This window comes from Abramis brama (genome assembly GCF_963993115.1).
Source record: "Abramis brama genome assembly, chromosome: 3".
Classification (NCBI taxonomy): Eukaryota; Metazoa; Chordata; class Actinopteri; order Cypriniformes; family Leuciscidae; genus Abramis; species Abramis brama.
In genome coordinates this window covers 37,962,951-38,085,044 of record NC_139965.1, presented here as the reverse complement: position 1 = coordinate 38,085,044, position 122,094 = coordinate 37,962,951, and the positions used below count along the sequence as shown (strand labels likewise).

The following is a 122,094-nucleotide window of genomic DNA, read 5'->3' as shown; positions in this document are numbered from 1 at the left end:
TAGGTGGGTTTCATGTGTTGCACTACCTCAGAAAGCAGCGTAAGCGAAACTGGCTTAAAATCCTCAAAAACAGCAGAAAGCACAGGAGCAGCAGGTACAAACACGTTAAAATTAGCACTGCAGTTTTGCCTGACAGATGCTACTTTGTCAGTAAAATAACCGAGAAATTTCTCACATGTACTAATTGAAACCTCTGTCGGATCAGAGGTGCATGGATTCAACACAGAGTTAATGGTATTAAATAAAACTCTAGGTTCATGGCAACTGCTAGTTATGACCGAAGAAAGATAGTGCATCTTCGCCACCTTCACAGCCTTGTGGTATGCGGCTAGGCTGTCCATTAATAAACCCAGAGATGCAAATAATTTGTCCTTCTTCCACCTTCGTTCGGCTTGTCTACAGTGCCTGAGGGTCCTTGTGGTGTCATTTAGCCAGGGATCCACCCTAGGTTTAATAGATTTAGTCCGAAAAGGGGCAATAGAGTCTGCTTGTGGAATGAAACACAGAGAGAATATTATCTGGGGATGAAGGAGAGACCAGACCATTTATTGCATAAAACTGTGAGCCCATAAATGCAGAAGCAAACTCTACACCTAAAGAGGGTGTGATGCAGCGGCGCCTCCCATACAGAAAAAAAAAAAATTGAAATATATTTTAAAGTGTCAAAAATATATGTGGCATATATTCCAAATACATTGAAATATATTTGCATTGTTGTTCAATATATTTATCATTTTGAAATATATTCTGAAATTTAACAAAAATATATGATGTTAAGTGTGAAATATATTTACATTTATAACATGTAATGTAAAATATATGACAAAATATATGGTCATAAAATGTTTAGCTTGCTAAAGAAGGGTCGAAAATGTATTTTGATCATAGTAATTCCTCTACCTTTTCCCCTATACACAACAGTAGGCTACCATATTTCACTACTGTATTATGACACACAGGCACAGCTATAATAAATACTGTACTTACATTTAAATGACTGCAATGTAAAATGACAGATAGTTGCTTTCCTAGGACTATTAGGCCATATTAGGTGGCACGTACCTAACACTAAGTGCAATTATTATGACCGCCGCTAGCGTAGCTAGCGAAAGCGGTCATATAGGGATTGTCAAAGTTTTTTTTTGTTTGTTTTTTTCGTCATCTACTGAATTTTTCGTCAACGATACCAGGGACACCGAAACACCGGGGAACATGAAATTTGGTGGGCATGTAGCCCCACTAGACTTTTACGGAAAAATTTCGTTTGGTCCCCGGGGGCCACTCCCTGTACACTCATCGGCCTGTAGATGGTGGTGTTGAGCGAAGGGTTGCTGGTTTAGGATGATACTGTCACTAAGGTTGCCAGCTGTCCCGAATTAGGCGGGACGTCCCGCATTTTGGGCTTAATTTATTTGTCCCTTGCGTGACCTCCCGTGTCCCGTTTTTTGACAAGCTGATAAACCACTGACTGATACAACAGCAACAGCAGCAGTGCTGACCACGACACTTGAGAATGATCACCGACACCTGTCATCATCCAATCACAGCTTTTTTTAATCACTGTTTTGAGACAAATCATTGTTTGATTTGCGAACATCCTCTGCCGTCTGGTCGCTTCCGCTTCAAGCCGGACTCGTCTCGCGCTAACGGTAATTTCCTTTCACTGTCCACGTTTTGATTTCGGCTAATCAATTTTGGCGAATGCAAACAACGTGATTATTGTTCATGAGTCTAACATCCAGCCACGCAAGAAAACATGTAATCTACCTGAGGGAATAATATGCTCAAAAAACATTTCTGATTATTATTAATGTTTTAAAGCTTTTAGAAAGTACATAGAAAGCTTTTGTAACATTATCTTAACTGTCACTTTTGATTAATGTAATGCATCCTTGCTGAATAAAAGTAGGCAATTACTTTCTTTATTTTTTTTCCCAAAAAATAATCTTACTAACCCCAAACTTTTGAACTGCAAGCCTAGTGTATAATGTTAAAAAAAGCTTTCTATTTTAGATAAATGCTGTTATTTTGAACTATGGTTTGTTTGTAATGTGACTTTTTTCATGTATGACATTAAAATTATTTTTAGAATTAAATACATAAATAGGTTAAGCAATACAAATGTGTTTATGTCTGATAACCTTTTAAACACAAACTTAACTGCAGACACTGAAATGACGTACACTGTGTGATACAGTACAAATATTTTGAGTGTCCCTCATTTTCCTAATAACCACGATTGTCCCGCATTTTCCTTTTCTGAAGTTGGCAACCCTAACTGTCACACACACACATGCAGGAATACAAACAAACGCAAGCATGCACACACACTGACATCCACACGCACAGACACACACCCATACACACACATACAAATCCACATGCACAGACACACACACAAACACACACGCGCACACACATGTACGCACGCATACATACACGCACAGACACACACACACACACACACAGACACACACACATACACACACACACACACACAGACAGACATGCACATACTACTACTTTTTTTAGGTATATACATAAACACGCAATACAGCCAAATTGCTCCACGTCATTTCTTTTTGTGGAAAGCCAGTGCAGGCCTGAGCGGCGGTCATATTTTGTACCGCCATGCGGTACATCTAGTTTTAGTGCTGTGTTTTATTGACATCTTTCCTGAAGTCATTTAAATATTGAAAATATGCACAATATTTATGATGCAAGTATAACAATTTGCAAAAGTTAAAACATACATGAACATATATGTTGTTAGTAAATATATTGACATATAAATATATTAACATATTTAACTAAAATATATTTTCAAAAAAATAAAAAATATATTTACATATATTTAACTAAAATATATTTATTGGACCAATTTGGAATATTTGCATATATTCCAAAAATATATTTCAAAATATATTCTGAAAATATATTTCAAATATATTTCTTTTGTGTATGGGCTAGAGGCTGAGGAGACAGGTTTACTAGCGGGTGGTGGAACACTGAACTCAAATCTAAGGGGGAAGTCATGTCAAGTCATCTTCATTTATATAGCGCTTTTAACAATGTAAATTGTTCCAAAGCGGCTTTACAGAGATACAAGGATAGTTTAAAGTAACAGAGATTGTTTTGGCTTTATAGCAGTTCTTGAATGAAGTTATTTTCCAGCTAAAGTTAATTTGATTGATTCACTTCGGTCACAACGATCATTAGTTATTAAGTTAGGGGCCGCTAACACAACATCGTTTTAACAGGAAACTCTACACAGACTTTAAACGCGAAACCTGTGAGAACGCTGATGGCGTGCACATGCGTATTACGAGTTCAGTCTATTGGTATGCGCGTTTGAATATATGTGCGCAGGTTTGTTATTTCCTACAAACCAAGCCTTAAAAAACTACTTGTCTGGCCTTAACATTTTGATACAGAATTGTATCACTTCGGGGGAAGATACGCAAACCGAATTTTCCCGACAACGCTTTATCTGTAGAGTGGTAAAGGGATCCTCCATAAGGAGAAACTAGTTGGCACTTTAGCACCCCGCTATGACATCGGGTCCAGGCGCAGGTCCTTCATCAGATCTGGATACAGCCTGGATCCGGCAGGCTGCGGGAAAACCTTGGGATAAACAAAAACACTAAAATTAGTGTAGATGCCATTCTTCTTATGATGTAACGAGTACATCAGGATTTATGGGAAGTGTTCCCGGTTCCGGCTGACCTGATCTATGCAGCCTAACATTGAATTATAGAAGTCTATGTTATGTGTATGCTAGGTCAAAGAGATGTGTTTTTAGTCTAGCTTTGAACTGACAGAGTGTGTCTGCTTCCCGGACAATGGTAGGAAGACTGTTCCAAAGTTTTGGTGCTAAATAGGAAAAGGATCTACTGCCAGCAGTCGATTTTGATATTCTAGGTATTATCAACTGGCCGGAATTTTGAGATCGCAATAGACGTGAAGGACTATAATGCGTTAAGAGCTCGCTCAAGTACTGCGGAGCTAAACCATTTAGTGCTTTGTAAGTAATCAGCAAAATTTATACAAATTTATACGATGTTTAATAGGGAGCCAATGCAGTGTTGACAGAACCGGGCTAATATGGTCATACTTCCTGGTTCTGGCAAGATCTCGAGCTGCTGTGTTTTGGACCAGCTGTAGTTTGTTTATTAAGCATGCAGGGCAACCACCCAGTAGAGCATTACAATAATCTAGCTTTAATGCTCTACTGTAACGGGCAAGTGATCTGAAAAAAGTCTCTACTGTAACAGGCAAGTGATCACGGGAAGTGATCTGAGATACCAGATTCTGTTATTTCTCCAAGTGAAACTGAGAGCCCATGTGAGATAATGAGATCCAAAGTGTGGCCAAGATGATGTGTCGGCCCTTCCACACATTGATTTAGGCCAAAAGAGTTTAAAAGAGTTTTAAAATCATGAGCAAGTGGGTTTGAGGGACAACACACATGGATATTGAAGTCCCCACAAACCAGAAGCTTGTGATATTTAGGAACAACATCAGCTAAAAACTCAGAGAACTTGTGCATAAAATCTTTGTTTAGCTTTGGTCAGCAAAGCAAAACTCTTTGCAATATTTTCAAAGTAGCCCAATTCTGTGGGAAAACCATGGATTTGGCAACCCTGCCCATCCTCGTGCCCGTGCATACATTAATAGCAAAGAGATGTTAATGTCAGAAGGAGGGGAAGTTTGTGTTTTTTTATTAAAGATTGAGTGCATATGAATAATAAAAAATGTGCACATAAATCAAATATACACGGCAAAATTCCATAAAAAACAAGAATAGCTATTAAATCAAAATTGACCAGTGACTTTAAAGGGGACATATTATGCAAAATTTACTTTTGCATAATATTTGCACTATGAATTTATTTTCAAACAAAGTGTCATGTTATATCAATGAAACATTCAAAGAAAGTGATTTGTGTCGACGCATACTGAAACATAAAAAAAAAAAAAAGTTATTTGTGTGAACACATATTGTTTATTATTGCCTTTCATTCACATAAGTTAATGGTGTTTCATTGGTGTTTCATTCGCAGATCCTTTATGTTGGATGTGACTGACCAATATTGAGTAGCCTACATACTGGATAAGATTCCTAAAAGTTTCGCACCTACAGCACCAGTCTTATAAACTTCTTGATTTTGTTTAACAACTAAAAAAAATCTGCATGCAAAATAAACCATAGTAAAAGGGGCATCAATAGTATCCTCGCCACAGTGCCCGTTACAAGTGTGCCGCACAAGTCCTGAAAATTGAAGCCAAAACGTTTCGATCGCCCCTAGGTGGCTGGATGCAGTATAGGTAAACCCATAAACCCCACCCTCCATGTAATCTAATGGGACGTGAGACAAACTAAACAATCAAATTACACTTATTTAGTTAGGGTTTTTTTCATGCTGATGTAAGTTTAAGTGTTTTTTTTTATTTTATTAGTTTGTTTTTAGTTAGTTATTTACTGCTATAAAAATGGGGGTGTGACCTCATGACTGAGAGCTGAGATTGACATCTTTTCTAAGCTTTTATGAGGCACCGACTGACTTTTTTCGGGATCTTCTGGAGGAGATTTGAGCTTTAACTTTAATTTATACTGTTCCATAACGGTTTATTTCACACTGACATAATCAGTTGTTCTGCAGTAAACTGTACTAACTGATTCTGCGGGAGAGTGGGCGGGGCCTTGATAACGCAGCTCCACTTCATGCTTACTACTGTCTGCGTAATCAGCGCAAGATGTCAGCGGCATATTGGGACATTGGCGGCTTCGCTTTTGTACAATGAAAGAGAGTGGAGGTGTGTCTTCCATCTTTTTTTACAGTCTAAGGCCTGTTATCATATCACTGTGGTGATAGCATTTTATGCTATGGGCAAACAACGTAGGCTACATATGGCATATGGCAATGACATTGGTCTGGCTTTGCCCCGTAATTGCTGCTATATTGTTATTAGTCACCATATTATTTTTACTTCTGTTTTGCATTGTGTTTTTGTTGTCTTGGCCCTTCCTTGTGACGTCTTCACAATTTGGTTTTGAAGAGGGTTGCAAAACAGAAATGTTTCCTCCAAAAAACAACAGAGGTCCCCAAAATACAGTAATTTTTAATTAGTGGTGAGCTGAGCGGTTTCAGCAGTGAGTGCAATATGGCAGTGGGGAAGTTTCTAGGGCAAGTGAGTGAAGCCAGTTATAGTGGCCAGTCTGGTGAAGGAACAGTTGTTGGCACATGACTGTTGGTGCTGTTCCAGAGCACCAGAGACAAACAGTTGCTGACTGAGAGAGAAACATTCTGCTCTAGAAGTGATATTTGCACCCTCAAGAAGCTGTTAGCGGTGAAACGTGTTTTTAGACGTTAAGAATTTAACCATTTTAAAATTGTAACTATATCTAGTGGAAAATTATCACAGAGGCAAATTTAGAAGACTGGCAAATGGAGGAATGATATCATGGCGATTAGGGAAACCATCAGATGGGAGGTCTGTAGAACACTTCATTGAGTTCGGTTTGATCTTGCCCTAAGAATATTTTATATTATTGCCCTAAGAAAACTTGAAAGGCTTGAAAGGCTCTGCTAGACACAGTGCATTACTGTAAAAACAATTCCACCATTTTCACAAAAAAAAAAAAAAAAACTGGCTGCTGTATTAGCCAGAACAATTCTGTAAAAAAAAACACAGTACAAATGTAAACATTTACAGAACAACCAGTAATAATGATGGACATACTTCTCTCGAGTATTTTTTGATCCCAGTGATGCCTTGAAGATTTGACGTATTGCATTAATTATATTTAAATTAAAGAGTGGTATTGAAATATTTTATATTCTAGCAATGATAAAACTGTGCTAGAGGACGGGCTCTGGTACGGAGACTCAGTTCAGTTTTGAGATATGGTCATTGGGCTACTTTGATTGGCAGTTGGGCAAGTTTTGTTACGTATACCTGGCAACCCTGGGGCTGGGCAATAATCTCTCCTCTCAAACAGCCTGTCACGCATATGAGATCACAGAAACGACAATGGTCCAATCAATTCCCGATGATCAAAATCAAGTCTTGTCCAAAACTTTTTTCTCTTTGACAAAAGACGATCGTAATTTTCAATTTGTGGCAAACCAATATGCCAAACCATTGCAAAAATAGAGAACATGGGGAGATAGGTAACATGGGGAAGAGTTGTAACACCACAAATCAGGGATAAGCTAGGAGTCATATGATCATTTAATTATTTACCCACTCCTTTCCAGATCCTATATGAATGGTTACCAAGGCTGAAAAAAGACACATGCAGATTTTATAAAGAAACAAAACTGATTGAGGATTTTTTTTTATTTTTTTTTTTTTACCAAATGTATATTTTGTTTAGTACTTGCAGATAAAATCATATAACTGACATTAGATTAAATCATAGTTTCTCTAGCAAAATGTGATATATTTTAACCTGCTAAATTCAAACCATTATGCTAATATGTCTAGCTAAACACTGACAGGGATGCGGTGAGTTGTAGACTGACATTTCTTTAAAAAAAACAATAAAAAAAACAAAGTTACAGCCATCCCCTAACATACAACTGTAATTCTGTGGTTCTCTCAGGAACAGGCAGGAGATTCAGTTTAACGGAACAAACTTACACTTTTAATATACATAAGCAGGAACAGGCAGACAGGTAAGCAGGTTAGAGCAACACATATTACGTAGATCGGACAAACACTGCCTGAACAAACTCATGATGGTGACCATGGTAACAAAGGAGTGGCGGGAAAACTGATAAAAGGAAAACATGTGACTAATGAAAACAAGAGTAGGCGAGTAGGCAGTAAGAACATAAACAGATGAGGGAGGAGGTTTTGGAGGCGGGCGAGGAGCTGGAGAAGTGCAGGTGATGGCAGGACGACGATCCCCTGGCAGTGACGGTGGAGATGGTATGCAAGCACAGACACAGAGCTCCCCAGTGCCGACAGACCACAGCGGAGTCGAGAGAGGGAGGAATACAGATGGTGACGAGGCTGACGGCAACTGGGGGACGACCGACAGAATAAAAGAGCCGGTGGATCTGCAGATGGCAAGCTCTGTCCTCTTATCCTCGGGCTCTGGCTCACTCGTCGCGGCGGGTGGAACAGCTCGGTCTGCGGGGGGCTCATGTGACTTCTCCGCGGTCGATGGTGGTGAAACGGGCTCTGGATCAGGGCGCAATGCTCTCCAGACACCTCATGACAGCTTCCCTCCAACTCAGTCCGGTGGTGCCTGGAAGGTTGATTGTGTTGTGGAAGTTCGCAATCCCAATCCAGAACAGGTTCTTTAAAAAAGAAAAAAGAAAAGAAATGATGGCTTTCCTGAGCCAGGATGATAAACTTTGCCCTTTCGTCCATATTTGGCAGTCCAATCATCTGTCATGGTGGGTTGCACAAAGGCAGACGAAGAAGACGATCATTTCAGATACAAAGTTTTAATTACAATCTAGAAGACAGGCAAACAGGTTGATCCACACACACTTCTTTTTTTAAATGGCGGTTGACAACTATTTGTTGCATTACCACCACCGCTGGACTGGAGTGTAGAACAGGAGTTACATTTTCTCTATAAAATTAAATTCTTTTTAAAAGCCCTGTATTCTTTAAAAAAAGAAAACAAAAAAATGAAAAATCTTCCCAGCACTTCTTTGTAAAATATTTCTATATTCAAAGATAATTTCATTGGCCTCTACTTGAGCAATAAGCCTCTGCCTATCTTGATGATATTTCTGACAATGAATCAATACATGCTCTCCTGTTTCTGGGCTACGCCTGAGACAATGCTCACAGTTATGCCATCCTTAAAAATATTCTTGTTTGCCGTAACCCGACCGACCCTGTCAATTTAGTACCGACCCAATTATTATTATTTTTTCCCTTTTAGTCCGACCGACTTGCCGGTTGTAAACTTGCGTTAAGACCGACCGATTTTTTTTTTTTTAACTCTTCAAACAACTAATACAAATGCAATAAAATAATATTAGTTATTAAGTATTGTGAATATAAATTGCCTAGACCTACATACAAACATAAGCTACGTTCTTTCTTTTAAATAAAAACCCGTGGCGCGTCATCTATGATTATGTTTACACCATTGGTTTACGCATGTCACACTATGGCCTGTAGGCTAAAGCCCAATTTATACTTCTGCGTCGAACTTACGCCGTAGCTACGTCGTAGGCTGTGTGTAGCGCGCGTACCCTTCGGCGTACCCTGACGTGCACCTCTCCAAAAATGTAACAACGCGTCAACTCTACGCGGACGCAAGCGCTGTGATTGGTCTGCTAGGACCGCTCCCTCAGGTTTCACATGCTCCCTCTGCGCGCGTGAACGCGGACAACGACGCAGAAGTATAAATGAAAACCAACGCGTTGCCTACAGCGTAGAGGCTCCGGTGTAGGTCCGACGCAGAAGTATAAATCAGCCTTAAGTTCGCTTCGTTTCATTCACTGTCCATGGTTCGCGCTTGGTAATGATGGCTGCGGCTTTATCAAATTACTCTAAAGATTATTTCATTTTTATATGTCGTTGAATATGGTTTATTAAAAAATAAACATGTGAGAGCGTGTTAAAGGCTATATGTCATGTTATAGTCAGATATGACGACGCTACTGCAACATGCATCGCCGCAGATGAGAAGCTGAGCATCTATTCATTAAGCCAACGTGCAAACTATCGCAAATCAAAGTGAAAGTAAGTCGCTGACACTTAACACACAATCATCTTCATTAAATGTAAAGAAACGAAATGATCTTACCAGGGCTGTTTCCGCTTTCTCTTATTGCGGGCTTTGATTCAGAAATTAATTTTAGCTGATGATCAATAAAATAATGCATCTCATAACTGTTGCTTTCGGTGACGTGCACTCCATTAAATCTGCATATTAGCGGGAATTGAAGATCGGATTTATATCCGCAAAAAAAAAAAAAACACATTTATGTAACCAGGTGTAAATGGAATCGTTTCGATAAATCCGATCTGAGATAGCAATCCGATCTGAGAAAAAGCATGAAGTGGCCTGGTGTAAACCCCTAGACATCGTGAAAAACTAAATAGAGATGCATTGTTAATGTAACACATTAACATATTTTTTCATAGGTATTACATTGCATATGTAATGTAATACCTTTCAAATTTCAAATTGTTTGTGGTCTAGCCTATAACCTGCATCAGAATGAGGTTTGCAATGGTGCGCCCGAAGGCATGGGTTGAAGACCCAGTCAGTGACGTCACGATATGCAAATTAGTTTAAATTCATACCTATGTAATCACCATGACAAAAAAAAAATTTTCATTGAATCTTGAAAAAAATAATATAGACCTACTTACCAACCCTTTTTATCTTTTTTTTTGCTGTTACTGCAAACCAAAATATTTTTAAGGATGGCCTTACCATCAACATGCTTTTTCATTAGAAATAAGGTACTATTAAGTCTGGTGTGCCCAATCCTCAGCCTGGACAACACCACTTCCTCATGTCTAGCTCTGACTGAATCTGCAGTCTTATTTACTTTAGACTGTATATTAAAAAGATGTCTCCCAAAGGATTCATTATCCCAACAGAACTGCCATTTTTCATAAGTTCTTGTTTTAATAATGCTCTTAACCTCTGCTTTGCTGTATTTTATGTCAACATCAATGTTGTCTTTACCTGCTGCTTTCTTGGCATATATATCAGCCAGCTCATTCCCCTCCACCCCTATGTGGGCTGGAACCCATAAGAAGGACAATTTTAATCCCGCCTTTTGCAATCTACTCGCTAACTGTAAAACATCAAGAAGAATGTCTTTTCTGGACCCTGAGTGGGAATTCTGGATACTTAGAAGAGAAGAACTAGAGTCAGATGCTATGACTGTTTGTCTATTACCCCTATTGCTTTCTACCCATAACAGGGCAAACCATATAGGTACAAGCTCTGCCGTATATACAGCCAAATCATCATTTAGCCTCATAACTATTGCCAGCCCTAGTTCAGGCACCACATGCGCCACTCCCACCCTTTAATCAGTTCTATTAGAAACATCTATATGATCATGTCCTGTTTGTAGTGTTCTGCTATATATCCACTAAATCTCCATTTGTCCACTTCACTTTCCTGCTTTTATTCAAGCAGCCCTAGATCCACTTTTAATTTCTCAAAAGTCTAAGGGGGAACTGTAGAACATGGAACTGTAGTGCAGATATTAAGATCACTTAACCCCATATTTTCAACTTTTTGTTTGATAGTCCACCCAAAGCTTTTTACTCCCACATTCAATCACTCTTGACAATTTCTTAGGACTGGCTGTGCAGTGTGATCATCATTATGTCCCATAAGATTAGCCCAATACACTAGGGCAAGCTGATCTCTTCTCAAATACAAGGGCATCTCCCCCACCTCCACTTGGATGGCTGCCACTGGAGAGATTTTGACAGCTCCACTACAAATTCTCAGGGCTTGGTTTTGCATTACATCAAGTTTATATAATAATGACTTGGAGGCTAACCCATATGCTATACACCCATAATCAAACACTGATCTCATTAGACCAGTGTAAATTGTTCTCAATGCTAGCCCAGACGCACCCCACTCAACCACCTCATTACATTTAGAATTTTCTTACACTTATCCACCATCTTCTGGATATGGAAGGCCCATGTCAACTTCTTATCAAACCATACACCCAAGTACTTAAAAACCTCTACTCTTTCCAGCTCTCTACCTGACAGATGAATTTTAAATTCAGGTCTTATGCTCCCCCTAGAAAAGAACATAACTTTTGTTTTCTCTACTGAAATCCTAAATCCCCACTGTACTGCCCATTTCTGGACTTCATTTACTGCATTCTGCATTTTCTTTACTATGAAGTCCAAATTCCTCCCTTTCTTCCACATTGCTCCATCATCAGCAAACAAAGCTACTCCATCAGGCCCCTGCACATTTTTAAAGATCTGATCTATCATTATATCAAAAAATATAGGGCTAACAATGCTCCCCTGAGGAGTACCATTCTCAACTATATATTCGGCACTTAATTCCCCACATATTTTAACCCTTAGACTTCTTTCAGATAAAAAAGCTTTTATCCACTGGAACATTCTGCCCCCAATCCCCATTTGTTGCAACCTGATTATCAGGCCATTCGTCCACATCCTGTCGTACGCTTTTTTAATATCAAAGAATACTGCCACCATTGATTCTCTATTTACTTGAGCTCTCCTTATAACATCTTCCAAGTATACTACAGGGTCCATTGTACCACTACCTCTTCTAAAACCACTCTGGTAGCTCTGCAGTAGCCCCTTAGACTCCACCCAGTAATTCAACCTATCATTTACCATTTTCTCCATAGTCTTTCCCACCTGAGAAGTTAAGGCTATTGGCCTGTAGCACACACACTTAACATAACCGAGATCAGACAAACACTGACTGAACTGAAGGAACTCAAATGCAAACACAGATGATGATAATTAAGTGAACACAGGTGACACAGATGAACCGATAATTACGGTGATGAAGACACGTGACAACTGAAGACAGGCAGACAAGTCCAATGAAAATAAACTAAACAGAACACAACTGTGACAACAACTAACAATAGTTTCTTTTTAATAACTTACAAAATGCCTAGACATTGGAAAAGAAAGGTAGACAGAGGTGAAAAAAAAAACTGACGAGGTTTCAAAGGACAGGTTAGTTTGATCAGTTGTGAAGATGTTGAAAGCCAGTGGAGGATTCTGAGACTCTAGAGTAACCAAAACTTGTATGTTGTCTGGAGCCATTTGGCAGCTCAAAGCCAAAGGAAGTGTGGATAAAATGAGCCCTATGCAGTCTCTGGGCCCACCACTCTATGGTTAACAACATTCATTTGTCACCATTGTGACTCTGATTGGGAATATTCACACATTGACAAACTCACACGACAGTGTTTTTTGTTAGACCTACATTTTCTTTACACAGTGGAGTCAAGCGTTCATTAAAGGGATACTTCACCTCTGGAAAGATGAATGTGTATTTAAATTGGGTCATTTATGTAGTAGAAATGTGAAATTATTTTTGAATTTGGAGTCTTCTAGACTGAGAAAAGCCAAAAAATGTATTTTGGGCTCATGTGAATGAAAGACAACAACTCCCAGAATGCACTTACTTCGCTGCCCTACGAGGCCACTCCCAAGCCACGCCTACCGGTTACAGAGGGCAGCTACTAGTTGACTCGAAACTGAAAAGATGCCGTTTTATCGTGAGTCTCCGTGACGAGTCTGCCCGGGATTTTGAGATCGCCCAAAATGTCCGGGATTCGGCTTTTGCGTTCTACACTCGCCATTCATTATGTTTACTGTGCAGGACGAGGCTGAGGGGCGCGGGAGAACAGCGCGAGGCCGGTGGCGTGATTACTGATGAGCGACACCTGTGAGACGCACCGGTCTCGTGGGCTATCTCTCACGGAGGAGTGGGAATTTTCTTAGCAATGCTATAACGCACATCAACCAATCACTTGTTTAGCGTTCATGTAAACACTACATTCAGATTCACCAATCGGAATGAATTCAGTTAGATTGAAACAAAAGGTGTGCATGTAAACAATGAATGGTGACTGTTAGAGAGCAAAAACTGAATCCCGGACATTTTGGTCGATCTCGACGGGAAAAAGAGGATGTATGGTAACCCCTACTACTCAGCTTTCTCCACAGAACAAGAGCCTGTTGGCTTACCTTCCAAAAATAGATGGCTGACACTATTTGTACATTCTGTGAGTGAGATCCCACCCTCTATGGGCGGGTTGAGAACATGCGGAACTAGCTCCTACTACCTGCTTTAGTTTCTAACCTCTAGCCAAAAAATCCTCCGATGACGCAAAATGACGATTTTTACGTCATCGGAGGATTTTTTTCCAGACAAAAAAATCCATAATTCTCTTGTCTCAGGGGGATATGAGGGAGGGAAGCACGGTAATCCGAAAATACTACAGGTTTTCTACTGATACAAAGCTTAATGCTAAATGCTGAAGTATCCCTTTAAGCATAAATACTGTAATGGAAGTTTGTTCTGGAAGACTAATTAACAGACACATGCACACACTACTGAATCTAACATAAAGTGGATTTGAGTCATGGTCACAGAAAGAGAGACATTGTTTTTTTATTGTTCTTTTGAATTGCTTCAATAAACTAGTTTTTAAAGCATATATATTGCATAATGTGTTCTTTGTTTTTGCTACTTTTGTCTAATAGTTACTAATTGTAACTGCCCCCAGCATGTGTTACATCCTACCCTGGTAGTGGGGTAGATTGTAACAAAGGCACACCATGGGCCCTATTTTAATTATGCGCCCCGCACATGGTCTAAAAGGGTTGTCCATATTTTCTTAATGAGTAATGGGTGTGTTTTGGGCGTAACGTGGAAAAAAAACAATCAGATTGTAATTTCCCATTCCCTTTAAAAGCCAGTTGCGCTCGCGCCAAGGTGGATTCGCTATTTACATGGCGGAATTTGCAAGTGGAAAGACACATATATACACATATACACAATATTTATCTTTTACATTGTAATCCTTTTATTTTTAATATTTGGCATGTTTGTGTGCTACTGGGTGTCCCTGGGCTCACAAATGGGCGCAAAATGAATTTGCTATTTAAATAAGTGGCGCAGGATGTGAAAATGATAACTGTGTCGGACTGAAACTAGCAAAAAACACTTGTGTCGCGCTTGGCTCTGCATTGCGCCAGGTGTCTGATAGGGCCCCATCATGTATTTGACATCAACCCATAAGGGCTGTGATATTCTTGCAGATGTTTGAATTGATGCATTTGTAGTAAAGAATGTGGGCACTTTGTATACAAGTTTGAGCACTCTAGCTCGAAAATTGAGTTACAGATGCTGAAGCAAAAAGTGTTACAACCATACCCGGGCTCCCCTACACTGTCACATACAGTTTGGCACCTTTCACAACTTTTTACCATTTGGATCAAGGGGCCCTAAACTCCAAGACAGAAGAACAATAAAAAGGAAATATGGGCCGAGCAGGTGCCTACACAGCTTTGGTGCTTGGCCTCAAATAATTTGACAGCCTACCACTAAGTAAATAAAAAATACAAAAGTGCATTCACATAAACTACTAGACAATATGTCATGCATAATATATGAGCATCTGGGTGTTTTTTTATTATTATTTATTTTTCTCACATTTTGCAGCATTAAAACTCCAAAGTAATATTCTTCCAAGCCACCTCTATTACCTGCATAAATATTTCCTGCTCATTCAGATTTATGTCATATACCGTCCATCATAGAGAAGGGTCAACTAGTACAAAACTTACATGTGACACTAGATCCTGAGGTGCTGGTGCATGAAAAATAGAGCTTTCTGTTGTTCCCATGGTGAGAATTGTGATGGCATGTTGATTGATGCATGCTAGAATACATGCAATAACACTGTGTAATATACTGAATTTGTAATTATAACAGTATTTAAAGAAGGTTTGCAATCTGCCTTAATCAGGAATAGTGTTTATAGTTCTAAGAAATTAGTATTTCCTTTAGAAAATAAAATCATGGTTTGTTTGGCTAACATAATGCATTTAGAGTGAGCAATTGAGAAAAACGTGACAGAAAACAAACAGAGCTGATTGTGAATGAGTATAAATTTGGACCCACTGCACTAGCTGAAAATGTCCCTTTGTGTAAATCATTATTCATGATTCAACAACATGCAAGGGAGCTCATTTTATTTACTATGTCCTTAAAGAGAGAGAGATTAACAACTCAGAAATTACTCTGTCTCCCTCTGCTGTTATGGGTCCCTCCATACAACACTGTTCATCACAACTTTAGATTTACCAATGCTCTGTTAAATTACAATTGCAAATATTTCATTGAATAATAATAAATTATATGTGTGTGTTGTAACAGTGAGAATGTTTTTCGGAGGTCACAAAACAGAAATGTTCAGAAAATAATTATAGTCTACAACATGATGAATTTTGTGCAGTATGCATGCCTTAATAAAAAATAGAAAGTGAAACAGTAGGGCTACATGTTATGACATTTGTCATGTCATCCTTATCACATAACTGGCAAAGATGTGATAGCAAATTCAAACTCAAAGATGTCTAATACCTTGAGAAAGCTGTTGAATCTGAGTGAGAATGAATCTGTGAGTGAATCTGTTAGCATTCACATTAATCTCAATGTTGCAGGACACCTTAGTAATGCCTTCTTTGCTCAAGGCGGCTCATGGACCCATAGTTCTGATGCCAGGTTATTTTGAGCCAATCACCTAGGCCATAAATGCCATGTGACAAATTACTCTGGAAAATGACATCATGACAGCACTGACTAGCTGATGGGACCACAAGAATCTGCACAGTCCCAAAACTTTCACTAGTGACTATTCTGAGAGATGAGAACTAATAAAACATCTACTATACCTTGCAATATATACATTAACATTTAATATTTAGCAGATTATTTTATCCAAAGCGACTTACAAATTAGGAGAACAGAAACAATCAAATCAACAATATGCAAGTCTCTGTTGACAAGTCCCAGTTAATCAAGCACAGTATAATGTACATAGTGTACATAGTATACCGTTTACCCATTGCAAGATTTTTTTATAAATAAAAAAAATGTATAGATAGAATATAAATAGAATAGAATAGTAAGTGTTAGTATTAACACTTAAGTGATGGTCAAGTGATGATGAAAAAGATGTGTCTTTAGCCATTTCTTGAAAATGGCTAAAGGCTCAGCTGCTTCGTTTGAGTTAGACAGGTCATTCCACCAGCAGGGAAAAATCCAGGTAAAGGTGCGTGAAAGTGATTTTGTACATCTTTTAGGGGTGGCCAATACTGCAAAATTTGGTATCGATCCAATACCAAGTAAATACAGGGCCAGTATCGCTGATATACCGATACTGATACTTTTTACTTTTAAAAGCATGCACTTGAACTTACATGTTCTTTCCTGTAGGGTAAAGCAGTGTGTTATGATTTGTAAGGTGAATGCATCAATATGTCAAATCTGAATACATTTTTGTGACCACTAAAAGATTGTGATTTGTGCTCTCGACGTGGCTGTAATTAGTCATGTGTATCATTACTGCAGCTAAGCCATTGGTAATTTTTGCATTTTTTCGGACAGATATATTAACAGCAATTACAAAACATAACACAATCTAATTGAACTTTTAACTATCAATTTAAATCAATTTAATTGCACAAACTAATTATAATAAATGTTACATATACAGTACTGTTCAAAAGTTTGGGGTCAGTAAGATTGTCATGTGGATGAGAGGAAATGAACCCAAATGCAGACAGAATGCAATATACACGGTTTGATACAACTAGACAGAATAAACGGGAAAACAAAACCCACGATGAGGCAAAACAGGACAGGGTGGCAAACTAAGGACTAGACTAAGACTAAGACTTTACAGCTAACTAGACTAACAAACACGATGTAACAATAACTCTCGACAGGACTCTAGACAAAGGTACTCACACGGAGTGTCTCAGAGAGATAAACACGCAAAGTAGGACAAGTTTAGACAATAAACTGACACAAGACAGCAAACACAAGGGGATTAAATAGGGAGAAACTAATGAAGACAGCAAGGTGACACAGATGAAACAATAATGACAAAACGAGGATAACAAGTGGGCGGGGCAAGGTAACGAGACAACACAAGCACATGGCCCAAACACAAGGCCATGTGCTTGCACACAAAACACGGGTCTGTCATGATCCTGACTCAAGACTAGAGAAAATCAAGGACACAAGGGCAGAATCATGACAGAACCTCCCCGCCCCCACCCCCCCACCCCCCCACCCCCCCACCCCCCCACCCCCCCCTAAGGAACGGCTTCCAGACGCTCCCCAAGGGGATATTAAACACGGGACAAGACCGACTGTGACAAGGACATGAACCAACAAAACATGACAAATAACAATAAAGGTATACACGAATAAACAATAACAGGGTTAGGGTGAAACATCAAAAACAATAAACAAGGCAGGGGAGGTGGAGGAAGCAAAGAGTTCTTAGGGGGTAGTCCATGGTGTGTAGGTGGGGTGAAAGTCCTAGGTTTACGGGGTGAGGGTGTAGGCTGTGGGCGAGGGGACCGAACAGGCTTGGGAGGAGTGGTGTGAGTGGTGGACCTGGGGGAAACAGGCCGGGGATGAACAATGACGGGGGGTTCAGGTGGCGGAACAGGAATCCTGACGGGGGAAGCAGTGGGCAAGGAACTGAGGACTGAGGAACGGAGCTAGCAGAATCAGACTCAACGCTCCACATCTCCGCCTCCGGAACAGCGTCGTCTGTAGTTAATTCAGGAACAGCGCTTACTATAGCTGACTCTGGGAAGGCGCTCTCGGTAGCCGGCTTAGGAACAGCGCTCTCTGTGGCCGGCCTCAGATCGGCGCTCTCAGTGGCCGGCCTCAGATCGGCGCGCTCAGTGGCCGGCCTCAGATCGGCGCGCTCAGTGGCCGGCCTCAGATCGGCGCGCTCAGTGGCCGGCCTCAGATCGGCGCGCTCAGTGGCCGGCCTCAGATCGGCGCTCTCAGTGGCCGGCTTCAGATCAACACTGGCTGCAGCTGACTCAGGAACCGCATCTCTTGCAGCTGTGGATTCAGGACTAGAGGACTTGACAGGACTGACAGGGACATCAAGTATCTTGACAAGACGTGACAGATAGTTAGATAAGGTCTTGGCTGCGACGACAGCAGGTAAGTCTTGATGGGCTGATACGGCTTGAAGAACTGCTTCAGCAGCTGAATCGGCCGCAGCCCTCTCTGCAGCACTCACGACAGCAGGCTCGGAAACAGCCCTCACTGCTGCAGACCCAGGAACCGCGCCTTCAGTAGAACCTTCGGTTGCTGCGGGCTCTGGGACAGCGCTTTCTGTGGCCGCTGCGGGCTCTGGGACAGCGCTTTCAGTTGCTGCTGCAGGCTTTGGACCAGGCAGAGACAAAGGACGGAAGGCTCCCCCTCCTCCTCTTCTTTCTCCTAGGTCACGGAGCAGAGGCCGTAGTCGGACTAGCGACCGGTTGAAGAATCTCCGCGGGGTCCGTAGCAGGAGCTGGGAAGACAACCCCAGGAAGGGTAGACTCCGTCGAAGAGGACTCAGATTCCCACAATAAACGTCTTCCTCGCTTTCCGCAGAGGCTGACAGACGCGGTGGGTGTCTCGGGCATAGAAGAGAAGTGAGCTTGGCCCCCCAGCGAAAAAACAGCGGGAATGCGACCCTCCGGGATCCCGGGCAGCATACCGGGAGAAGACAAGGAGGAACCCTGCAACGCCTTCCGTGATAAGCAGAGCACCATATCCCGGAACGAGCGGCGGACCAGCTTCTCCCGCTCAGCCAGCGGAGGGGGATCATTGAGACCCGCGATGAGGTAACGATTTAGGAGAACATCAGGTAAGAAAAACTTCCTTTCTTCTGCGACTTGAGCGTACTCCTTCAATGGCAGTTCTCCCTGAGGAGGAAACGGGAGCTTGCCCCTCTTCGAGTCGGAAACAGCTCTGAGCCACCAATCTTCCAGAAGAGCCAAAGGTTGATCGACAGGGGAAGACAAACTGTCTGCAGGGTTCTGCTGTGGTCAGTTCATTCTGTCATGTGGATGAGAGGAAATGAACCCAAATGCAGACAGAATGCAATATACACAGTTTATTGATACAACTAGACAGAATAAACAGGAAAACAAAACCCACAATGGGGCAAAACAGGACAGGGTGGCAAACTAAAGACTAGACTAAGACTAACAAACACGATGTAACAATAACTCTCGACAGGACTCTAGACAAAGGTACTCACACAGAGTGTCTCAGAGAGATAAACACACAAAGTAGGACAAGTTTAGACAATGAACCGACACAAGACAGCAAACACAAGGGGATTAAATAGGGAGAAACTAATGAAGACAGCAAGGTGACACAGATAAAACAATAATGACAAAACGAGGATAACAAGTGGGCAGGGTAAGGTAACGAGACAACACAAGCACATGGCCCAAACACAAGGCCATGTGCTTGCACACAAAACACGGGTCTGTCATGATCTTGCCTCAAGACTAGAGAAAATCAAGGACACGAGGGCAGAATCATGACAGATTTTTAATGTTTTTGAAGTTTTTTCTGCTCACCAAGGCGGTATTTATTTGATCAAAAATACAGTTTAAACAGTAATATTGTGAAATATTATTACAATTTAAAATAATATATTTTCTATGTGAATATAAAATGTAATTTATTCCTGTGATCAAAACTGAATTTTCAGCATCATTACTCCAGTCTTCATTGTCACACAATTCTTCAGAAATTATTTGAATGTGCTGATTTGCTATAGAAACATTTCTTATTATTATCCAGTTGTGCTGCTTTATACTTTTGTGGAAACCATAATACATTTTATTCAGAATTATTTGATGAGCAAAGTTAAAAGAACAACATATATATGAAAAAGATTTTTCTGTAACAATGTAAAAGACTTTATGCTCCGTATTGTACGATTTTGGGCTGTCACAGACGAAAGATGACCAATCGTGGCGATTTCTGTGATCGTGTGATTTCTCCGATTCAATAGGTGTCATCATCGTCTACATACATGTCGTACCAAAGTTTATTAGATCCATACAGTGTGATTTGTAATGATCTTATAGGATTGCCAAAATTCCACAGTATGTAGCAGGCATTACTGTCACTTTTGATCAATTTAATGCATCTTTGCTGAAAAAAAAGTATTCATTTCCTTAAAAAATTATCTTACTGATGTAAAAAAATTTCAAGGGTTGTGTACACTTTTAATTTGTTTATTGTGAAATAAATGTATCAGGCAAATCTGCAGGAACGGGCCATTCTTGCAATGTGGTCTGTAAAGTTTAACTGATCATCAATAACAACCCCAAGGTTCCTGGCTGTCCTTGAAGGAGTTATAGATGATAAACCTAGCTGAATGGAGAAGTCTTGGGTTGGCCAAGATAACAAGCAGTTCTGTCTTCGCAAGGTTGAGTTGAAGGTGGTGGTCCTTCATCCAGTCCGAAATGTCTCTCAGGCAGGCTGAGATGCGTGCAGCCACCGTCTGATCATCTGGCTGGAATGAGAGGTAGAGTTGTGTATCATCAGCGTAGCAGTGATAGGAAAAGCCATGTTTCTGAATGACAGATGCTAGTGATGTCATGTAGATAGAAAAGAAAAGTGGTCCAAGCACTGAGCCCTGAGGCACCCCAGTAGCTACATGTTGCGACTTAGACACTTCACCCCTCCATGACACCCTGAAGGACCTACCTGAGAGGTAAGATTTGAACCATTGGAGTGCTGTTCCTGAGATGCCCATCGTCATGAGGGTTGACAGGAGGATCTGGTGGATAACCGAGTCAAAAGCAGCAAACAGATCCAGGAAGATGAATACTGATGATTTGGAAGCTGCTCTTGCCAGTCTCAGAGCTTCAATAACTGAGAGCAGGGCAGTCTCAGCTGAGTGGCCACTTTTAAAGTCAGACTGGTTGTTGTCCAGGAGGTTGTTCTGTGTGAAAGGTAGAGACTCGCTCAAGTGTCTTAGCAATGAATGGAAGAAGGGATACCGGTCTGTAGTTTTCTAAAAGTGCTGGATTTAGAGTGGGTTTCTTAAGATGAGGAGTTATCCGAGCCTGCTTAAATGCTGTGGGAAATGTACAAGGGTGAAGAGAAGTGTTGATGATGTGAGTGAGTGCAGGTACAACTGAAGAAGAAATGGCTTGAAGGAGATTAGTGGGGATAGTATCAATCGGACAGGTAGTAGGGTGATTGGAAAGGATGAGTTTGGAGACTTCTGCCTCTGAGAGCAGAGAGAAGGAGGGGAGAGTGTGTGTGTTTGAAGTCCACTGATTTTTTTATAAATATTATATTGTAGTTGCAGAACACATTGCTAATTCTGAATGGCCATCAATGTTGAAAAATGCTGGTGTAGTTAAGCAATATACAAGCTTGAGCTAAGAGGGTCATAATATCTAGACATGTACCGCTATACAGTAATAGGATATACAGTTGTGTTAAAAAAATAGCAGTACAACATCAGCAACCTGATGAACCACTGTTATTAGTAGTAGTGGTATTTCTGCATTGCAAATATTTGACTTGTAGATGTAGTAGTGTACATCAGAAAAACAGCAGACCCAACTGTCATGACATGCACACTGCTTGTTCAGAGTAATTGACTCATTTAAAGAGGCATGTTCACGATAATTGCAGTGTGGAGATTAATTAGATAATTAGATAATTTTCTCATTCTGTGAAAAAACAGGTGTCATTAATTGTCCTTTATTAAGGAAGAAGAGATGCAAATGTTTCACACACACTGGAAGATGTGAATACTGTGGGCAACAAGAGACAATAGAACACGTCATGGTACACTGTAAGAAATATGAGGGAAAAAGGTGGGAAATGATCCAAAACCTTAGAATGAAAAGAATAAATTTTGATTTAATAGAAATTCTTAGAAAAAACTCAAGAGATAAGTGCTATGGAATCGTTTTTTTCATTATCTTAGAATAATCAATATAATTGAGAGGATTTGAGTCTTAATTTTTTGTTTTGTTGATTTTGTTTTGTTTTGTTGATTCAGTACGGTTTTATTTTGTTTGGAATAAAATTAGTAGTCATTCAGATCCACACTCCATACCAGTTGGTGGCGGTAATGCACCATTCCGTTGTGTGCCAACCGGCAAATAAACTCCAGAAAGAAGAAGAAGAAATGTTTCACACATTGTTGTAAAAATATATTTCCTTCTGAACTGCTAAGAAAAATGGGCCGTTCCAAACATTGTTCACAGGAACAACGTAATTTGATTAAAAAGTTGATTGGAGAGGGGAAACGGATGCTCAGCTAAACTGATCTTAAAAAAAAAAAAAAAAAACTGAAACACGCAAAATAAAACATGTAACTACTGTTAAAACGGATTTAATAATAGTCAGAATGGTAAAGATGCAGTCAATCCTCACGTTAGTACTGTTTCAGTCTGAAGACATTTGATCGAAGCTAACAAGAAGAAGATCCCGTAAAGTACTATTGATGAAAGAAACGGCATGTGCAGAATCAGTTCAAATTTGCCAAGGAACACATCGATTGGCCCAATGAGAAATGGCATAACATTCTGTGGACTGATGAGAGTTTCGAGTCTAGTGGTCATCTACAGTATGTCAGGCGACCCCCGGGTACTGAATTCAAGCCACAGTACACTGTGAAGACAGTGAAGCATGGAGGCTCAAAAATTATGGTATGAGGATGTTTTTCATACTAGGTGTTGGACCTATATTCATCGCATACCAGGGATCATGGATCAGTTTGAATACATCAAAATACTTGAAGAGATTATGTTGCACTATGCTGAAGAGGAAATGCCCTTGAAATGGGTCTTTCAACAAGACAACAATCCCAAATACACCCTTTTCCACCAAAAAAGAACTGGTTCGGAACTGGTGCTGGTTCAAAGTTGGTTCAACTTGCGAACCTTCTCAGAACCTGTTTGTTTTTCCACTGACTAGAGAGCCCAGCGAACGACGTCGTTACATCACTGTGTACGTTGCCATACGTCTTAGCTTTCCCAACTTCAAGCATAACAATTACAATGTTGGACTACATCGCAAATTCTGCAAATGTTTCTCCTGGCTTTGCGATCCTATATTGGGGTCAGAAGAAGACATTTAGAACACATTTGTGCTGCTCGTCTGGATTACTATAGACGGAGGTTACGTTCGAGAAGAAGTTTGACAATAACCCCGCCCCCAGCCCCCGATGTAAGCATGACGTGGTAAAAGAACAGTTCTAGTCCAGCAAAGAGTTGGTGCCGCATTGGAACCAATTTTCCTGGCCGAGAACCGGTTCTTTGGCTGTCGAAACACAAAGAACTGGTTTGCGAGTAGGCACCGGTTCCGAACCGGCACCAGCACTGCCTTGGTGGAAAAAAGGGGTATGTGTGAGCAACATCTTGGTTCCAGTTGAAAAGGATTGAGGTTTTGGAGTGGCCTGCTCAATCCCCTGACCTTGAAAACTTGTGGGGTGACATTAAAAATGCAATTTCTGAAGCCAACCCTAAAAATTCACAGGAACTGTGGAATGTAGCTTGTTCATCCTGGGCAGAAATACTTGTTTCTAGGTGCTAGAAGGTTGACTTGATGCAACGCAGATGCGCAGCAGTTATCAAAAAGAAAACAAAAGAAAAGAAAAATGCAACTAAATATTAGTTCAGAAATTTCAAGTGAAGTTTAATCTTGTCGACACTGCTATTTTTTGAACATATTAATATTAATTTTCTTTGCTTCCTGTAAAAGAATAACACAGACTTGAAAAAAAAATAAATAATGCTTTGATTTGGAATTGGATGTGTAATGTTTCCAGTACATTTGGAATACGGAAATAAAAGCTATTAAAACATATTTGCACTTTTATTAACGCACTGCTATTTGAACACAACTGTATCACGATAATGAACATGCACAATATTGTTTTCGATATTTATTACGAATTATACAGATTTTTTTTTTTAATCCATTTTATCCCTTAAATGCATGAATGTTTCGCCAATCATTATTAAATATTTGGGTCTTTAGTGACCCAGATCTATATCTAAAACGAATGGATCTCTACCTGTTGCAATAATATAAAACTTTCCTGATATTAGAGTATCAATTACAGAAGAATAAAAATAAAGCATATTTTGTTACCTTTTGGATCTTGGAAGGGTTCAGTTTGAGCAGATCAAACTATCTCTATCACCGTCCTCATCAGAGCTCATTTCCCAGTACATTCAGCATCTGGCTCATATTCACGATCTCAAACATATTCTCAAAACTATCATTTTCATCATCTTCAAAATCAATATTTTGATCACTGACAGCTTCTTCACCAGATCCACCATCAAGTGACAGTGACACTAATATTTGATTGCATTCAGTACTTGCTCTGCAGTAAATCGCTGAGCCATTTCAAGTTTTGCTGATGATCCTTCCTATTTTTGTTTTGTTTTCTGCCTGCATTAACTATGAGTGAAACGTCACTTCATCATTGTGTATCAGTCGGAGATTGCCACCTTGTGGAATACAGGTGAATTGCACTTATTCAATCATCAAAGAATAAATTATTGTTGTGCAGAAAAAATATACTTACACTGTTAGATACCTCAGGTTGTTAGCGACCCTATACAATTTTTACAAAAAATTAATGGGAAAATAGGCATTCTTTTGTAATTTTATAATTTTTTTCTTGTTATATCGTTTATAGTGAATTTATTGAGGTATACTAAAAAGGTTGATGTCTAACTTTAAAACATTAATGAGGAGGAGGGTAGTGTATGACGTACCGGGTCACTAAAGACCCGAGGTATGCGTTTAAGGGTTAAAAATACTTTTCCCATCTTCACCACCTCTTCATGCTGTGTCAGAGGCATGCACACTCTGATGTAAACAAGCCCAACACGGATGAGAAGCGCATGGCAGAACTCTATGGGCGAAACGAGTGAAGGAGACGCGCTAAATGAAAATGCACATTCTCTCTCTGACAGCAGTTGGCGCTGATGGAACCGCAGACATACAGCCATTACCCTGGTTACCCTGTCAACAAAGCAGCTACTTTCTGTTTCTGAACAGTATTTAAATGTTTTAAACAGCCATTCAGATTTTTTTATTTACAATGGTGTTCATCGCACAACTTCATATTTTCTATTTATTTTCGAACTTTTTTACATTTTAATCTGGACCACAACATTCGATCCTCATCCAGAGTGCCGAATGAGACACAACAAGGTGCCTCACGTGAGGGACCCGCGGCAACATTCGGCAACTTGACGGCACATGGCATGCTAGAGGAGTGGGAGGTTCATGGGGACGGGCCCAACGAAGAATCTCCCACTGTAACCCTCAGATCTCCCAGAATGCTAACCAGACCCACAACTCTACTACAAGAAGGACCTTTGTCCAGACCTCTGGAATCTCCACGTGTGGTCTCTGGACGGGACGCGGTGGACTTAAGTGAACTACCTCCAGCAGTAGCTGACACTATCACTTCAGCTAGAGCCTCCTCTACGAGGCTCGCTTATGCTTTGAAATGGAGTCTGTTTGCTGAGTGGTATTCTTCCTGGCAGGAAGACCCCAGGAAATGCCCGATCGGCTCTGTGCTTTCCTTTCTTCATGAGGTCTTGAAGCGGAGGCTTTCTCCCTCCACCTTGAGGGTGTATGTTGCTGCCATCGCAGCTCATCACGATGCTGTTTTAATGGCTGGTCACTGGGAAAGCACGATCTGGTCATGAGGTTCCTGAGAGGCGCCAGGAGGTTAAATCCTCCCAGGCCGTGCCTCGTCCTCTCCTGGGACCTCTCTGTCTTCCTTTCAGGTCTACAGAGAGCTCCCTTGGAGCCCCTTGAGTCAGTTGAGCTTAAAATGCTGTATTTGAAGACAGTGCTCCTGACCGCGTTAGCTTCCTTCAAGAGGGTGGGGGACCTGCAGGCATTTTTGGTCAGCGAATCGTGCCTAGAGTGTGGGCTGGCCCTGTCTCACGCCATCCTGAGACCCCAGCCTGGATACGTGCCCAAAGTTTCCACCACATTCTTTCGGGACCAGGTGGTGAACTTGCAAGCGCTGCCCCCAGAGGAGGCACACCCAGCCCTCGCGTTGCTGTGTCCCGCTTGCGCATTGCATGTTTACGTGGAAGCTCAGAGCAGCTCTTTGTCTGCTTTGGAGGTCAGCAGAAGGGAAAGGCTATCTCCAAACAGAGGTTGGCCCATTGGATAGGGGATGCCCTACCAGTCCCAAGGCGAGCCATGCCCCCTTGGGGTGAGAGCTCACTCCACTCGGGGTGTTGCTTCCTTCAGTCTGACGTAACGTCTCCGTTCCCTCCTTTAGGTTTAGGTTTTACGTTTTTTTATATTCATTATTGTACTGTACTGAAATAGTACAGTACCATGGACCCCATAACACTAGTTTGCTCCCCTGACTTAAAGGTGCAGTAAGCGATTTCTGGTAAACTCTGTTGATATTTGAAATCACCAAAACAAACACGCCCCTAACCAAAAGGATCACACCGCTATCTTGATGTCTCCACTCCCACATTCATGTACACGCTATGCAACACAGGCAACGAATATGGCGAAATCTGCTGTGCCTGCCATTTAAGGGGAAAGATGTCATCAATATGTGAAAGCAATTTGTGTTACTATGATAATTTAGGTCGAATGTCTAATTGTTATTTGGTTCCTCTACTCATTCAATAGCAAAATTACCCCTTCCATCTCAAAAAACAAACACCGTTTTCATGAACAGCTCCTACATAACATGATAGTCCAAGTAACTAATATATTCCAAATATGACAAGATTAAAGGGTTAGTTCACACAAAAATGAGAATTATCCCATAATTTACTCACCCTCAAGCCATCATAGGTGTATATGACTTTCTTCTTTCAGCCAAACACTATCAGAGTTATATTAAAAAAATATCCTGACTCTTCCAAGCTGGGAAATAATGGGAGTGAATATACTTCACTATAGAATAATACGATTTTGAAGCCCGAACAAGCACATCCATCCATCATAAAAGTAATCCATGAGGCCTTACGGTTAATAAAGGCCTTTTGAAGCGAAGCAATGTATTTTTGTTCGAAAAATATATTATAACTTTATAAACTATAATCACTTGCTTCCGGTAACGGCCGTACGCTAGTCTAGTTCCGGCGGAAGAGTGACCTCTGACCTGACGTATCTCTCTCTATTGCTCTAGTCAGACCTAGTAAACAAATACGCTCACTTTACTGAACAAGACTCGAAACGGCACTGAGGGGATGAGTCATTCGTTCATATGGAAAGAAAGAGACGGGATGGGAATGTGTGAAAATGTTGAAAAGTCATTATTGCAACTCTTAAATTAGTGTTTTTTAAAATGTAATAGTTGACAAAATGACTAAAAGACTGTGTGTTTATTAAGTAAATGTCAATGATTAATTCAGAACACAAAGAAGACCTTTTGGGTATGTTTTCCGAATGTCAATAAAATAAAATAAAGTTTATCAGATGTTTGTAGACAACAGAAGCTTTCTAGATGAAAAGCTATTTAACAGACGTACGGTCTATCTGACTTGGCCACTGATGAAGTACGTTCTTTTGAACGTATTCCTTGCAAAGTAAATAGTATGGAAGAATGCAAGGATCCATCCACACCTGGCTGCAACAGCAAACAGAAATGTAGGAACGTTTAGTGAACAGATTCAAATGAGTCGACTCACTGAGATGAATCAAAATCCCCACCACTGCTGCTTTTGTCAGAGAGGAGGCGGGTAAATCCAGCAGAAATCTGATATATTCGAATTTCACCAACGCCCCACCAATCGTTATTCTCGGTTGGAGTTCGTTGACCCCGCCTCCTTCGAGACCACGCCCCCATCAGAGGATCCTCCTGCTGAGGTTGTTTTCCTATGTTAGCCAATTAGCCACCTAGCATGCAATTTGAGGTCTGGCGCCTTGACTGAATGGTGCTTACGTGTATTTTAATTTACCCTTCAAATCCGAACCTTACACGAATCAACGTTTGAGAGCGCTGTTACCGAGCTTTATAGGTTTTGATTTCTCGGCGGAGCAGAAAGAAGTCATCCGGAGCGTCTGTTGCGGGGTGAGTTGGCTCTTGCGTGCTAGCGGACGCTCGCTAGCTGTCGTCGTCGCAGTGCTTCATTCAGGCTAAAAGTAGCTAACTCTAGTTAATTACGCTTAAACCGCTTTCCTCACCAAATGGCCACTGGATCACCCGGGTGATGCGAAATTCAAAGTTAGCAACATTTTCTTTTGAAGTGAAGCATGTCACAGCAGCGATTATATAAGAGTATTTGTCGAGGCGCTAGCTAGCCGCACTTAGCTTGAATGGCTACATAAGGTTTTAAGCTCTGCTGGGTTGATCAGTTGCTCATCATGAGGGTCTAGCTATCATTCTCTGCCTTTGACCTGTTAGCGATCAGTACTGGCTTATTGACGTCTTCTGGATTGACGTTACCGGATAACGGTGCTGCATTGATCATTGAACAGTTGTGTGTTTACCGGTAGAAATCGTTCAGTATGACTTCCTGATTTGTAGCTAGAAACAGTTCATAACATGGAGTGCTAACCAGGCTGCCTTACCACATTTTCTCGGTGTTTGATGATTTATTAGATGTTTTTTGCTGGGTTCGGTCGACGCGGTAGTCATCAGATCGTGTTTTTATTTTGGTGTGATCAGTTTGTGTTGGACTGAACTCTGCATCGGACAGAGGCGGTTACCGCTCAACGCCTCATAGAGGTTCACGAAGCTTTATCGGCTTGGTAAAACGCGTTTTAATTGCCAGAACTTTAGTAAACATGCACACGCGCTAATTTAAATGTACAATACGTGTGTTCGATCAAGTTGTACTGTGCATTTCAGTGTGTTGCAGAGTGTGTGGGTCATATAGTCAGGCCTGACACACTCGGACGACAAGAAACTGTACGGTTGGGTGAAACGTTGGAGAGTTTAGCCATTCAAATAAAAGTGAAACAACACACGTGCCCCAGCATGTTTGCCTCACAAGTGTAACTGTTTACACACCACTATCCGCCTACACAGGTTTATAGAAAACTGTAACATTGTTTGAAGTCTCATGTGGTAATGGCGAAAGGTCAGACCCATAATGCCGTGCTATCTGTTAGCCGATCTGCGCTAAGCAACGACAAATGATGGACAGTTTATAACTAAGTCGATCAAACATCTAGGGTCATTATTTGGCAGTGGAGTGCATTTGACAGGTGTCATAAAGTTGATCTCCTCTCAGAAGGCTGCTGACACGTTGTGTTTTTCAAGACAATGTGGGATTTAAACACTTTCGGGTTATTATGCATAGTACAATAATTCAGCCAAACCTGTCATAAACTAATCTGTAGACCAGAAATGTAAAAAAAAATGTTTTGACACGCCTTTAGTAATGAGGCATGAATAAGCCAATCTTGTGACTTGTTCATCTAAAATAATGTGTATAGCCATTATTTGTGTACTCATGTTGTCACATTTTAGAATATTAGTAAAGTTATCGAAACTGAAATGGCACACATGGAAGTCTGGAAATTATGTAGTGGCCAAAAATATTGAACAAATTAAAACTACGCTATAGTCTTCATGGTGACACTTTGGGCTTTTCTCAACCAACTTCATAAAGTGTCATCTGGGATGTTTGCTGAACACTTTGGCTCATTTACCTGCACTATCCAGTCCAACTTATCTATTAAAATAATGCATTTTAGTTTTGTAATGCTACATGTATTTGTCTAGAAAACTGATTTCTGTGGCCTGTTGCATAAGGCTAGCTGAACAAACTCTGAGTTTCAGAGTAGGTTTTAGAGTTGACAAAACTATACAAATCCATGTATAGTTGTTTAGATCCGGTTCACTGGGCTCACAACACTCAATATAAACTTTGTCAACTTTGAGTTTGTGATTCACTCACTTTGATTCACTTCTCGCGAGAGAGCCGGCACAATTCACTTCTCTCCTGAAAATTAAGAGATTATGAAATATCATGAATATAAATGCATTTTTTATAGGCAGGAATAAACGCTGCTGCTGCAGTGAAAGTTTGAAAAGGCAGTTAAAAGAAAATGTCTACATCAATGCAAGTGAATCAACTGAATTTAAATAATTATTTATATTGGTTCACAAAGAGCTTAAAGGAAAATACGTAAGCTTAGTCATTTTAAAAGCTTTATACATTTAAGCTTGTATGAATATATTTTTATTAATTTAAATGGAAACATTATACATTACATTCATTTTATTCAATATATACCTTCAGTATATATACATTATATTCATTAATAATAATTATAATTCATATCATTTAAATATATGAAATAATTAGCAGCAAAAGACTGGCAATTTTGTCTCTAAAATTCTTTTGCTATTATCTGCTTTAATTTGGGGGTTCAGGGGGAGTGGCTTTATTGCATGTGTGTGTCACTTTGCTCACAGCTGATTGGTTCAGTTTTGGTTTGGGATCTCTAATCCACACTAAAACCTGCTTCGGAGTATGTTAGGCGTGAAGTGTAACTTAATATGGTGATGAACACTGCTATAAACAAATCCACCTTCTTGAGCCCAAAACAACAAGAGTTTGCTCAAACTAATCTCAAACTTACTTGGCTAGCAACTGAAACTGGCTTTGTGCAACAGGCCTCTGGTTTCTTTAGATCATGTGTTTTTAAAGGAATAGTTTAAACAAACATTCAGTAATTTACCCACTCTCATGTTGTTCCAAACTAGTTCACTTTTGGGTGAACTATCAGGTTAAGATAAAAAATATACATGAATTGTGCCAAATGTTTGACTAGTGTATGTACAACTTTATTAATATTTGCTGTTTTGTTGTTGTAGATTCCGCCGCAGTGAGGAGCATGAGTACATAATGAAGCGGCGCTTGGAGGATCAGGACACAGTGATCGGCTCTCAGCGGCGGCTCCCCGGGGGTGTGGACAGCTTTCAGCACCGCGTCCTCAACTCTGCCTCCCAGTCCTCCCTCTACGAGACTGCACCGGATAACATGCAGCCGTCGTCCAGCATGCAGTACTCTGTCTCACAGACCTATCAGGTACTAAAAAGTGAACAACACACTTTCTATTTGAATATACTTTAAAGTATAATTTATTTCTGTGATGCAAAGCTGAATTTTCAGCATCATTACTCCAGTCTTCAGTGTCACATGATCATTCAGAAATCATTCTAATATGCTGATTTGATACTCAGTTATTATCAATATTGGAAACAGTTGTGCTGCTTAATACTTTTTTGGAGACTGATACATTTTTCAGGATTCTTTGATGAATAAAAAGTTAAAAAGAACTGCATTTATTCAAAATAGAAATATTTTCTAACAATATAAGTCTTTACTATCACTTATCAATTCAACACATCCTTGCTGAATAAAAGTATTAATTTATTTAAAAAAAAATACTGACTTTGTTGAACGGTAGTGTATATTGTTACAAAAGATTTCTATTTTAAATAAATGCTGTTCTTTTTTTAACTTTTTATTCATCAAAGATTTCTGAAAAATGTTTCACAGGTTATAAAAAAAAATATATAGTAATGGCTGACAAAAATTCAGCGTTGCATCACAGAAATCAATTATATTTGAAAGTATATTCAAATAGAAAACCATTATTTTTAAATTGTAATAATATTTCTCAATATTTCTGTATTTTCGATCAATAATTGCAGGTTTGGAGAGCATAAGAGACTTCTTTCAAATAGTAATATTTCCAAACTTGTTACTGTGCATGTATATGAGAGAGAGAGAGAATAATGAATCCATTAATTGTGATTGACTGGAAAATCCATGGAAATTCATTGATCAAAAGGTGCAGAAGATGACAAATTATGACAGATTAAGCACTGTGCGCATTTAGTTTATTTAAAGCCATTTCTGGGCTATATAAAAATATACAAATGAAAATTCATTGCATAGTTTCAAAAGGAAATGACGTTTTACTTCACTTAAACAGCCATGATAATTAACCATTTCTCCTTCTGCTCTAACAGTTGTCAATGGCCCAGAGTTCTGGGGGACATGGTCACACCAGCAGTTCAGCTGTGCACAGTGGGCCTCACCACCATGGGCCTGCTGTCCAGCCTGTGGGCCAGGGGCACTCTCATGCTACCCCAGCCCCTGCCCCAACACTGGGCCAACAGCAGTTTCAAAGGCTTAAGGTAAGAGATCTGTCTAGTAGAGTATGGAAATTATCTGCATTAGTTTAGATGGAGAGTTAAGATTTATGTGATTTCAGGTTGAAGATGCTCTTTCCTATCTCGATCAAGTTAAACTTCAGTTTGGCAATCAGCCGCAGGTCTACAATGACTTCCTGGATATCATGAAGGAGTTCAAGTCTCAAAGGTCAGCGTGAGTTTTGTTTTTGTTTAATTTTTTCTCTTCTCTGGGCTTGTCTATCTGTCCCTTCTAGTTCAGGCTAGCTTCACACTGCGAATGGGTTGATCTAGTTGTGCGGAGTGCCCTGGGGACTTTATCTTCGGTCTCGGTTGCTGAGAGAAACCCTTAACCTGTCTTTGTACTTCCTTGTTGCTTGTGCTCTGACCCCTCTTTCTTTGTCAGTGACAGAGGAATTGTTTGCACCAGTAAGCCAAGCATTGAAGAGAGTTTTTTGATTAGTTTGTATGTTATTGCATTGTATGTTATTTTCTGTATTGTATGTTATTTTCCTCTGAAGTTTGCACATTTTCCTCTAAAATTCACATTTGAATAACTGATGAATTATTTTCATGTTTCCGTTCTGTTCATAGATTTTAGGGGTGCAACAGATCGTAGTTGATCCATGATCCATACGGACCAGACCCCACTGTTCAGAGTGCATGTGGCCCGCGGATTAACTTTAACCATCATACAGTGAAAGTTTATTATTTGCACGTGTTTCTAAGTCTTGTTGCGCTTGAATGGTTTAAAATCACATGACACGGTTTCTGTGCACGAACACTCAAAAGCGCGCACACAGAGAGCCGCATTTCAGATTTTCAGACTGTAAACACAGTCAGTTATGTCTTAAGTGAACTGAAACAAATTGGATGTGTTATTATTTTAGATCTGTGCATCAGGTCTTAAAGTGACAGCAGCCTAATAAACCTCCTGCTGTCTGTGTCATTAATGTTAATAAAAAAAGACAGCTTTAACAAGGATGAAATTTCATTGTTCTTATTTTATTACTGATTGTCCACTTTTCTTTAATAATGTTTGAAATTTATTAATTTGGCTTGTAGTTTTTGCTGTGGCATCGAAGTTCTTGAAGTGTTCTTTAAGTAATAAATGGAAAGCAAAGTTATATTTAGTCCCCTCTTTTCTTTTTTTTTTGATCTGCAGAATGATCTGGTCCAAAATTGTAATATGATGACGTGAGTTTTGTGATCTGTTTGCACCCCTAATAGATTTGCATTTCCAAATAGGAAATACTAGTGCTTTGCAAGGCAGCAGAAGTGTAATATTTTAAGCTAATAGGTGTCAGGCTTTCGATCTGAGTGTATGAATGCTGAGTTAGAGCTGCTTTTCACACTCCACACTGAGAACCAATTCTATTAAAAAGGACAGTTCTATTAAAATGAACCACACCTTTAAGATGGCTATAGATGGTTAAATAATCACAATGAATCAGGGACTTTTTTATTTATGCGTTTTTATTCATTTTATGGGGCTTTTTCACTCTACATGTATGTAATCGTTGCTCTCAGTTTTTGAATGGTCAGCATTCATTTAATATAGCTAAACAGGAGATTTTAACATTTTAATTCCTACATAATACATGCATAATACATAATTATCAATTAATTTAATGATTTTATTATTAAATAACATGACTACAAATTATTTAATGTATTGTTTTTAAATTTTAGAACTTGGTGTTACAAGTTTAGAAAAAAGTAATATCCTTAACACTGTTATGCACTGTTATAATCATGCGTTTTTGGACACTTGGATTGATTCTTGGGACACTGCAAATCAAATACCATAAAGCTACTGTCCTTGTGTTGTCAGCATTGATACACCAGGTGTGATCAGCAGAGTTTCCCAGCTCTTCAAAGGTCATCCAGACTTAATCATGGGCTTCAACACCTTCCTGCCTCCTGGCTACAAGATTGAGGTTCAGACCAATGATCTGGTTAATGTGACCACTCCTGGCCAAATCCACCACATCACCCCGCATGGTATCTCAGTCCAGAACCTCCCCATAACACAGCCAGCACAGCACCAGACCCAACCAGCAGCTCCCACCAGCACTGCTGCCGTGGTCATCCCTAGCCAGCCAACCCCTGCCAAGATCAGCAAGGTAAAACTGAATTATTTTACCTTCTGAACACATTTGGGTTGTATATTTGCAAAGTTGTATAATTTAGTTTTATGTTCCGCAGCCAATGCAGTCTCCTGCACTTACCCCAACGAGCCAGCCTAATCCGTCCATTCCCTCGTACGCCTCCCCGCGCTCGCCCTCGGCCCAGTCCCACACTCCCATCAGTAGCAGCACTGCCGGTTCAATCCCTCTACAGAATAACCAGCCTGTAGAGTTCAACCATGCTATCAGCTACGTGAACAAAATCAAGAACCGATTTCAGGGCCAGCCAGAGGTCTACAAATCCTTCTTGGAAATTTTGCACACATACCAGGTGAGAGCTGAGGCACTGAGGGCAATATCCAGTTCAAAATGCTCTGTACAGCAGCTGTTCAAAATGTAGTACGACCAACCAAGTACACTACTGTTCACAAGTTTGCGCTCAGTAAGATTGTTCTCTTCTTTGCGAAATAAATTAATATTTCAGTTTAGCAAGGATGTATTAATTTGATCAAAAATGACAGTAAAGACATTTATAATGTTAGAAAAGATTTATATTTCAAATATATGCTGTTCTCTTTTCTATTCACCAAAGAACCCTGAAAAAACTATCTCAGTTTCTATACAAATATTAAGCAGCATGACTAACCCTAACATTGGTAATAATAAGACTTTTTATTTTTTTTTGAGCAGCAAATCAACATATTAAAATGATTTCTGAAGGAACATGTGACACTAGCTATGTTTCCATCCAAAGTTGCAAATTTAACTTCTGCGCAAAATTGGAATTTTGTAATTTGCGAACAAAGCTGTGAGTCAAATATGAAAGGGAACAAAATCATCACTTCCTGATAAACTGGCGCTGCAATAGAAGAAGCCACTTTTTTGTAATAATTTTCGTATAGCCTATAAAAAAATTACGTGCGCCTCAGAGCAAGAAACGAGGTCATGTTATCTTAGTTTCGGAGGCGGATGCCTGCTGTTTGGGAACGCAGTCGTGTATAACAGTTCTGGGAGGTAATTGTACCAAACCACTTTGACGACAGACTTTGCTCAAGCATTTCAAAATGACCAAAACAGCATTTCAAATTCTGCGCAGTGAGATCGGTCTACTGGTTGGTCCAGTTATGCCGTCCCATCGCAGTCACATGACTTTTTTTGATGTGCATCGAGGAAATTATTAGTTAAATGTGTTTCCGTTGTAGTTTTTCTTATAGTATATATATATATATTTTTTTTTTTTTATGCACATTTTTTTAATTTATGTGCATCTGGGCATTTTTTTTTGTGATATCCCAAAATGCGTATAAGATAGGTGGATGGAACTTGAGTAATGGCTGCTGAAAGTTCATCATCTAAAAGTTTAAATGTTTTAAAATAGAACATTTAGTTTTAGTTGTAATAATATTTTACAATATAACTTTTTACTGTATTTTTGAGCAAATAAATGATCAAAAATACAGCATAAGACATAATATACAAAAATGAGCCTAAGAGACTTCTTACAAAAACAATAAAAAGGCTTACCGACCCCAAACTTTTTAACAGTAATGTATATTTACAGCCCTTCATGCTGCATGCTTACTGTAAACTTTCTGTTCTGTGTGTTGTTTAGAAGGAGCAGCGTAATGCTAAGGAGGCAGGGGGAAACTACACACCCACTCTCACGGAGCAGCAGGTGTATGCTCAGGTGGCCCAGCTCTTCAAGAACCAGGAGGACCTCCTTTCAGAATTCGGCCAGTTCCTGCCAGATGCAAACAGTTCAGCGGTAGGTATTATGAAAACTAAAAATCATGGAGCTCATTTAACTTATTATTCATAAGCCTTTTTTCTCTTCTCCTCAGTTATTGAGTAAGACTACAGCCGAGAAGGCTGAATCTGTGCGTATTGATCGTGGAGGGACGGTAAAGAGACCCCAGCCTAACCATAAGCAGAGTTTTAATCAGAATGGCTGTCAGATCCGCAGACACGCGGGGCCGCCCACTACACCCCCTGTTAAGGTGACTTTGAGTAAAACTTTACTGTACTTTATGGCTGTTCTTTTATACATATTATCAACCAATATTCATGTTCTTTTTTTTAACTATTAAACAGAAAAAGCAAAAGTTTATGGCAAAAGAATCGATGGCTGAAGCCAGCAAACTTGGAATTGGTGCTGAATCTCTCTTTTTTGAAAAGGTGATTGCTTTTAATATAGTCTTGCACTGATTACAATGGAATACAAAAATAACGGCATTATGATGGTACAGTAAATATTACAAGAATTATAGTGAGTTATGTGGCTTAAATGCTCCGCTCTCTTTTTAGGTGCGGAAAGCACTGCGGAGTTCAGAGGCTTATGACAATTTCTTACGCTGTTTGGTCATCTTCAATCAAGAAGTGATCTCACGGGCTGAACTCGTGCAGTTGGTCTTACCATTTTTGGGGTGAGTGGAAATCATATTCATTTCATCTGTGAGACACTTGCTGACTGATTTTATGTAGCCATTGTTTAATTTGATTATATAATTATAACTTAAAAACCAATAAGATTATTCGTTTCACATTATGACATGTTAAAATTGTAATCAATATTCTGACTTCTTCTGACATTTTTGCTTTTTTTGGTTATCAGGAAATTCCCAGAGCTTTTTACATGGTTCAAGAACTTCCTCGGCTACAGAGAGTGTGCCCATATTGAGAGCTTTCCCAAAGAGCGAGCCACTGAAGGCATTGCAATGGAAATTGATTATGCGTCCTGCAAGAGATTGGGCTCCAGTTATAGAGCCCTTCCCAAGAGCTTCCAGCAGCCTAGATGTACAGGCAGGACTCCACTGTGCAAAGAGGTGAGTACACCATTCGATTGTGGTGTGTTTGTAAACGCATGTTTGCAAATACAATTTCAACTTGTATGTTCAAACATCACACCACAAAAGGGTTTTGTTTCTGAATTCAAGGCTTACTCTGCACTTATAAATCTATTTGGAGGAAAATAGCAGGTAGTTATGTAGGGGTGTGTCAGTATACCAGTATTGATGATAATCTTGATATTTAAATAATAAATAAGTTAGCTTGCCATTGTGTTTTTTTGTTTTAGTTTTTTTTTTTAGTCTGCAGGAAGTGCTGATTAACAGTTAGTTCTTTTTGTATGATTTTGTACAGTTATGGTTAGAAACTCTGCCTCCCTACACTCCTTATTTTAAGTGTGATTCATTGGCCAAATTCATAGATATAATAAAATTATTGCAGAACCCAATAATTGTGCATTAAAAGTGTGATATTGTGAAAGGGCTATGCTAATGTTGAATGCTTCTCAGGTGTTGAATGATACGTGGGTGTCATTTCCATCCTGGTCTGAGGACTCAACCTTTGTCAGCTCCAAAAAGACCCAGTATGAAGAGCATATATATAGATGTGAAGATGAGCGCTTTGAGGTAAGCAATAAAACAAAGCTTCACTGTCATAGAAATCAGTGTAATTGGATATTCAGTTAGGTGTTTAATCAAACCTATCATGTGTCATGCAGCTTGATGTGGTTCTGGAGACAAACCTCGCCACTATCCGTGTCCTGGAGTCTGTTCAAAAGAGGCTCTCGCGCATGTCTGCTGAGGAACAAGCCAAGTTCCGACTGGACAACACCATTGGAGGCTCCTCCGAGGTCATCCACCGTAAAGCTATTCAGAGGATATATGGTGACAAAGCTCCAGACATCATAGATGGGCTCAAGACCAACCCTGCTGTCTCTGTACCTATTGTACTCAAAAGGTCAGCATAAATGTTATTGTCTGACTCCTTCCCAGCAAATTCATGAAAACGATAAAAATGTCATACATTGTTGCATGAAAAAGGAAAGATTTGTTTTTTTTAAATGTTTTATTTTAACATTTACCTTGGTAGTACCATATTTTTCTTTGGAGTATAATGTTTACAGCATATTACATGATTGTGGTAATTATGCAATACCATATAGGGCTCCACAGTTTTTCAAATTAAGATCTAAATCTTGATTATTAAACCTCAGAGTGCTCCATGTTGACTTTATTTGAAACATTTCTTGGCTACCAGTTCTTCCTTCTGTTTCAAACCAAACTAAAGACTAGAGTCTGCCTAGTTTTGCTTTGTGAAAGTGAAGAATTCATGACCGAAATGTAATGCTAGTGTACAACAAAATTGTACTATTAAGTACTGTGATAATATTAATAATAAATTATTTATATTACAGTGATATAATAAATATAAAGTTAGCTTACTTGCTACAAAAATAACAGTGTGAGTACAAAGTAGACTGATCCATACCCATCAAATGGATTTTATGATTGATTGATTGATTGATTTCAAATTCAGGTAGGATGTGAATGCAAAGAACCTTGTTTTTTCCACATTTTGATCAACTAAATTTCTAAATTATATAAAAAAATAAAATTAAAAAAACATACCCTTAAAGAGTAACTTTTATTGTTCCTATTAATGGCAGCAAAACTTGTTTAACACATTATTGAAAATGAGATCTGTTATTTCAATGTGATTATTACGGCTTTTGTTCTTTTCTTTCTTTTTCTTTTCTTGATATCCACGCAGCAGAAATATGAGATGGTAAACGTTTATGTATCGCAACTGGAATTTTTTGTCAAATTGCTCAAAAAAAAGAAAAATTTGCCTTAGTAGTACCTTAGTAATTTACCATGTTATTACTATTCTATAGCGTCATTATGCACTTTTTTCAAACAGGGAGAGCTGTCTTATTCATTTCTTATATTTCCGGTTTTCCTCAAAGAATTTTTTTGTCTTCTCAGGCTGAAAATTAAAGAAGAGGAGTGGAGAGAGGCTCAGCGTGGCTTCAATAAGATCTGGAGAGAACAGAATGAGAAGTATTACCTGAAGTCTTTAGATCACCAAGGTATTAACTTCAAACAGAATGACACAAAGGTGTTTCGCTCCAAGACGCTGCTCAATGAAATCGAGTCTCTCTATGATGAGGTAAGAAACATTCTAAATGTGCATACGCAAAAATGAAAGGCATCTTAAGTGTTGTCGGGTTGCTTAAAAATGGCCTTTTCATCCACTTAGCGACAGGAGCAGGCTTCTGAAGACAATGCCGCCCCTCCCTCAGGCCCTCACATGAACCTCATGTACGAGGACAGCCAGATCCTGGAAGACGCAGCTGCTCTCATCATCCACCATGTCAAGAGGCAGTCCGGCATCCACAAAGACGACAAGTATAAAATCAAACAGATCATCTACCATTTCATCCCCGACATGCTGTTCGCCCGACGTGGTGAGCTTTCCGATGTGGAGGAGGAGGAAGAAGAGGAGACCGCACCAGATGAAGACGGGACTAAAAAGCACAATGGGACGACGTCAGCAAAGTCTAAGCTCCTCTTCAGCCATACAGCAGCTACCCAGCAGAAGCTGAGTAACTGTGACGATGCCTACAACCTCTTCTATGTCAACAATAACTGGTACATCTTCCTTCGGCTGCACCAGATCCTGTGCTCCCGACTGCTACGGATCTACGGGCAGGCGGAAAAACAGATCGAGGAAGACTCCAGAGAGAGGGAGTGGGAAAGGAACGTACTGGGATTGAAAAGAGAGAAGAACGACAGCCCGGCCATCCAGCTGCGTTTGAAAGAACCCAGTAAGTTTCAGATTACAGAGCAGAACACAACTGTTCGTTTTGCGAATTAATTTATTCCCTTTTTCACTCAGTTTTCACACTGGTTATCATCATGTTTCGTGCAAGGTTGAGAACTCGAGTGCGAGACCTCCTGAATTTGTGAAGACAGGAGGATGTTTTATCACCAGTCACTCTCGAGGGTCTTAACACATGTTAGAGCTAATGATATTTCTCTCAGATTTGCCTGCAACCCCTCAGGGCCCTATCACCATGGAAACTACTTGAGCGACTCACAGATTGGCTGTAATTTGTTTGTTGGTAATGCAGTTGCTTGACTTTGATCAAATAAAATTGTCTCGTTTGTTTTGCAGTGGACATCGATGTCGAAGACTACTACTCTGCCTTCTTAGAGATGGTGCGAAACCTTCTGGATGGCAACATGGAGACATCTCAATACGAGGACCAGCTGAGGGAAATGTTTACCATCCATGCCTACATTGCCTTCACCATGGACAAACTCGTCCAGAGTATAGTGAGACAGGTAGGGTTTTTTATTGTATTACTTGTATTGTATCATTGTTATTTTGGCTTTAGCTTTATAAGTCCTTCTTTTTAGGCCCCATTATACTCACAGCATACTCATATTTTCATCGCTGAGGGGTAAAAAGAAGTTACCTTTGCAGCGATATACTGTTAGTGATCATCCCGACGCCACCCACACCACTGGAAGCGGCGTTTAGATGAACATGTAAATATGTGCTTTCCTCTCAATAACAAAATAAACGGACCACAAAAATGACAGCAGTGTTAAAACGGCTGTTAAGAAATCTGATCATAGCGATGTGGATGTTTGCACAAGCTCTGCAATGACCTCGACGGACTGAACAGAAGAAATGAACCAGAGGAGATGTCCACGTCAAAGAAAGCAGAGCCTCAGAGCAGTGGTGGTTCGCGTGTGTTTGCCAGTCGGAGCGAACTTTTCTGGAAAGTTTGCTTTGGCAGGCTGAACTCTAGAAACGCACTCCAAAAGGAACTTGGTTTCACACCAGTTCGTTCTTCAGTTTCACTTGAAGTGTATCACTGAGCATTTTCATCTCAACTTACTATTTTCTCTTTCTTTTTCACTTTCCCACAGCTGCAGCATATAGTAAGCGATGAGATCTGTGTACAGGTGACTGATCTTTACCTTAGCGAGTGTGCCAACAAAGCCACTGGTGGGTCCCTGTCCACCCAAACATCCAGAGGCAGTGCTGAGACATCCTACCAGCGCAAAGCCGAGCAGCTGATGTCTGACGAGAACTGTTTTAAGGTTTGACTATCTCTCTACTTTACCAAGACACACTGTGTACTTCTTTACTGCTAATGGAATTGGAGTGGTATGGATAAAACTACCACAGAAGATTTATCATTAAAGCCCAAAGTATACTCTGGTTTTTACACATTCACTTGGGGTGTAACACAAATATGGTTATCAACATACAGGGCTCGAGACTAACGGCGTCATATCGTCCTGGGGACGATAGAAAATGTGTTTAGGACGAACAGAAATATTCTCCAGGACGCCTACAGGACGAAAGACATTTTTGTATGTGTGTTCATTTATTACTAGCCTATTAGGGTAACTTACTTAGAAAATGCCAAAATTAACCGACCAAGTGCTGACTACAACGGAGCGGGTCTTCTCATGCTGTTACTATAGTTACTATCACTGGCCGGCTACTCACCCGGAGACTTGTTTCGCGGTACATCTATCACATGGCTTAAAGGAACACTCCACCGTTTTTTCATATTAAACTATGTTATTCCCTTAACTAAGACGAGTTGATGCATACCTCTCTCGTCTCAGTGCGTGCACTCAATCGCTCTGGCGCGCGGCGACACTTTGATAGCACTTAGCTTAGCCCAGTTCATTCATTAGGGACCAAACAGAGATGAAGTTAGAAGCGACCAAACACCTCCACGTTTTCCCTATTTAAATACAGTTACACGACCAAGTATGGTGACACAAAATAAAACGTGCCGCTTTTCTAAAAAGGATAAAAAGGATAACTATAATGTATGGCGGAATAGCACTTGGGACTCGGGAGCACTTCGACTCGGCGCAGTAAAAAGTCCCGCCTGAAAAATCCTCTCTCCCTCTCACTTCTGTCATTAGAACCAACATGACTTTTTACTGTGCCGAGTCGAAGTGCTCCCAAGTGCTATTCCACCATACATTATAGTTATCCTTTTTACCCGCTTAGAAGAGCACCACGTTTTATTTTGTGTCACCATACTTGGTCGTGTAACTACTCGTGTAACTGTATTTAAATAGGGAAAACGTGGTGGCGGTGTTTGGTCGCTTCTAACTTCATCTCTGTTTGGTCCCTAATGAATGAACTGGGCTAAGCTATGTGACTAACAACTATACATGGTAATAACAAAGTACAGAAACAACATGTTTATTTTGGGACGGTTGACATTCACTTTAGGACGGTTCAAATTGTTTTTCAGGACGGAGGTGAAAAAAGTTAGTCTGGAGCCCTGAACATAAGCGCTTGGTGTACACATGCATTTTTACTCTGTATGTGCAGCTCGCATACTGTACAACACTGGCTCAGACAGCTGTTTCACAGTCAAAAAAGAAATGGAGGAGATCGAAAAGCAACAATAAACTACTAGCGATGACAACAACAATACACATATACGTTGAGAGTACAAAGACATGTTTATTACTCATAACTTCTGGAGAGAAATAGCACATACACTGACTGGACAAGGATGATGCTTTCCAGTGTGAATCTGTCGTGTGCCTGTGGTTGTGCATAAATGGGATATACTTTGAAAGGCTACACATTGGGTTTTACGTAAACACTAAATGTTCTGAGTCAATTAAAGTGTACTTTGGGCTTTTTGTAGTTTTATGCAGTCACTTTTAAGAAAAGCAATTTATAAGGGTGGAAGTGGTATCAGTAGTATAGGGAAGATATGGATATTATGGTGTGTTTGTAGAAAGTAAGTGTTTTTTTGTTTGTTTTTAGCAGAATTGTATTGACACTGACAAAGTTGAAGTCTCCGTAAAGGATGGTTGTATAGGAAATGCTGATAAGACCTTTCTGTTGGTTTTTCAAGCAAACCAATTGACCATCCATCAAGCTATCGGTCAAAGACGCTTAATCGGCAAAAATCACTGCTTTTTGTTTTAATGACCACATCTCTCAAAGTCACTGTTATCTGCTGCCTCTTTTCACCACCTCTGCTTTAATTTAACCACACCTTCGTTTGTGTATCAGGGCTCCAGACTGTGACCAAATGGTCGCATTTTGCAACCTTTTTTCCTGCTGGTGTAACAGTTTTGTTAGAGCTCGCACTGGTCCCACCACCACGTTGCCCAACTGATAAGAGCGGCCATTTCTGTTGCATAGAATGTGGAACGAAACTGCGCTACTCGTTTGAGCGCAAGCTCAGAACAGGTACTTGCAGGCTGATCTTTGATCACCCAACACCGTTACTACACAGCTGGAAGCTGGAGTGAGAAAATGCTTGAATTCGCCGCTGCTTTAATAGCATATCAGCGAGATCTAGTGAGAAGCATTTAAATTTGGCGCAGAATTCTGTTAATATCAATAATATCAGATCAAACAGGGGGAAACATTGTTCCATGAACAAACGAGTTATAAAAGGCTTTTTAATTCACAAATCGCCAACATTCACCATGGAAAAAAAATAAATAAATAAATAAAACTTTGTGGCAAACAAACACTTTTATAAAAAACATTAAAAAAAAAGATACACCATATCTACTCAATAAAAATGAGGCAGCAGATTACAAGTACTATTATTAATTAAATTTCACAAGGTTTGGTATTGAGTAAATATTAATTAAATGAGACCCTTAATAGTTATCCATTTAATATGAGTAGATTTGAATAGAAAACAGTACAGAATTAATTATAACCTAAACAAAAATATTGAGTTGATTTGAAAAAGATAAACTCCCTAATGTGTAAATAGTACTAATAAAAAATAATTTAATTCTACATATCATAATTGAGTAATCATCATCTACATTAATCTGCACATTGATTTGAATTTAATCAATGCAATGAATTAAATCTAAATATTCCTTTCTTATGAATAAAATGGCCTAGAACGTACAGAACTTAAATACTCAAATAAGAATTTTATTAACAATTCACTTTTGTGCTTTCGACACATTGTAGCACATCATTGTACACTGCAACCACAGTCTCATTTCAAGCCAGAAGTTGGATCTTGCATTTCAAACCAGACATTTGAAAAGGACAGAATGCTGACTTCAAACTATTTTGTAAAAACAAAAATAAATGCCATATTACAGAATGGTGATGTGTCCATAAACCTGTTTCCATGCTTTCTCACCTCACTTAGCCACTAAATTGGGTCAATAATGATCTTAAAGAAAAATCCTCCAGAGGTGCATGTACCAAAACAAAAGCAGAAAAGTGTAATTTGAAACATTTCGTACTTTGAACTAGAAATCTCACTGACATTCGTGGGATAAGAGTACAAATCAGTGCTAACTTACAAACATAGCACTTTCAGATGTGCAATTCCCAAGCTCTGTAGAAGCTAAACATTGTGTAGCAAAACATGTACACTGCAACTACAGTCTCATTTTCAAGCCAGAAGTTTGCTCACGCATTTCAAGCCAGAACTTTGAAAAGGACAAAATGCTGACTTCAACTATTTAAAAAAAAAAGAGCAATAAAGATCTTAAAGAAAAATACTCCATAATGGCATGCGCCAAAACATAAATCATAAAAGTGCAAATTGAACAGAGTAAAATATATTTGTACTTTGAACTTACAACAATTGAAATGTCACGACATTCGTGGGACAAATCAGTGCCAACTTACAAACATAGCACTTTCAAATGTGCAATTCTCAAGCTCTGTAGAAGATGGACATTGTGTAGCACAAAAGTCTGCACTGCAATACAGTCTCATTTCAAGCCTGAAGTTTGCTCTTGAGGGACTGGACTTTGTTTGAAAGCTTTGAATCATCCAGTTCCAAGAAAAGTTTTTGGAACACCTCAAAGGTGTACTTCAGCTGTCTGGGATAATCGAGATTCAGCGCGTAGGTCAAGCCAAGGAGGACAGAGCAAGCCCTTGCAATATCTCCAAGTCCTGTGATGACTTCCACGCCCTCTATGACGATCCCAATGTTCTTTGGGCTGTTGCTTGTAGAAGCTCCAGGCTTTGGGGTCACAGTAATGGCCATTATGACCTGTTCAAGTTCCTCCAAGTTCTCAGTGTCCTGCAGCATGAAATTGTTATTGTCTTAGTATAAAACTGTCAGAAATATATTGCAAGCATATCACATTACTAGAAAATACATTCATTATTGTTTTCATAGCTTATAAATCTATTTTATTAGATTTTATTTAATAAAAGATTACTAAAATGTTTTCAGAAACTTTAGTGTATGGTTTAGCTGTAAAATGAGAGAGTTTGTGCCATGTTAAGCGTCCTCCCCTCCTGCTAAAGTTACATTAGCTAACTAACTTAAGTGCTAGCCGCTATGGATGGACATTACCACACTAAAATTAACAGATTTATGCATGAAAAGAAATAAAATTGCGGCTCTAAAACATAACACTGTTAATAGACTGACTTCACATGGATTTAGCTAAGTTACCTTCACATTTGCAAGTTGCAACAAAACAGTGAAACAACAGAGAGAAGTTACGTTACCTGCCTCGGGAAGACGAGCTCCACACACGGGAAGTAAAGCCAACGGAAGTGCGTCAAGTGCCGTCTGAAATATAAGATGCTCTTCCAGCGATAACCCCAAATATCTCTCTTTATGGAACCTTAAAATTAAACCTAATGTACTTATTTACGCAATTTCATAAAAACATACTCATATGATATTAACACGCAAAGGACCTAGGAACCATGATAGTGGAAATGCTAACCCACATCCTTCAAAATAAAAGTTTGACTTCGATACATGAATTCTTCCAAAATGTATAATGCTGTGTTCATATTATAGTGCAACAAAATCACACTACTACCTTCCAACAGAAGCCAACTTTGTGTTGCTGCTGTGTCTCTTTTTCTGTGATAACTCATTTTATATTGTAATATACCACTACATGCGTTCTTCTTACTAGCCCAGTGATAACAAAAGAAGTTTTCTTACCTTAGTCAACCAGTTAAATTTTGCAAGATGAGAAGAAGATTTTCCAATGTGGAAGAAGACGAACATACACTGTCTATAGCCTACTCTCTTCAGATGTCTTGTGGCTAGGTAGCCTGCTGCATTTAAAAAAAAAAAGAAGCGCACTTTGACAGGAAGTGCTTTTCAATTAAAATTTTCCTGATTACATTAATTTGAATTCACTCAATATTCTCTCCATTTGGGATTAGATAAATATAATGCTTAAGTTTTATTTAACTACAATGGGTAGATTTTATTCCAGACATTTTTATTTGAAATTTAATTAAATATTTGCCTCAAAATCAAAAACACAATTATATTGAATACATTTTAACCAAAAACATTAATTCAAATCTACATGACCAGAGAATCATTTCTTACAGTATAACCAGAAGATGTTGGCAGAGGAGCACTTGTTGGCTTAATAAAAGACAAATCAATTATATCTGCATCTCAATTCAAGCTCAGTGCTTTACTGTCAAATTTCCAATAATCAAACATATAATATTATTAGTAACTGCACTTATTAATGCAAAACAATAGTCATTTTATGATTAAATTAACTTCTACCAAATCAGGTGCTGGCGCCACCATCTGTAGAACTTAGTGGCACCGGTGCTACTGCTCTCAAATGTTATTCTGGAGCCCTGTGTATATAGATATGCATCTAAAGAGCTCATAATGTATTTCTTTCTCAACATTTTAGGTTAAAACTTATGTGAATGTATAAGAAAAACTGCATCTTATAACTGGCTTTGAATCTTTCAATAGTTTGTACAAATGAGTTTGTAAAAGTGCAAAGATTTCATATTGTCTCTCAATTTATGAGAGATCATATAGGCTGCATATATAATTATTATAGTCAGCTACACATGCTTTATATTTATATATATATATATGTATTACAGTTACTGTTCCAGAAGTCTAAGGGGACTGTGCAGCTGGCTGTGGAGCTGTTGGACACAGAGGAAGAGAACTCGGATGGACCTGTGGATACTGAGGTACATTTCTAAGACTTGGCTAACGCTCACAGCGGCGAAAAGTTGCTTCACAGCCAAAGTTGTCCCTGATGCATGTTTTTATAAACCAACAATTAAAGAGTAAAAAAAAATAGCACAGCGAAATGCAAGAACACATCAAGTTCTGAAAGGTTCTTTAGGCTAAGACTATTAGAGGTGTGACAGACCAGTCATGATAACTTGCTACCAATGTAGTTGTTAGTAAACTTGGTACTTGTGCTATTCCTTTACATTCTGTGCTGTGCAATAGGCCTTCAGATGACTCGTCTCCTGAAGGCTGAGATCCATCTTTCAGAGGAACAGATTTCGCCATTTCTGCTGCATCGCTGTTTCCAACAACATCTGGTACATCTGTGCCGCCTGCTGCTGCATGAGGTGTTGAGGGGAAGCAAGTAAAAAAAATGGTGCCATTTCCTTCTTGCTCTTTCCTGTTGCACCTCAGAAGAGAGGTGACAATGGATATGAACCAGATATTGGTTTCTGAACTGTACGAACAACTGGGGCAGAGTTTTCGGACACTGTCTAAATGGCTCTAATACCAGAAAGAAAGGACATGCCATGGCAAGATTTTGCTGTTATTTAAATGAGCCAGTTCTGCTCCATCACTATTTCTGGCACAAATCATGGCCTACACAAAATTTCTGTCCGTCCTTAGTCTCCATATCATATGAAATTGGACACTGTGAGGAATGGACGGATCCCTGCAAGACCTCTTCATGTGTTACAGATTATTGCGGTTGATGAATGAATGTTCCAGAGCTGTACTTCATCCAGCATCTGAAAAAATTAACCCACAAAGGTGACTAAAAAAATGTTTCCTGGCAGATTCTTATTTGTGCTTGGGATTTGAGAGGAGACGTCTTTTTCAGCACAGACCATTTGAGTTATTACTTCGTTACAGCTCTTGTGGATGAAAAATTGTTGGTCACTGACTACAAGCTTTTTGTTGGCAACTCATACACCAGCCTCTCACTCTTCAGGGAGTTCCTTCATAAATTCATTCAGGCTTGTGGCAATGTTCGGGAGACAGGATAAGTTTGTCCCGAACAGCTGAACATGTTGCTAAGGAACACACTCTGTGGCAGTATCCACTGGATCAGAAACAACAAGGTGCTGTTTGATGAATGGAGGGATATGTGGGAACTACTGATCCTTCCATAGAGCCTACAGAGATGGTAGGGATGGTGACAGACAGTGGACCCTAATGAATTGGATGCTGTGAAGTTTTACATGAAATAAGTCAGTGGTGTTGAACTATTCTGGCCCTCAGCAGATTGCCAACATGAATGACCCACACAGTATTCTAGGGGACACTCATTGTGGCCCTTGCAGAAATAGGTTGTCAAAGTACATCTGCTTCTGCATCAGGTCCCACAGTTCCTCCAGGACTTTTCTATGTTCTGAAGCCCATCAGTCTGGAGGTGCAGCCTGAGCCACCGTGTGTGTGTGTGTGTGTGTGTGTGTGTGTGTGTGTGTGTGTGTGTGTGTGTGTGTGTGTGTGTGTGTGTGTGTGTGTGTGTGTGTGTGTGTGTGTGTGTGTGTGTGTGTGTGTGTGTGTGTGTGTGCCTACTTAACTATATTTTGGGGACACATTTGTACCCAGAAGTGACCAAAACTTGAAGTGTTTTTTTTTTTTTTTTTTTATGTAAAAATGCAGAAAGTTTTCTGTGATGGGTAGGGTTAGTGTAAGGGGACTGTTTGTACAGTATAAAAACCATTATGCCTATGGAATGTCCCCATTTAGATAGCTAAGTAAACGCGTGTGTGTGTGTGTGAGAGAGAAAGACAAAGAAGCACTGTATACTGTTTAATTCACTTGTACATAATGTTAAAAAAATATTTATTGTAAAATTATATTGTAAAATAATTTAAATTGGTGGACTTTGTTAATAAAAAAAAGTTTCTGTTATTTATATTGTAACCACTTATTCAAATGTTTAGTTATTAAAGTGTTATAAATATATGTAATGTGTACTTATTTAATGTTTTGGTTACTCTATTTTAAAGTACTTGTTCTTACCTAAGATAGTACTGATATGGTAACTACATGGGTTAGGTTTTAGGGTTAGTACCTATAGTTATTACCCAGTTACTGCAATAATTATAGTAAGTACATAGTATGTACATGGGGAACATGACTGTAAAATAAAGGTTTACCAATATTTTTATTTTTATTTTATTTTATTTTACATAATGTCACTAGTATTTTGATTTGATTTTAATTCAGCTCTTTTTACATTGGATATGTCAGTTTTGGGTTTGTGCTCCAACAAAGAGAGAAAACATTCAGATGTGAAATACATGAAGTGTTTGCATAATACATGAGGTTCGTTCATAGAAATGAGTAATGAAAAACAACACACAGAATTGTCACGCAGAGGGGATATCCTGCCGGTTATTTATGTATTCAGCTATTAACAGTGACTCTTTATCCTGTAAGAGTAACCTTGAATGTCTGTGTGTGTTTCAGCGCTGGCCCGACTACGTGGAGCGATATCTGAACACCAGCTCGGCCTCTCCAGAACTGCGAGAGCACCTGTCCCAGAAGCCTGTGTTTCTACCCAGGTGAGGCTCAGCCAAGTACACCCATCTTTAGAGCCATGAGTCCTTTACACTTGCCCCCTTCCCATCAAGCATCAACTCAAGACAGGAACATCCCAGGAATGCTTACGGTAGTCTTGGGAAAATGTCTGGGAGTTACACTGTACAAGTGCTGCCTGTTTGTAATAGCCTGGCATTTTGTTTTGTTTTTTTTTGTTTTTTTTTCTACCCAAACACACATGAGCTCTCTGCCTGCTTGCATTCGCACTTTACTGAGAATTTATTTAATGAAAACTCATTGTTAGGTTGTTTATCTCTGCTCAGATGTGGCCACAATACAGTCATATTGGTTATTTTATGCTTATTTATGAATTGTAAGTATGGTGTGTTTGTGGGGAATGTGTGCAGAGGTGTCATCTAAAATTGTGTGCACCCTTTTTTTATTTTAGGGCACAATAGCGGTTGAGCCTTTATAACACGTTTAATGAGGTGGAAAATTTCATTTTATTTTAATATGTTTTTCATCTGAGAAAATGGAAGATGTTTTTAAATGCCTGCTCTTAACAGGGTTCGGTTGAGTCATCATTTTCTTTGGGAGAGACTGAAGACTGTGCATTTAGATAAGATGAGCCTGAGCGCTCTGTTCTGATCTGTACTTTTTTCCTTTGAATAGATTTTCATAATCTTTTTAAAATAGCCCACCCTTGGGTTTCAGAAAACGTCTTTGCTTTCTCATATAAAGTGTGCTGTGGTCTGTTTGTGTAATTCTATTCACAGATATATTTCTGTATGTAACTTGATTTCATTCTTGTGTGTAAATGTTTTTATAGTCAAAGATTTGAGTGAGTAGACCTTGTATGCTGAGATCTCAGAGATGATTCTCTCTTGAGTTCGATTGGGGTTGTCAGTTTACAAAGTAGTGCTGTGACTCGAAATTAAACTCACCATGGTCTGACACAAACACGGCTGTATTTCAGAGAGGGGCTTGTCAATAAAAATCTGGTCTGGATTTTATCCTCAAATGTGCGTGTATTTCTTTCCAACAGACGTTTGAGCTCTAGCATGGGAAGGATGATTGATTTGCTTGTTCTTTTTCTTCTTTTTTTTATGCATGTTTAATGTGCAGTGCTGGAGAGATGCTCTTGATGTCTCCATCCAAAAACAGACAATCAAATTATTATTATTATTATTATTATTATTTTGATTGATTGACTCATTTCTTTTCTGTTTATGTGCAGTGTGAGGTTGTGTAGCTTACATTGCACCACTGTTTTTGCTAAGAAAAGTAATGCAACAAACATTTCTAGTGCATGGTCATGCAATGCATAATGCACAATGTCAACCCATATCCTGGCTATTTAACCTAATTCCCTACCTGGTTTCTTTTTTTGTGACGATTGGCTAGTTTCTTTAAGTGAAGTCCTGAATTCAAAATAAGAGTCATGGTTTCTATGCCCATTCACATCTGTAACCTTTGGTAAGTACACTTCTAATTTTAGTCTTTAATTGAAGCAAGGAAATTAACTGTCCGTTTTTTTTTTTTTTTTGATTTTTTTTTTTTTTTTTTTATCCACCCAAAACCTTGATTTGGCACTTGATCAATATGAATTTGCCATGGATATGAGTTTTCAATGGAAATAATCGTATCTGTTGATATTTTATCATATCTATTAAGACCAAGGTGCACTGTAGACAGTTGCATTGGTGCATAATTTCTCTTTTAGATTAGGATCTTCCTCTCCTTAAGCTGTCAGATACTGAGCTTTAACATGTTTGATAGGATTTGTACTAAAGAAAGTTTCTTGAAAATGAAACGATGTGCCCGTTTCTTTTTTTAAGGAATCTAAGGCGAATCCGGAAGTGCCAGAGAGGTCAAGAGGTGCAGATGAGAGAGGTCAAAGAAACGGCCAAGAAATCCTCCGAGGGTGGCGAGGACTCGAAGATGGAGTGCATGTTTAAGCTCAACTCCTACAAGATGGTGTACGTCTTCAAGTCGGAGGACTACATGTACCGACGCACTGCGCAGCTGAGAGCGCATCAGGTATATAGATGATAGAGCAGTGCTTCTCAAGCTTTTTTGACTTGAGGGCCCCCCTATTGAATGAGAAATTTCCTCTGTAATTATCTTATAATATTAAAAGTATTATTTGTATGAACAGAATCTGGGAGTGTTGATATTTTAAAGGATAGTCCACCCAAAAATGACAATTCTTGCATTATTTACTCCACCTCATGTCGTTCCAAACCGGTATGGGAGCATAAAAGCAGATATTTTGAAGAATTATGGTAACCATACAGTTTTGGTTCCCATTGACTTGAATAACAATGAAAGTCAATGGGAACTGAAACTGTTTGGTTACCAACAGTCCTCAAAATATCTTTTCTAATCCACAGAAGAAGGTCTTACAGGTTTGGAACAAGAAGTAAATTGTGACACAATTATAATTTTTGGGTGGACTATCCCAATAAATGTTGTGGTTCCAGAATGTTAAGGATTCTAATTCTGTATGTTCTTATTGAGAGGAAAATATGATTTCAATTCACATCTTGTTTTGTTTTTTTCCTATTTATTAGAAATGTAATTACGATTAAGAATCAATGTGATGAAGGAATTTGTTTTGAGATGTTTTACAGTGATTTGATTTCTGTTTATCTCAATGGTTTTCAGTCTCACCAGCGAGTAAGCACTCGTCTGCATCAGCGCTTTCAGGTGTGGCTGGACAGGTGGCGGAAAGATCACGTGACCAGCGACATGGCAGCCGCCACGCACAAGTGGCTGATGGGAGAGGGCCGGGAGGGGCTACTGCCCTGCAGAACGGTCTGTGAACCCAAGATCGTCCACTTCCAGAACATCAACAAATATAAAGTCACCTATGGCACTACATTGTAAAGCTGAAGTTTTCAAGACGTGGGGGGGCTTTTTCCTCCTTTTTATGTTGTTTTTATGATGACTGAAGTAGCACTGAAATTAAAATCGGACTGCCATTGAGTTCTTTGAAGATTGCTCAGATTCTGTTTTTATTTTTACCTTTTTAAATTTTTAGATTGGAGTCCCCTGTCCCCCCCCACCCCGGGCTTAATACCCAGTTTGTTATTGTCCTTTAATCATGAGGGCAAGAAAACACTTCTTGCAAATGCTGCAGCTCTAGTCAGACATTCGTTCGATTCTCACAACAATAAGAATCACTTTTGTCTTTTTGAGAGGCTTTTTGTGAAAAGGATGGTTTACAAATACAGGTCAAATCCATGCCCGTTTGTATGTTTTTTTATTTTTCATCTCCTCAAGGTGAATAGCAGTTTATTAGCAATCTTTTGTCTTTTGTGGTTCACTTAAACCACATACATGTTCAAAAAATGAGAGAAAATGTCTGACAATGACATAAAATCTTGACTCAGTTTTTTTTTAAAAGCCTCTGTGCTTGGGGCTACGCAGCTAAACCAGGAATGATGATGTGAATTTCCCTAGTCTATTGTTCGCAATATACATGAAATGTAATTAAGGTCTCTTTTCACTGGTTAATTACAGCACCATTAATGAAGGTATTACTGTTAATTAATAGACATCCAAGATACCAGCCACAACGTGTCAATCAGGAACACCAGAACAAGTAGAGTCACAAAAGCTCTTGTAATGTAAATACAATGTGTATATATATATGCCTGACTGTTTATATTCAGACAACCTTCACTGTTACGTAGTTCAGCTTTTAGGCTTCCTTATCCGCGTAGTGGAGGAGGCTAATGCTGGGATGTTTAAGAAAACACTTTGACTATTCTTACCAAAGGGAGTACTTGTTTAAAGTGTTTTGTCTGGTCACTCTGTCTCCTCTCTTTATGCAGTCATGGAAATGTTCGATTCGACAGCTGTTGTTGCAGATGTTGCGTAGGATAATTTTTCATGACGCTATATTTGGCCCTTATCTGAACTTGTATTCAAATTTGTGATATCACTGCCTGTGTTCTGAGTAGAACTTAGAAACGATCCTGTTTGGTCCCATTTTGCCCTCTTATAATGAGAAGTCTGGAAATGTAACTTGGGGCACATTTGTGTGTGCTTTGAGGCTTTGGTTTATGCTGACAAATATGTAAAACATATTTAAAGAAGGCAATGATGGCATGTTTCTATGTTCTCATGTACAGCCCTTTTATATTATTCATTATTGTTTTAAAGATTGAAATAAAACAGAATTGTAGTAGATTACCCTGCCGCGTGTCTTGCTGCCTGGAACCGTAACGATCAATAATGCATGCTTGTTTTCTCACTGAATTAGGTTCATGTGCTCTGAATATGAGGATGCATAATTAATGTGCACTGGAACGCACGGTGTTGTTTTTCCACACTGGCAGCAGAGGGAGCGTTTGGACCGTCTCCCAGGGCACAGTGTAATAATGTTCTACACTGAAATGTGACTTTTGAGTTAACTTAAAACATTACTCGAACTCTCATTATAACACTGAAGCATGCAGTTATTAATTTGCATTGCTAGAGTTCTCATGTTTTTATTAGGAAATGCAATCAAGACTTTATTAATAATCTGTTATGTTTTTTAATACTTTGTGTTAGAATATTTTAAATAAAATTTCATAATTTAGTTTTTTTAAACAAGAATCAAAGATCTTTTATAGATTTTAACACCAAATAGAGTAATAAAAGTTCACAGTGAAATTTAACAAAGCAATTAATAAAAAGGGGTGCTGGTTCGATATTCCTCATTATTCAGTTAAGATTTGACCCTGCATTATAGTTAAGCAGTCTCTGGAGAAACTGGTCATAAAAGGCTCTACAAGTCCATAACTCTCAGAGCATGAAATGAAAATGTGTTTTTAATGACAGATGGAGAGTTGGATTCCAACACTTTCTTCTGACCCTTGATTCTTTTACAAACCATTCTCCACATATTTGTTGTCTGCATTTGCACATGTCTTATATTAATGAGCTTTCATATTTTGGAAACAATTTATTGAGTGTGTATACCTGATATTCCCTACATTATGGGAACCAAATATCCCCCACAAGGATAGTAATAATACCAGTAAATTTAGACCATATGGGGACTTTTTTTTTGGTCCCCATGAGGGAACACGGCTTATAAATCATAAGAAATTAAGTCTTGAATATCGAAAAATGCAGAACATTTCTGTGATGGGTAGGTTTAGGGGTAGGGTTAGTGTAAGGGGACAGTTTGTACAGTATAAAAACCATTAAGTCTATGGAATGTCCCCATAGAGAGAGAGAGAGAGAGAGTGTGTGTGTGTGTGTGTGTGTGTGTGTGTGTGTGCATGCGTGTGTCTCTGTGTCCGATTCTGAAGACTCAAATAATTCCCACTAATCAGAGGAATAAAATTAAAATATACATTTTAAAATATATTACAATAAAACAGTTACATGAAATGCGGCCATGGTGAGCATAAAATTCTTTTCCAGCTAATGACGCTATCAATTATCTTTCAATAGAATTGGTTAAATATATTTTAAAAAATACAATCACATCATTAACAAGTACATGTCTTTATTATTATTTCATGCATGGTCAGTGACTGAAAAAGAAACTAAATTAAGTTCTTGAGATGTGGCTGCAATGAACCATCGTAACTGTGCTAAGAATGTTTTATCAGATATAACCATGAATATAATAACTAACACCAGGATCACTCAATTCCCCAACTGTCCGGCCCTCCCCAAGGGTCCTGTAGCCCAGCTTAAATCGTAGAGCTCGCGTCAGGCCTGACTAACACTGTACATATAGGCTATAATTAATAAGAAACATTATAAAAATGAATCTAATGATTAATGCACACAAATGGTATCCAACTTAGAACAGAAGAAAGTATCAACTAACTAACCACAGTGCAAGTTAATCATGAACAAAGTGTTATTCCTTCAAAGCTGCAAGTGCCGGAATATCCCTCCATCCAGTTCATCTCGGTGCTCATTCCCGTACATAAATCCGTGTGCACACCACATCGTCGGCCCCAAAGGTCTGAGCAGTGGAGACAAACAGAGAGAGAATGCCATGAACTCAGTCATTCTTTCGGTGTTATACACAGTTCATTTCGTTTACCATGATTCATTTGCAGTCATTAAGACACCCTTAAAATGAAGGGTTTTTTTAACCTTTGTATGTAGCTTGTTTGAATTGTGCATCACTGAAATGCTTTGACCGATGTATTGATCGAATTAAGAGGAAGTGCCTCTGACATCTCGATGCTGCCATTTACTGGAGTTTGAAAATCACACCAAAACAGAACTAGAGCAGCTGACAACACTATACACCATCTGCGCTCCAGAGCAGGACCACCTCACACACTCTTTTAAAAAATGGTATTAGCACAGGCCATCTGGTGTGTGTGGCAGTGCCGTGGGAGACATTAGAGAGAGGAGTGTCAGGCCCCTACACAACGCCAGCATTCCTACATGTAACATGATCAATTAGACACATTTGCAAAGTATTTTCTGGGTCACTGCCAGTAACTTTGCTCCATGATGCCAGCTTTTTGGTAATGTGTGGCCATTTTTACACAAAACACACACGCATTAATCATTAGGGTAAGAAAAAACAGATCAAGATGAAGTAAAGTTTAAGTGAGCCATTTATAATGAAGAGAGCTGCAATGCATAAGACAAATGGTTTATAAGAATAACACATTAATTTCAATAAACAAAAGCGCAAGTGCCATTGCGTATGCAACAAGGCATTTTTAAAATAAGCTGCAGTTGGTCAAATACTTCGACATGATTATTCAGCTCGTGACAAAACAGCTGGTCATGAATGGAAAGATCTGCATCACTATCTTGCATTCAAAAGTCTGAAGGAATTGTGATGTGAGCCACTATTTCACTGCTCTGCCTAATAAGACACAGATGTGACTTCAACATGTCTTGTCTTGCATCATGTAATGCCACCAACTGTGTCAAGGTCCATTAGCGCATTAATGTAGACCAAAAATAAGTCTGGATGCAAGTTGTGCTGTGTTAATGGTCCAGCGTATTTCCCTGTTGAAGTCATTTATTTAGCAATAACTTTCCATGAATAAGAGTACATAGGGCTTGAAATGGCCTCTTAAATCACTTTTTCAAAAAATGTGAAATACATTTCAGCATAAAATATAATGCAAGACAAAAGAATAAATGCATACATAAATAAAATACAAAAAAAAAAAAAGTAATATAAAACATAAAACTATGCAAAAATGAGTAAAAGGGCTGCAAATTTAGTTGTAATTGGTAATTTGGAACCAAATTATATATAGCACAATTCTAACCTTTCATTGAAGTAAAATAATTGAAAGTGGGGGGGAAATCACATTTATTCTCCAAAACACGTTGGCCACAATTATTGGCACCCCTAGACTTTTTTGTGAGTAAAATATCTCTGCAGTATATTCCCATTAATATTTACATTTTTAAGCACACCAGGGTGACTAGGAACGTGAAATTGTCTAGCTATGACTTCTTGTTTCACATGAGCATAAATATGAGGAAACACAAAGGCCAAATTCCCTTAATCATCCATCACAATGAGTAAAACCAAAGAATATAGTTCTGATGTGCAGCAAAAGATTTGAGCTTCACAAAATAGAAAGTGGCTGTAAGAAAATAGCTAAAGCATTGAAAATTGGGCAATAATTAAGAAGTCATAATCAACTAAAGATGTTACAAATCTGCCTGGAAGAGGACATGATTCATGGTGAGGAGGAGAGTTTGAGTGGCCAACTCAACATCACCACATGTTATTTGGGAGGTTTCAAGAAAAAAACAAACTCCAGCATATTCAGTTGTCAGACACGACTGGAAAGGGACCTGATTCTATAGTCAGATGAAACTAAAAAAGAGCTTATATAGATAGATAGATAACCAGGTTCAATGTTTGATCTTGCTGGATGCAGTCAGTAGCCTACTTAAAATTATGTAAAACTAAATTAGATTGTTTTCTTATTTTCTGTCATACAGTAGAAAGTGTCCAAATAATGTTATTTATTTAGGTGTCAAGTCACTAAGGTTTTGCGAGTCACTAAGTCATGTTATGATTTTTGTTTAAAAAAAAAATGTAATGTAGTGAACTAAACATCAATTCAATAGTTTATATCAAAATGATGATATGGTTGTATCATGTACATATAGTGTCAGAGGTCCATTCATGTGGGTGGGACATACTAAAATCACAATTTAAAGACATTTGGGCCTGGTTTTACAGACAGAGCTTAGATTAAGCCAGGATTAGGCCTTAGTTCAATTAGGACATCGAAGTAGCTTTTTTAACCGTGCCTTTACTGACAAAACATTACTGGTGTGAATCTTGAGACCAAACGATGGCACTGAGATATTTTAAGATATGTTTCTTTCAGGTAAAAGCGACATGTATTTTAGTCTGGGACTAGGCTTAAGCCTTGTCTGTGATTATCACTAATAGTACTCACAACAAAAAATATGATGTTTGTGCTTCTAATGCTTTGAAAAAAGTATCGACATACTAAAGTGTACTGAATTTTGCTGAAGAGGTTACTGAATAAAGCATAGTGAGCAAATTCAAAATTGGGCCTCGGTCATAACTTGTGTTATATGGAGCCCTTATGAACTTTTAGGTTTGGCCTACACATATCAAACTACTTATAAATAGCATGAACTTTATGTCATGTCATGACTTTTCATAGTAAAATTGCAGAAGGTGCATGTGATCCAGAAATTAGTGTCACACAAGGTTAGCTGCTACTGTAGGTTGCGTCCTGCACACGATACCTTTATTGAATGCTCATTTTCATGGCACATATTTTCAGTGACCCATGTGAAGAATGATTTCACAGTGTTTCACCATCACAAGTCTTTCCGAAATCCGCTTTAAAGTTTACAACAGATACTTGAGCGAAAGAGGAAGGCATTTGATGTCCCTCAGGGGCAGCAAAGCCAGTAATAAAACCTCCTCACTTATAAGGCCAGTTTACTGTTGTCCATCTGGCCTATAAAAGACAGAAGGCCAGATGTTTACCCAGTGTTGCATTTTGTAAAAATTCCAAGTAAATAAATGAATATGAGCAGTTTATCACGGGTGTTAGTAATCGCAAAGCCGATTGAAACATGCGACCTTCAGCTCAGAATAGAGGGTGCCAGACACAGAATGAGTGATTTTTAGTAGTGTTGATGGAAAAGTTCCTCACCAGGATGAGTTCGTCCCCTCTCAGCTCTCGTGTCCAGTACGTTTTGGGGCCGTTACCATCCACAAGGGTTTGCCTGCAGGTCATCTTGTTCTCTGTCTCCCATGTGGCCAGGCTCTGTGGACAATTACAGTCTAATGGTAGTCTTTTGAAGAGCACGTCTGTATCTACATCTACAGTAGATCTACTGAAAAAAAAAAAAATAGTTCTTTCCAGGGAAGGACATTCAAATTATTCTCAGAGGAATTCTTCTGTCCATTTGCATTTGAATTATGATCTCCATTGAATGTTAAAGGCTCTTAGGCCATTGATTTGAGGGAGTGAATAATAAGTAATCCACAACAGCTATACATTTTACCCTTCTATATAACCTATACATACATTTCTCTGTATTACTCACCCTCTCTGCTTAACTAAAATCTTGGATGACTAAATATACAGGTTTCATTTCATGTTTATTTTATTATGCCAGATAGCCTCTGCCAAATATCTAAATAGAAAATGTCTGGGTGTCGACTTATGTCAAAAACAGATGTTTATTTTGTGCCAGATCTGTGGTTACTTTTATTTGCCTGTTAAATGGCAGCAGTCATAAAGGTTAACTTGTTAAAAAGGATTTCCAGCACATGACAGCTCGGCCTGCAACCGCCGATTGCCCTTTCAGCAGCCTCTGATGGGTCGACAGGCTCTGAAGGAAAACTCAGTGCCCTCACGAAACACATCCTCTCATATCAGTGCTCATCAGTTCTTTAGTATGCACACATTATCTTATGCAGTGCTGGATGTGATGGTGCAACCGTTTGAGTCAGAATCCCCTCAGATCCATTTAAATCCAGGAGATTAAAGGTGGAAGACATAAGGGTGACTGAAACTAGTCTAGATAAGCCCGCAGTATTGCTTTGATGCGCTTGTGTGTCACATAATCTAATTTACCAAACTATCTGTGACCTAAATAAGAGGTGAAAGAATTTTGTTTTGTTCTTTTGTTTTAAAGAAATCTCTTATGTTCAGCAAGGCTGCATTTATTTGATATATAATTTGATATATTCTATTTTAATATCTTTTAAAATGCAATTTATTGCTGTGATGTCAAAGCTGAATTTTCAGCATCATTACTCCAGTCTTCAGTGTCACACAATCCTTCAGAAATCATTATAATATGCTGATTTGCTGCTCAAGAAACATTTGGGTAACACTTTACAATAAGGTTCATTACTTAACATTAGTTAATGTGTTAACTAACATGAATTAACAATGAGCAATACATTTGGGTTACACTTTATTTTAAGGTGTCATTGTTATAGTGTAATTATATATTTAAGTACTGAGTAATATTAAAGGGTTAGTTCACCCAAAAATGAAAATTCTGTCAGTAATTACTCTCCCTCATGTTGTTCCAACCCCGTAAGACCTTCGTTCATTTTCGGAACACAAATTAAGATATTTTTGATTAAATCTGAGAGCTGGATCACTCCTCCATAGGCTTCTAAAGACGTTATAACTTGCTGGCCCAGAAAATGCATTAAAGACATCGTTAATATAGTCCAAGTGACTACAGTGGCTCAATCTTAAGTTTATAAAGTGACGAGAATACTTTTTGTGCGCAAAAAAAACAAAAATAACGACTTTATTCCACTATTCATTTCCTTCTCTCTGGGCCTCGAGTTTTAGCGCAGTGTTTTAGCGCAGTGCGTCTGTGTTGCACGTCACCACGTAGGCTCACTATTGGCCGACGCTGGTCATGTGTGTGATGCGTGTGACGTACAACACAGAAGCGCTGCGCAGTTATACTACGTGAAAAGACTTGAGGCCCAGAGAGAAGGAAATGAATAGTGGAATAAAGTCGTTATTTTGGGGGGGTTTTTGCGCACAAAAAGTATTCTCGTCGCTTTATAAACTTAAGATTGAGCCACTGTAGTCACTTGGACTATATTAACGATGTCTTTAATACATTTTCTGGGCCAGCAAGTTATAACGTCTTTAGAAGCCTATGGAGAAGTGATCCAGCTCTCAGATTTAATCAAAAATATCTTAATTTGTGTTCCGAAGATGAACGAAGGTCTTACGGGGTTGGAACAACATGAGGGAGAGTAATTACTGACAGAATTTTCATTTTTGGGTGAACTAACCCTTTAAGCAACTACATGTACTTACTATAGGGTTAGGGTAGGATTAGGATTTGGTTGAGGGTTATTTTCATGTAATTATGCATAATTTACTGTTATTACTATAGTAATTACATGTAACATATGTAACAAAGGACACTGTAAAATAAAGTGTTACCTACATTTGTTACATTATGTATTAATCTTTGTTAATGTTAATTAATAAAAATACAGTTGTTCATTGTTTGCTTCATGTTAGTTAACAGTGCATTAACTAATGTTAACAAATACAACCTTTGATTTTAATAACGTATTAGTAGATGTCGAAATTAATATAAACTAAGATTAATAAATGCTGAAGAAGTATTGTTCATTCTTAGTTTGTTACTTATTAACCTTATTGTAAAGTGTTGCCATTTCTTGTTACATCATTGTTGAAAACAGTTGTGCTGCAAACTATTTTTGTGGAAACCATTTTTTCAGGACTCTTTAATGAATAGAAATTTCAATTTAAAATATTTTGTGATATTATACCGCTTCTATAGCGGCTGTCACATTTGTTCAATTTAATGTAGCTGAAAAAGTGTGAAAAAGAAGTAGTGTTTGCTATTCTTTTTAGGGTAGTCTATAGGCAGCTGTCTGTACATAGCTCTTATGATTTGTCTTATGCTCTTTTTCAAATGACAATATAAATATTGATCACAACAAAAGAAAACCCCTAAGCGGGATTACCTTGCACTTCCGCCCATCCACGGTCTCTTCGTTGAACTCTTGTCCTATCTGGAAGTTGATTTCTGTGGTCCTCACAGTAGTGGAGGTTTTGATGTAGAACTGTTCTCCGTTCTGACGGATCTCCACGTGTGGTTTGGAAGCTGCTGCACAGGCCACCTTCCTCAGCATAGCGTTCACCCCTACATTACACAAAACATGTAATCATGCCACATTAGTTATGCCAAATGTGTCACTTTGCTTATGTAAATGTTTTCAGCTCTATGTCATTGAGACAGAGTGTCTCAAATTGAAAGTCTCCAATTAAAATGGCAATAAATAATAACTCCATGAGCACATCACTCTCGACTGTGTTGTAATTATCCACTTTCATATAATTCCCTCAAGACGGTATACTTACATCATTTATTTGCATCTGCTGCAATAGATACTGGGGCAAAGGGAATATCTGATCTGCTTTCTTGTTTTTTAATGTGTCTGATGTTCATTTTTCCTAGTCATTACTGGGGCAAAGCAAGCATTCATACAGCTGTGGTATGCCATTTTCTGCATAAATAGTTTTCAAGTGACCACAGAGTAGATTGTTATCAGCAGATGTTGGAAATAAGGAGTTGTAATGACAGGGTGTTGACTGGAAGGAATGCCACGGCTCTTGGTCTTGTATAGTGCCTATTGGACAATGTTGAAATTCTAGGACTAATTGCACATTTTTGGCACAGGACTGTAGTGTAAACTATTAGGGTGAGTAACTGTTTGATCAGTTTCATAAATATTTAAATTCTCATTCCTCTCCATCCCAAAATGTCTCTCTTTATGTTTGGAAACAATTTAGAGGCTTTTCTGGAGAACTGGCATCAGTTTCACTCACCATTACTTTATTTGTTGATTGGAAAATATGACATTTCTTGATTCTAATATGCACACTATACTGTTCAAAAAGTTTTTTTGAAATTAATACTTTTATTCAGCATTAAATTGATTCAAAGTGACAGTTAAGGCATTTATAATGTTACAAAATATTTCTACATTTTAAATAAACGCTGTCCTTTTGAACTTTCTTTTCATCAAATAATCATGAAAACCAGTGTATCATGGGTTCCACAAAAATATTAAGCAGCACCACTGTTTTCAACAATTGATAATAATAAGAAATGTTTATTGAGCAAAATGATTTCTGTAGGATCATGTGGCACTGAAAACTGGACTAATGATGCTGAAAATACAGCTTTGCCATCACAGGAATAAATTACATTTCAAAACATATTAAAACCAAAAACAGTTATTTAAAATTTTAATATTTTCTGTACAATATTAGTTTTAACTGTATTGTTAATCAAATAAATGAAGCCTCTGTGAACATTAGAAACGTCTTTCAAAAACATGGTAGTGTAAGGTAGTTGAATGGTAGTGTAAAGTTCTGAACAAACTTTGACCAAACCATATTTGCAGGGGGCCTCATAAAATGGTTATTGGTGTTAAACTATTAGATTTAATTTAATTTTGAAGGGGAAAAAAAATCCACTGAGTGGGTGCATTTTCGTGCCCTTGCTAAATCTCTTGCACTGTCTCTCAAGCTTTGAGAATTTGAATACGAATCCAGGCAACTCATGCTGCCAAAGAAACAAAAGAGACTGAAGAAGCAGTCCAACAGCCCGAAAATAATAGTGATTTACTCTTCACACTAGTTAATCCATGAATATGCTATTGAAGACGAAACAGCAGAAGAAGAGAGGATCCTGGACGCGGCCTAAACGACAGGATAAAATAGTCTAGTGATCACCTACGACACACATAGTGAAGGATAAAGAGAGTGGATCACTTACCGAGCGCTTTCAGGAGTTCTTCAAAATTTTCACTGCTCTTCATCTTCCAGGTTCCAGCAAAATTAGGCATCTTGACCTGTTCCTTTTTATCAGTGTTACTTTAAAAACTTAAAAAACCTAATAGATCTAAATAGATCTCCAACCTTTTTTTCTTTTTTTTCTTTCAGATCTAAGAACCTGTCAGTCTCCCCCTGTTTTCTTCTTCTCTGTCTCACACTGTCTCTTCTACTGTCTCTTTCTTTCTGTCTCTGTGTTACGCCTTCTGGACCACTGCTGATAGCAAGCATCTGTGACGTACATCAGTGGTCCCTCCCTCCCGCCCAGATGGATGTAATGGCTTACAGGAGCCATTCTCTAGCGCTTCTCATTCATTTCACATCCTTGAATTCATTGCTTTAATACTATCCGAGCTGTCGCATTTATTCTCATATAAAGCTCCTAAAGACTTTAAGTAGTCGGTTCACTCTTATAAAGTCTTTTTATCATTCTGCCAGTTCTGAAACTTTTGGATGAATATAAATGTAAGCAATAGGTTTCATTTTCTGCCCGTGCATTTTTTAAAAACCATTCCGAAGTGCTGAATATTAATTCTTTTTTACAAATATATGCAATTGTTGAAATAGTGATTGTATACTCAAGGATATACATTAGATTGTCAATTTGTTTATCTTTTAAACGACCTACAGCACATTTTAAAAACAGCCCTGAACATGTCCTCGACACATTTCCCATGAAGACCCATTCATCCCGGATCCTGCCTCCCAAGAGAAGGACAGGAGCCCCAGGAGAGAAAGAGGGGCCCCAGGCTGAACTCCTCCCTCCCCTGCTCGGCAGTCTGATTTGTTCCTGTCCCGATGTTGTTTCATTTATCTCATTTGACAAAGTGCCTTTGAGACAGCGGTTGATAATTAATGTAGAGAGAGGGCAGAGAGCACTCTGTCATTTCTCCAGGAAGTATCCAGGAGAAGGGACGGACCCATCCACTCGCTCGCACACCCTCGTCAGCCACTGTTTGTCCCATCAATCAATTGATTTGGTATGGGCCTTTAGATGTTGCTGTGTGTGAATGTATCTTTTCTCTCCTTTGTTTTTATAAGGCCCTGGTGAATGTGCCAATGTGTGGTCCATGAAATAGACCGCGCTATGCCAAGACCATGATGTGGAGGGCCATTGTTCCTCAAAAACCTGCAGAACGTTTAAAGGTTGCATTAACATACTGTATTGTATTGTGTCATGTTACAGTGGACTGTTGCTTTTAAGTAATTTTATTTCACTTATGGGTAACACTTTATAATAAGCTCTCATGAGTTCATGTAATAACTAACATGAAGTAACAAAAAGCAATCTATTCTTACAGCATTCATTAATCATTAGTACTATGTACTAAAATTTAAATTAATCATGCTCTTATTGTGTACATACATGTTTTAAATTGAACTTAATTATACATTGTACTCAACTACTATAATTGCATTGTTAAGCCTTCCCTCACACCGGTCTGTAACCCACCCTTAAAACTAACCATACGTCCATACCTGACCCTAATCTTACCCGTATCCGACCTCAGTAGCAGCAAGTGTTTTGCAATTCAACATGAACACAATAAGTATATTGTACCTAACATATATTTTTGTTAATAAACCAAATATACAGTGTGACCAATACAACTTTTGATCTTTAAAATGTATTGGTAAATGCTGAGATTAACATTAACAAAGATTAATAAAGTATAAGTATTGTTCATTGTTAATGTTAACTAATTAATGTTATCAAATGAAACTTTATTGTAAAGTGTTAGCATATTCATCTTTTTATGAACACCGAGATTTTAAAAGCTTCCCATCAGGGCTCAGATGGACCTGGCTTGAGGTCATACCAGATCAAATCACAAATCACCAATCGACATTCACTAATGGAGAACATCCATCAACGTCCAGCTTAGCAAAAGAGACATGGCCTAGTGTGACAACACCCTGTCCACTGATGTCATAGATATAGAGACCCCCAGACTCATTAGGGCATCTATTATGCTCAGTCATTTTTCACTCAGAAACGTACCTAATGGAAGTCACTCCCAGTGGGACGGTATGCGTCAATGCCCTGGGCGTCTGACTATGAAGAGCAGTACATCAAACTCCAGTCCATCTGATCTTTGCTTGATCATTTATCTATGTTGACTAATCAGTGATTGAGTCTTTAGACCTCAGCTCGCAAGCTTCCCATCTCCCATGCTTATCATTGAATCTCTCAGCAGTATTCTTTCATTAAGATTGATTTGGTAACACTTTACAATGAGGTTTCATTTAGTATGCCCCTATTTAGCTTTTTTGGATATTACCTTTCATGTAGTATGTAATATACCGAATGTAAAGGGTCTGCAGAGTTTCAAAGATCAAAGTGCACAATAAATGGAGTTATTGGGCCTTATTTATAACATGTGCATACTTCAAATTTAGAGATCCTCACCAAAAATCCACACCAATGTTAAGATTTGTAAAAACGGTCTGATGTGGAAAAAGTGCTTAGTGTGCCACATCAGGGTTTATGCAGATGTACGCACTTTTCCATGTTGGCAAAGAGTCGTTGTCCTGCAGGTATCTGGAAATCTAAGCAATTACTGCCACTTGCCATTCTCAAGTAAAGGATTTGGACATGGACTGATGTTATTCTATATGGTAATGATAATAAGGCGGAGATCTGAAACCATTCAGCTGCGCACAATTTCAAGATCATTTGCGATCTATTCACATCTGGAAGATGTGCATATTTTCATTCTCTGATTCACATATACGCACATTTGAGAAATTATCGTAAGATCAAATGTAGAATGGTTTCTACGCAACATTTTATAAATGAGGCCCATTGTCTCCCAAAAGAAAGAACTGATTCTAAACCGACTGAAACTTCCTCCAAGAATCTAGGTTTGTAACAAATTTGCATAATGCCAGCCTTTGGTCTTCATTGGCTGCCCGCGAGCAACGTCTACTTTGACCCGCACACAAACACTGCAGTTGTAGCTGAGGCCTAAAAGAGTTTGGCTCATGTTGTCGACATGTCGAGAAGCTGTTTTCTGTGCTGGGAAAGCAAATCCACTTTGCATGCACTTCCAAGGGATGAAGAATCAGGCTCGAATTGATATGGTAAAACTGATGCCCTTGTTACTGTTCGTTTCACTGTGTATACAAGTGATGAGGAGCGTCTGGAAGGGAAATTCAAATTAGGAAATGGCCATTTAGTTTCTGACATACGCTGTTAGCGGTCGACCAATCACAACAGACTTGGACATCTGACCAGTGAGAGCAGAAAGGAGGGGTTTAGCGAGACCAAATCCTTTATCGAACCATTTCAGACATTGTGAGAAAAGAGGTGATCCTGAAATGTACTGTATATTATGAGAAAATTATTATTTTACCATGGATGCATGTAAACCTATTGTGGGAAAACAAAAACAGAAACCTTTAAAATAGCATAATAAAATCATTTATAAATACGTTTTTTTTTAAATAAATGTAAATATAACATTATTATAAATAATAAATATTTTATAGACAAACTAATTAACAATTAGGCTACCATCGCACACCAGCTAATAAATATTGTTTGATACTTTTTGCAAGTATTGATAGTGTGCAGGATTTCCTTTTGTTTTTTATAGAACAAGTATTAACAAGTAAAAAAAAAAAAAAAAATGATAATGTCTTTTCATAAATTTTGTTTTATGTGAAAGGACAGTAATGCTCTTTTCAGTGGCCCATAGTCATTGCGGGCGCAAGATAGTGGTTTTGGCCACAGTGATGAAGTCTGTGCCATTGTGTTCTGGCTGAGACATTGATCATTGGCAGCACTTTCCTGGCCTGAGGGTGGAGGCCCTATCACAGTGCACTAGTTAATCACAGCTGCATGTTGCACCACAATCACAAAATATTGCAGCTAGCACGCTGATTATAGGCCATTGTTCTATTATGATTTAATTACGTGCGTTCAAATCTTGGGTAGCGTGAATTATGTAAGTAAAGAAATGCCATATGCTGTGCGTTTTATATTCTCTTTGCATAAAACTGTCCCAGTTTTATTTGGATTGTTTTATGGTTTTCCTCAGTAGGGTAGTCTGTATAAAAAGTAGTCTGGTATGTTTCACAGTCATCTCAACTGAGCAAATAAACCTTTTGAGGTTGAGCCTAAACTGAAGGTTTCTCTTTTATTTAGAAAGTTGCTTCACACTGAAGCAGAATCATCAAAATTTCTAAACTTTCCAACTGACAGAAAAAGAATAATGAGATCTTGCAAACTTGGGATTTGAAATTGTAGCGATAGGCTATACACGTATTCGTATTGAACCGTTCGGTAGGAGGCTTTTGGTTCGGTATGCAGTACAACCTTCAAAGATTAGGTTTCAATCTTCATCTTCAACTAAAAGTTTCAAGATGTAGGAAAACTCACACTTATTTAAAAATAAAATTTATTTTAATAAATATATATTTAAAAAAAAATCAAGGACATTTCTCTGCCATTTCTTCCTTTTTGCTGTATCGGAAACGTACCGAACCGTGACACCGCTGTGTCGTATCGAACCGAACCGTGAATTTTGTGAACCGTTACACCCCTAGTAATTATCATTCCTTCCCCACCCCTAAAGTTTAAGCACAACGAACCATCATATGAATGCAGCTGCAGGGAAACATACCTCAGGCTTTAGAGAAGCACTGCCCTGGCACTAATCATTAAATCAGAGCAGAAAGAAACTCTACTGCCCAAAGACAAACACACTGTAGGGGGCAGCGCACTTGCCCTGAAACTGAACTAATGAATATACTCGTTCCAAACGGTCAAATCTTTTTGTCAGTTGGTTTGGTCTTCTGCTGCAGTGTTGAAGAGATAACAACCAAGGGCACTGCATGCCATCGCTTGTGCATATATTTATGTTGTTGTATGATCTCTGCAAAAAAACATTGCAGACATTGTCTCCCTAACCGCTTGAAATTAGTGGAAAATTATTTAATGAAAAAATCGATATATTTGAAGCGTGAAGCAGGGCTGAACTGTTTTGGTAAACAATGAAAACAAATACTTGCAGTGGAAAAAAAGAAATTACGTTAATTTTCCAGGTCTAGAAATCATTAAAATTAGGCTTTCTCATGCTATTCAAGATGAGATATGAGTTGTTTAGGAGGTGAATAAAAAGAAAAAATATCTTTTTTTTTTAATCGTTTTTTATCATTTTAAATAATTTAAGTCACCTTGAGGCCACCTGATTGAGAAGTATATTTGCTGTATGTACTTAATATACTTTTTACAGATCAACAGCTATGCACATGCATCAAATAGTGTTTCAGAAATTTACTCCAATACCTGTTGACATTGTGAATAATATTACATCATATTTGTGTAATATATAGGCTACATACATTTTATTTAAAAATTATTTGTAAAAAAGTAAAATAAAAAAGATTCTTCTGATTTTATCCCAGATTTTTGGGGCGTAAATTCTTTGCTCAGGTTGTTATACTGTATTGATATTTTTATCAATACAATCAACTATTCATTTGTTGATGCTCACAAAAATAAACACAGATTCCCCTATACAAGTTTAAATTATTCAAAGCTTATATTGATTTGCTGTCTGCCCCGTGGTAGCTGAAATGATGTTAAAATTAAACTGCAAGTAAAAACGCCTCAGAAGAGCAGCAGTTGCTGAATATATAATTAGTATGATTGGGATTACTATCAGGCATGTCAATAAAACTAGAGCAGAGCATCTGCTAATTCTTTATAAGTGACTGCTCCCTAGTGGTGACAAGTAGAAACACACGGAATAGTCCATGATAGTTAAACGCTGTCCTACAGAATACAGTGCAACATTTAAAGGCAAATAATTATGTGGAGGTCCCACAGCTGCTTTGCAGACAGCATATATGAGATATGGTTAAAAAAAAAAAAAATCTTAATAGCCCCACAATTCACTCCAATTGCATCATAATATGTTCTATTAAAGTGATAGTTCACCCAAACATTGTCATCATCCCCACGATTAACAATAAAATAGTAGCAGAAATGACTTACAAGCAAGATTTGCAGTGAATAATGACTTTAATTTCAGTCAATTCCTTAAACCAATCTATTGTATGCACAAGTATATGGATATTTTGATGCAATATTATGATGCTAATTTGTCCATTTAGAGCTTGACAGCCCCTAATTCCCATTCCCTTTCATTGCATAAAAGAGAGCAACTCAAACATTTAGCTAAAATTGCCTCATGAGTCCCAATGAAGAAAGAAAAATAACGTGACAGTAAGTACATTTTCATATTTGGGAGACTCTCAAAACTTTAAAATAATACTCAAGGGCACATGGACAGATATATAACTTGATGTATTTATAATCAGTTTGGGGTTATCATTATCTTCAGCAAAGGTTATCAAGAGATTTGAATATTCACTCAGCTTTGGCAACTTAAAACATCCCAACAGCCCACAAAAACAATGAAAAGCATATTCAGAGGTAAAACATGGTACACATGAGAAGATCTAGTTACATAAAAACTGTACTACTATGGATAAAATGCCATTTTGGGGACAGTCGAATGGAGTGAGTTCTCTAAATGAAATATCTTAAGACATTTAAAATACTTTAAAACATTAAATCTGTTTGATCACAATTTTTAAAAGCTCATTCAAGAAAAACTTTTGTGCCTCTTACACGATTAAAAACCTGAGCAGCATTTTTTCTTATTGACAGTAACAAAGAGCTCAAAAGCAGCAGTTACTATTAGCTAAGAAAATAAAATAAAAACCACCATAATCAACCAAAAGTAACCAGCAGTGTCACACTGAAGCATCACAAGGCAGGAGATTTAAAAGGCAAAAATGAACAATAAGGTGGAGTGGAAGAGTATTAGGACAGATGACAGACACTGTAAAGTTTCTTTTTCACCAGTGTCGGGAGTCAACCAGCTCTGGTCGTAAGCTGAGCTTTTTTAGAGTTTCATAACCAACCACCATGACTATTGCTGTGGGCGTTGAAGATATGATGCGAGCAGAGAGGCCTTTGGTCATCCCCCAGAATCCTTCCTCTCTGATCAGCTGGTTAAAGGTCTCAGTGACTGATGTCCTGCCCTCCACCTGCACAAGCAAACATTTAGATAGTCAGGTAATACATTCAGGAACAATTTGTCAAAAAATGCTGAATGAGAATCGTAGAAAGTGCACAAAAAACAGAAAAATAACAGTATAATTATATAATGCCAAGTCAGTCTTATTGTGTTGGTTATCAGTGTTTTGTAAACACACTCTGTCATGCGTGCCAGCTATACATATATGTTGTCTGATACTGCGTGCAAAGGAAATGACCTGAACCCGGGCCCTGATGACGTCCATGGGGTTGGTGACAGTAGAGGCGGTGGCGGCCGCCAGAGGTCCAGCCATTGCCTGCAGCACTAGATGAGGGCAGTTACTGGGAGCCATCTTAGACAACTGTTCTGTGGAGACAATAAGAGTAAATTAAATCTCAACTACTGCAACTGACATTATATGGCTCTCTTAATGAGTCAGATGGATTGCTAATGCTAACCAAGACAGTTTGTGTCTATGTAACTTTGAACAGTATTGTATTCTAACAATCAAAACATGAGCATTCAAAGCACATACAGTGAGGAAAATAAGTATTTGAACACCCTGCTATTTTGCAAGTTCTCCCACTTGGAAATCATGGAGGGGTCTGAACTTGTCATCGTAGGTGCATGTCGACTGTGAGAGACATAATAAAATAAAAAAAAATCTAGAAATCACAATGTATGATTTTTTAACTATTTATTTGTATGATACAGCTGCAAATAAGTATTTGAACACCTGAGAAAATCAATGTTAATATTTGGTACAGTAGCCTTTGTTTGCAATTACAGAGGTCAAACGTTTCCTGTAGTTTTTCACCAGGTTTGCACACACTGCAGGAGGGATTTTGGCCCACTCCTCCACACAGATCTTCTCTAGATCAGTCAGGTTTCTGGGCTGTCGCTGAGAAACACGGAGTTTGAGCTCCCTCCAAAGATTCTCTATTGGGTAGAGGTCTGGAGACTGGCTAGTCCACGCCAGAACCTTGATATGCTTCTTACTGAGCCACTCCTTGGTTATCCTGGCTGTGTGCTTCGGGTCATTGTCATGTTGGAAGACCCAGCCTCGACCCATCTTCACTGCTCTAACTGAGGGAAGGAGGTTGTTCCCCAAAATCTCGCAATACATGGCCCCAGTCATCCTCTCCTTAATACAGTGCAGTCGCCCTGTCCCATGTGCAGAAAAACACCCCCAAAGCATGATGCTACCACCCCCATGCTTCACAGTAGGGATGGTGTTCTTGGGATGGTACTCATCATTCTTCTTCCTCCAAACACGTTTAGTGGAATTATGACCAAAAAGTTCTATTTTGGTCTCATCTGACCACATGACTTTCTCCCATGACTCCTCTGGATCATCCAAATGGTCATTGGCAAACTTAAGACGGGCCTTGACATGTGCTGGTTTAAGCAGGGGAACCTTCCGTGCCATGCATGATTTCAAACCATGACGTCTTAGTGTATTACCAACAGTAACCTTGGAAACGGTGGTCCCAGCTCTTTTCAGGTCATTGACCAGCTCCTCCCGTGTAGTTCTGGGCTGATTTCTCACCTTTCTTAGGATCATTGAGACCCCACGAGGTGAGATCTTGCATGGAGCCCCAGTCCGAGGGAGATTGACAGTCATGTTTAGCTTCTTCCATTTTCTAATGATTGCTCCAACAGTGGACCTTTTTTCACCAAGCTGCTTGGCAATTTCCCCGTAGCCCTTTCCAGCCTTGTGGAGGTGTACAATTTTGTCTCTAGTGTCTTTGGACAGCTCTTTGGTCTTGGCCATGTTAGTAGTTGGATTCTTACTGATTGTATGGGGTGGACAGGTGTCTTTATGCAGCTAACGACCTCAAACAGGTGCATCTAATTTAGGATAATAAATGGAGTGGAGGTGGACATTTTAAAGGCAGACTAACAGGTCTTTGAGGGTCAGAATTCTAGCTGATAGACAGGTGTTCAAATACTTATTTGCAGCTGTATCATACAAATAAATAGTTAAAAAATCATATATTGTGATTTCTGGATTTTTTTTTTTAGATTATGTCTCTCACAGTGGACATGCACCTACGATGACAATTTCAGACCCCTCCATGATTTCCAAGTGGGAGAACTTGCAAAATAGCAGGGTGTTCAAATACTTATTTTCCTCACTGTAAAAGTGGCATTGGCACTCAAAAACATACATACATTGAGCAAATGAATTTGGGTGGTACACAACCAAAGGTTTTGGTCGGGTAAGTTTTTTTATGTTTTTGAAAGAAGTCTCTTATGCTCTCCAAGGATGCACTTAATTGATCAAAAATACAGTAAAGACAGTAGCATAGTGAAATGATTACAATTTACAAAAAACTTAAATTTGAATACATGTAATGTATCCTTTTGATCGCAAAGCTGAATTTTCAGCACCATGATCCTTCAGAAATCATTCTAATGCTGATCATTCAATAATGCCGAATGGCTGCCAGGGAAATATTTCTTATCAATGTTGAAAAAAAATTGTCCTGCTTCATATTTTTGTGGAAACCGTGATTCATTTTTTTTCAGGTCTCTTTGATTAATAGAAAGCTCAAAAGAAAAGCATTAATTTAAAATAGCCAATTTTGTAACCTGTGTCTTTACTCTGTCACTTTTGAACAACTACATGCGTCTTTGCTGGATAAAAGTATTAAACTTATGGACCCTAAACTTTTGAATGGTAGTGTATATTGACCCAAAAATGCAATGCTTAAGGTGATTCCAATGGTTACATTTCGTACCTGCATAAAAGTGGTAAAACGGCCACCAAACAGCACTATTGGGGATGTATGTGAGGAGAGATGCCACATATCCTCGGTAGAACCCACGAATGCCATCTGCAGCAAATATCTGCCCGATAATGCATCTCGTCGGGCCGAAAAATACAGAGTGCTTTGCTTCAAATCCTGTTTCGGGTTTAATTTTAAAGCGGGTCAGATGCTCCCCTTGGCCCTGCATCATGAGGTGCTGTGATATGACATCTATGGGAACAGTAATGCTCTGGGCCACCAGTGACGCTGAGCCTCCCGCCACTAATGACTTTAGCGTATTGTCCTTAGAATAGTTGGAAACATATTTCCTTACCAGTTCGTAAGTGGTTATGTACGCCTGTCCTGATATGAGTGTGAACGTGGTCACCATGAAGCCCCTGTAAAGTCCTCTCAGACCTTCAGCTCTTAGAATCTTACAGAAGGCATCGTAGGTCCCAGTGTAGAGAGATTTCCCCTTCTGAACCTGCAGCCTGGTGCGGATCAGCGTGGCCGGGTAGACCGTGGCACGGATGGCCATGGTCATGAATACTCCAAAGGAGTAGAACTTGCGTTTGTCCAAGTCCTCCCATTCTATGATCTGAATGTTGCGCTTCTGCTGCATGTTTCCTGCCTGCAGCGCCCAACATCAGTCCCAGGCCACCTGGGATATAACAGGGGATGAATAAACATCTTCAAGGGATAAACTTTCTTTCTTCCGTGGAGAACACAAAAGTAGATGTTAGGCAGCATGTTAATGACTGACAGCCTCGGTCACCATTCACTTCTATTGTACAGGGGGCGGGGGACAATGAAAGTGAATGGCGACTGAGGCCTAACATCTCCGTTTCTGTTTCACACAACAACCACAAAAAAAAAAAAAATGTACAGGTTTGGAACAACATGACATGGAAGTTTGTTTTCTTGCCACGGAATAAAAAAATAAAAAAGGTCTCAAATTTAAATAAAAGTTTATAACCCCCAATTCTAACATTTATTTCTCACAACTGTGAATTTATATTTCACATCTATGACTTTTTTCTCAGAATTGGAACATATAAACTTGCAATTGCAAGTTGTAAAGTCTTTACTGTGATATATAAACTCGCAAATGTGAGAAAAAGTCCTTTCAATTACCGTTATTATTATTAAACTATTATTTTTATTCCCTGGAGGAAACAAGTTTCCATAAGATGAGGGTATGTAAATGAGGACCGAATTTTCATTTTTGAGTGAACAATCCTTTTAAATTTTAATAATTAAAGGGATAGTTCACCAAAAAATGAAAATTGTCATCATTTACTCACCCTCATATTGTTACAAACTAGTTTCTTTCTTCTGTTGAAGAAGAGAAAAGGGTCTAGAAAAAGAACAATATTTTAAAGAATGATGGTAACCAGACGGTAGTAGCCATTGACTTTCACAGTGGTTTTTTTTTAGTCAATGGGTGCCGTCAACTGTCTGGTTACCAGCATTCTTTAAAATGTCCTCTTTTGTGTTCAACAAAAGAAAGAAACTCGTACAGGTTTGGAACAACTTGAGGGTGAGTAAATGATGACAAGATTTTCATTTTTTGGGGGGGTGAACTATCCCTTTAAACTAAGAATGTCAAAAATGTGATGAGGATCTACTCATACAAACGCAAGGAACTTCTAAATCACAGTCTCTATACCAAAGCTGTATGATCCGAGGGAAAAATACTGAGACATTTCTCAAAATATATTATTTTATGTTCAACAGAAGAAAGAAAGTGGAACAACATGAAAGTAAGCAAATTATGACTGAACTTTCATTTGAACTGTCCCTTTAAGGTTATTGTTTCTCATAGAAGCTGTAATAGTTTGCTCTAATAGTTCTTAAAAACATCCAATAAGTACATTGGTTCTTTACAAAGTCACACTGCTAGTGTTCATTAGCTTTCAGTCTACATTCCTGAGCTAACCGCTGCTGGTTTTCTGTAACTCATACCTGTGCTGGTGTTAACCATAGACTGTAACACAATATGTGTAACATAAAACTGCTCTCTGATGTTAGCTCAGATACTCATTGTCAGGGTCGACGATTCAGATAGTTCAGCCGTTTTAATAACGCTTTAATAGCATATGTAGTGGCTAGTTAGCACAAATCTCATGTGGCTCAATAGACTGCCGGGTTCAGCTTTATTATTATCTATGAGCTCAGCTCGGTTATACGTCAACAACACCAGTGAACGTCTTACCGTGCAGCAGAGATGATTCAGTCATATAGCATATTTAGGTTAACATTGGTGTATTATGTTCAGCACAGGACAGTAGCAGACAGACAGACGCTCACTGGACAGTGAATAATTATGGTAGATAGATCGGTCTTCGGTAGTGAATGATGGTGATGACGGCATGACGCTGTCTGCGTCACTCCACTGAACTGACCAATCATAGTGCTGTGGTCTGACTTTTCATTAAAGGTTAAAGTGCATCGACCGGGGTGTTGGAAAAACCATAGACATAATATTTATGCATTTTATGTTTATGAGAAAACCCGCAAGTGTCATGATTCACACGTTATTGATTTTTTTGTCAATCAAGTAGGCCTGTTATTATTATTTGTATGAATATAAAGCACACCAGCTAACTGAATATGGGAGAGTGTGAGTGTGTATGTTGCAACCCACGTCTACCTTCCATAAAACCATTGTTTCTACAAATGACCTTGATCAATGTCAGATTTTAGTCACTTAGTAAAAGCTAAGCCAGGCAGTCAATTTACATAATATTTGGTGAAATGACCTCCAGGAAATAACACAAGTAGGCCTATTATATTTGGTTTCTTGTTCTTTATTTTGCAACTATATTTTGCTCATGCAGATAACAAGAAATTAACAATAACATCTGTGGGCAAATTTTTTATTTATTTATTGTCTTTCAGTGAAAATGAATAATATTCATCCCTTAATTTTAGAAGGTATTGTGTTTTATAATAATATTTTGAATCCCCCGTTTTCTTACCTTGTGAACATGGTAGGCTACTTTTGGTGGTGAAATGAAAAAGAAATGAAAAACCTTCCTTTATTTCTTCATGATTTTGTGAGACTTTTAAGTTTTAAAACCTATGCTTGCCTCTGTGATAAAATATTTGCTATTGTTATCTTTGTTAAACTCTATTCCATTTTATTTCTTGCTCATTTCAGTTTTTTAAGTATGCCTTACGAAGTTGGTATGTTCCCTGTCTCGTGTTGTAAATGTGCAAAATCTGTAAAAAACAAAACAAAAAAAACTGACACATTCATTACCAATGACATAAAGTGCAAAACAAGTTCACATTACAGCATGCAGGTGCAGGTGTTGCCATAATTCATTTTACATAAAGTGGCCACAGAGTACATAAGAAGTACATTGCTGTTAAGTTTGAATATCACAGGCATGTTATTTGAGTTATTTTGAGTCATTTTCACATACAACAACCCAGTTATTGCTGATACCTTGAACACATAATTTAAATGTTCAGTATGAAATGGTGTGTTTCTTGAGGCAAACAAATTAGCCCATACTTTGAATTATTATACTTAGATTTTTTCAGTTACTGATTTGCTGTACCATCAATGCCCCTCTACAATGTTAGTTTTTCACAATGACCCTAATATTGTTGGTTTTATATTTAGTCCAGTTAGCAACAGTCTATAGAATATCTGTGTATGTTTAGTTATTCTTCAGATGAGTGAGTTTGTTGAATATCGTAGACCATAAGACGCAAATCTCCTGCAATAGATGCTATAAGATGATCTGGTTTTACAAGCTCAAAGCCAAGGTAGCAAAATGTTCTGGTAAGGAGCACTGTGAAAGAGACAAGAAGAAATGGCAACTTCGTTAAAAAAGCATCAGAGTTTATGGGGTATAAAATTTATCATGATAATGTCTTAAAAGGCAGCTGACAAGTAATAATGGTGTAATGTATTGTGATTCTTTCTATAACTCTAAGACCCAACCCAACAGTCTTACCATTTCCAGCAAATCAAATCCACTCATCCAGAACTTACATTTATCTGGCCTGTTCTTCGTGAACCACACAAATACATGATTGATCTTCAATTTCTCCTCTGCAAACTCCAAAACAGCAGTGAGCCTTCAGGAGTAAAGAGAAAAAAGAAAACATACTTTCAAAAGTCCCTTTTAAGAAAAATCCATTCACTCTGTGGCCATATTTGTAACGCCTCTGGGCTATTTCGGACAAACTCCTATCTACTTGAATTGGCAAGTACGAAAAAAGCTTGCCAAACTCACATTTCAAAAACATATTTCAAATCAGCAATAAAATCTGACATTAACTATCCCCTAAATGTTATTTCATATACTTCATATGCATAAATATATTTTAGGTTGGTCCAGCCCAGGACACTGACTTACACTGTCCTGCCAGTATGCTGTACCAGGGCTATTATCATTAACTAAAAAAAAGTTTTTGTAATTGAAATAAAGCTGAAATATATCAAATATAAATATTAGGTGAAAAACTTAACCTGAACGAAAAATAGAAAAGTTGCCTTGGCAACTAACTTCAATAAGTTGAAGCACTAAAATTAATAAAACAAATGAATTAAACCTAATTAGTAATGAAAAAAAAATGAAAAAGCACATAACAAAATTACTTAAAATTAAAATTGAAAATATAAAAATAAAAGCAAATTAAAAATATAATAAAACTATAATAATCTATAAACATTGGTGTAACTGTTTTAAAATGTGGGTTGGACGAGTGTGAGAGTGTGTGTGTGTGTGTGTGTGTGTGTGTGTGTGTGTGTGTGTGTGTGTGTGTGTGTGTGTGTGTGTGTGTGTGTGTGTGTGTGTGTGTTGGGGGTGTTGCTAATTCACGTTGCTTCAAGGCTATATCAGAAATGTACAATGACAAATGCACCAAAAAAACATTACAATGTCCAGAAATCAATTTCAATAGTGCACTGAGTTTAATTTATCGACATAGTCTCTTCATTCTACATCTGCTATATTTTGTCCGAAGAGTCTTTAGTCAATGAATAAATACATAGCCTGCATGTGATGTTCATGTGTCCTAATGGTCTGGTGCTAGAATTTTTAAAACCAAAGATGTTCATCAGTGATTGTATATCAAGAGACACATTTTGTTTTGTGATTTCTACGCTAACAGCGTTAAGCAAAAGATTAAAGTGCTAATTTCTGTGAATGAGCCACCGCCACTTATAACAGAGGCAACGAGCACTCAGCACAATTTAAAAAAAACACATTCCAGCGCCAGATCGCCTCTTATTTTTACACAAACGATTGAAAATAATAATTTCATTGGACATGTTTACTTTGTATTAGTTATATGCGTGCCACAAAATTTTTCAAAAAGTGGTGGGGACAATATCGACCCTGGCAAAAAGTGATGGCGACATGTCCCACCTGTAATGGCTATGTTTATAAATAATTTAAAAATAACACTGCAGTAAACAGGCGCATATTGCATAACAGCAGTGTATTCAGTAGGCTAAATGTACCAAAATGTATAATCAGGGAAATGTTCCACAAGAAAAACAGTGCAGCCCATACTAATCACGTACCCTTCTTTGGTGCCTTTGAGAAGTTCTCCATTTGGTAAACCAACAAAGAGGCTACGGCCAGAGAGCACAGTCTGCATGCTCCAGGACAACTGCTCACTTAGCTGATACTGAAATAGCAGAATGGATGGTTCGCTGTTCAGTGAGATCGCCTGTTTCACAGTTAACTTCCCATCCTGCATGAAATAATGAAAGAAAGAAAAAAAATGATCACATTATTTTACATTCATCTGTGCTTTCCCAATATCATCACTCACATTCCTCTTAAAACACAAACAGCTGTTTTGAGTTTAAAACCAGCATGAAAGTTGACATCTATAGTCTATTTTGACGTATATTTGAGTGAAACGGCTTCTCAAATGAGAAAAAAAACTGTAGGGCAGGACTTGATTTTGTCCATCAGGAATCGGTTGGATCATTGTTGCTTGCTGTTGCTGTGACCTCATGTGAGTGACAGCTTGTCCGTGTAAGCATTACATTTATTAGTGCTAAATAGACTTTCTCAGTTAAGTTAATATTTACTTATATGTGGCTTTTGTAAATAAGCATCACCATTGTGAGGTGGTGACATCCTCACCTTGTAAAGGAGCACATCTTGAGTCAGATCCCGGCTCATGTCTTGTCCAGCTGTGTTCATCTGTGGATGAGGGACATCAGGAGCACCACTGAGGCCCTGGAGCCTGCCGCCTGACCCAGCGGAGCACACAAGCTGAATCCAGAAGCACAGCTCTGCAAAGACACAAGAGAGGAATTTGAACTTTGAGTTTATTGTCCAAATAATTCATGTTGAACGAACAAGACACACAATTATGGCCACTTCCATTTGGCTGCATATGGGATATATTTGATTGCATATAGTCTTCATGAACGGTGTTCAACACTGCATGGTTACAATGTAGATTTAATTACACATTTACAGATCTATTTGTTTGTGCTATTTCCATCGCTATATCAATTTTTTTTCTTGAATAATAGGCTATTTTTTATCCCTTAACCCTAAACCTCACACAAGCATGTGCATTTTATATGTTTCCTATGTAGCCTACATTTGGTCTTAATGACTTTACTGTGTTTTTTATTCTATCATTATTATTATTATTATTATTATTATTTTTAAATGGCCCCGCTGTGAGCTCGAGCATTGCGTAACGTCCCGCTGGAGGTCGCGCGCGCAGTTCTCTTGACACCGAAGGAACATGCAGTGTTGGATGGATCACACTCACAATATTTAACCAAGGTTTTACAGGTTCTACAGCCCTGCAATAAACTTAGAGATCAGATCAGACACCATAATGATAGAGAAATAACACAGGACAAATGTGTGCGGTCCATAGGGTGAACTAGCCTACTGATGATGTAAGAACATGATGTACAACACCGTCACGACTCAATAACACACGAGTCTGAAATAGTTCCTCGCAATAGCGAGGAAACTCAAGAGACTGTTAATGAGATATGAATCATGTGTATATTGATTCATATTTACACAAAGTTGCAATCTAAAATGCTTTTTCTTCATAAGTGTTTATGTACAAGGAGTTAGTCCAGCAGTTCATTATTTCCTTTAGTTTTATTTGGCAATACGTCGCAGTGCAATATATAAATAATAAAACAGAAAGGTTTGCCTTATTAATAGACAATTGAGACTAGCCTACGTTAAGTTAGACCTAGCTCTGACGGTTTCTATGAACGCCAAACCATTTCGGGAATGTAGCCAGGATGCTCTAAACATCAGTCTCTGAGCTGATGCTCTTGGACACTGACTGACCTAAGCAAAAACAACACACGGCTATTACTTACCTTGCTTGGGTGTTGATCATTGTGTCTCTTAAGGTAAGTTGTGTCGAGCGAGTGCACTTGTTCGAGTCACGGGTTTAACAGACGTGATGCTGCGTCCTTCCTCCCGCGCGCTCTCTTCAGTGATCGAGTGCTTCATCATCATTTCAGGAGGTTGCAGGCTACAGCTGTTTTGCCCCAATGAATGCTCAAGTTCATTTTATGATGGGAGGAGAACTGTGACGTGACATCTACAAATTACTAAATTAAATAATGAAGAAAATATGAATTGGTTTGTAGACAGACATTGTGTGTTTAACTTAAATGTTACATTTTACACCACCATGTATTAAACGTTTACAAAAGAATCAATTAAACTAAAAACAATAATCCAAAAAAAAAAAGTTATGAATAAGTCCAATTTATAAAATGCAATTTGATCAAAATGTTCCATTCATGGGGAAGGACATGGAAACAAAACGGAAAGCCTTTTAGTTTCAATAGCTTGTTTTGTCATCACATCACCACTTGATGGAGCAATAATCCTGATATAGGCTAACTCAATACTTTCTCTAAATGACTACAAACACAGCCAAAATAAAATATCTTGCACATTATTTTCCATTTGGATTTCTGTTTTTATCTCGGGTTCCCCTCGAGAAGATAACTCTACGAAGATTTCAGATGACCTAACACCTGTGAAGAGATGACTATAACTCCTGCGAGGACTTCAGATGGCGCAACTCTGAATCAACATACACAACTGCCAAATTTTCTAAATATTGTAATTATTAAGATCACAACTGATAATAATTGCTTTAATGAGCTCATTGCTCATGCCTAAAATTAATAGGCCTATTAATAGGCTAATTGCGTGATTTCTTTGTATAATCTTTGAACTGTAGGCTACCTTTCTGAAATATGGACATTACTTGGACACAGTCACCTCTGATAATAGATCACTCTAAATTGTAATGTAGGCACATGCATTTTGTATAAAGCTGTTTTGAAATTATATGTATTGTGAAAAGCGCTATACAAATAAATGTGACTTGAATTGAATTTTATAGGCTAAACTTTAAAATACATTTTGTATTGTATATAAGTCAGTTATGAAAGTAATCATTTTTATATTGCTGCCTTTATGTATTCTCATAATTAGATCTATGTGGACTTTGTGTATGACTTTCAGGTTGCTTCACATAGCCTAATTTGAATTTCATGTAATAAGAGAAAAATGTAGCCTACTATTATTTATTTTTATTTTATTTTATTGATCACTCACTACTAAAACCACCTCTTCTCAATACTTAATATAAAATATGTATTAAACCTAAGAAAATATAAATGATTTAAAACTATGAATAAGAGATTAAAATATATACCTTATTTATAACTTCACAGCTGTGTCCATTTTTTCAGCACAGCCATTATGTTTATAAAAACAAAAAATCTAAATCTGGCAAAATCACAGTTTTCACACTGAAGGCCATGTGGGAAAGATTTGATGCTGTATTCTTGTCTGATGGTGTTGATTCATATTCAGCAAGTATTAAGGAATAATGAAAATGAAAGCAGCAGGATGTTGCACCTAAAGGTTAATTCCTCTGAACATGTTAATCCAATTTATCCGGTATACATTTTTGATACATAAACATTTTCTTGCACAGTTTTGTGATGTGTTTTGTCTCAACCCAACGGCAACATAGTATTTTAGAAGAGAATCGGTTCTACTCATAAACAAAATTTAATACTGCTGTAAGGTGGGTAGAGTATCCAAAAACTGTACTCAAGTAAAAGTACAAGTAAATAGAAATATTTACTCAAAGTAAAAGTAAAAGTAATAATCTTAATAGTTACTTGAGTAAGAGTAAAAAGTATCCAATTAAAAAACTACTCAAGTATCTAATTACTTTGGATCATAGGCCTATGTATGTATAAAGACACCTGTCCACCCCATACAATCAGTAAGAATCCAACTACTAACATGGCCAAGACCAAAGATCTGTCCAAAGACACTAGAGACAAAATTGTACACCTCCACAAGGCTGGAAAGGGCTACGGGGAAATTGCCAAGCAGCTTGGTGAAAAAAGGTCCACTGTTGGAGCAATCATTAGAAAATGGAAGAAGCTAAACATGACTGTCAATCTCCCTCGGACTGGGGCTCCATGCAAGATCTCACCTCGTGGGGTCTCAATGATCCTAAGAAAGGTGAGAAATCAGCCCAGAACTACACGGGAGGAGCTGGTCAATGACCTGAAAAGAGCTGGGACCACCGTTTCCAAGGTTACTGTTGGTAATACACTAAGACGTCATGGTTTGAAATCATGCATGGCACGGAAGGTTCCCCTGCTTAAACCAGCACATGTCAAGGCCTGTCTTAAGTTTGCCAATGACCATTTGGATGATCCAGAGGAGTCATGGGAGAAAGTCATGTGGTCAGATGAGACCAAAATAGAACTTTTTGGTCATAATTCCACTAAATGTGGTTGGAGGAAGAAGAATGATGAGTACCATCCCAAGAACACCATCCCTACTGTGAAGCATGGGGGTGGTAGCATCATGCTTTGGGGGTGTTTTTCTGCACATGGGACAGGGCGACTGCACTGTATTAAGGAGAGGATGACCGGGGCCATGTATTGCGAGATTTTGGGGAACAACCTCCTTCCCTCAGTTAGAGCATTGAAGATGGGTCGAGGCTGGGTCTTCCAACATGACAATGACCCGAAGCACACAGCCAGGATAACCAAGGAGTGGCTCTGTAAGAAGCATATCAAGGTTCTGGCATGGCCTAGCCAGTCTCCAGACCTAAACCCAATAGAGAATCTTTGGAGGGAGCTCAAACTCCATGTTTCTCAGCGAAAGCCCAGAAACCTGACTGATCTAGAGAAGATCTGTGTGGAGGAGTGGGCCAAAATCCCTCCTGCAGTGTGTGCAAACCTGGTGAAAAACTACAGGAAACGTTTGACCTCTGTAATTGCAAACAAAGGCTACTGTACCAAATATTAACATTGATTTTCTCAGGTGTTCAAATACTTATTTGCAGCTGTATCATACAAATAAATAGTTAAAAAATCATACATTGTGATTTCTGGGGTTTTTTTTTTTTAGATTATGTCTCTCACAGTGGACATGCACCTACGATGACCATTTCAGACCCCTCCATGATTTCTAAGTGGGAGAACTTGCAAAATAGCAGGGTGTTCAAATACTTATTTTCCTCACTGTATATATATATATATATATATCATATTATTTAGATATTTTTAATTTAAATGACTATTGTTATCATAGGCTATCTTTGCAACAAAAGCAGAAGAGACAAGCATTTTTTTCTGCCATCTGTATCCCGACCTTTGGTTTGTATAATAGTAACTTTGGCCTCGTTTAGGCCTACTGTCAGTGAAATGCGACCCAATTACGATTTTTTGCTCATTATGTGACACAGATCGAATGTGTTCTATGACAGTGTAAACAGGAAAAAAACGCATGCATTCGGATATTTCGAAATCGCTTTCAGGCCTCATTCATATGTGGAAATAAATCAGATATAAATCAGATATGTGCCAATGCGACTGTCATGTAAACAGGCAGATCGGATTTTCTGAGGGATTAGGCTACATCTCCGTGGTTTAATGACGAGAGAAACCCCGGCGCGCATCTACAAACGGACGGCTGGCCCGACGAAACGTGTCGTTGTAGGAGAGAATGTGGACACACATTGACACAACATATCAAAGGTTGGCTTGCTCATCCTAAAATTTCGGACCCACTGCTCCTCGTTAAAGCCCGCTACGATCTCATAAAAGTGCGTATCTATAGCACGCATTTTTATTTCTCGTGCCATATCATAGACAGTAAAATAAATGGACACAGCGACCCCATTGGATTCAACGGAGAAAAGTTAAGTCAATTAGAAGCACTCACTTCCTGATGGCTGAGCGTACTGCTCAGACTCAAACTGAGCTTGACGACGTAGATGTGACGTGAGCAACCCGTCTGTCTTCTAGTAGCTGTGCCAAGAGAAATCTGAATCATTCCCTTCCGAAACTTGCAGAGACGGAGAGTGTGAGTAGGAGGTGTCCATGAGCTAGGAGTAGGAGAAACTTTTGCCAAGTATTCTGATTAATTCTTTTGTCATTTTGCCTCCACGTCCCCTGCGAGCTTCTCCTCCTGTCCATACAGTAATTTCTCTTCTGTGCTTCTCTACAATCGTTAGCCTATTTTCACAAAAACAGCTTCTACGGGGCCATAACGTAAGATACAAGGTAATGGAGCCTTTTATACATTTTCATGTTTCTTTAGAAATAAATAATGGACAAATGGAGTCTTTAAACGCCTCAGATGTAAAGTTATTCGCTGTCAAAGTGACGCCAAAATGAATGGGAGTCAATGGAATGCTAACAGCAGGTGGGGGTCTGCTAATCAATGGCGGCGCCCGGGGAAGCTTCAATTTTTTCCAAAACATTGGCCCCCTGTGCCATATACGCATATGATAGGCAGTTTTCACGTGTGTATACACTTTATGGCGTGTAATACGCACGCACTCCACACCCCTAATCCTACCCAAGGGGTTTACAGTGCGTATCATGCACGCAAAAACTATTTTTGGTGTATAAATGGCACGAGAAATAAAATTAGTGGTATAGATACACACTTTCATGAGATCTTGTTGTATGTTCCCACCAGTCCTGAGTTCTCTTTCTAACATTCGTTCGCTATCTCACTATGGGAACACCTCTGGGCGTGACCGATCGCGGAAGCACCAATTACACCATGTCTGCCAACCATGGCAGACCAATCGCTGCAGCGATCAGGGAGTCCCGCCTCCCTGTATATAAACCGCAGCTACCTGCCTTTCGTCATTCTCGCTCTCTTCCCCGTGGAAGATTTTGGAAGCTGTCCTCAGAAGACTTTGGGATTTATTGCTTATTGTTTTCAGACGGAGCCGATATGTAACGTCCCAAACGCAAGACAATTCTTAAGTTGTTGAGTGACTTCGTCACTTAAGAGTGCGATAACTAACGTGTCAAGACGAGTTTTCCTGCTCTTAAGTTTTTCAATTTAATTTCCAAGTTTTTCTGGGCGCTCACCACGCACCACAAAAAATAAGGAAAAGAGAGCTCTCTAATCGCAGCACAGCTCCATACTAGTTGCCACGTTGTGATGAAAACTTACCATACGAAGAGAGTGCAGGCTCTATCATGGCTACCGCGGTAGAACCGGAGAACCCCGGAGGAAAAGGTCGTCCTCCGCATCCGTGTGCTTGTGGAATGTGGATGTCTGCTAAAGATGCACACAGCCTCTGCATCTCTTGTTTGGGTGCTTAACACGCTCAGGCAGCGCTGTCCAACCCCGAGGGCTGCCCGCACTGCGCGACTTTCTCAACTAAGATCCGAGAAAGGAGACTCTGCATGGCAGTTGCTGGAAAATCGGACCCATGCCTCTCTGCTCAACCCAGAGAGGAACCCATGGATGGTCCTCAGACCACCAGCTCATGGGCAGAGATGATGGAGAAGGTGTCAGTTCAAAGTTGTGGACGGAGTATGGGCTTAGCAGTTGTGGGAGAGAGATCGCTGTGGCTGGGCTTGTCAGGACTCTCTGACAAAGAGAAAGTGGAGTTTTTGGATGCCCCTATAGATCCAAAGGCCATGTTCGGCACGACGGTAACGGCGATGTGGCAGCAGTGTGACCTGCGGAAGAGGGAGGGAGAAGCTTTTCAGGTCTGTCTCCCCAGAAAGCCGGCTGCTCGGCCTTATGACCCAAGCCGGCCGAATTTCAGACTCTCAGGGAGAGGAGGGCATTCAGATTATCTGCCTTCCCGCCCCGCTCCACCACAACAGCCGGGCAACGTGGCTCCTCAGTCAAAGCCCGGTTTCGTTAGGCCGAAACAGTTGTTCACTGCCACAGCGGCGAAACACCGATCGGCTGCCCCTCAAGGGAATAAGAAGGGGCGGTCGACCTGATACGTCAGTTCGGCATCAGTAAGGGTTGGGAGACAGCACCCAGGGTTTCTCTGTCCCATCCCTTCAGAACGATTCCTCTCTCCCTCCCGCGGGGAAAAGGAGAAGGAATGCAGAGGTGAAATGTGTTTGTGTGGACAGTTCAGAGTCCAATGTGTGCGGGAATGTGGCCAAGGTTCTTCTAGTGTCCCCCAAGAGTTTGTCTCCCCTGCCACCTTCGAGGTCTGTTATGAGGGAGGAAGGTCTAACGTTCACAAGCATCCCTTCAAAAATAAAGTTTTCTCTGACACTTTTCTCCAGGTCAAGGAATGAGGGCGCAGAGTGGGATAGAAAGAGAAAATGATCAGAAAAGATCACAACAACAATCACAAATAAATACCATTATAACTCCTTCACTGGAGTGGTATTCCCCCCCTTTGCCGCTAGAGTGTGCTGCTGCACCTCTAGTGAGCGAAGACGGGAAGGGACAGGACGGGACGGGAAAATCCATCCCATTCTGGATTTATGGGTCCTCAACAGACACCTCAGAAAATACAAATTCAAAATGCTGTCTGTCAGAACGTTGTGTCAAAATATTCGGCAAGGAGACTGCTTCACCTTGGTGGATCTCCAGGACGCATATTTTCACATAGATATTTTTCCTGCGCACAGGAAATATCTGAGGTTCGTCTATCAGGGCACAGCATATGAGTTTACAAGAATACCGTTTGGCCTCGCTTTAGCCCCTCAGGTATTCAGCAAGTGTGTGGAATGAGCCCTGACTCTGTTGAGGAGACTAGTGGTCAGGGTTTCATCATATCTGGACGATCTTCTCATCTGCGTGCCGAGCCTATGGCAGGCAGAGAGTGATACACACACACTAGTGACGCATCTGGAGAGATTAGGTTTCAAAATAAACCAGACGAAGAGTTGTCTATCTCCGTCCTGGGAAATAGTCTACTTGGGTCTCAGGTTGAATTCTGTGACGTTTCGCGCTTTCCTATCAGAGGATCGCATCAAGATTTTCACAGCCGCCTCTCCCTTTTTCAACGAGGGAGATCAGTCTCGTTCAGGATGTGTCTTCAGCTACTAGGACTGATGGCCTCAACGGTGTCCGTGGTTCCCCTGGGACTGCTGCAAATGAGAGATTTTCAGAACTGGACAGCGTCACAGGCCATTTGCCCCAAGAACCACCTCAGCCGCAGAGTGTGCGTCTCACCAGAATGCGCGAGTGCTCTCTGTCATTGGAGAGCCCCGTCTTTTCTCAGGACAGGATGCCCTCTGGGTCCTATTGTACTGAGGAAAGTGGTGACGACGGATGCATCTCTCACAGGCTGGGGTGCAGTGTTCGAGGGCAGAACAGTGAGAGGAGTTTGGTCTCCCACACTGAGAGAGAAGCACATACATTTTCTAGAGCTACTGACAGTGTTTCTAGCTCTGAGACATTTTGTGCATTTTCTCAAGAATCATCACGTACTGGTCAGGACAGACAATACAACGGTGATAGCCTACATAAATCGTCAGGGAGGAGTTCGTTCTCACATGCTTCACATGCTTCACATGTTAGCGAAGAAACTGATTATGTGGAGCAGCAGGTCCCTCCTGTCATTACGCGCAATGCATGTCCCGGGAATAATGAACAGGGGAGCGGATCTATTATTCAGAGGGAATCCTCTGTACGGGGAGTGGAGACTCCACCCCCAGGTGATCCTCATGTTATTGCAGAGATTCGGCCAGGCTGCCGTAGATCTCTACGCATCGTGCGAAGACGCGCAATGCCCCCTGTTCTTCTATCCGACCAGCGACGATGCACCATTAGGTGTGGATGCGCTAGCCCACGAGTGGCCAGACGTGTTGCTGTATGCGTTCCCTCCATTGAGCTTGATCGAGCCGACATTACGGAGGGTCGGGAATGCAGACGTTATGATTCTGATCGCGCCATACTGGCCGGGGAGACTGTGGGTGGCGGAGATTGCGCAACTGCTCTACGTCCAGCCATGGCCATTACCAGCGCGCAGGGATCTCCTCAGAAACTAGCTCTCTGGGCCTGGCCCGTGAGAGGGTGAATCTGAGCGCAGCCGGGCTACCTCCGAGAGTTATTGAGACGTTTCAGAACGCGAGGGCTGCCTCGACACGTTCTTTATATAATCTCAAATGAGGAGTTTTTGAGGAATGGTGCGCAGATAAGAACATTGTTCCTTTCTTGTGTTCTGTTTCGGACTTGCTGTGTTGCAAGGATGGGTGCCAAACTGGGTGCCTCTACCACTGGGTGCCCCCAGAGCCCCCAGTAGGACTACGAGCGCATTCTACTAGAGGTATGTCTACATCCTGGGCTCTATTTAGAGGTATTTCTATTCAAGAAATTTGCGCGGCAGTCAGCTGGTCCTCTCCGCACACATTTATTTGTTTCTATAGACTAGATGTGACAGAACCCTCTCTGGCCCACTCAGTTCTGGGAGTGAGTAGTCAGGTGGTATAAGGTGGTATAAGGTGGTTCTAATAAAGGGGTGGATTCCTCATATTATTCTGTTTCACCGTCTGGGACAGTGATTCAGTTATAACTCCCTCTCTTCTTCAGTCTGCTTCGTCAGCATATCGGCAATACGGGGGTTGTCTATATCCCATAGTGAGATACCGAATGAATGTTAGAAAGAGAATGATTAGGTTACTGATGTAACCCAGGTTCTCTGATAACATGAAGTGAGGTATCTCAAAACATTGCCTTCCTTGCCTTTTCGCTCGGAGAAGAGATATGCGGAGAATGACGAAACGGCAGGTAGCTGCGGTTTATATACAGGGAGTCGGGACTCCCTGATCGCTGCAGACGATCGCTGCAGACGGAAGCACCAATTACACCACGTCTGCCAACCATGGCAGACCAATCGCTGGCAGATATGTCAGCGATTGGTCTGCCATGGTTGGCAGACGTGGTGTAATTGGTGCTTCCGCGATCGGTCACGCCCAGAGGCGTTCCCATAGTGAGATACCTCACTTCATGTTATCAGAGGACCTGGGTTACGTCAGTAACCTAATCGATCTCTCTCGCACATAATAACTGAAGCATGCGCAGTCTGCAATGATGACACTTTACATCCTCCTCCGCCTCAAAATCATGGTGATGTTTGGCGAACTTCGCATACAGGCTATCGCAAAGCTAGCATCAAGCATATTTCACGTTCGTCCATCTGTACAAGAACCCCCTTTAAGCATGCGTGACGTTTCAGATAGTATGTCAAGTGTAAACACATGAATGGGTCACAATTGAAAGAACGTGTAAACGGACAGTCAAAAAAATCGGATAGGCTGTAGGCAACAAATCAGAGTTGGGCATCAAGGCAGTGTAAACATTTGGATTATTAGACAATGTCGAAATAAAGTGAATCTGCAGAGTTTTTCATTCAAGGGCATGTGACAGGGAACCATTGACAGAGAAGAGTTAAAACTCTTCACATGTGCTCGCGCTCATTACCGCTACTGAACATCTGCCATAAACAACAATCAAATGCACGGATCCTCTTCCGTCTGTTCTCCAAAATGTAATCAAATGTATATTTCTGCACGCATGTTTAAACTGTTTAACTGTGTCTAAGGCAGGCAAAGGCATTGGTTTTCAAGACGAGTTCCTACGCCATGAGCATTGTGCGCAATACACACAAACTACCGCGGGATGGCGAGTGTTAATTTCATAAACTGTAAACAATGGTAGCTTATTGTATAAAATAAGGTATATGTCCACAAAACTGGTAATGTTATACTTTGTAGTAGTGCTATCGTGGCGTAATAATCTGTTTGGTTGTAAAATATTACCTGAATGAAATGAAATCGAAAGTATCGTCCTGTGGAATCATTAATTCACAGACAGCATAGGCTACGAAGATGTTCAACTAATAAAGATCTTCATCGCTGGCAAACAATATGATGCATTTTCAGATTTGTTTTCACTTGACTGTAGGTCCACAGCCACTTCATCCAACGCTCTTGATGTTCTTCCTGTTACGACTCCGAGTGTGAAACCGCTTTAGACGATTCGGTGCGTGAAGGAAACTGAACAAATCATTCAAACATATTTGCGAACCAATTTAGACATATCTGCCAACTTGTTTGATCAAGACTTTGAACAGAATCGACTCAAAAGAGTGATTAATTTGTGAATTGAGCATCGCTCATGCCCCAGAAAAAAAGATATACCACATTTAAATCTACTCTTAAAAGTAGGCTACAATCTTTCCAAAAAAAATACTCAAGTAAATGTAACGAAGTAAATGTACTTCGTTACTGCCCACCTTTCTGTTGTCATTGTATTAAGGAGTGTCATTTTTGCTTTTACAATAATCCTAAATTAAATTCTAGCTAATAGCCTATAGCCTACATTTTCCAAATGGAAGTCCTCAACTAGTGAACAGCAAATATCCTGGCTGAGGTGTTTTGTTGTTTGGAAATGCGTGGGGGTCAGTGAGAGGTGTTTGTCTTCTTCACTGGATATTTGTTGAGTAGGATTAGTTTGTCTCAAAAAAGGCACGCTAAATCAAATAACCACATTAATTTGGTGATTATGTTACATATATCAGAATAAGAACACAACCCTGTCTAATATTTCAAAATGATATGACCTCACAAAATGACTCAGTACAATAACATGATCCTGCTGTTAGAAAAAGGATCTTGGCAGCGCAGACTGGCCTCCCTCACTCACCTCATTAGATAAAGAGGCATGGAGCGGAGGCTGGTCATTTGCACGGCTCAGTCTAAGGGGAGGGTTGTCTAATCTTCTTCAGTACAAACATGACTCTGGAAGGTTGTGGAATGCCTCTGCTGTGGGGGCGGTGGAGGGTCAGGCTGAGGCCAAGGCAGGTGGTATACATCAGCCAACGGATGACATCGCCTACCCCCACCACCCTCTAAACACTGGGAAATACTGCCAGCTGAGGAAGAGGAGATGTAGGACAGGATTTAGGGTATATATCTATACATTAGATTTGTTTGAAAAGGACAAGTTAAACAAAACTTTTGATGAGTCCGAAATTAGCGCGCCCGTGTCAGAAGCACTGTCCTTTCCATTTTACTGCATAAGCATGTTATGTAAACACAAATGTGGCATTGGAGAGATCGTAATCTAAAAACAGATATTTTCAAAGAGTCAAACTTAACTGCAGTCATTGCGAATGTAGTTTTCAACAAACCACTAATGTAAAAAATAAAATCAAAAGAAATTCAAATAAAGGTAACATATCCCACAATATGTTCTTAATAAAATAAACATCTTGCGTTGCGAATAAAAAAAAAAAAATAATTATGTTTTAATAGGATTAAAATGAATAATAATACAGTAGAATAGCTGTTTTGTTTCCATTTACTTTCTGGGTGACACTGCTTGACCAAAGCAATGGTTTGTTTTTATTTCATGAGTTCACTGGCTTTGAGTCTGCCAGAAACTAATCATCTAATAACATCCACTTACATACGCTGATTTTTTTTTAAAAACTTATGCACATTTAAGCACATTTATTAATTACATATTGCTTAATGAGATAAGGAAAAACTCCAAGTAAAAATAAATAAATAATTATTATAATTATTCTATAATAAATAGCTGCAAGCAGCAATTAAGAGGCCAAGCATCACAAAGGAAGAATGAGGAGCTAAAAATCAAGACATCAGACCAACTGCAAAAATGAGTGAAGACATTCATAGGAGACAGTTTTAAGTAAAATGGTTTAAAGCCCATAAATACAATCACTTGTATTGTGACATAATTGCTTATTACTTTTGACCTTGATCTGGACCTTGATCTTTTTAAAAAAAATTGACTTTTGGTCAAACTGTTAAGAAGTTATAAGCAAAATTGTCAATTTTCCATATCTCCTGACCACTAGGTGGCACTGTGCTGAAACTGTACCGGTATCCTCAAGTCATGGTTGTCATAAAGCACGCAAAGTTTGGTCTTCAAATTTGTTTGTGCGTAAATCAAGAATGGTTTGAAGAATTGACTTGAATTTAAAAAAAAATGTTGTCGGCATAGTCTGAGGATGATCTGATTAAATGTTTGTGAAAATTGAAGCAATGGTCTAGGTCTAGGAGTTAAAAGTAGGTTTTTAACAAAAATCAAATTGGCAGACAGGAAGTGGCAAAATTGGTATCTGTGGGTGCTTCCATAGACAGTATATAAACTGGACACAGCGACCCCATAGGTTTCAACGGAGAAAAGTGAAGCAAATTAGAAGCACTCACTTCCTGATGACTGAGCGTACTGCGCAGACTCAAACTGAGCTTGACAACGTGGATGTGGCGTGAGCAGCCTGTCTGACAGTTGTAAGTCTTCTAGTAGCTGTGCCAAGAGAAATCTGAATCATTCTCTTCCGAATCTTGCAGAAACGGAGAGCGTGAGTAGGAGCTGTCCATGAGCTAGGAGCAGGAGCAACTTTATGACTCTCTATGGGCTTCTCCCTTGACTTTATCGGACTTTATGCCTCCACGTCCCCCCCGATTGACTGCAAGCTTCTCCTCCTGTCTATACGGTCATTTCCAGAGAGTCGCGTGGTCATGACGCAATCGTTAGCCTACTTTTACAAAAACTGCTTCTACGGGGCCATAACGTAAGATACAAGGTAATGGAGCCTTTTATACATTTTCGTGTTTCTTTAGAAATAAACAATGGACAAATGGAGTCTTTAAATGCCTCAGATGTAAAGTTATTCGCTGTCAAAGTGACGCCAAAATGAATGGGAGTCAATGGATGCTAACAGCAGGTGATGGCTTGTTAGCCAATGGCAGCCCCCGGGGGTGGTACGCTATTCGAGAGCTCGATTACCCCCCTGGATGCTTCTCATTTCTTATTTGTGCATCCTTGTTTCCTTTCCTCGCTTCCTTTCCTCGCGTCTCAGCTCCACCCCCTTTAGGATGCGAGGGAAGGCTGCAAGGAAAAAATGGAAATCTTATTTGTATATTGGCATATTCTTGATCACTTGACTTCAAAGCGTCACTTCACTTCAAAGCGTCATCAGCTGTGCTCAAAGGATATGCCCTTAGGTTGTTAAAGTTTGGTTATTTGAGAAATTAATAAATATTAAAGATAAATCAAGATGCCCTGTTGATATATGTGTGATATATGGTTTATTTAAACTGCAGAGGTAAAGCATAAATTAAAATTGTTGTGACAGATGTGAAGGGTGGAAGATAATTTATACATGCGTCAGGTTGCTCGACAAGAAAAACTTCTGCATATACAGTATACACCTGTGCATCCTCGCTCATAACTCCTTTGGAAGCTTCCACACTCCTTGTTCCTCGCCCCCTCGTGGTACAATTAGAGAATTGAGATGTCCTTCAAGATGGCTGAATTTGATCGGTTTCCGGGTCAGGGGCTGGAGGACGGAGGAGCGAGGATACGAGGAAGCATCAATTTGGCGACGACTCGACGCCTGTGAAGAGACGACTCGACGCTGGCGATATTATGCCCTAAATTAATACATGATTAACTAACTGTATTTTTCTATGTACATTTCTGAAATGCACTTTCTGTAAAGCTGCTTTGAAACAATATGTATTGTGAAAAGCGCTATACAAAATAAATTTGAATTGAATTGAATTGAATTGAATTTGAGTATTGAGAAGCACCCTATGTTCTCGGCATGACCCAAGGAATCTATCCAAAAATTTAAATTCTGTCATTAATTACTCACCCTCATGTCATTCCAAACCTGTAAGACTTTCGTTCATCTTCAGGACACAAATGAAAATCTTTTTGATGAAATCTGAGAGCTTTCTGTTCATCCGCTGACAGCTACGCAACTACCACTTTCACACTTCAAAAAATTAATAAAGAGATCATAAAACTAATCCATATGAATTGAGCAGTTAAGGTCTGAATTATGTATGAATTTAAATGTAGGCTTTTATTTACATGTAAACATTCATCAACTCACATCAGTTGTGAAGCTCAAGCATGTTTGCTTGACGTGCGAGAACCAATGATGTTCATTCTCATGTTACGCAGCATGTTTGAACACAAGAACCAATGAGGTTCGGTTGAGCTTCTGATCGGATCAATGATCAATGAGCTGATCAATGTTTATAAGTGAATAAATACATAAATTCAATCTGTTCATCATATAAAGTGATTGAGTCTCTTCAGAAATTTTTTGAATAAAACTGCTCAATTCATTTGGATTAGTTTTAAGATCTTTTTATGAACTTTTTGAAGCGTCAAAGTGGTAGTTGCGGAGCTGTCTATGGAGGGACAGAAAGCTCTCAGATTACATAAAAAATATCTTCATTTGTGTTCCAAAGACGAAAGAAAGTCTTACGGTTTTGGAACAACATAAGGGTGTGTACTAGGGATGGGAACCGAGAACCGGTTCTTCTTCAGAACCGGTGCCCAGTGAATCGATTCCTTGGAACCGTTAGTATGCCTGCTTAACGATTCCGCTTATCGGTTCCGCTCGTTCAAATGTGACACGACGTCACACACGTGCTGCGTTGTTTTGGTTCAGAACGTAGCAAACACTATGAGCAAACATGGCATCGAGGCAGAAGCGCTCTGACCGCGTCCTAACTACATGCGACGCGACGGCGCGACACGCGATAAAAAGTATAATTTTCCATGTTAATCAAAGTTTAACCAGCCGCGACACGCGACGATTCTATTTGAAACGAATCCTATTTTACTGCGACGTCGCGCTGGAACAACAATCTCAAAGTGTGGCAATGATAATATCAGGTACTATTTTTGTGCTTTATTTAATGTTAAAAGCGTGTATAATGTGACTGAATATCATTTAGTGCTCCCAGCTTTGTAGCTGTAAAAACAACAATGGATAAGTCACATCAGATCTTGAAATTAAACAAATGGAAACAAAAACGTTCAAAATGTGAAGAAAACCTGTGTATTATTTGACAAAGATTGTTTTAGTAACTCAATAGCCTAATCCAAATGAGCACTGTTAATATTCCAAAAGACACAAGCTCTTCCTAAACTGTTTTCAGTCTGTGTTTTTAGTTTTTATGGCACATAAATGGCAGTTTTATTTATTTTTTTGTCCGGACCAATGAATGTGAAAATTGTCAATTTCCTAATCCTAAGGCACTCTTCTTGATAATCTTTCAAGGCACACACTAGTGTGCCATGGCATACTGGTTGAGAAACACTGCCCTAGGCTATAGGTCCCTGGACTTTACTTTGAGAAGTAGCTCACCTACTTTTAGGTTTGTTCTGAGGTTGCTACACATAATTTGTGTATACTCTGTGCTGTGTCTTCTGATCAGATATTAAAGCGAGTTAATACAAACAAATTTGTACTTATTCCCTCACCCAATAAGAATCGATAAGAGAATCGATAAGGAATCGGATCGATAAGCAATATCGATAATGGAATCGGAATCGTTAAATTCTTATCAATTCCCATCCCTAGTGTGTACTAATGACAGAATATTCTATTTGGGTGAACTAACTCTGACCAGTTTCCTTACAAAAGGTAAAATTCAAATTTCTAAAAAACTCTTGACCACAAGGTGGCACAGCCCCAAAACTTTTTGAGTAACAATACGCCAATGCGTTCGTAAAATATAACAGTTTACAACCATTTTCAAAATGGCCGATGCCTAAAATAGCTGATATGGGAACATTTTTGGCCAAACAATTCAGAAGTCAACAATAGCCATTTTTCATATCTCCAGACCATAAGGTGGAACTGTGCCAAAACTGTGCAGGTATCCTCAGGTCATGGTTGTCATAACACATACCAAGTTTGGTTGGAGATATAGCCTCACATCCGTTTTTACGTGCTCTTCGTCGAATTTGCTTGCCAGTTACGTTTTTGTGTCGGCATGGTCTGAAGATGATCTGATTTAATTTTCGTGAAAATCAGAGCATCGTCTAGGAGTTAAAAAAAAGTAGTTTTTTGGGGGAAAATTTTAAACGGCGGATCGTCTTGAGCTAAGGAATCAGAGGAAAAACTAATTTTGTTTCTAGCCCTTATGGTTCAAAGTTATTAGCACAAATGTAAGATAAAATTTGGACAGTAGGTGGCGCTAGAGGGATTGAGTTAGAGACTCCAGAATTGCTATGGTTAATGCTTAGACTGTCCTCTATCTGTGTGCAAAATTTCACAACATTTTACCATACTGATCAACTATTCTACTGTTCTATTGGCTGCCATGATATACTTCAAGAGTGGAAGAAGAAGAAGAAGACTAACAGATACAATAGTGCCTACGCTTCTTTGATACTTGGCCCTTAATAAACTATTATTATTGTTGTCATTATTATTAACACATTGATTAATACTGTTTGACCTGAGCAAGCAGCTGTCCTCCTGGCGGCCTGTCAACCGATGTCAATAGGCCTTTGTTCCTCATTCTTGATCCTACCACTCCACACAGACTGTGTCCACTTCTCCGGGCATAACTGTGTCCCATATTATGTAAACAACAAAGGGTGAGTGAGGTTGTTTTTGAAAAACTTTTACCACTTGCAGTTTTCCTCTCTGCGGCTGAGTCAACACAGAGTTTTGTGCAAGCACATAGTTTCAGAGCTGCATAGGCAATGGAGCTATATGCACATTTCTGGTCTTGTACTTGTATGGTTACATTTAGGCTGCTTTATTTATCATTCCATATGGCCCAGTTTTTTTAAAGGGACAGAAAGTGCACAGCATGGAGCGTCTGAATAATGCAAACTGTACCGTCCTCTTAAGTCCAGAGAGAGTGTTGTGCAGTTGTGGAAAGAACAGGAGCTGACAGGCTCATACAAGAGGGAGGGTCATTATGAAATATTCATCTTTCTTAGAGGCTGAGACAGACTTTAGTAGATGTGATGGACAGGTGCGTAGTGCCCCAGTTCCTTTCTGTATTTAAGTCTTGATTGTATTGCCTTTTCTAGTGATTCCAAGTGATTGCCCTTGCTGTGTACTTAAATATATTGCTTAAAATGAGATTGATTGATGTGGGTGTGATATCTGAACCACTTCAAGAGAATATGGGGTGACATTTTAAACTCAGTGGCATATACAATATTAAACCATGAAAGTTAGTCTCTCACAACATTTTTATATTTTTTAATACCAAATGATAATGGCCAAAACATTTGTGACGATTTTCAATTTAAAAAGCTTTACCTTTGCTGCTGTACCTATTGAGAAGGTAAATCTAAACATATGCATAGGTGCTGGCCCACTTAAGCTCCATCATGCACGCCCCTTATCCAGCCCTTAACAGTCCCATGCATCACTGAATCACTCCCCCGACTTCTGTTTAATATTTGATGAGATCAGTTCCTCTTGACTGGTTTTTCTGTGTTTCTGTAGTTGCAGTCTGCGCTGTGCGAGAGGTTTATGAAGTTCTGCTTGTGCCACCAGAAAATTGAGTCTCAAAAGCTGTTTTAGCTTGATGTTAAGTCTTTACAAAAAAGCCTTGCTGATGATGTCCGTCCCCTAAAATGAAGTTCCAATACTTTATTGAAACAACAACTTTAGTTTGTGTACTCATGGTATAGATCTTGTAGCACCATGAAACCGAGGCTGTGAATGATATGAGTAAATAGTGTTCAATGGATTGTACTGTAGTTTAACAACATGCCAATTGTTCAGCTGATGAAACATCTTTTTTTTTAAAGTAGAGCTTTTGTCTACTTTTGTTTCAGCAGACAAAAGCTCCATTTTGAAAATGACATGATCTAGTAGGCCTACCTTTATACAGTATACCATTTGTAAAGACTTTGTAAGTCTACCCATTACAGCCTCGTTTTCATCCGCGTTAAATTCATTTATAAATTCAAATAATGAGGTCATACGTATGACCTAAAACATAACTATATATTTTATACATTAAAATAACACAAATATTCTCTGGTCAGAGTTTTGTTCTTGTGGGTTTTGTCTTGTAGACTTAAATTTTCCTTAATTTATTTATTGAATAATAAATGTAATAATTCATTTTATTAGTGTTCATTCTGTCTTGATTTGTCTGAACACACAGTAGTTCACATTTGTTTCTCTCAGTATGAGCTAAGCCCAATTATTTGAGATCGAGTACTCATTGGGAGTTTGTTGTAATTTGTCCTGTTTGGCAGCCGGTCTAGGCACAAGGAACAGGGCCAAATTTTGATGTTCCCATCCAGTTTCCAGTGTATTTACTATTTAAAGTCTTGGTTTTTACATTATACACAAGAGACGTTCCTTTTTTAACAAACAGCCATGACGGACAACATAGACCTTGTATTTCCTAAATGCATGGAATGTTTATGTAAGACAGCGTCAAAACTCTAGGGTATCAGATCTGAATTTGTCTCTCTGGGAATGTGTTGCCCTTTGTTTTAACAGCATAACCTTTCATGTGCATTTTCCAAATTTAAACAGGAAACATGGGATTCATGAAAATATGAGGGAGGACATCAAATAAATAGCCTTCGAATCCAGAAGATATAGTAAAACTTTAGCCAACATGTGAACAAAAGCAAAAACGTTCTATTTTAAATCTATTATTGTTTATGTTCTATTATTCGGATGGCTTGTAACTAACAAAAACATTAGTTAGCCTATCATTTGTGGGTATTTTCATAGAGTTGTTTGCTATTTTTATAAGAAAAGACAGATAGAGGAAATGACAGATTAACAGAAGAGTTTTTGTCAGCTCTGTTTTGGCAGTTCAAGAGAATACAGATGCAAGAGAAAGCTAAAGGGCATACTAATATCCTTCGGTCACAAGGTCTCATTGCTTTAAGAAGCAAAAGAGGCCAACAAGAAGTAAACAGGAAAGGACTGTATTGATGCAAGCAGCACTTACCATAATTCTGTTTGTGTTTGTTTTATTCAGTTCTGCATCAACAATTATTCCAGAGATTCTATGCCATTGGTTTGTTTTTATAGTGGCAAAAATGTCCCTGACCATGAGGCGATGAACTGTGGTGACTGTGTTCTAGGTGTTTGTGTGTCATAAGCCTTAAAATGACTGAGTAGGAAGGTGTCCTGAGACGGAGAACTGTTTGGATCCCAGTTGAGCATCAAAAAGCTGATGTTCAATGAGGAAACACGATGACCAATATCAGTGTGGGAGTGAAGACTAGAGTAGTACTGAGTGCAGATCAGTCTGTCATGGAGAAATCCTCTTATTGATGCAGTCCTGCTGACTAAATTGAAAAAAAAAAGGCAAAAACAAGTATTTGTGGCCTATTGTTGATGCATCGCTCAGTCTGCAATCACACACAAAATGAATCAAAAGCTAAAAAAAAACTCTCAATAAACTAATCTGTTATGCACAAGTGAAAAAGCCTTTCCAAAAGAAGTTTTTCTTTCTCCCTCAATCAGACTTGGAAGTCTCTTCTGAGCTGAAAGAAGGAGAGCTGGAGTAAATGGTGGATACGCAGTGAGGCACAGAGGACACAGGGAACACAAGCTAAGTGCTGTGGAGCTCTGTGACGCTGATGCGATGGGACGGGGCCAGTGAGGCGTGAGGAGGAGGAGTGTGGATTGAGGTGGCTTTTGGGACAATGGACCTGCTCTTCTCCAATAAAACATGAAGGCCTCATCACAGCATTCTGGCCCCACTGTACAGGCTTTGTGTTGGGGACTTCACCACTAACAAGCAGATGACACGAAACGGGATGTCGATTAACAATTTGCCGGGAATTCGTCGGGATTAACTATATCTGTCCGTATTATCACCAATAAAGCACTTGAAGGAAAACTATTGCTTTGAATGTCACTTTGCAGTGCAATGTGTTCGATGAAGGCCAGCACCCTTTTGACTGTGGCATGTCTGCACTCAGCCAATCTGTACACTTGTCATTCTTTAAGAGCCTGGCACTGATATGTCTATCAGTCTGTCTACTGTATAATCATCTTTGGCTCTGTGTACCTCTGTGCTCTGTTTGACTTATTTTTAAACCCCTGAGAACAAGACAAGAGGCATAGGTTACTATTAGAATGAGTGTTAATGGAAAAGCTGACATCAGGGTGGTCAACCTTTCATTTGATGTTGTTGGTAAATGTTTCTCATAAGAACTTCAAACTATGTATTAGTACATTAAAGCTTTGAACACATCCAGTTTGGAGCTTTTAACCGAATTAAGCAGTTACTATAAGACAGGGCCTCAAACAAACTGCAAGTCTGTGTATAAACATCTGTAGGATTTATAAATAGTTCATAGTTCCCTTATGTACAATGGAATTAGAGAGGCCTGGCAAGAAAGAATTTGTCTATATTTAGACAGATTGTAAAAAACACTAGGTCAATAAGAAGGGGGGGAAAGACATGTTTTCAACGCTCACCGCACCCCGCCGGCTTCACCAAGCTCCTGTACTTTGATTGTGTGACTACACAATGTCAGGAAACAGGACACAAGTCCAGTTTAAGGTGCAAACAGTCTAACGAAATTTACGAGCTTTACAATACAGGCCCATTTCTAATAAACGGTTCACTGTGTCTCAGTGTTTAAAGGGAAAAGTCAAGCAGCTTTCCTTTTAAACAGATGTTTCCATAATTAAGTGCACACAAATGTCAGGGTTATTTTTAGAATAGCTCAGTTTTTCAACAAACAAATAGAGGATACATAGGTTACCCTGACCCTTTCACAACTGCCCCCATAAAGAAACTAGAAAGTTAGTTTTGCAAAGTTTTTAATATCTCTTGGGTGAACGAATTAATATGCAATTTCTCTCTTTTATTTATTTACTCTCCTCCCTCCTCCTGATGCAGTTGATATGAGATGTCTCCAATAATACAAGGAGCGGTTCCAATTGGTCCGTACTTTCCCATGAAGGCGATGATTCACTAATGGAGGGGTTGGCTTATCCACCAGCTGCAACGCCGCTCTCGAGCCTGCCCATCTCACTTGATGACCTAATTGGCGAGCAGGTCAACTATGGAACAGGTTTTACCCATGAGCTCTGCTTTCTTTGAAATTTAACGTTTAAAACGAGGTAAATGTGAGGTAGCACCGGCATTTCTTTTTTTTCTCTTCCCCCACCCCACCACGCACTTCACTTCTTTTCACCGGGTCACCTTCGCGTCTTCAGTTCACCTGCCACTTTTGACACGACCTCGGTGTTCCCGCACAAGTTCTGCTGAATCCCGCACGCATCGCCATCAGGATCCAGTCGCACTTTAGGACGAGGGAGAAAGAAAAAAAACGAAACTTCTGCCAGTCCTTCTGGGTGTCTCAAGTTTACGCACAAAGATGAGTATCAAGTCTGACTCCGAGCCAAACAACAACGTCTCTATTGAAGAGGAGGTGAGAGTTCGGCGTGATTGGAGTGTTGTGAAGAGTAAATCTTATTTTATGTCGAGGTAAATTTGTTTCAAACTTTTGAGGTGTTTACGGAAGCCTCAGCGTCTCTCCGCGAAGTTTTTGCTGTGAGGCTAAAGTAAGGAAACAATCACTCAAGATAATTCAATTATGGTGGTTTGAAGTTCTGTTCAAAATGAAAATAAAATATTCCGGTAAATTAATGAACACTTAAATTTTCCTTGATAGATATTTGTTTTTTAACAGAGCGCGTGTTAATGTCGTTTCCTTCACCCATGTAAGGATTGCTTTAAAGTTTTTAATTATATATATTTTTCCTTTTTGGCAAAGTTATTAATATGATTAATACGTGCGTACAATTCATTGTCTGCAAGCTTGTCAATCTAGTGATTTATTTTGTCTGTAGCCTACACGGGCACAAATCACTGAATTGTTTGAAATTGGCTTCTTCTTGAATGGTTATAATATTTTGTAGTGGTTATAATGCAGTACGACGTAATGATTTCGCGGTTTCTTCATAAATTACTCTTAAAATTGCGCACAGTTTGCAAACGCATAGCTAACTGAAGTAGGCTATTTCAGTTTGTCACTGCTGACTTTTCTTTTAATGCAAATTTAAATGGACAACGCTGATCTTATGCAGGCCGTTTTGATCCATTCATGAATGCCATCTGAGTGGCAGAAAAAGACTAATATAGCCTAATCATAACGCACAGCTTCAAAAATACTCCTTTGGATTGTGGATCCCCTGCATAAATTGGTTCATATAAAATACTTGTGAAAAAAAGAAAGAAAATAAAAGAAAGTGTTGTGCTTCCACTAGCAGCCAAGTCATCTCAATGGCAAAAAGTGTCCTATCATAAATTTAACTTAAAAGAAAAAAGAAAAGGGGAAATAAATTATATATGTATATGTGTATTTTTTTCATTATTAACTTTATTAGCAACATTATTAGTTAACCGGCCAAGTTATGCTTTTTTGAAATGTACATAAATCAGTCACATCTGATAACAGATCACACATACAATAAATTGTAATGTAGACCTGTAAAGTTGCTTTGAAACAATATGTATTGTGAAAAGTGCTATACAAATAAATGTTTTTTTTATATATATATATATGTGTGTATATATATATATATATATATATATATATATATATATATATATATATATATATATAATATATGTGTGTGTATATGTGAATGAAATATTCACATTTATGATATATTATACAATATTACTTTTGACATGATCATTAGAATCTAAATGTGTCAGGTGAAGCATAGCATTTTAAGGTGTATGGGTTATTGAGCTGTGGTTGAGGGCAGAGGAATACTGTTGCGCTGTCGGGGTTGTTGCTGTGGGTCAAAGGAAGGAAGTGCTGTCACGCTGTGCGACGTTGTCCATTGTGATTTCACTGTCTCCATTGTGTCTTTGAACCTCCTACCAAGTCAAAGCCAGTGGATGCACACTTGTTTATTTCTATAGCCATTTATGTGAATATGGTCATACAAAACTCATTTGTCTTGTACTGTAAATTGCTGTGGTTTGAATGTCAAACTGCCAAGCTTTTACTGAATTGTTTCATAGGAGTATTTTCATTATGCCACAACACAATTCCTGTCTGTCTTGTATTTGTGTTCAGCTGGTTACAAACCATAAGCTTTTTATTATTAGTCATTTCACATTTAAATTAGGCATTTGATTTATTTCTTGTTTTACAGGTACGAACTCTATTTGTCAGTGGTCTGCCAACAGATATCAAACCTCGTGAGCTCTATCTACTATTTCGACCATTTAAGGTAAAAAAACAGATATTTTAAATGTTTAGCCAAAACACTTTTACCTCCCTTAGGTCTTAGCTCTTAATTAAAATAATATATTTTATGCTCATACCCATGTCAAAGTAAGAAATAAAAAAAGGAAAATTTAGATTTTAAGATTCTCACTGAAACAAATTAACTAAAATGGAATGATCAAGTTTATAAATTGCTGCTAAACCGTATCCCAATTCTAACGCTTGGAGATCTTCAGCTCCAGTCGCTCAGGTTAGCAGTGCAGTAAAGTGCATCCTCTGTAAATGTCTCCATCTGACAGTGTTGGCCTCTTAAGGGGAGTGCAGCAGGAATTTCTTCCTTTTCAAGCATGTGACTACATTGCTGCTAATTGGATTTCTTTTCCTTTTTAGGGTTATGAGGGTTCACTTATCAAGTTAACATCAAAGCAGGTGAGACATTGTTGGATATTACAGCTGAGCAGGTTTGCAGTATATTAAAAACATGTATGTTTGCACTTGTGCTGCAGTCATGGCTCTTTTTTTTGTCTTTTTTTTTTGTCGTCAGCCTAAATTTAGGACTGCTTAGTGATCAGACTTATTATGAAAACTATATTTATAATAAGGATAACATTATCTCTTTAAAATATATATTTTTACATTATAAAATGTAATATCTTTTGTGTGTTTAAGTGACGTTGTTCTTTTCCCCCCTTGATTGTTCTTTCTCTTTTCCAGCCTGTTGGGTTTGTAACCTTTGATAGCCGTTCCGGCGCTGAAGCGGCAAAAAATGCATTAAACGTAAGAAACCAGCCATCTGTAAGCAATGGCTTGAATTATTGAAAATCTGTTGGAAGAAGCTCCGCTAGGTTCATATTTGATTTGGTGTGGATGTATTGTATAGCCTACATCAAGAACGTACCTTTTATACTTGCAGTGTCTAGCACAAATGGCCATAGCTTACCTCCCCTTCTCTATCTCATAAAATATTAAATTAACTGGCATTATTATTATTATTATTATTATTACTATTATTACAAGAACTCAAAGTATTATTGAGCATCATGTTTTCCTCTTGTCTTTAGTGTGTAGTCCACCTGTTTAGGTAACCACTAGCTTTGCTGTTCAGTCACTTGTAGAATCGTTCACCTGCATGTGGGCACCAGCTTCAAACACACTGCACATTTTTACCAGGGTCTGGCAGGCACAACCCATCCCCATTACTCTATCCCCTCCCCCCCTTGTGTCTCCAGGGGGTTCGATTTGACCCTGAAAACCCGCAGACCCTCCGGTTAGAGTTTGCTAAGGCCAACACGAAGATGGCAAAGAGTAAGCTGATGGGCACTCCGAATCCCACAAATATCCACCCAGCTCTAGGAGCGCACTTCATAGCACGGGACCCATGTAAGTTTACTACGGCCCACGTGGTAGTTCACACACTGCAGAGACAAACAGGCACACACTCTGTAGCTACGCATCTAGAGTAGATCTTCGGAAAACACAAGAAGAAACTAATCCACCTCCACATGCATGTATCATTAGCAAAAGGTTCTCCATTTTCTCTTACACAAGTTAAGCATTAGCACTTCACGTCTCATTCAACCTCTCTTCTGTTCCAAGCCAAGTCACAGAAATTACCAAAGATCACACAGGTACCAACATTCAGTTCCTGCCTCTGCTGTTTGCACATTTTAAAGCCTGTTGGAATGTGAGGGCCTCTGACTCAACAATTTGTCAAACACCATCTATAGTGATTTTTAGTCTGACATGCTGAGCTGGCCTGAGTCTGAAGTGATGGTTTGCTATACCTCCTCAGATGACTTGACAGGGGCAACGTTGATCCCAGCGTCTCCAGAGGCCTGGTCTCCTTACCCCCTCTATACCCAGGAGCTCAGCCCTGGCCTGCCCCACACGGCTTTCACCTACCCAGCAGCAGCCGCCGCCGCAGCAGCCGCACTTCATGCTCAGGTGAGGCCATCTTGTCTTTTTCTTGCCTTTTTCTTTCCCCCAGTGTTGGGTGTAATGCATTACGAAGTAATTACTGTAATTAAATTACTTTTCACTTGGGTAAAAGGTAAAGTAAGGGATTACTCAATTGCTTTTGATGTAATTGCATTAAATACTGTGTAGACTAGAGCAATTATATATAAAACAATTGTGAATTTTACATCAAAATGTGATGTCTAATGTTAAAATGTATGCTTTTAATGTAACCTCCATTTAAATACTCTAGTCGGTTCAGGAATATATATATTTTTTTTAAAAACAATTAAAAGAATAGTTTCATGTCTATCCTTGTACTGTTCAACTGTTCAAGTATTTAGAAAGTAATGCAATACTTTTTAGAGTAACTAGTACAGTAATTTAATAACACTGTTGAAGATGTAATTTGAGTAGCTTATTCAACACCACTATTAACCAATTAAATCCTGCTTGTCATCCTGTCAATTTTTATTTTTACACTACAGTAGGCTATATGTGCTTTTGTTAGGTGATCTCAATGCACACATGAATGAACATTATTAGAAATGTGGATGAAGGTTTGAGTGTGCTTTCAGTGCACATTGATTTATTAAGGGAACGGGAACCATTATTTAAAGAATCTGAACCATGGAAGTCTTTAAACATTGTTTATGCGTCCACCCATTTGGCAGCCTCCTAAATATATAGGCCTAATTATTATTTTTAGACCATAAGTTGAAGTGCGTCAGTCATCTTTAAGCCACATTAGGGGTTTAGTCTTATTTATGTATATAATTTTATTTATTTTTAAATTACAAATACTGGTGTTGTATGCTTTGCTCAATTTACTACAGTTGATCTGATAATGTTGTATGGAGCTTAAAATCCACTGAATGTTAGCACAATTAATAGTGTGTAACTTTGACTTTGCTCAATACTAACATTTTACCTATTCCAGATTAGTAAAGACTAATCTAAATGGCAAGAAAGGCAAATTGTATATGGTCCTGGCACAAACGTAGTGTTACAATGTGTCAACTGTGACTGCTTGGGTCTCATGCTAATGAATTGAGATCACATGCTTTCCTAAAAATGTTTTTAGTGAGACCTTTAGATTAGTCCAAGGATGGATTTATCAGGTGAATATAGTAGTCACAACTGTTGGATGAAACTGTAAAGTGTCATGAGCACATGACAATATGGCTTGGTCAAAAGGTTTTTTTTTTTTTTTTTTTGCACAGTCACTGTTTGGTTTAAAGATGTTAATCTGTAATTATTGGTACAATACTTTTTTCTTTTTCTTTTTTTTAGATGCGCTGGTATCCCTCCACATCAGACTCATCCCAGCCTGGATGGAAATCAAGGCAATTCTGCTAAAAAAAATATTGTAAGGCCATTACCTCTCCCATGCAAAGTGATTATATAATAATGTTGTGCATGTTTTTATATATATCTATATCTATATCTATATCTATAAATAAAATATGTATATATCTATATGTATCTATCTATCTCTTGGTAATTTCTATTTTTTTTGTCTTTTCTTTTTAGGTTTTTCTCTGCAAATGGCGCCTTTCAGCTCCTGTTTAAAATCAGTCCAGTTCATATGAACTTGTGGTTTTTGGATGTATTAACTGTGGAATTAGGCCATGAAAACATGAAATTTGAGCTTGCATTGCTCATTGAGTTTATATTGAAGTCATATTGCCAACAGCACAAAAAGAGGCATATTAGATGGTACAATAGACCTTAGTAGTTCTTAATGGATCAGCTCCTTGAACTTTTTTTCCCCTTTATTTTGTATTGAAGAATTTAAGATAATGCTCTTTTTCATGTGTTCCTTAATTGAGATTTGCTCTGGGTCTAAGTAAAATGAGACAATCAACTGACATTGCAGACACAAAGCATGTTAGTTTTGGCATGAAGTGTAGCTCTGTGCATCATTCTAGTATGTCTGTTGCTTTCATGACCGGTGTAACCTTGTTTGTTTGATAGCTTGGTCATTGAAGTTGCTTATGTTATGTACAAAACCTTGGCCAACTCATTTTGATGGGTGATGTCCAGTCCGACAGATAATTTCCCCTGCTAGTTTCCACTGTAACACATCACAGAGGGAATGATAGCTTTTCAAAATATGAGACTAACTCAATCTAGTGTGTATCTGGGGAGAAAACAGTTTGTGCAATTGAAATAAGTAATCTGTATAAGTTATTGGTAACTCTTTCTTTGTATGTTTTGATGTTTGTTTTTGTATCAATGTCCATTTATAGCAGTTTCAGAGATTAAGTTGTAATTTTTCTTTGGTTTGACTGTGTCAGTGTGGCACAAACTAACATTATATGGACAGCAAATTTGGCTGCTAACATGAAAATGCTGTTTCAAGTTAATACTCTGAATATGCATTACAATATGCTACAATGGTGCATGATTTTAATGTGGGTATAGTAATGGTTAATTCAGACATTAGAAGTGTATTTGTAAAAAAAAAAGTTTGTAAAAATACTACTGTATGATGGTATTAAAATGGGAATGCATTAAAATGGCTTGTGTACTTTATTTACTTTTCACTTTTAACGCTGAACTGCTCTATGGGTTTGTTCAGTTTCAATAACTTGCACGGATACATATTGTACTTGCATTAAACCTCATCAATAACATGCATCCAGAATTAGCGGGGACACTTAATGAGTTCACCTAAAAATGTATTTTATTCACACTCGTGTTTTTAAATCTGCATGACCTTCCATGGAGCACAAAAGCGGATGTTAAGGCATGGCAGAATGTCAAGGACTGAGAGCTTCTCACATTTGCTTTCATTTGCTGTCTTTTGCATGCAGTAAAAATGAATGGTGTTTGAGACTACCATTTTACCTAACATCCTCTGTTTCATGGAAGAAATAAAGTCAAGCAGGTTTGAAATAATATTGACCCGTTTCACAGACAGTTTGTTCTAGTCACAGAGGCATGTTTGAGCAGTCTTAACTGAAAGTAACTTGCACTGATATATCTTAAAATGCCAGTGCTATCGTTTCGTTTTAAGATTCACACCAGTAATTCTTATAAGGCACATTTATAAAAGCTATTTAAATGTCCCAGCCTACTCCTGGCTTAATCTAAGCCTTATCTGTAAAACCAGGGTCCTATGAAACATTTAATTTTAAGGTTGAACTAAGCAGAAGATAAACAGAATGTAAGATCAGTGCTGCCCTCTGGAGGAAATTACTCCGTAGTCTTTGTAATTGTTTTTAAAATAGGCTACATGCCTATTTTATATATTCAAGCAATGTGCCTGTTAATCACTTTTGTATTTATTGTATTATCAAAGTCTTGATTCCAAAATGTATAATTTGTTATCAATGAAGACCTAATTTATAAATGGTGCTCTCCGTGGTCCTGATTTCTGCCAATAAAAGTTACATCCCTTTCAAAAACACGTTACATATTTCATATACTACAACTTATTGCCACACTCGCACTGTGCAGATTTAAAGCAATAATGGCAAAAAAAAATGTCCTCAAATTTATTTTTAGATCTAAATATATTAATCTAGGCTACACGTCAGACGCCACGTCCAAGTATATTATTTACTTAATTAGAAAAATTAAATCTCAATGTAATAAATCACATTTTAAAGCTAAATCTGGACATTTAAAGGACACGAACGTTTTGAAACAGTAAATAGCCTGTTAAAAATGACGCCGTGCCAAGTGCCCGCCCCCTCATTAATAAAAATCAACCTGCAATCTGTGATTGGTTAACGCCAGAGAAGAACTGGATCCCGGGTTGTTTGACCTGAACACAGGTGTGGTAAATTAGGTCAAAATTTCATTCGAAAGGTTTAAGTAGAGTTTAGGAGACTTAAACTGGGTGTTGTTTTCGATAATTTTGGTTGTTACAATGGCGTTTTCTCTGGTGAGTAGTTCAACAAGAGAAAGTCTGCCAATTCATTTTTGAGTCTTGCATCAAGTTTTTAATAAGTCTATGGGATTTTGTGAGTGTGTTAAATGTTTTGTTGGTGCTTGTTTGGCCCGCATTTATCACTTTTATGAAGTTTAGGTTTTGTGAAAGTAATTAGTGCTCCATTATGGTCGTAAGCATGCAAAAATGCTAGTTATGTATGATAGCCTCAGTCTGTCATCATGTTTACAGTGAGAGGTTAACTAATATAGTTGCAATTGATGAGGGCTGTCCAATCTAATCAATCATTGGCTGTTTTGTTAATTCCACAGCATGTATAGCTGTAACATCATTGCACTACAAATTAAATGTATATTATGCTCCATCACACTAGGGAAAATTAGAAATTAATTCTAGTCCAACTTCAAATCTTATGACATTTTAATGTTTTCCTAGCTGAATGTGAAATGGTGAGGAAAAGAGGCAGGGAAGGAATCAGACCTATAGTTGTGTCCCAATTATGTACTACTAGCTATGCACCTATCTATGCTCTGTGCTCAACCATTTAGTGTGTAAGGTTTAAAATATTTTGTCAGTCAATGTTGGATTCTGATAGCCCTTCCTTTTTGGCTACGCAAGTAAAGCTGTGACATTTGAGTGACCAAATTTGAAGTGTCTAACATTCCTCACTGTGTTTTTTTTCTCTTTCTTTTTTCTGTTAAATAAGTGCATCATCCATCCGGGAAACGCACCACTCAGATTTGTACTACAAAATGTCTTTGAATAGTATGCAAATTGGGATGCACCTCATGTCTTACCCTTAGTGACTCTTGTATCTGTTCTGTTCTGACAGAGAGAAAATCCCAGACTTCTTAACTGCCTGGATTCTGACATTCCAGCCCTGTCCACATGCAGCAATGCAGACACATTCTGCAGAATGAACACCATGCTAGGCAACTCACTGGATCTGAGCGGGGTGTGCACGACTCCTACTGCCAAATGCAAGCGAGACCCTTTTAATGGTAAATTGTATTGTTTGCTGTTTTTGTCACTACTTTTTTTTTTGTGTGTGAGAGAAATAGAGTAGCACATACACCATTCCTTAATATATGTGCAGACACAATAACAATACAGATTTGTAACCTTTTCGTCACTTTTTTTTTTTTTTTTCGCTCCCCACATTCAAATGCATCTGCTGCAGTGCTGTTTGCACTTGGCTTTGGCCCTGCATTCGAGCTTCATGTGCTCAGGGAGTCATTACAGCAACGGTCATGTAATGTCATGCAGGCGAGACGGAGGATGCTGAATCAGGGCTGAAGCAAGCAGTTGGAGGCTGTCCAGTTCTGCATGAGCAGCCCAGATTGCTCATTCTTCAGCTACTTAGCAACAGTCCTGCGATTCACTGGAGTTTATCTCTTAGCCTGCAGCTAGCGGCGAACTCATGCTCTCTCTCCCTGCCACCTCGAACGGGAGCCTGAGCCAGAGGTGGGAGGAGGAGCTGCCTCTTTGCAGGAGAATTTGTCAGGAATGCACGGTAGTGTGGCATCAGAGGAGGCCAGGGACTGATGTCATTAGCAAGGGGCTGTGAGGGCAGCAGCGCCTGGGTCACATGCAGGGTGGGTCATCTCTGCAGAGACAGCTGCTCCTGTGCAGTTTAGCCAGGCGGAGGGAGGCGATCCGTGATTTACCAGAGCCTAGGGAGCCAATGCTTTCTCGAATGTGCATGCCTTTTATTCCCACTGCTGATGCAGAGTCGCCAAACTGTGTGCGTTTTGTTTCTGGACTCTGTTAACAGATCGTCCCGACTCGGACCTGTCTGCGGTCCGGAGCAGGATGCTTTTTCCCAGCGGTGGCCAGGACTCATCCAGGGGTCTGCCTGACGTCAATAACTGGGGTCTGGGCCTACAGTCCCTCAGCCTGTCTGACTGGGAGAGACCGTGGAGCAGCCATGACACTGATCACTCAGTACAGACCAACACAGCCTCACGTGAGTGAAATGAATCACATTAAAGCAATCTTAGGATAACATTGCCACAACCTGATGATAACATTGCCACAACATTACATAAACAGTTGAAGTAATGCCATTTTATCATTTATGCAGTATTCTTTTAAAGCGAGTCTTAATGTTTGCTTGTTTTTCAGTATATAATGGTATTGTTAAACTGAGTTTCTTTCTGGAGTAGTTTAAAAATTGGTTTTAAAGTCACATTCTGTTTACAACATTGACTTAAGCAGCATCAATTTTGGGTGGAGACAATTTTATTTTATTCATTTAAACGAATCCGCTCAATCTAGTGTCTGATGTGTTAAACAGAACTACATGCATGAATTGAAGTGAGACTGTCTTTATTGGTATCAGTGGCCTGACTAGAGTGGGTTTGAACCATTCTCGCTAGGCCCGTAGAGTGAGTCAGAGCCTTTTGTTGACTATTGCCACACATTCTCGGCCTGCCTCATGCATTGGTAATTCTCAATAGTGTGCTGAATGAGAGCTGTTCTTCAGTTTTTGTTTGTCTTATTGTGCTTGTTTGTTCTGGGGGGTTTAGGGAGGAAATACAAAGAGAATCTATTGTTATTATATATGTATAATTATTTTTTTTTTGCTTTGTCACCAATTCTGATTTTGTTCAGTGCAAGGGATTTTGGGAACTCCCAGCCAGCTCTCAAACAAGCTTCCAAGCTACTCCGAGCCATCTATTGGTGCCACAGACTTCCTAGAGAAATTTCCCGGCATGGCACGCTTAAGCTCTCAATCTTTCCTGGACTCTCACTCCATTAGCCCTGTGGACTCTGAGACCAGTGGCTTCAGCTCTGGGTCTGATCATCTCTCAGACCTGCTGGTAAGGTTTTTTTCTTTTTTTTTCTACCACCACAAATTAGTTTTCTGTTCCTCTGTAGCATTAGCATCTGTCTTGCTTACTGGGGATTTGCACATTATGAAGTGACTTTCTTGCAGCTCCCGGTTTAAACGATATGAACAAAGTCTTTCCCATAATGTATAATTTTCAAACACCATAAGGATGGGCTTCGCAATATCGTAATTGTCTAAAATTAGTCTTGTTTCTATACCGAGATGTTGAGAAATGTATGGTATTTAAATTTAGTAACATCACTTAAATGACTGCTAAAATTAAGAAAACAAGTTAAACTCTCATCAGTTGATCAGTGTGACTTTATCAAGACCTGCCATGTAATCAGAACTCCAACGGTTGTCTTTCATTTTCATGGGATGGGGGTGAAATTATTTGAATCGAATTGAAGCATTGTTTACTTTGTTATAACTTGACAGCATAACTTTCTGTAAAGCTGCTTTAAAAATGTGCATTGTCAAAAGCACCATACCAATAAATTTGACTCCCCTTGTGATCCAAAGTGTAGGGTGAAATGGCTAGTTTTAAAGGTGTAACTCTTTATGGTATTAACACTTTTACACCCCTAAATTCTCTCTCCTGCTTTTTGCAGTCTTCACTGAGGATCTCTCCGTCTATGCCCTTCCTTATGTCCAGTATGCAAAGGGATCCTCTCAAGCTAGCGCTCGGTTCTCGTCTGGACCTCAGCAGCTCACCTCTCACCCCACCACCCAGTGCCAGCTCAGGCGGTGGCCTGTCCCACCGCTGGCCTGGTGCCTCCATCTGGCCCAACTGGGACCTGATGAAGACCCCTGAGAGCCCTTTCAGCATTGAAAGAGAGGCCTGGCTTCACAGACAGGCGGCTTGTATGGCCTGTTACATACTACTGTAGTGCATGATCTTATAGGCTATCCCCTACCCCTTCACCCTCCCATCGAAAACCTCTGAACCACCCTCAATACTCACCTTGAACATGTTCAAACCTGGTGCAGTGGTGTATTGCTTGTTGTGCTCAACTTGTGATATTGTGCTCCACAGCTATCAATGAAGCTACCTTCACATGGAGTGGACAGCTGCCCCCCAGACACTACCAAAATCCCATTTATTCCTGCAAGGTCTTTTTGGGAGGAGTTCCCTGGGACATCACTGAAGGTAGATAATTATTTCCACAAAAATATTAAGCAGCACAACTGTTTTCAACATGTTTTTTTTTTAGCACCAAATCGGCATACTGGAATGATTTCTGAAAGGAAAATTTATCACAGAAATTAGAGAAGAGATTTATTATTTCAGACTGATGCTGATTCTAAACTTTTGAGTTGTACTGTAAATATGGCATTCCTTTTAATTTATTTTCTAGACTAATAGCTTTTCTCTTTTGTCCCCAGCTGGTTTGATAAACACTTTTAAATGCTATGGCCCTCTGAGTGTTGAGTGGCCAGGTAAGGATGGCAAGCACCCTCGCTGCCCTCCGAAAGGTAATATGCCCAAAGGTAATGCTAAAAGGGTAGGAAACTTATTTTATTACAGCACTGTGGCAGGGTGGTGTGGCACTCAACTTCTTGGTGGCTATAACTACCTTTCATACACATGTGGTGGTAACTGTTCTGGGAGTTAAGGATGTCTTTACACTTCAGAAAATGTTCATATGCAGGTTAGTTGTAGTTTGATGTACAACCTACAATTATGCAGGTGGCTGTAAGGCAATTGAAATGAGTAACCTTTTGGCCTAGTGAGACTTGCATGTGACACTTGTCCCTTTTTCAGGTTATGTGTACTTGGTGTTTGAATCGGACAAGTCTGTGCGTGCCCTGCTTCAGGACTGCACTGAGGACTTGCTCCATCCTGAGGGCTACAGCGAGTATTACTTCAAAATGTCCAGCAGAAGGATGCGCTGCAAAGATGTAAGCTTATCACTTTCTAACATGTGCAGATGGCTTTGGTAGTGTATGTTGGGGATTTTAAACTGAACTATTGTAAGGCTCGCGCTCGATCGGCCCAAAACCGGCATCCGACCAGCACGGAAGGTCTTTACGTGTTACTGTCCTTTTCTCGAGACAAAGTATTTTTTGATTAAATGCAATGCATTTGAATGTATTCTCGTTATTTCATCTGACTCCATAAATGAAAAGGTTTTAATGATATCTGTCGATCATTAATTGTGAGTGAATGTTTGACTATTCTTTTTAACTCTTTAATGAAAATAATAAATTGTTACATTTGATTATTCGAACTGACTTTGACATTATGTCAGGTAAATGTATCATGCCAATTTCATGATCAATTCAAAGATAATCGATACAAAACATCAAATGCTCTGGAATAGAGAGATGCAAACCCAACATTAAGAAATGCATGAGGCTGAGATGTTAGTTCAAATGTTAATTTACAGAGAGGTCCTTTGTTCTCTCAGGATCTGGTCACTCTTCAACCAGACTGTCTGGCATCTCCTAATTTCTCAATTCTTACACTATTGTACCAAAAAGGTTACTGTGTGGGTGAACAATGCTTGTTGACCTGCTTCCAGAATGGTTTTACTTTTAAATGGCCCAAAACCTGCATGTATATGGTAAAATATCTTGTGGTTTTCTTGATGTTTGAGAGAAATGCTGACCTATCTTTTCTTGGCCCCTCAGGCACAGGTGATCCCTTGGGTGATTTCGGACAGTAACTATGTGAGTTGCCCCTCTCAGAGGCTGGACCCTAGGAACACTGTGTTTGTAGGAGCTCTGCATGGCATGCTCAATGCTGAGGCCCTGGCCAGCATCATGAATGATCTGTTTGGAGGAGTAGTGTATGCAGGCATTGACACAGACAAGCACAAGTACCCCATTGGTGAGAATTTCTTACCAAATGTTTTTTTTCTCTCTCCCTCCAATCATAACTAATTATAGTATAATGCTGTGGTTTGACATGTTGACGTTGTTTTTCTTTTTCCAGGATCTGGACGTGTAACCTTTAACAACCAACGCAGTTATCTGAAAGCTGTGAGTGCTGCATTTGTGGAGATCAAGACACCCAAATTTACAAAGAAGGTAGAGTAACACTTTTAAAGCCTTATTTTGTGTTAGTAGTGGAGTACTATCTTGATGCCTTTTTGCATGCTGCACTGTATATGCTACTACTTATACTGAGGTAACTCATTGGTTAAATGGTTTATAGAAAGATCATTTGAAGTGGATCAAAAGTTATACATGAATTTTGAACAATACCCGTTTTTGTCTTAGGACATCTTTGGACTTTTGATCCACTTCAAATGTTGACTACTGTATATACTGTATGTTAGGGCTGGTCTGAAGCGCTTTTCTACTTTACCACAGTAAAGAATGCAAATATAATAGGCCTAATTAAAATGAACCAAAGGAAGAAACGTTTATAATCCCCTGTGAAAATGGGTGAGACGTAAGTGAAGATTTGTGAAAAACCAGAGATTCCAGGTCCAGTGGAATAACTAATGGAATGGTGTTAAATTTGCTGATAACTGGGAGACCTGATTGCAAAATACAAAGCTTAAATTTATGGACTCTCGCACAAATCTCTCATTCGTCATGAATCCAAATGTTTCCATGGCTGTGATGTAACATTTAATTGTTAACTTATTGTTTAATTTGTAAACAAAGGTTTGCGCTTCACTCGTGTCATATTAATGTAAAACTGTTAAACGGCATTCACATACAAAAGTGTATCGCGGTTGTCAAGTTTACCGGCACAGCCCTATAATAATGGGGAAAAAAGGCTAATACATTGTTTCTATTCCATTTTCCACAATGTCAAAGCAATGGAGCTTAACCCAAAATACAAGCTGTTAACCCAGTTGTGCTCTTGACAGAATACTCCAGTTGCAGGGAACCATTTTAATAGGCTAAGAAGCAAATACATTTATTATAAAACGAGGTTGGGTTCCTTCAACTGTCCATCCTAATAAAAATGGCTAAGCTCTTGAAAAAAAAAAAATTTGTATTTCGCCAGATTGTGTAAACATTTTCAAGAGTGAATGAGAACTGTTTTGAGGGGGATGTCAGGTGTGCAAAAAAAGGAAACCGAATATTCGAATCCCAAAATCGAATACCCACCGAACGAATATTCAGGTCATGTATCTTATCTATATATCCTCTTATAGTTTATTTGGTCTTCTGTGGATTTAAATTATTGGTAGATGAGGGCAAATCCAGTATTTTTACACATCATGATAGTTCACGCAGTTCGTATCACACCCTCCTTTCAAATGGACTGACCTGTAACAGAGTCTGTAGCTTTACTGCTTAACTGACCACTTGAAAACTAGCGCTGCTCATGGAATCTACACATTCAGAAATGTGCGTCTGCTGTTGTGACTTTGCCAGACAGAAATGATTAATTTCAGATCAATTGCCACTTCATATAGTCACATTGGTCAATATCTGCCTTGCAGTGCATGTATGTATGTAATTTTTAGATAATTAGTATGCTACTCAATATTACAGTTTCCTCAATGCTTCTAATTTTCTTCATGGGTATGGTTTTCCTTTTAGGTTCAGATTGACCCATACCTGGAGGATGCTATCTGTCAATTATGCAGTCGTGAGCCTGGGCCATTCTTTTGCAGGGACAAGGTGATTTATTTTTCCCCTCTTCCATTTTAGCAACCTAAATTGCTCATCTCTGTATAATGGTCCATTTCCCTATCCCTCCAGACCTGCTTCAAGTACTACTGTCGCTCATGCTGGCATAGGCAGCACTCCATGGACATCCTCAGTAACCACCGCCCTCTGATGCGAAACCAGAAGAAGCGGGACATCAACTGAAGCGCGCATGGCAGCACGATGCCTCAGCCTGGATGTCCATTGCGCCTGCTCCCCTCGGGGCACTGCTCCAGAGTCGGCCCCAATTCAAAAGGCCCTCCCAGGAGTTGGGGCATGGGGAAACACTGTAGAAAGTTCACTGTTGCACTTTCTTTTTTAGTTTGGCTTGTTCACTTTGGCACTGTACACAGTGAGATGGGTTAGCTGGGGCCCGTGGATGGGAAGACCCAGATTTTTTGACCAAGTTGATTCAGGCCATGGTTGAAGGTGTTTTTGTTTTGGTTTTCTCCCCCCTTTATATAGGTTGCTATTTTGTGTTGGTAAAAATCATTCGAAGTCTCATTGTTTAACAGATGGAAGCCATACAGTGCCTTTAATTGGTTTTTCCCCTTCCACACTAGCTGCTTTTTTTCTGGCACTTTTTTGCCAATATTTTTTACGTTTTTGAGATGCAACTACAAAAGCCAGATTTTCATCATGACACTTTTCACAGTTTTAGTTTTCATAAATTTTTACATGAAACAGTTTTAAGGTATGGCATGGAAAAGGTTGAATAGCAATCTACCCGGCGGCTTTTTAATTTTGCGCTTTTTTTGTTTTTTGTTTTTCCCCTCCATGTTTTTGGAGTATTTTTGCCTTATCAGTGTTCTGTTTGGTAGAACAAGAGGTTTGCGGCATAACCCTGCAGATCTAATTGCCAATTCAGATCAATTTCAGTGCGTGCCTCCACTAGGCATTGCTTTTACTGCTCTCGATCAGATTTCAAACCAACTTAATATATTAATCCATAAATGAGAATGGCCATCGACTGCACGTAGTTTTATTGCACTTTTTAATTTGCACTTTGTAAAGGGGTAGGTTTTTAATCACTTATATTGTACATCAGCAGGTGTTGTGGGTGTGAGCCCATATGGCTGCTTGTATTTAAAAGCATAGACTTCCCTTGAATGTACCAAGAGCCTTAGCAGACTAAATGCAAATGTCACTTTAATCATCTCCTGCTGAAAGTCTGAATTAATAACATTACATTCAGAACTAAGAATGTCCTTCTCACCATATGCATTCCATGCAGAGCTATTTCCCAAGCTCCTCTGTCATTCTACCTCGTTGTCTGCCAAGTTTGCTTAAAAGGGTGAAGTTTGAATTTTTGACTGGGCACAATAAAGGTGTTTAAGCATTACTCCTGTTGTATCCGTTTCTTTATAGTTAATGTGTAACAGAGTATTCCTCCATGTAGTCTTACAGTGTGTCACAAATGATTTCTACTTGTCCACTAGGTGGAAGTGCTGCATTTGCCAATCTGCAAATGAGGATTAGGGCCGTAATTTTTGTAACTTGAGGTACAAGTTGGTGTAATTTGATGCTGATTAATAGTTAAGATATTAATAGGATGCATAAATGTGTACTAATGAGTGCCTATCTGTCCAGTAACAGAGCTGGACTAAATGGATCAATTCTGCCTCTGAAAGTTGTCTTGTAAAGAATGTTATAGGTGTGAGGATGTAGAAGGTTTACTGTAACACAATCCATTTTTTTTTGTCATGCATAGCTGCCCTTGTATTCTCAGGGTTTGTATGTAGTGGTTGATCAAGTTTTGAAAGTGTTATGTTGTGCTGGATTTAGTAGTTTTAATTTTGTTGACTTTACTGTGAAGCCATTGTATCATGATTATTCCTAATACTGGAATCCAGCAGCATTAGAGCTATTCAGTTCTGTTAAAAGAAACCCATATAAGACTCACTCTGCTGTAACTTCTGAACATACAGGAAACTTGACTGTTCCTATTAAATCAAAGAGCAAGAAGATACATAGGCTATACATAGAAAACTATTACAAGGGAAGATTAAAAATAGGTGAATACTGACTATCACATGGTTCCTTGGAAAATACTATGTTATGACCTCAAAACATTTTACCACAGTGCATGATTTTTAACCTTATATAGTTTAACATTTGCCACACATAATTTGCTCCATATGGATTTTCTCATGTAGTAAACTTGCTTGGTTGCTAACATGGTTCAGCATTGCACTTTTTTTTTTTTTTTCTTTTTTTTTAAACGCAATAGGGCATTCAACTTTTACTGCGGTTTACTTAACCAACATAATGAAATGTTGCCAGATTTGCGTGTTTTTGTTTCTGCGTTTTAGTGTTTACTAGACATCTCACTTTGAAAGTGCGATGACAGCTGCAACATGCAAAATCATTTTACAGCAATCTCACCACAGGCATGTTTTTTTTTTTGGTTTTTTTTGTGCCTACTCTAAATTAAACTTTTTATTTTATTTTCATTTACAATTGTTTGTCTTTTCTCAATATTGATAAAAATATTCACATAGTTTTGTAGAGGCAACAACATCCACCTGTCAATATTTGGCAGAGGTATGGAAATGCGCAACATCAAACTGTATTTCATCTATGGTGATACACTTGGGGAACAATGTCTTGGCATGTCTGTTCAATCCCTGTCAGGATGTTAATTAAAAAAAACAATTAAATAACATGTTATTACAAAGCTGGCCTCTTCTAAATAGATGGTGACAGAATTGAAAAAGCAAAACTGCTTTGTATGTGGGAATAAACTATGGTAGCTCGAATTATTTCGTTTTTTGTCTGAATTGCCAACCTTGATCTCATGAGAAAACAATTATTTTACGAGGTGGCGATTTCCAATGAATTTGTATGATGTGATTCATATGGAAACATTTGGGGAAAATTTTATGAAAAAGGCTTGTTGATTGATGATGGTTGAGTTTTAGTAAGAAAATAGTTAGTGACAATTAAAATATGTGGTAATTTAATGCATTTTATATCAAAGACACTGCTGTTGTGCTATGTGAAGAGAGTGCACTTACTTTAGTAGGCTACTAAGAAGTGCACATGAAGTGCTGTTAAAAACTCTGCTTTGAATCAGCATTGAATCATTATAAAAGATTCAGGCATATACTACAATCTTCTCATGCTAAAGTTCAACATTTTGTTTTTCCAGGAGTGACAGTTCTGCTATTCTCATCTATAAGAATGCTGTTTCTGTGTTTTTTCTTGGAAGTATTCATTTGTAATGTAACCTTCACGCAGAGGTTCGTGCTACACTGGACAAAGCTGCATGTGTTGCATGTTATCATTTATTTATTTTTTATCTGAGAAGATAAAGTACCATTTGTTTAGCCTCATCTTTATTACTTTTGAGGTGGTCTTTTTGCTGTGTAATGTGTGAGAAAGACTAGGAACGGAAATGAGTCTGAATTGTGGAAGTGTCTTCTACACCCCCTCCATCCCCCTGTGTTTGTAAACTAAAGCCCTTGCAGGAAACAGAGGGTAATAGGGTTAGAGTTCAGCTGTGCCTCTTTAAGGGATCCTCTCCTCGGGACAGAGGGCTGCTAAACGATCGTGGGAAAGGGGGAGGAGCTTCAGCAAAATCTGCCACCTCTTCACTCCATCCCACAAACTTACTAGACCTGAGGGAGCACAACTTTTAAATAGGTAGTTAGCAAACCTAAACCATCTATCTATCTATCTATCTATCTATCTATCTATCTATCTATCTATCTATCTATCTATCTATCTATCTATCTATCTATCTATCTATCTATCTATCTATCTATCTATCGGCGTCCGTATACGTATGTCTGTCAAAAAATATATATTTTTGGTCTAAACAGGCTTTGAGACATAATGTAGAAACTTTGGCTCATTGATGCATTTGTGACAACTAGGGATTCATTCATTCATTATATATCAGTACTATCTATCCATGCACCCCAGAGGTCATGACCCTTACCTCTTTACCCTCCAGGGTCACAGTGGCCAGTTGGCGATTGAGACATCTCAAGGCACAGGTGCAGCCACAGGTGCAAGCAGCTATAAATTGTTCACTGCTTGATTCTTATTCTCAGCCTAAAAAGGCACAGGTGCAAATGAATGAAAAAATCACCGGAGAAAGTCTGATAACAGTAATAAAGTTGATTGGGGTGGGCCAGATATGCAGTTTCTTTCCCTTTACTGAGAACTTCCTGGAAGATGCGATCATTTGCTTATTGGTACATTTGGAAATACTCATACAGATAAACTACCGTTCAAAAGTTTGCAGTCAGTTATATTTTTATTAATATTTTTATTCAGCAAGGATGCATTAAATTGATCAAAAGTGACAATAAAGACTTTGACATTGTAACAAAAGCTTTCTATTTAAAATAAACGCTGTTGTTTTAAACTTTCTATTCATCAAAGAATCATGAGAGAAAATGTATCACGGTTTTCACAGGATATTAAGCATCACAGTTGTTTTCAACATTTATAATAATAAGAAATGTTTCTTGAGCAGCAAATCATCAAATTAGAATGATTTCTGAAGGATCATGTGACACTGAAGACTGGAGTAATGATGCTGAAAATTCAGCTTTTATCACAGCGATAAATTACATTTTAACATTCAATTCAAATAGAAAAGAGTTTTTTTTTAATGGTACCAAT

The 122,094-nt window shown here is 38.9% G+C and overlaps 6 protein-coding genes across 8 annotated transcripts; 3 read left to right on the top strand and 3 right to left on the bottom strand.

The window, feature by feature from the left end:
- The first annotated feature begins 28,428 nt into the window (after positions 1 to 28,428).
- Positions 28,429 to 54,380, top strand: sin3ab (SIN3 transcription regulator family member Ab). Of its 2 annotated transcripts, XM_084107842.1 has the most exons (21): positions 28,429 to 28,634; positions 31,392 to 31,605; positions 32,556 to 32,723; positions 32,801 to 32,907; positions 34,552 to 34,843; positions 34,926 to 35,177; positions 36,459 to 36,611; positions 36,688 to 36,843; positions 36,938 to 37,021; positions 37,151 to 37,269; positions 37,458 to 37,668; positions 38,140 to 38,256; positions 38,349 to 38,587; positions 39,616 to 39,799; positions 39,890 to 40,457; positions 40,808 to 40,977; positions 41,572 to 41,745; positions 47,528 to 47,620; positions 50,109 to 50,203; positions 52,019 to 52,220; positions 52,848 to 54,380. In XM_084107842.1, the coding sequence occupies exons 2-21, from the start codon at positions 31,423 to 31,425 to the stop codon at positions 53,067 to 53,069; spliced, it is 3,789 nt and encodes a 1,262-aa protein (XP_083963968.1). In that variant the 5' UTR covers positions 28,429 to 28,634; positions 31,392 to 31,422; the 3' UTR covers positions 53,070 to 54,380. The 2 variants fall into 2 exon arrangements, with proteins under 2 accessions (XP_083963968.1, XP_083963969.1); XM_084107843.1 differs by lacking the exons at positions 50,109 to 50,203; positions 52,019 to 52,220; positions 52,848 to 54,380 and adding an exon at positions 47,889 to 48,029.
- Positions 54,381 to 55,519: 1,139 nt separating this feature from the next.
- crabp1b (cellular retinoic acid binding protein 1b) lies at positions 55,520 to 64,236 on the bottom strand. The gene is made up of 4 exons (XM_084107349.1): positions 63,987 to 64,236; positions 62,167 to 62,345; positions 59,333 to 59,446; positions 55,520 to 56,160 (listed from the first exon to the last, which is right to left on the bottom strand). The coding sequence occupies exons 1-4, from the start codon at positions 64,054 to 64,056 to the stop codon at positions 56,110 to 56,112; spliced, it is 414 nt and encodes a 137-aa protein (XP_083963475.1). The 5' UTR covers positions 64,057 to 64,236; the 3' UTR covers positions 55,520 to 56,109.
- Positions 64,237 to 70,054: 5,818 nt separating this feature from the next.
- On the bottom strand, positions 70,055 to 76,203 carry slc25a44b (solute carrier family 25 member 44b). The gene is made up of 4 exons (XM_084108953.1): positions 76,066 to 76,203; positions 73,842 to 74,511; positions 71,336 to 71,463; positions 70,055 to 71,107 (listed from the first exon to the last, which is right to left on the bottom strand). Exons 2-4 carry the CDS (start codon positions 74,470 to 74,472, stop codon positions 70,916 to 70,918), a joined length of 951 nt encoding a protein of 316 aa, XP_083965079.1. The 5' UTR covers positions 74,473 to 74,511; positions 76,066 to 76,203; the 3' UTR covers positions 70,055 to 70,915.
- A 436-nt stretch (positions 76,204 to 76,639) lies between these two features.
- oaz2b (ornithine decarboxylase antizyme 2b) lies at positions 76,640 to 81,332 on the bottom strand. The gene is given in 6 exon segments (XM_084108954.1): positions 76,640 to 77,656; positions 77,860 to 77,945; positions 79,399 to 79,571; positions 79,973 to 80,050; positions 80,052 to 80,124; positions 81,196 to 81,332. Coding segments are annotated over 6 exon segments (561 nt in total). The 5' UTR covers positions 81,216 to 81,332; the 3' UTR covers positions 76,640 to 77,525.
- A 20,475-nt stretch (positions 81,333 to 101,807) lies between these two features.
- Positions 101,808 to 108,630, top strand: rbpms2b (RNA binding protein, mRNA processing factor 2b). The gene is made up of 8 exons (XM_084108952.1): positions 101,808 to 102,337; positions 104,079 to 104,156; positions 104,543 to 104,581; positions 104,867 to 104,929; positions 105,382 to 105,532; positions 105,945 to 106,096; positions 107,402 to 107,477; positions 107,642 to 108,630. The coding sequence occupies exons 1-7, from the start codon at positions 102,284 to 102,286 to the stop codon at positions 107,465 to 107,467; spliced, it is 603 nt and encodes a 200-aa protein (XP_083965078.1). The 5' UTR covers positions 101,808 to 102,283; the 3' UTR covers positions 107,468 to 107,477; positions 107,642 to 108,630.
- A 1,333-nt stretch (positions 108,631 to 109,963) lies between these two features.
- cpeb1b (cytoplasmic polyadenylation element binding protein 1b) lies at positions 109,964 to 118,800 on the top strand. 2 transcript variants are annotated; one of them, XM_084109907.1, is made up of 12 exons: positions 109,964 to 110,003; positions 110,842 to 111,010; positions 111,784 to 111,975; positions 112,623 to 112,831; positions 113,454 to 113,706; positions 113,879 to 113,992; positions 114,229 to 114,333; positions 114,608 to 114,744; positions 115,477 to 115,675; positions 115,781 to 115,875; positions 117,352 to 117,432; positions 117,514 to 118,800. In XM_084109907.1, the coding sequence occupies exons 1-12, from the start codon at positions 109,989 to 109,991 to the stop codon at positions 117,622 to 117,624; spliced, it is 1,680 nt and encodes a 559-aa protein (XP_083966033.1). In that variant the 5' UTR covers positions 109,964 to 109,988; the 3' UTR covers positions 117,625 to 118,800. The 2 variants fall into 2 exon arrangements, with proteins under 2 accessions (XP_083966033.1, XP_083966032.1); XM_084109906.1 differs by lacking the exons at positions 109,964 to 110,003; positions 110,842 to 111,010 and adding an exon at positions 111,497 to 111,604 and having other exon boundaries at positions 114,229 to 114,318.
- The last annotated feature ends 3,294 nt before the right edge of the window (positions 118,801 to 122,094 follow it).

What these genes read in the sequence shown, in the direction of transcription:
- sin3ab (XM_084107842.1), top strand. Translation starts at nt 31,423, where the DNA reads ATGAAGCGGCGCTTGGAGGATCAGGACACAGTGATCGGCTCTCAGCGG. An exon ending in GCTGCGTTTGAAAGAACCCA is followed by an intron (nt 40,458 to 40,807) that starts GTAAGTTTCAGA and finishes TTTGTTTTGCAG; the next exon opens with TGGACATCGATGTCGAAGAC. An exon ending in AAGCCTGTGTTTCTACCCAG is followed by an intron (nt 50,204 to 52,018) that starts GTGAGGCTCAGC and finishes TCTTTTTTTAAG; the next exon opens with GAATCTAAGGCGAATCCGGA.
- crabp1b (XM_084107349.1), bottom strand. Translation starts at nt 64,056, where the DNA reads ATGCCTAATTTTGCTGGAACCTGGAAGATGAAGAGCAGTGAAAATTTT. An exon ending in TGGATGGGCGGAAGTGCAAG is followed by an intron (nt 59,447 to 62,166) that starts GTAATCCCGCTT and finishes AATTGTCCACAG; the next exon opens with AGCCTGGCCACATGGGAGAC. An exon ending in GAGGGGACGAACTCATCCTG is followed by an intron (nt 56,161 to 59,332) that starts GTGAGGAACTTT and finishes TCCACTGCTCAG; the next exon opens with ACCTTTGGGGCCGACGATGT.
- slc25a44b (XM_084108953.1), bottom strand. Translation starts at nt 74,472, where the DNA reads ATGCAGCAGAAGCGCAACATTCAGATCATAGAATGGGAGGACTTGGAC. An exon ending in GTTTTACCACTTTTATGCAG is followed by an intron (nt 71,464 to 73,841) that starts GTACGAAATGTA and finishes TTGTCTCCACAG; the next exon opens with AACAGTTGTCTAAGATGGCT. An exon ending in TCATCAGGGCCCGGGTTCAG is followed by an intron (nt 71,108 to 71,335) that starts GTCATTTCCTTT and finishes TTGCTTGTGCAG; the next exon opens with GTGGAGGGCAGGACATCAGT.
- rbpms2b (XM_084108952.1), top strand. Translation starts at nt 102,284, where the DNA reads ATGAGTATCAAGTCTGACTCCGAGCCAAACAACAACGTCTCTATTGAA. An exon ending in TACTATTTCGACCATTTAAG is followed by an intron (nt 104,157 to 104,542) that starts GTAAAAAAACAG and finishes TTTCCTTTTTAG; the next exon opens with GGTTATGAGGGTTCACTTAT. An exon ending in CTTCATAGCACGGGACCCAT is followed by an intron (nt 105,533 to 105,944) that starts GTAAGTTTACTA and finishes ATACCTCCTCAG; the next exon opens with ATGACTTGACAGGGGCAACG.
- cpeb1b (XM_084109907.1), top strand. An exon ending in TCCCTGGGACATCACTGAAG is followed by an intron (nt 113,993 to 114,228) that starts GTAGATAATTAT and finishes TTTTGTCCCCAG; the next exon opens with CTGGTTTGATAAACACTTTT. An exon ending in GAAGGATGCGCTGCAAAGAT is followed by an intron (nt 114,745 to 115,476) that starts GTAAGCTTATCA and finishes TTGGCCCCTCAG; the next exon opens with GCACAGGTGATCCCTTGGGT.